This window comes from Thalia democratica, chromosome 4 (assembly GCF_965202585.1).
Source record: "Thalia democratica chromosome 4, ktThaDemo2.hap1.1, whole genome shotgun sequence".
NCBI lineage: Eukaryota > Metazoa > Chordata > Thaliacea > Salpida > Salpidae > Thalia > Thalia democratica.
This window is the reverse complement of record NC_139168.1, coordinates 62271342-62376021: the sequence shown is the minus strand read 5'-3', so window position 1 is coordinate 62376021 and position 104680 is coordinate 62271342. Positions and strand designations below refer to the sequence as shown.

At 26.2% G+C, this 104680-nt stretch overlaps 5 protein-coding genes across 5 annotated transcripts in view; 3 read left to right on the top strand and 2 right to left on the bottom strand.

Moving 5' to 3' along the window:
• Positions 1–5782: 5782 nt before the first annotated feature.
• Positions 5783–13415, top strand: LOC145833518 (uncharacterized). The gene is made up of 11 exons (XM_082940690.1): positions 5783–5798; positions 6030–6159; positions 6929–7091; positions 8023–8097; positions 8580–8667; positions 9898–9986; positions 10546–10690; positions 10899–10998; positions 11570–11696; positions 12854–12988; positions 13332–13415. The coding sequence occupies exons 1-11, from the start codon at positions 5783–5785 to the stop codon at positions 13413–13415; spliced, it is 1152 nt and encodes a 383-aa protein (XP_082796816.1).
• Positions 13416–25631: 12216 nt separating this feature from the next.
• On the top strand, positions 25632–36510 carry LOC145834527 (nose resistant to fluoxetine protein 6-like). Its single transcript, XM_082941973.1, has 13 exons — positions 25632–25921; positions 28052–28176; positions 28870–29039; positions 29264–29400; positions 29862–30026; positions 30415–30604; positions 30765–30939; positions 31740–31819; positions 32009–32122; positions 32567–32729; positions 33265–33454; positions 34976–35134; positions 35864–36510. The coding sequence occupies exons 1-13, from the start codon at positions 25648–25650 to the stop codon at positions 36031–36033; spliced, it is 2112 nt and encodes a 703-aa protein (XP_082798099.1). The 5' UTR covers positions 25632–25647; the 3' UTR covers positions 36034–36510.
• Positions 36511–45848: 9338 nt separating this feature from the next.
• On the top strand, positions 45849–53481 carry LOC145833517 (lithostathine-2-like). Its single transcript, XM_082940689.1, has 4 exons — positions 45849–46276; positions 49834–50005; positions 52982–53112; positions 53409–53481. The coding sequence occupies exons 1-4, from the start codon at positions 45849–45851 to the stop codon at positions 53479–53481; spliced, it is 804 nt and encodes a 267-aa protein (XP_082796815.1).
• Positions 53482–59081: 5600 nt separating this feature from the next.
• On the bottom strand, positions 59082–77762 carry LOC145834380 (neutral alpha-glucosidase AB-like). The gene is made up of 21 exons (XM_082941797.1): positions 77666–77762; positions 73630–73866; positions 72569–72754; positions 71584–71650; positions 71076–71220; positions 69399–69597; positions 68273–68405; positions 66827–66975; positions 66437–66547; positions 65993–66124; positions 65499–65609; positions 64925–65108; positions 64090–64186; positions 63700–63801; positions 62407–62602; positions 61276–61454; positions 61022–61104; positions 60804–60917; positions 60396–60505; positions 60054–60148; positions 59082–59775 (listed from the first exon to the last, which is right to left on the bottom strand). The coding sequence occupies exons 1-21, from the start codon at positions 77758–77760 to the stop codon at positions 59666–59668; spliced, it is 2835 nt and encodes a 944-aa protein (XP_082797923.1). The 5' UTR covers positions 77761–77762; the 3' UTR covers positions 59082–59665.
• Positions 77763–102808: 25046 nt separating this feature from the next.
• Positions 102809–104680, bottom strand: part of LOC145834256 (semaphorin-6D-like) — a 12214-nt gene continuing 10342 nt past the window's right edge. The window contains exons 16-18 of the mRNA XM_082941636.1: positions 104206–104662; positions 103645–103997; positions 102809–103324 (exon numbers count right to left, since the gene is read on the bottom strand). Of these exons, the coding sequence (XP_082797762.1) occupies positions 103190–103324; positions 103645–103997; positions 104206–104662 (945 nt within the window). The 3' untranslated portion in view covers positions 102809–103189. The remainder of the gene's footprint in view (positions 103325–103644; positions 103998–104205; positions 104663–104680) is intronic.

Sequence of the window (104680 nt, the reverse complement as noted above, 5' to 3'; positions counted from 1 at the left end):
ACATTTGCTAGTAGGCCATTAACAGCATTGTTGAAAATACTTAAATTACTTCTTACTGTTTTCTGCGAAAAAAAAGTAAACGAAACTTTTTGAACGTTCAATTGAGGCCTTTACAATTTTTTTATATAAAGCTTGTTTTTCTAACAACTTCTTTTTGCCTGTTAGATACCTTGAAATCATTTAAAATATCTTTGGTATATGTTGGTTTATTCTCTTTTTTAATTTTTAGATTGTTGACGACTACAACGACATATGTTTGCTTAAAAAACATATAAACTTACGGATTACAAACAAGATCCAGGTTTTAGTAGTTATCATTTGGATTTTAAAAACGTTCGGTTTATCTGTCATTACCATATACAAAGTCCAGTTGTCTAAAATAGTTTGAAGAAGTTGACAGAGAGTCGTTATTGACCTGTTAAACTAATAATAGTATATAAAATTAATGAATTGTTCCAAATTCATATTAAAGTTAAACTTTCAATTATGAAAACCGACAATGCAATCTATAAGTCTATATGATTCTGTTAGCAATCACACGTGGTTCAAACCAGCAACAATTTAATAAACAGAATTGTACAAATTGATAAATGGTTTTAAATGTTTTGTAAAATATAATTTGGATAAGTTATAAGAAATATCAAGATCGCTTAATTGTTTTCAGCTAAAAACTCACTAGTGCAATTCAAACTCTAAACCTAAAACTAGAAATGTGCAAATATAATAGATTTTTTTCTTTTCGACCATATATTGTTAACTTCTTTGAACTTAAACTGATTATATTTATGACTTTTTTTTAGTTATTTGGTATAGTAGTGTCACATTTGTATGTCACTGATTAAAGGTTTGCTTTATTTGGCTAATTATTTTAGTTTGTTACAATTTGTTAATGTAAAAAGACTCAAATTCACAGTTATTACCACTTAATGTAATTACAGCAATTTTAACTACTAATTTCATTCTTATATAAGTACAGGAACCTCTCGCATCTTTACGCACTCATGACGTTACGCACTCTCGTTTAGTTACGCATTTTGAAATTCAAAAAAATTCAAAAACTAAATATTCAATTTTTTTAAAATTTTCCTCAAATTAGGTTTATTATGTATAGCTTAGGTGTCTTAACACCCCTCCTTTTATACCTTTAAAAAATAAAAAATTTTCACTTCCTCAAATTCTTATGGCATGAAATTTCATTCCTATTCAAAAAATCAATAATTTATCTTTAATACAATGCAAGACAAGTTTATCCTTATGTGGGCAAAGGTCAAATTAAAAAAATTTGTAGTAACGTAAACAGTTTTTAATAAACATTTTTCTTATATTTTTGTTCAAAAGAAGAAATCCATAATAGCACCAAATGCATATTTTTGTAGAAGGCTATAGAAATAAATGTTTATATAGATACTAAAACATTTCTTAATTCTAAACAAATGGTTAATTATAAATTTAATTTGCTAAGTAGAATAGAATATAACTGTTGAGTATCAAAAAAGACATATATAAATTAAGATAAAGATAAAATCTACTTATTATTAAAATTAGTAAAATTTTTCTAGTAGTATTAAAAATTTATATAAATTTAATTACTTTTTTTTTAATATATGTATAGTTTTTTCTTTTTTTTTCATAAACAAAGTAAACAAATTGATAAAAGTGAGAAAGTCCCCAGTCTGCTTTTAACTAGAAGCAATATAGTAAGCCATTATAGTAAGTATATTTGGTACCTCTCGTATCTTTACGATATCTCGTATCTTTACGCATTTTTTCTGTGGATACAATGTGCGTAAATAAGCGAGAGGTTACTGTAGTCAAAAGTACCTTTATTAAATTTTTTATGTCGAAAAAGATAAAAAAAAACTTTTTTATAAAAATTGAAAAATTTTAACTATCAATTATATAAGTAAACTTTAAGAATACTTTTTTGATAATTAAACTTACACAAAACTTTTTTAAAGCTAACATTAGCGTGTGAGTAACTCAATTTGTAAACTAAAGCTTCGCTTAATATTTGCTCTGAAAGTAATACGTCAAATTTACAAACTCAAATCGACTTTTAAGACTTAGAATTTTGTACTACTTTTTTAACATTTCTTTAATTTATATTTTTTTTTATATCGTCATTCTTTACTAAATCCTATCTAGCTTCCATATATGTATATATGTTTATTTGATTATATAATAAATAACAGATTATACGACCGTTTAGACTTTAACATATGAGATATATTTTTCCATATACTCATCAGCATTTTAATTATTCCTACAATTAGTTACTAATAAACATTATTAAAAAAATCATAACTATTTAAATAACTTTAAATAAATGACAAAAAACTACTACTTTAAGGTAAATAGTTAAGCTCAAATACTAACGGTGACTTTTTAAATTTTGCCGGAAAAATTTCAAAACTTTAAAGTACCAACTATTGAATGATTCTGATTTATGTAAATTTTGTAAAAAAAAGTTAAGTAGAAGAAAATAAATCAATTTTATAAAATCAAGTATAAATCGATTAATCTTTTTACACTAATTTAACTTTTACTTTTTGAAATTTGTTTTACGTCTTACTTAAGATATACAGTATTGTTTATGTGAACAAAAAATTATTAAACATACACTTTTTGAAAAACAACATTTAAACGGAAATTTAAGTTTTGTAGCCATAGTTTTGGTTATCAACTAGGTTTGTTACTGAAAACTATTATCCATCAAAAACAAAATACATCTTAAATACATTCTATTTAACAATGATATAGCGCGGTTATTGTTTAAACGTTTATACTTTATAATAAATAATTTTTTAATTTATTTATTTACAAGGCAACAATGTTTCTCCCCTAAGGGATCTTCAGGCCTGTAAAATAAGATAAACATAAAACGATGGACAACTTAAGAAAATACAATAATGCAAAAAATTATAATTGAATTCAAATTAAAATTAAAATTAAAAATGTATAGCGCTATTACTAGATAATTAGTTAACAAAATTAAAAGTTTTATAACAATGAAAAAGACTTTTTTTAAAATTTTAAATATGATTTATACTTACAATAGATGATTTGTTCTATATAGATTTGGATTTAGCTTATAACAAAACAAAACAAAATGGCGCTTAACAAATGAGGGTACGAGTAATAACAAAAACAGAACTAAGTGATAAAAAAATTAATACGCTAAGTTTTAAAATAAAATTTCCTAAAGTGCGGGCAGGTGTAGAAGAGCTCTTGTCTTTTGTTTAAAATTCGTTTCTTATTAGCAAGTGCTATTTCTATCTTTTCCAAATTGCAAGTCTTACAGATTTTACCTATATTCTTCATTTCCCTGATCTTGTGCATTATGCTCCATCTTAAATCGTAGCTGGTGTTATTGTTTTTTAGCCTCCAAATGTACTTGGAAAGCTCTGTTCCCTTGTTATTTTCATTCTTAATGTCACTAATGTGCGCATACCATCTCTTTTTGAACTGGCTTCCTGTGGATCCTATGTATTCTTTTGTTTCGTTCTGACTGGTAATCGTCGCCTTATAAACAACATTACCCTGCAAACATTTGCCACTTAAGGGGCAGGAGTCTTTGTCGCGGCAGTTGCACGTTTTTTCCTCTTGGTTGTTTTTATGATTCAGTTTATTTAATATCTTCTTATTGTGGCTACTTATTAGTGATTTGACATTATCCATACAACAGTATGATATTTTGCAATTACTTCTGTTGAAGATCTTTTTCATGCTCTCTGTTTTGAAATGTTTGTCAATTAGGTCTAAGAATTTCCCCCCAATGTTGGTTTTTACTGACTGGCAGTATGGGGGATTAAAATACATAATTCTTCTTGTTCGTTTACGTTTCTTCTTGTCAACAGGGTTGGCTTTGTTTTCATATTCAAGCTTGTGTTTGATCTTTATAATAAATAAAAAGATTATTTTATATTAAAAAATTCAATATTACGAACAAAATGTATGCAGCCAAAAAAAACAAATAAAAAGGAATAAGTAAAACGAAATAAACAAAAAAGGCATAGAAGTAAGGAAAGTAACAGTGTAGGTGCTATACTATAAATTTAAATATCATGTTCTGTTTTTTTTATTATTAATTTTATAGTCAACTGATATGAAATGTATCTCAAAATCTATAACAAGAGAGCTATAACGAAATAAAAACTTAAAGTTATATAGAAATTTACATAAAAACGACTTAAAAAATCTATGGTTATAATAAAAAACTAGATACTTTTTATAAGCACTGAAATGTAATTGAATAAAATAGTTCAGCTAAAACAACTTTTTAATTAATAGATTTTGTTTGATCGAAAAAAATATTTGTTTGAAACTTGGTTTGAAATAATAATAAAGATGAAATTATGAGTAAATTCAAAAATAACTTTAAAAGTCGAGCATACATTTATCATTTTTTAGTTTTTCCTACTTTAAATAATTAATTTCGAAATCACATTTCAAAAATATTTCTCTTTTTTTTTTAAATTTAGCACCTTTTCTAGTTTATATGAATATAAAATTTTCGATCTTTTAAAGCAGTTTAAAGTTTCTTTTTAGTAAAAACTGAAATATTTAATTTAAATTTTAGGTATACAAACTTATAACTTCATTAAAATTAATCTTGTATATAAAACTTTTACATAATAGTCTTTATAAATTTTAGTTAAACAGTAGTTTTTCCTTTTTTGCTAAATTTCAAATATTTTCGAGATATTTAAAACTACTATACTAAAAACTTATTTTAGCAATATATCAACTTTTATTTTTTTGCAAAAAAAAATTGCTTTAGATATCATAATAAGACCTACAAACGTTTTTTTTTTTCAAATGTGCATTACTTTTAGAGTTGTGGCCCATAGAATATTTCTTTTAAGAATTTAAACTGTCGGAATTTAAATAATCGTTCACCCGTTATCGAGTGACCAAACATTTAAAATATCCCAAGAATTTAAATGGAAGCACTGTAAATTTCACACTGTGAATAATTGAAATAAAAAAGGTTTTCTTAACCAAAACATCTTCATAGTTTTAGTACTCTCTTTAAGCTTGAATATTATAGGCAAGTTGATATTTGTATCTTAGCTAAAGCAGTTTAAGTTCTTTGTTTATACAAATGTCTACCATCAGTTTTTTGTCAGTACATATATACTTGACAGAGATACTTTAAATAAATATAACTCAAACTTAAAACAGCTTTATAGTTTAGTTTGAGAATGGTAGAAATGTAAGAAATCAGAATACAGAAATATTCTATATTTTGTTTCAATGATATTTTCTATACAATCAGTTCATAGAAACTCACACTGAGAGTAGTTTCTTGACTTTCATAGCTCCGTTGCAGTGTGTTAACCCGTTAACACACAGAAACATGTTTTAGTGCAATAAAGAAAGAATATTGTTTAACTTGTTATTATTACATCTTCCAATAAACTTGTTTCGCTCGGAACTTTGTAAACAAACGCTTAAATTTATATTTTAAATAGTTATTTAGTTAAATGTTTTTTTACAGAAAACAAATTAAAACAAAAACGTTCTTTTATGACTTTTTATTTTCACTTTAAAATTTTTATTATGTTTATAAGATTTAATTTGGAATTAGTTTAAACAACTTAATATGTATATTTAAAATTTTGAAAACTCAAATATCACTGTCAAATGTGATTAGTCAATGACAATTTAATAATTACTTCTTTAGTAGAGGTTCGAGTATAGATTAACTTGTAAAATCGCCTGAATAAGAAATGCACTCGAAGTGCTTAAAACTTTGATACAAAACGTTTTCAACTAGCACATGCCGGAAACAGCTTGTGAGAATAAACCTAAATTTTCATTGTTTGTCTAGTGATCGTTTCAGAAAAAAAAAATTCAGAAAGCTGTTGTGACTAAGACTTAAATAGTGTTAGTGTAATTAAACTCAGTTTAAAAACATCTTTTGCGGTTTCTAAACACCATCGCAAACGTCCTTAAAAGGCTTAAACTTGCACACAAAAAGAACAAGAGAGCAAAAAACAAAGTAACAAAGTAAAAAATCCACTCAGCGTTCAGCTTTAAATCTTCAGAAAAAAATGGCCACTTGAGGGCTCATGTCCTCCCCTTTCCTGTTGGGCGGCGCCCTTTAAAGTGCTTGTTGCCATCAAAGGCGGTCGGGATAATGGCCGATTTGAAAGTGTTTGTCGGGTGCTCGAGCCTTGCAAATGCTAATTGAAGTGCCGCTCTCAATGCGCTGTAGCTTTTTAAATGAAAGAAGACGCTTTCTAATTGCAGTTGTGACAGTTTAGGCCATTGGCAGTTAGTTTATAAGATATATGTTTGAATGTTAGTAAGGTTTAGCGTTATCAAGCTGTAAAACTCAGTAAAAAAGTATTTAGTTACCAAAAGAAGTATTTAAATAAAGTTAAGTTGTTTGATTGTTTACTGGACAAAACACTTAACGCATAGATTTAGATTAAAAATTTAGGTGGTTTGCGATATAATTAATCATAAAACAAATAGACGAGTTATTTTTTTAGCTTAAGTTTCAAATGTTTAAAATTTATAGGTAACTCATTTCAATAAAGAGCACAAACAAAGAAAAAGCTTATAGAAAATACTTATTTACTTGTTTGTTAGAAAAATTCTTGCAAAACCTTACCAGTTGAGCCTTTAAATATTTATCAAAGTAGCTTTGATATTTTATAAAAGAGTTGTAAGTTTTTTCAAAACTAGTTAGGACTTTTTTAAACACTTCAAAGTGGAAATCTTAAAAACTTACTTTATTAAAAGTTCTACATATTAAAAAACTATGAACAAAATGTAGTCAACAATATTTTCTTATTCAAATAACATTTTTACAATTAAATCCTCATTATCTAAACTTTGAATTTTGTTTTATTTCAATATGAGACAAACAAAAAGCTAGCTTTGAAAATCTTACAAAATAACACAAAAAACTTTTAAGGGGAAGCGAGTCGAATACAAATATTTTCAGTTGCAAAGAACAATGGGCGAACATCAAAGCCCGAAACGCCGACAACACGCGAAAGCAAATCTGTAGGTGGGCGGGCCAAAGCGGCGGCGACTTCAAAGGTTCGCGCGTGACGTCACCGACCGACCATTGTGACGTTTAAGTGCGACAATGGACGGGACTGCGGTCACGCGCCTTTGAAGATTTGCGAGGGGGGCGGGCCAAAGAGGGGGCAGGTAGAGAAGGGGCGGCGGTTGATTTCGATTATTTGATCGCCGCGATATCTCCCGAGGGCAGAGGGGTTATGGATTGTGACGTCATAATGCAGAATTCGATTTGTCGTCGTTTTGTTTAATGGTGCCGCGCGCGTCTATCAGATGAAAGCTTTTTGTCAAAACGACTCTCGCCTTTTTTTTTTGTTTAATCGATTTCAAATTAGTTTGAAAATTAGTTTTTTCGTATATTTCTAACCATTTGAAGTAGACTTGAATAAGTCTTATTTTCTGTTTTAGTTTTTATTTCAGAAATAATGCTAAGCTATAACTAAATGCTTTTATAATATCTTAGCTTAAATTTTGCACACGTAAACTTTCTCAATTTCTTGCAAAAGTTGAACTTTTTAGTAAGTAGTTTATGTTGTAAGCGAAAAATGAACAAAAAAGTTCAATTTAAAGGAAGTGATTTGGTAAATAGAACTGCAGCTAAGTTGCATATCATAACTTTATTTTATAGTGTAAAAAGTTAAAGTTGGTAAAAGTTTATACTACGGAAAAAGGAAAACGATTTTGTCTAAAAGCATTGAGTTTAGTAATATTTACCTACTAAAGAAAACTAAAAAAATGTAAATACCTAATGACTAGTTAAAAAGTACTTCTTTTAACAGTTTTGATATAAGTATCTAAACTAAATTAAGTAAACTAGTATAAGTTTAATGAATCATATAAGAAAACTTTCAAATAAAATAAACAATAGTTAATTGTATAATGAACCTACTAAAAACTACCTTTATTGTAGTACTAGTTATTAAATAAATATATAAAGAAACTCAAATTTAAACTTTTAGCTTATATATTTTTTTAATTTTACAGATTCTAATTTTGTTTAAAATGTTCAATTCGTTGCCATCAAGTAGATTAGTTGACAGCATCTTTATTTACAATCAAGTTAGTTTTAAAACTTATTTGTTGAGCTATAATTCAATAAGACACTATATAATAACAATACTTTTATACACTACTCGTAATATATAATCAATTTATACAAAAAAAAAAGCTGTAAAACCAAACTAGTACTATGTTTTTACTATTTTAAATTAGACTGTTTAAAACTTGTTTTTATTTTTTTAAATTGTTAGTAAAGTAATTTAGTTAATTTGTTTACATTATTATATAAACAGTTTTATAGAACTATGTTAATAATGATTAGAATACCATTGTTTAGTTTAAGCAGAATCGACAAAAATCTTTATACAAAAATAAAACTAAAAAACACTAGAAAAGTAACTTTTTAAAAAGTCTGATAACTCAAAAGAAACACTTTTTAACTATCAAATTTTGTAAAACTAAGTTGCACCACAACCAGCCATTTTAGATACTGTGATGCCGTTTACTTCAGCAAATAATCAGCTAACATAACTTTTTATCAGCTCCATGCACTGCCTTATGGACCACTTTACAACTCTTCATTCGGAACAACGCTGAATACGCACCTGTTAAGCCCCGACCCACGCTTGTGTTAGTTGTACGAAATTTTGACGTTAATCAATTAGTATGTACCTTCAATAAGACGAACATAATTTTATTCTAAATATTAGTTTATAAAGGTAAAACGAGATTGCGGTTTGTATGCATGCAGCCTAAGTAAATAGTATGATTTATTACTTTTTAACAAATTTAAGGTTGATTAAGATGTGAAAATTGCTAACTTTCATGCAAAGTTTTGGTATACTATAAACTCTTTATTTAGATTTTTATTTTTATCTAGTTTAATACATAAAGAACAAAAATTTAAAGGAAGTCCAATACATTATTACACTTTCTTATTTTATGAATTTACAATATTTATCATAAAAACTAGTTTATATATTTTATATTTTTTATTCAAGATTAGTAACTATTTTTACCTTTTATGTTTAATTTTATACCTGTTTTTAATATTGAATTTTTGAGTCAAAAGTTTTTAGATAAATATGTAGTTCTTTAGTATTTACAACAAGTTTTTAAACAAAATAGCTCAATAGAATAAATAAATATATGTTTTTGTTTACACATATTTTTCTGTTTAAAACTAAGACACTTTTGACTACTTTTACTTTTCGTTTCATTCAAAATACTCGAGGTCTTTAGCAGCAATATCAATATAAAAACTATAACTTTCATTACACTAGAATGAAATAAGCTGCTATCACAAATTTACAATGTAATTTTAACAAGAATTAACATAGGCATACTGCATATCTAATCATATTAAGGTTAAAATATATTTCTCGAATTTCGTAGCAAAAATTTTTTTGAAATAATTTAAATATATACAAAATAACTTGACTCACTTAGTAGTAAGCAGTTACAAATATCTAATTTAAAAAAAAATTAAATAAACATTTATAATTAAACGAAAATACAACTCAGTAAAAGTAGCTATTTTATTAAACCTAAAATTCTTAAAATTCAATAAAGTACACATGTATAAAAGTATCAAACTTTTATTTTTAAACCTTATTTACAAAATTTATCATTTATTTGTGAGATTCTTTAATAAAAAGATGTTTAGTTTTCTTAAATTACTTTAGCAGGCAAAAAAGAACAACGTGTTAGTTATCAAAACTCTTTATTTTAAATTTATAATTTTTTTAATGTTAGATAACTCGGTGTTTTTTTTTTTGTAATTTATCTTCTTAGGCAAAAGTTTAAAGTTTTAATTGATGTATATTATTGACTGTTTCATGCATATAGTATGTATTTCAGATTATCCGAAGCCATTTCTGCCACCTCCGTACATTATTCCCGCAACAATGCCACCTAGCGGACTAACCACCCACGCAATAAACCCTTTCGTAAGTAAAATTAATAATCTTTTTTGTTACTTAGTTGTAGTCAAGACTAATCAATAAAAACAATACTTGTAATCATTAAGTACTTTATAATACAGTTGTTATAATAAACACTTTGCAGACAATATTTACTGCTTTTATTTCCGAAAATTCAACTTTAAAGTTCAAAAAATACTTAATAAAGATACTTGTATTTGATATGAATATTCCACAGCATAAAAGTTATTAATAATGAGACAGTTTAGTTACCTTTGTATACTATTTGTTTTCTATGGACAAAAAATGTACCTCAGTAAAAAGGTACGTGAAGGTAGTAAAAAATGAGCTTGTTAATGTTGTATTTTTTTCTTGAAGTATGTTTTTAACTTAGTCATTGCTTTTAGATTAATGTTTTATTAAAAACGTAAACCTAAACTATTCTACAACTTTTATTGTTCCGTTTGCCAATTTAAATTTTTAAATCACTCTTCTCATACTTTATACTACTTAGCATACACAAAACAAAACTCAAATAGAACTTTAAATCATACTGGATAGTTTAAAAGCATAACATACTTTTCAGACAAATCAAATTCCAAAGCACCCAAGTCTCCCACCACTCAGCATGAGTTACCCCTCGTGCGCCATTCCTCCATCTTACCCTTCAGTCAACCCAAACGCCTGCAACCACGTACCAAGCAAAACGTGCCGCTTCGAACAACAACTCGGTAAGCGCTTTTGTTGAAATTAATTACAGTTATATTATATTAGTCTATAGGGCATGACTTTAACTGTTCTGGTGTATGACTCGATGAACGAAAAGTTTTATGTACACCAGGTCCTCAGACCAAACCTTTTGAGCGTATTTATTTTGTCGTTTAATAAACGATAGTTAATTATGATTAAAATATCATAATTCATTTTATATTTTAACAGGCAAGAAGCCAGTCGAATGCGAAGCAGTTTTTAGCAAATCGTGCAATACATTTGAAAGCAAAGCTGAACAGCAAAACCAGTCCAAAAAATTGAGTCAAAAGTAAGAAACTTGTATTATAGATTAGCAATTGGCAACACTTTTAGTCGGCCAGGTTTACTAGTGAAAACTTTTCACGGGCCGCGGAACATTCGAAAAATTTGCTGTAAAAAATAAAAAATACCCTCCAAAATAATGAACGTAAAGAACTAATAATTTGATTAACCCTACTGAGAACTAGAAACAAATAAAATCCCATTTATAAAAAATCTTGATTTATATGTTTTGCGAAAGTTGTTAACAAGCTATAAATACTTCGATAATCAGTTAGTTCTGCTTGGTTGGTAGAGAAAACTAAGTTTTCTCGCTATTTAACAAAAAAATTGAAATTCTTTAACTTAAAAAATATTATGAAATAAAGCCTGTCAAATATTTATCAGTTTTAATTTACTTATTAAGTTCAGTTTATAAAGAGCAAGAAAAAAACATAATGATTTGTAATGTATATTTCAAATGTATTTATCATTAAATAGTTTTTGGAACTTTTAAAACTTTTTTTTAATTAAACTAAAAAATTTACAATTTTTTCGTCCCGACTTAGTTAAAACCAGTAATTTTAGTAATAATTTTGTAGAAACTTGAATAAGTGTCAGTGTCCGAACTGTCTAAGTGTAAACTTGACATCTGCCAACGGGAAAAAAATGCACGTCTGCGCGTTTCCAGGCTGCGGTAAAAAATACGGGAAAACATCGCATCTAAAGGTTGGTGTTTTAGCATAAATATATTTAACTAGCCTAACTTGACAAAAATCATTAACATAAATATTTACTGGACTCATTGTAAAAAGTATAACGTTTAATAACAAGTAAAAAGCTTATAAACATTTTAAAAAACAAACTTTTTTTTTGAGAAAATAAATATTTATATGTTATGTGAAAAATACAGAACTCTTTCCCTTGATATTACCATATACATTTATCTTTAAATGTATATCTTTTAGTTATATAAATATAATAATCAAATTATAATATAATTGTATATCTAAAAACAAAGTTATTTTTTTAAATTGACTAGTTTAGCTAATAAGATAAAGCCAAACTGTAAAAAAACAATCATCTTTTTATTCTACAAAAGAACTTAATGTAAATAAAATAGAAGCATAAAGAAATACGAAAATAGTTAAAAACTTTGTAAAATTAATAAAACTTTTATAGATAAATATCTAACAAAATAATTAATGTCAACCATCAAATTAAACACCAATACTTAAAAACTTTGCATTGCATAAAAAGTTATTTTATTTATTTACAACTAACCTATTTAAAATTTTGTGTTCTTTTCTTTTTAACATAAATACTTATAAATTCAAAAAAAGTATTTTTTACTTTTATACCATTTTCAAACCATGTAAAATGTGTGTTAAAATATTTTTTGTTTAAAAAAATCATAGACTTACTTATAAACAACTTATTTTAAAACTTTTGAGTTTTCTCCAAAATTTACTGCTAAAATTATTCAAGCTAAACTCAACTGTTCGTTTGATTTTCACCGTAAAGTAGCTTTTGAGACCCCCATTTTTCACCAACAAACAGTGAAACGATACCGACTTGAAGTTAAAATTCACCATTCGCTTAACTAGTCACATTTGAGACCCCCATTTTTCACCAACAAACAGTGAAACGATACCGACTTGAAGTTAAAATTCACCATTCGCTTAACTAGTCACATTTGAGACCCTCATTTTTTCACCAACAAACAGTGAAACAATACCAACTTTAAGTTAAAATTCACCATTCGCTTAACTAGTCACATTTGAGACCCTCATTTTTTCACCAACAAACAGTGAAACAATACCGACTTGAAGTTAAAATTCACCATTCGCTTAACTAGTCACATTTGAGACCCTCATTTTTCACAGGCGCACCTGAGGTGGCACTTCGGAATTCGGCCGTTCGTGTGCGAGTGGCCATTTTGCGGGAAGAGCTTCACGAGGAGCGACGAGCTGCAGCGCCACTTCAGAACTCACACGGGCGAGAAGCGCTTCAAATGCCCGGTATTGATTTGTTACTCGACATTTTGAATGTTTAATTTTTCTAATGAGAGCTTAACGTGCCCCATGAAGGGTTAACTTTGATGTAGTAGGAACAGTCAGACGAATTGATTTGTTCGTTTTTACTAAATTGGTAATGAATTAAGAAAAGTATGAAAGCAATATAAATAGTTGTAAACGTCTGTGTATAGTTTTGTTTTAAAGAAATTAAAAAGAAAAACTTTTATTTTGTAATTAGTATATTTTCAACTGTAATTTATATAAAAAGTATTATTTTTAAAAACAGCGACTTGATTATTCTACTGTATTAAAAAGAAATTATTTAGTAATTAACTTACCTTTGTAGGTTTGCGACAAACGCTTTATGAGGTCCGATCATCTTGCAAAACACAAGAAGACTCATGAAAAAAAATTAAAAGTAGTTAAGTAAATGTAGTTTTATTTTTTCAATTTTTAAAAAGATACTTGATATTGCAATTATTGATAAAAAGGTACTTACGACCTATAACTTTTTTGATTAAAACAAGTATGAGTTTTTTTATTGAAACTAAGTTTTATTAATGGTATCCTAAGGCAAAATTTGTTATGACAAAATTTATATAACTAACTTTTTTCACTTACTGCTATTATTCTTATTTAACTATCTAAGTTTACGTTTTAAAGCAAACTTTCTTAACAAACAAAACTATTTGATATTTAAATTTTCGTACTATGTCTTTCTATAAATCATACGTTTTTTTTTTTTTGGTCAAAAGCCTAAGTGGAAGTATATCTTTATCGTTGTGCTTAATAAACGTAAATAATGTAGCGAAGTTAGAATTTTTAAACCAAAACAAAAATATTGTAAATGTACATAAGGTAAAAATTTTGTAACGATTTATACTGAAATATTTTTAAACGTTTTTTTTTATTGTACGATAAACTAGCAGTGAATAAAACTTTTAGTGATTCCATAAATTTGGAAATTTTAATTTGTTAAACAAAAGGTATACTATCAATTCCCAACCACATCACTTACCACTAATATCTAGAACTTCTTTAGTCGTACTTAAGATTAATAAAAAAACTGAGTAGTTTTACTTTTAATATAAGATAAACTAACGCATTTATTTTTGTTTAATAAATATTAAGTTGATGTCTGGTTCTAGTCAAAAATTGTTTAAAGTATTGTTTACAATTAGATATTAAAGCTTAAATTTAAAGTAATTTCAAAAATATATTCTAAATAAAATACAAAGTATAAAATTTATAAAATTTAAGTTATTAAACTCGCCAAAACAAAACCATCAAACAAGTTTGCTAACTTTTAGTAAATTCTATCTAAAACGATAGACTAAATCAAAAAAATTACCATATAAAAAAGAAATCATTATTAAAAATGGATTATAGCAATAAGAATTAGCTTAGTTTTACTTTAGCAATATAGTAAATCTATTTGATAAAAGACATATTCTTAACATCTTATGAACTACTAGTATTTTACAGTTTGTTTTAGCCCATAGACAACTAGAGCATTGTAGTATATCAAAAATCTGTTTTTTTTTATTTATACTATGTAAACGAGTACAGTTTTTTAAGGCCACCGTGTTTAGACAGAACAAGCTCTATATTTTTCTTTATTGCAATATACTTTGGTTTATTTAAGCATCCATCTATTTTATTTTTAATCTTAATATCAGCATCATATGTCACCAAATATCAGCAAAATATCTTTCAAGCCTTTTTTTTTAATATTTATACCCTTATCCCTAACTCACCTTACCCAAAAAAAAAAATAAATCCCATTTTAAAATTTTGTTATTAAAACTTTAAAAAAAAAATGCTGACTCTGCAATGTTGCAAATGATTTGCATATTTGATGAATCAGCAAAATACTTTTAAAGCTTTTTTTTTTATAATTATGATTTTTAAGCTACTCGTAAAAAGTAGTGGAAATCTGAAGCTACCCATTTATTTCAATTGTAGTTGAACATTTATGTATGCATACTTTTTATTTTTTAATTTATTCAGGGGTTATTTATTTCCGAATGCCCCGGAAACATCAACTCTGCCTTCGCACATGGAATTTTATTCGAAAATCGCACAAACCGCTTGGCTTTTTCCTCGCTTCCTTGCAGTCTTTTGTGTCAAGCATCGCAAAAGTGCTGAGTGCCGGTTTATGGAAAGTTTCTCCACAAACACGTGGATTTTGTTCATTTAAAAGGCAAAGACGCAAAAGTGATTGCGATGTTTTAAGTAAGCTACGTTTTTTCAAGAGTTTCTTGTGACCGCTATCTTTAATTCGAGTTTACGTCCATGCTGGGAAAATTCAAAAGCTTCGCCTTTTGCATGAATAGCACAAGTGAATTATTTCACATGTTTTGAGTAAAAATATAGCTGACTAGTAGCTGAACATTTATACACTTTTGTTGTGCAAAACTGGAATTTTTAGCAAAGTCATAACACTCTTTTCAGTTAAGTTTATTAATACAACTAAATAGTTACATTTGGAAATGATAATTTAGTTTAGAGTAAATTAATAAAGGTAAAAATAGAAAACACAAATAATTTACGTCTCAAATTTATTGAAAAAACTAGAAATCTACAAGTACCTGAAGCACATCGGTACTGGACAGAAAACGACAAATACATTATGTTGTCGTCTACATTTGATAGCTTTCCTCACATTATTCAGTCCTTTGGCAAGACTCGAAGCTAGCCTCTTAGCCTTTGACTTAGTTTTAACTTCTGGTTCAAATTGGTTGGGAGAAACTCTATTTGATCTAAACCATCGGAACTTTTTAGATTTTGATTTATTCTTTTGTTCATTGCTTACTACCAAAGTCTTCGATCTATTGCTATTCGTTATTTTTACTGAGCTGCAGCTTTCAATGTCTGGTTGAAAGTAGCTTTTAACATCAGGGCTTTTGGTCAGGAAAAACTCACTATCATCAGACAAGCTTTCGTAATCTGGCGTCAGTTCTCTTTCGAGTGAGCTGAAACTAAACACTTCTTTAATACTTTTCTGTTTTCCAAATAATTCATCAGTAGTTAATATCCTTTTTAATTCATTTTCGCCCATAACAGAAAATAGTGCATCATTATCTCCCTTGTCAAAGTTTGTTTTCTTTTCCAGCCCAGTAGAGAGCTCAATGCTTGATTCAGACTTAATACGCGTTACGTCTTTGGATGCATCAAAAGAAACAATGTCTTTAGCTTTATTGTGTTCTTTTTCAGGATTATCCACTTCATAGTTTTTGCTGGAGTCAAACACCGCATTAAAACAATCATAGTTATCTTTAACTTCATAATAGCTATCTGTTATAAGGCTGCCTTTCCTTACGTTTTGTTCCATTAAGGGAACATCAAAGAACTCATTTTTCAAACCAGACTCAGTTTTGTTCACACTGTGAAACTCAGAAATTTGACTTGGTAGTTCATCGTTAGATAAAACAGTCTCATTTTTGATACTAACTTGACTTAAACTTGCATTGGATGTACCAAATTTGCATGAGTCAATGCTGTTAACTGTCTTAACAGTTATGAATTCACACTCCTTTTTGTTGCTTTTGTTTTCATCGACATTAAGCTTGGTTTCAGAGTTTTCGCACTCATTGGGGCTCCTTCTATCGACTCTATTAAAAATTAAAGCCTCGTTCTGAAGATCCGACAAGTTTTTTGAGGTAAAGCTTTCCTTGGCTCCGTTTGACAATTTGACGTTTGACGCTGTTGGAGTGACATCCAAGCATCTAGTTTGCTTTCCAGCGTCAGGTTCACTTACATTGCAAATGCAAGAGGGTGAAATTAACTCTTTATTTGAAATCACTAAATAATTATTTTTATTTTCCAAACTAATTTGAACTTGCTTACAGCTGTCATCACCACACAGTTCACTTTTTTCAATCTCGCTGAGCATTTCAGCCATAACCTCATTTACAATAAACGAGTTGTCCATGTTTTATTGCTTCAAACGTGGCGTTTGATAAATTAATATTTTAAAATATAAAAAAAAGTAATATTTATCTTCGGGCTGACGTAATAATATATGTTCCATTTTCATTGAAAAATCTTGCACATTTCTATTTGATTTATTTACCTGGTTTCTGAATAAAACAAGGGTCGGCAGCCACTGGCTAATTTTCAGAAAAAAATTACTGCGGGCCGCAGTTATCTTAAATTAATTGTAGTAAACTATAAAACAGTACTATTTTAGACCAAACGTGAACAATAAAGCAATAATAGAGACTAGAAACGCGTAAATAACTACTAAATTTTCAATACAAATTTTTATTAAAAAAAATTTTAGTTACTGTTTTCAAAAAGTTAGTTTTTATCTAAATAGTACCTCTCGAGCCACATGTTTTTGCTTTGCGAGCCAAAATTTTTCGACTCTGTAAAATTCATTAGTTTAAAATTAAATTAGCGAAAATAACGTGAGTTTAATTTTCGCTAAAAATTGTTACATGTTTTCACTTAATCATAATAAAGTTTTACTTGTTTTTGTTCAAATAAAAAACATTTTTGTTTTGGGACTAAATCAACTTTTTCTCAGCTCATATTTTCAAATTATTTAAAATGTTAGTTTGTTTAAAGTAAAATAAAATATACCTCAGTTTCATGTATAAATTAAAATATTTTACACTGTAAGATATTATTAAATACTCAAAAAACAAATATAAGCAGCAATTTAATGAACTAGAATCAACAAAGTAAAAATGGTTTTCTGCATATTAAAATAAAAAGTAGACTATACACAGTTTTCGTTACAAAACTTATAAAAAACATTTAAATTTGTTTTTTTTTTAATTACCTCTAAAAGTATATAACATGAAACTTTTTTAGGTCAAGAAAAGTAAACTTTGTCCGTTAAAAATTTTTTTATTTATTGTATAAAATTCTTCTTATTCAAAAAAATAAATTTAATGAAGTAATCTGAGTTATAAAAGTAGTAGTTTTTAAGACGAACTATATATTACCTAAATATAGTTTCGAAAACTTTGATAATGCCAGAGATTTTTTAGTTTAGACTTATTTTGTTGATAAAAGTGAAGCAGATGTACGCACATAACACAACTCTTGTACAAGTTTTTCAAAAGCTAAAAAAAAATTAAACGAACTTATTGTTGACAAGCACAGTAAAATTCTATCTGACTAATACTGGTGATAGAAAATGTCATTAATCTTTTACGGACTCCGTAGAGCTGTTCATATTTTAGGAGCAGTGAAACGCCGTAAGTCAATAAATTATTGGCGTACAAAAACAATTGTTTCATTTTCCAATGAGCCCTGCTTGTTTGGATCTTTCGATGTTAATGCCTTATTACTTTATACCTTATAAGCTTTAGATTAGAACAAAATTCTAGTCTGAAACAAAAATTAAGTTGTAAAAGCTTTTTTTACAAGTTTAAGAGTTTTGCTGTTCTTTTACGTAAAAATTTTAATACACCTGCATAAATTAAATCAAGTTTGACATCGGCTATTGTTGAGTAGATAGTTTAGCAGTTTGTTAGAGAATAAAATACTTCTTAGATAGTAAACTAAACAGAAAAACTTTAATTTTATTAAAAATAGTATACTTACTTTTAAATTAATTACTTAGTCTGATTTATCTCAGATCTTAGATACTAAACTAAACAAAAAGCTTTAACTTCAATTTAAAAAGTGTGTTTACTTCTAAATTATTTATTTAGTATGATTTTTAAGATAACTTCTTTTTAAGATAATTATTTTTACTTTATCTCGCAGCATACCGAAATTAATTTGTAAAACTATAATCTTTTTCTTGCGTTTATTAGTTGCTTTTATTTGGTCTATTGTAACTAAATAAGTTGTAATATTTTAAAATGGTATATTAAAAAATTATTTTACTCGTAAATTAAAGATATACTTTTTGGGTGTAATAATGTTCTTTAAAATGATAGATATTATGTAGCAGAATATAATTAAAAACTTTGTTTTGGTATGAGTTTTGATAAAAAATTACTTGAACAAATATCAGTAATTGTTTTTATACAGAAAATTTATAGAGATTAAGATATTTTTTTTGGGTTTTTTTGCAGTTGAAAATTTCTAAACGCTAAACTAAATTAAAATAAAAAAAAACTTTCATGAAGAAAGTCTGTAAGGGCTGTGCTTTTTTGGGAAGAAGTGTTAAATCTATTAAATTTAATTCAAGTTCTTAAACTTATTTTTAATTTAATTCTTTCCTTAGTATGCGTTTTTGTTTAAATAAAAGTCGAACTTTATTACATTGAAGTTTAAAACTGAGTTCAATTTATAAAAACAGTTATACTTTTTTAATATGACGATAAAATTTGTAATTAAACTAAACAGGAAGAAAAGTACACTACAAAAGTACATGACAACATCAAACTGTATTATTTATACAGCTTTTAGCTATAGACATGACGATGTTTACAGTTTTCCCATTTTTGAATTGTATAAACTGTGCGGAAAAAAAAAGTGGTAGCACAATTAAAACGAACCACAAGTAAAAAAACCCACTGTTTAGCTCTAGAATAACTAAAAACTAAAACTTGCAAGCTTTATATTTAAACCTGATACAGTGTAAATTTCTGAATCAAATAATATAAATAATATTCAGCTATATTAATTAAATATATTTTATTCTCACACTGTTACCTACTTAATTATTTTTTAAGCGTCTTATCTCTGAGTACCTGCAATACAAAAGTATAATGCTTACTTTCTAAACATTTAGAAGTTTTATAAGATATATATTTAAACTTTTCAATTTTAATGTATAGCTAAAGGTAATAACAGACAATTCAGTACTAATTACTATGTTCTAAAATGAAAATTATAATAACTGTTCATAAAAATATTACAAGTAAACTATTCAGAAATAAAATTTTTATCATTATCACGTTAAGTTATTAAGTAAGTTTAATGTTTAGAGATGCAATAATTTTTTTAAAAGCTTTTATCTAACGGTATTTGAAATTATCTTTTCAAATTAGTGTTTTTAATCGCTATCTCGTTAAATGTATATAAAAGTTGGGCAAATAGTTAAACAATTTATTTCAAAAGTTATATTGCATGCACATCAAACGTTGTTTGCATTTTATAAATTAGATAGATCTTTAGTATTTACTCGTAGAAATCATTATCGCCTAAAGCCTTTCGCTCTACTTATAAACAACCTTACAGAATGGTGCTAACAACGTATCGCACGAAATTTAGTAGCAACATGAACTATTCGAATAAATGCAGCTTAGTGTAATTGAAGATAAGTTTAATTAGATTATTTAAAAGTTCAGTTAGAAAATTTACTTTTGAACTTAAACATGACAAATCTATTTAACTAAAATGTACTTTTTTATTAACCTAGTTTTTTAGTTAAAAAATGATTAAATGTATGAAAGAGCATTTTTCGTTTATACTCTATGCGTTCGCATGCATATCTTCATCTTATGCAAACAGTAAGTTTGAATTGTTAGAAATTTTTAGATGTAATATTTTTCTATTTGTAGACTTTATCAAAAACTTAAACTCAATTTTTAACTTTAGCTCTGTAGTTAAAAACTAAAGATGTTTAGACAAAATAAAACTTTGTTTGTTTTAGTTTTAAAATACTAAAAAAATAGTTTATTTAATATTGAAACAAAGTTGTTAAATGTTTAATACTTGATTTATCACTATTACGTCTAACCAGTGTTTATCTAAAACGTTTAGCTTATTAATTTGCACACAGCTCTTAGAACATCAGAAGTTAGTATATTGAACAACTCAGAAAACTTGTGCAACTCATACGGTCAGAAAGTAGAAGCTATTAAAAACAAGGCAGTTACAATAAAGAAAAAGTTTACTTTAGGCTCATCTAACCATGATATCAACTGGTTCAGAGAGGTAGGCTTTAACTTTTGTTTTAACTTTATAAACAAAGCTTAAAGAGTAATTTTGTTAGGATTAATAATATACTTGAATATTTTAAAATCAATACTTTTATACACTTATTTTGAACTAAGTATTTAAGTAGTAAATGTACATAGTTCTTTATTGTAGTTTATTTTCCTCAAAGAGTAGAGATCTTTGTATATTGTTTTCAATAAATCAAAACATTAAATAAGTGTCAGTTCTATGCTAAATAATTTCTTTTGTAATATTTTGTTATCACGTTTTGTATAAAATACTGTTATAACAAGTTGTATATCTTAAATATATCTTCTTACGTAAACTTCACAAGTAAAATAGGATAAACTATTTCACATTTTTAGAATAAATTAGTTGCAAAGCTATATTTATCTTTTTGTAATTAATGCTGAATATGATAATAACTCTGTTTTTTCTTTTAATTTACGACTTTGTTTGTTGAAACGTTGTTTACATAATTAGTTTTAGTTCATCTTGTTTTTTTTTACGTGTCTGATAAAACATGTTAATCCTCTTTTAGGTATACAAAGTTATAATAGAATGTTTAGTATAATGTTAATTTCTAAAAGTTTAAAATTTTAATGGATAAGTTTTGTTTTTTAATTGTCAATAGATTTTTTTTTATAAGTTTTTTTTTTAATTACTTTTTTAATGAATAAATTGTCTAACAAAATCAGTTATCTTTAGAATCATATCAATCGTTTAACTTTATGTACTTATTATTTTAACAAGTCATTTAAACTTATACAAAATAACAACTTTTTTGAAAATGTAATATCTACACTACACTTTAATAGACAGATAATTACGTCAATGAAATTTGTTTTTACTCTGAAGAAGAAAAATGGTTGCACTATTTGGATAAATCTGAACATTTATTTGTGTGCAATTTGTTAGTTTGATATGCATTAGAAGCTTATTTAAGTAAACTTTTTAAAAAAGTTAGTTGGTATTAATTTTTTAAACTTCATTTTTTCACAGCGAAAGAGTGATTGATGAAAAAACCAAGAGCGAAGAGCTAATAGCAACTCTCCAAATAAAGTTTGAATTTTTTTATTATGGTTTTGGCTGTATACTTTTTTTTTTCGAGCAAATTAACATTAATTAAAAATTAAATGAATCTGTGTAGCGTGAAAAATTTATTAGATAATTTTATTACTATGTACAATAAAGTTTTTATTTTAAAAGGTAATGCTCTGTTTCGTAGTTTATTACGTTTATTATTTTTAATTTTAACTAGTTTTCACAGACTAATAACTCATAAATACACTATACTTAAATATTAATTTTAGTACTGAGGTTTATCTTTTTAAAAAATATACTATATTTTAAATGGTCAAGATTTTATTTTATTTAAGGATATTTTTAAAGTATATTTAAAACTAGTATAGTTACTTACAGTTATTAATAATCTAAAGAAATGTAAGTGAAGAACTTTATGGAAACTATTCAGTTCAAGTCTCACTAATAGACGATGATAATGTAGGGCGAGTTAGTTGTTACGTCACAGTTGTACCAAAAATACCGTTTAAAACCTCAATTTCAGCATTTTGGGGTCTTCTTGCACTTCCAGTACTTATACTTATTTATTGTGTTATCTTTTTTTATTTGGAAAATCAAAGTAAATAATTATAAAACTATTTTTGACTTGTTAATAAAGTTATTTACTAGTTAACTTTAGAATATATGAAAATTATAACAAGGTTTTTTTTTTCAAAACAAACTTTTTTTAGATTGATTGTTTATATGGGTGAAATGCTTTTGTTAATTAATAAGATGAAAAGTTCAAATATGACTATAGTTCAAATTAATTAAAAGAAAGTTGGTTTAGTATTATTTAAGTTTGTTAGTATTCTTAAAATTTCTCGTATCTTTTTTGTAATGAAGTATGTAAAACTAAGTTTTAAAAGACCAACTGATGTATATCTAAACCAATTTTGTTTAACTATATTTAGCCATATACAATTTTTTTTTCAATTAAAATTTGAACTAATTAACATTCCAACTGTATTGTTTTTAGAAATTTTGTAAAATTAAAGAAGCTTCTTGTACGACTTACATTTTTTGTTAAAATTTATTAAATAAACGTAATGATTTCAATTTCCTTCATTTATAACAGTTATTACTTTGTTTTAATAAAGTTAGTTATAAAAAACTTAATTAAATTATATAGTTTAAACTATTTAGCAATCTTTAACGTATAAGTTTTATTGCTTACACCTAAATAGTTTTAGTAAATTTGCCATTTGTAAATTAAATGAAAGTTTTTTCATTGTTAGTGTGTTTTCAATGCAATTAAGGTTCAAAAGCATTTATTATGTTACCGATTAGTTTTGTACAAATTTGTTACATTTTATTGAATAAACAAGAAAAATTTCACAGTAAATTTCTGTCTTAATTTAAATATAAATCCAGTACTTAAATTACATAAGAGAACTTAAACAAACTATGCTAAGTAAGTGTTTTAGGTTTTTGGTAATATAAAACTTATATAAACAAACTTGTGGAGCGAATAGAATATTAAAAGATTAGACGCAAATTTATTACAAATTATCAATGTTAATATCTATTTTATTATTATTTCGAGCTTTTTTCGGTGTTATCTTTTATTTATAGTTTGAACTCTAGATTTCGTTGACTAATTAAATAAAATTAGAGTAAAAAACAATTAAAAGCGAAAATAATTTTGCATTAACTATTGACTTTTATATTCAAAAGTAAAAAAAAAAAGACTTTTTTTGTAATAAATTAGACATTAGATAACTAGTTTTTTTAGCCAAACATAACAAAAAGTGAACACTTAGTTTTTGTTTTAGTTCTATACTTTTAGAATCTTTGTTTTGTAAACAGTATGTATACGTTTTAATTGTAAATATATACACATATATAAGTTTTGTATAATACATGGTTAAAAACTTTGTAGACAAAATTTAATAAGCTTTGATAATAGTTTTATAAGTACTTAAACGAACCTCACCAATAAGTTTTAAAATAAACAACTCTCTTAACTATAATAAATAACAAATTAAAAAAAAAAATATTTATCTAAGGTTGCAAGATTCAAATTATTACATTAGTTGGCTTCATTTTTCTCCTGAGGTTTCTACCTTCAAATTAGTTTTTAATTTACTTTTCAGAGAAAATAAGAGTTTTTGAAACTGGTGATTATAAGTTTAAAGAGATTATATATTTTAAAATTGTATTTAAATTTTAAGAGTCGATATTATTTTCAAGTTTTTCAAAAAAATATATGATAGATATTAATTTAAAAACCGAAGCAAATTAACTTCTAAATAAAACAGTCTTTTAAAATGTTAATTAATAGCTGTTTTCTTCTTTTTAAAACTTAAATTTTTGTATAACAACATGGTTTTAGTTTTATGATAATAAAAGGTCGATAGACTTTATTTATTTTTTGTTTATAAAGTTTAAGTTATTAAAACGTAAAAATATTTTAACTATAACATATGATATAGCTGAAAAACAAAAAGGTATAAGTTGCATACATTCTTACTTATAATATCTTAAAAAGTTTAAATTGTAAAAAAAAACAAAAAAAAAAACTAAATTATATTTCTGGTGGAATTTGTAAACATGTCAAATATATTTTAATCAGTATTCCTAGATAAACACAAAAAACACATACATTAATATTAGTTGCTTTACAATGTTACAACTATTTTGTAGCAATTTTCTTCTGATTTCTTACTCAGCAAATATTAGGGGATACACTTTAACGTTCAATCAGGCCCGTTTAACTTGCTTGTAAACTGTTTTCAAATATATTGTCTTAAAAAAAAAACTTAAAGAAAGTTCAACGAGGTAAAATTTAAGTTACAAAAAAGTTTAAATACTTAAAACTTAAAATATTTTTAAAACTATAGCTATTTACTAATCTTAGACACATAGTTTTATTTTTAAGAGTTCTAAATGTTTTAGAAGCTGTATAATACGAACTTTCATGTCAAGGCAAAATTACGTTAAACTTGTATCAAAACAATTAAATAATCTTTCAGAAATTAATTTTAAAATACAGGCCTGATCATAGCACAGTAATTAGACTTTACTGCAAAATTAAAAAAACAGCCTCTTTAAAATAAGTAAAATAGTTTATTTAATAAAATTAAAGGTAAAGTTTCAGTTTAAGTAACTTAATTTTGATTACTCTAGGTAATAATGTTCAATTAATCTATTTTGTATTATTTTGTCATTATAATTTTATCTATATTTGTTTATTTAAACATCAATTTTGTTTTTTAAATTTTCATTCTCAGCTCTTTATATCATAAAGTGGCTAGCACTAGACGCTAGAAATTAAATCGTTACTAGATTAGAGAAGCAAAATTGAATTATGCTGAACAAAATAAAATTATAAACTAAAAAAAATTTAGTTTGTTTTTTAACAGTACTTCTTTCGTCATTATATAAAAATTATAAGTATTGATTAGTAACATTTTAGTATATTTTCATACAATTACTAAGATAAGACGTAAGAATCAAAAAATTATCACCTCATACGAAACATTTTGTCAAAATAAAATACTCATAGTATAATTGAACTTATGATAAATTTGATCATTAGAAAAGAAAAAAACAGTTGTTTGTAAACTACTTTTACGTCAATAGAAGTTCTTAACATGCTACGTAAAATTTTAGTTAATCGAATTTTGAATACACCTGAAGATTGTTTTTATAGTTTTTCTGGGACTGACCCTAAGCTAAAACATACGCCTGTTAAAAACAAATAGTTGAAATATATCACAGATAAGTTTATATGCCTTATTTAAAAAATGATAAGATTATTTATTGTATTATTCTTTGCCTTGAAAGTTTGTGTTTCTCAGAAGTACAATGCTATTAGTCCCTTAACATGTTCAAATCCTACTACTATAATTAAAAGAAATTTTAATCTACATAACTCTAAAATTTTATTTCAAAACAGTACAGTCAGTATTCTCTTTGATGAAATTCACAGTTTATCTAGTTTGAATAGTTCAATATGTGCTGAAAAAATAATAAGTTTTGTGGAAAATATTAAAAAACTATCTGAACATGATTTACAAGGTTGGTTTTGTTTTATTTTATTTTTACTAAAAGTTTGTAACATGTTTTATCATTTTGATCTAAACAGTTTAATCCAAAAAATTAAACAAAAAGTTTTAGTTAAAATAAAGATAGTATGTTTTTTTTTGAATAGTTTTTATTATTATAAATTTTATCATATAATAGGCTAAAAGTTTATTAAGGGCATAGGGGTAAAAATACTTAGTTTTTACAAAACTTAGCATTAGACCTTATATAAAAGCCATAATTATATACTATAAAATACTTGTCACAGAATAAAAACATGTTTACTAAGTTTTGAGATATCCTCAGTTTTGTAATAATATTTCTAATACATATCTAAGGAAAAACATTTTTATATTGCTGATATTCTTGGAATTTTGAAAAATTCACTTTTAAAGATATGTTCCTTGCATTAACAGAAAAAGTTATATTGTTAGAATTATATTAAAAAAAAGTTTAATAATTTTATGACTAAACAAAATGAACAATTTTTTTAGTAAAATATATGATTTTACTTAAAATAAAAGCAGTTCCTACAATAGAAATGTTTTTTTTAATTAAAGTTAAACTAAGAAAGTTTCAGAAAGATTACTTAAAAACTGTAGGAGTAGATATGTACTAATAAAATAGTCTTTTTACTTTGGTCCTTACATAAGGAACATATTGAGCTTTTAGACTTTGTACCCTCATATCTCAAAAACTTATTTTAATTATACAAAATGGTAAAAAAGCAACTTCTAGCTGAGTTAAAGATCTTTAAAGTTAGATCAACATGTAAAAAAGTGTTTACCCCTCATGCCCTTAATTTTAGTCATTCACATAATTTATCTTTACTTCCTAAAGGATTGTTGATTTACACTAACAAATTTAAAATATGATACTGGTTTCAAAAAGTTTTAATTCTATAACTTTAGTTATAAGTTAATTAGTGAACAGCTAAATTCATCAGAGTACGAAAAAATATAACAGGCTTTGGTAGTTGTGATAACTTTTATCCTTGGAGCTTCTGCTTAATTATTTATGAATATAAACAAAATTTATAAATAATTATAATTGTAACACATTAAACAGTATTTTTTCTTTATTACTTTAACACACAGAAACAAATTATAGTAGCTTTACAGTTTCTTATCAATGTTGTTATACTGGGAACGGGACAAAATTGCATAAAAAAAAAATTGCACAAAGATACTTTTGCATGAAGACAAATTTACACAAGGGGACAAAATTGCACAAGTTACAATTTTGCACAAGAGTAAAAAAAATAAAAAGATAAATGTATATATAAAAAAAAACAGGAAAAAAACTAAAAGATAATATTTAAAAAAAGTTACTGACCAAAGGAAAGGGTTAGGGGTAACAGTGATATTAAAAAAAACTAAATTAAATTTAAACTATTAAATAAACATTAAAAAAAAATCAACCTAAGCTAAAATGTCTCAATGCAAATTGTCTGCTTGTACAAAAGTTTCTTTGTGCAATTTTGTGCTCTTGTGTAATTTTGTCCCCTTGTGCAATTTTGTACGCTTGTGCAAATTTGACAGCTACCCTGTTATACTATTTAAACAGTTTTATACGTTAAACTTAATTTTATACCAAAAACAGACCCAAAAGTTTGTACTTTTAAAACCTGGAAGAATCTTCTCAAAATCCTTTGGCAACCGTGTTTGTATAGTGATAAGTATATATGTAATAAAATGGGGATCTATTTAAAAAAAATATGTTTACTGGTAAAGGAAGGGGCTTTACAACTAAGTACATTACTTTAAAATAATTTTTCAAACTAACCATGTTTAATATTTGCACTTTTTTGGAAAAATTAAAGAACAATTGATAATGTATTTATAGTTAATGTATACTGTTTTTTATGTAGTTATTTAATCAAAAGTTTGTAAAATTAAGACATTTGGTTATACAAAATACTTAGTTTAAATACAGTTACATTTCAAATATTAAAAAAATAGTAATGAACAGTAATTTGTTTTGACCAAAAAAATGTTAAAAATACTTGCCACCAAAATAAGTCTGAATTCTTATGAAAGAAATTAATCAAAAATCTTAATTCCCAATGTAAATCAAAAAATTTTGATAATAATTTTTTCTTAAAACTTATTAAAATTTGAACAGTTCTTGATTCTTGGGCAAAGTTAGAAAGTGGAGTGTATCAGGGCAACCTGAAGTTTTTGGGAAGATACAAAGAATGCTTAGCAACAGAAAATCAGTATTGCCTGTCTTACATTGGATCACTAAAGGTCTGTTGTTTAAAATTTTTACTTAATAATGTACTGTACAGTGCATCTTGTTGCCCTAAAAAATTAAAGGTTTTCAGTGGATAGGAGTAAAAAAATTTCAGCGTGGCAAATTATATATAAAACAACCCCAAAAAATTGGCTTCCTAGCTGTTACTAAGTTTGAGCTAATGGCAATTGAAAAGTTTTTAACAATATTTTTAAAAGGTAGATGGGGGGAGGACAACATCTTATTTTTTAGTTTTTTCGCTTTGTTTTCAAGTTAACACAATCTAAAATTTATTCATGTTAAATACTTATGCATTAAAACACAAATCAGTTTTGTTTTTACAATAAATTTTAGAACTTGTTCGTACTTTTCTACAAAAATGTTTTACATCTTTAAATAAAAATGAATTTACCACAAGTATTAGTTGGTATTTAGTTTAAAAAAAAATTAAAACAAGTTAGTTAAATCTTTATCACACTAATTTGCTTCTAAAATTTTGCTTTGACAAAGTTTAGTACTCTCTCCTATCTTTCATGATAATTTGTAGATTTTCTTAAAACACATCTTTATTTTTTGAAGAAGTTAAAAAATTGCTTCACAGTTTAATATACTTTTTTTTCTAGCTTTACATCCTTTATTGAGTATTATATGTTTCTGCTTTATAGACTGTAACAATAAATACTGGTTAAACATTTTTCAAATTGAAGGACACTCAGCACCCTTTTCTTCAAATTGGTACTTGTGTGCCCCAAGAATGCTCTGCTGATGACATGAACTCATTGTTTGACAAGTTTTTGTTTCCACGCGGGTTGTTTGCTTGGTTTCAATGCAATATAATATATTTTGAAGAATGGAACTCATTGTACACACTTTCCCTGTGAGTTTTTGCTTTAATTTTTTTTTATTAATATACAACTACTCATATTTTATTGATATTGTGCTGACTTAAAGTTTTATTAATATGTTTTTTAACAAATCATATAAATTTCTAAGAAATAAAGAAGTCTTGAACTTCAATATAGTATATACTCACCAGTTCAGTTATCAAATATTCACAATAAAAGCAACTACAAGTAAATTATATTAATTAAACATTTTCAGATGTCTAATATTACTCATAAGCATGGTTATAATAGTCTCAACTACATTTGACTTCGTTATTAAAAATAAAACAAGTGTTGCTTATGTAAATTTAAATGAAAGTACGAACGAAGCGTTTATGGAGAATCCTAATTTGAGTATGTATTTTTTTTGTATTATGTTTTATAAGTATGTACTTTTAATAAATTTGGTGTTGTGTTAATTTTAGAATACCTCATTAAAACACTTTTTATTTCTAAAACTTTTTAATTACTCTTTAAAAAACATAACTTTTTTAACTTTATATCTATACAGTATATTTTAATTACAAAGGTTTTATATCCAATAAATAAAAACAAAGCAAAAAATTTTTAAGCAAATTGCACCTTATAATACAAATAAAACCTTAAAACTTTAACGAAGTTTAAAATTGTAAAAAGAACCTAGAGTTTGTAATTATTTCTAGATAGTTTGTAGTTTGTAGTTTTTTCTTAGATATAATGGGTATATTTAGGACAAAAACTTTTATTTTCAAAAACAGTCCTAGTCAATTTCACAAAGTTAGAATGTTTTATTATAAAAATATCATATTCTAAAACAAAGTTGAATTTTTTTATAGAAAGAACAAAGATTCTAACATCTTTTTCACTGATTAAAAATAGTAAAAAGTTGTTTATGATTGATAATAAATCAGAACAACTCCATTGCCTGCATGGTATGAGGTTCTTAAGTATGTGTTGGGTTATGATAGGTCACGTTGTTCTGTTCCTCATTGGTTATATTGGTTAGTTTCGTTTGTAGTTGCTTTCAATTGATTGTTATTTAGTTTGTTAAATTTATTTTTTAATGTTAGTTGTATTAGTGAGTTGTCTGTAGCATATTTTCAGGAAAAAATTTTTTAACATTGAATTTAACATATATTATTCATCTTTCAGTATGTATAAAAATATATAAGTAAAGCTTAAAAATTTCTGTAAACTATTGAAATATTGTTGTTTATATTCTAAGTTAATGATTTTCTATCTTTAGTTTAAACAAGCCATAAATTGTATACACAATATAAGTTCACCGTGTATAATAAAAAAACACACACTTTTTTTACCAGTATTTTTTTTTTAATTTTTAATTAAGATTACTTATTCAAATATAAGTTTATGAATTTATCAAAATAGATAATCCATTATTCATACGCGATTTCTCGATCGACCATGTCTTAGTACAACTTCTTGTGAATGCAACATTTTCTGTCGACACATTTTTTTTCATGTCCGGTCTTCTTGTGGCTTATATACTCCTCAATAGAACTCAACGTAGTGGTGGGAAAATAAATCCATTTAAGATTATCATCCTCCGTTATTTAAGGTTATTCAAATATAATGTATTTGAAATTTAGTATTTTTAAAGATCTACCTCTAGATACAATTTGAGAAAAATTTTTAGGTTGTTATTCATATAATTTTTTACTGTCTAATTTAAATAACAAATTTTATTTTTAATTTTTCTAATTTATTTAATTTTCCAGACTAACTCCGTTGTATGGATTTTGTTTACTCATGAGCAACACCTTATGGACGAAACTAGGAGAAGGACCAATGTTCTACCAAACGTTTGATTATTTTAAAAAGTCTTGTAGCAAGTACTGGTGGACAAACTTGCTATACATCAACAACCTTTATCCTAGCATACTAGCTGAAGAGGTTTGATTTTAAATGTGTTTTAACTTTAATACTCAGGGTTTTTTATATTTTACTACAAACTTTGCGAAAGTTTGATGATATTATTGTAATTTTCTTAAAATTTTAACATATTTATAGACAACAGTAATTATAAGTTTAAACAATTTTACACTTTGTAAGTTGTTTAAAACTTAAGAAGTATATTTTACTAAATATATTTTTTACTAAGCATAGCTTTTTTTTGTTACATTAAGATAATTTGAAAAACTAGTAACAAAGATGTGTAATTAATATTTCAAGTTTAAAGCTTTAAATTTATTCTAGTTTTTTGATTTGTTTTTTAATATCATCTTATTTTAACACTTTTTTTGTTACTACTTTGTGTATGAACTATTTTAATAAACAAACGTTTTTATATAGTGTTTGATTTTAGATTTTTAGTTTAAGCTATATAAAAGTTAACTTAAATACCACCTTTTCAATTAATATTTTTTATACTAGTTGTATTTTTACCGAATAATAATTATAAGTTTTATAGGATTCTTCTTCCTGTGTGTTAACCATTAAATGTCTTAATTTTTTTTTACATTAATTATGCTTTGGGTTGTAGACTCCGTGAAACTCTTTATATTTTATGGGCAGCAAAACTATTAGTCGAATAAAGTCTGCAATACTTATTTCAATTTCAACCTTTTTGTATTTAATAAATAGTTGTGTTATGAATTGATTTAGGTACTACGTTTTACAGCACCTTTATTTCCGGTAATTTAAAATACAATATATGTTATGTATTAACTTTTTATACAAGCAATTACAAACAGTGTTTTGCATGGTCATGGTATCTAGCGAATGATATGCAGTTCTTTATATTGACACCGCTGCTTGTCTATATCTTACATAAGTTTGTTTTTATTTAGTTTTTTTTTTTTCTGTTTATAAGTTTTAATTTTTTATAAATTTGATTATTTGATATTAGAAATACTCAATTAAATTTTTGATCTGTTTAACATTAACAACAATTAGTTTAAAAAATTTTTTTTATAGTTACAGTGAGTTTTACAAAACGTTAAACTTATTCTTTTTTTTTCAGAAACAAGAAAGCAGGATTGTGCGTAATATTTGCAATAATATGTTCAAGTGTCATATTAACTGGTGTCATGTCAACTATAACGCAACAGCAACCTCAAGTAATACAAATTGATACGTAAGTTAGAAATATTTTTAACGTTTATATTAATTGAATTTTTTTTTTAATTTATTTATTTGAGTTATGATATTTTCTTAGTTTGGATTAGCAAATTTGAAAGACTTTTTGCTTTGTATTTATTAACTTTTTTGTTTAAATTGATGTAAACTGCATAACACGTTTGTCTTAAAATTATGTTTTTTTATTAAAAAACTTTTGAATATTCTTTATTTATATTTTGTTGTAGTCAAATTATACTGCAGGTTTAGTTTTTACATAAGTTGTTTTATTTTGAGTACATTGTAAAAATCTTATTACTGGTTGAAAACTTGCTTCTTCACAGAATTAAAAAAAAATAGAGCTTTTAATTATAACAAACGATTTTCTTATATATTTTTTGAACTAAACCACTAATTAAAATAAAATTGCTACTAACAAACAAGTAAAATTTGTTTTTTTTAGACAAATAAACCCAAATGTAAGCAAAGCACAGAACACACAATACAGTCCTTATATGTACGATTTGTACAGTAAGCCGTACTATCGAATTAGTGTTTATTTAATTGGATTTCTGACTGGTTATTTCTTGAATGAAACTCGAAAAAGTAAAGTTGAAATCAGCAAGGTTTTTCATTTTGTTATTTCTAAATGAATAACTAGTTTTAGATTTTGAATCAACTATTAAAACAAAAAAATATAAATAACACATAGCTTTAATGTGCAAGGATTAATAAATAAATGCAAAATAAATATAAAAAAAAAGTTTTTGAAATTAAATATTAAGTTTAGTATGATTGTTGCTTAGTTTTTGTATATGCGAATTTAAATATTTTAAATTCAATAAAATTTAGTACAGTTTATAATGATAAGGTTTTAAGTTCTGTTTATAGTATTTTAAAGTTAGACTATTCTTACTTTTAACTAATGTAAAATCCAAAGGTTCGATTAGAGTTGTTAAATTAATAACAAAAGCATAAGTTAAACCGTAGTAATAATAATAGACCACATATAACAACGCTTCTTACAATTACATAAAATATGTTTAAAAAAAAAAAGCTAAGTATACTTACTGTTGATTCCAAGATACTTAGTTCGTAACTTTTAACAAGTTAAAAAAAAAATAAAGCACATTAATACGATAACAATACAAAATTAAACAGATCACAAAGATAGTATGCTGGTCATGTAGCACAACAGTGAGTTTGCTGGTTATATTCGGATTGTACGGTTACTACAAAACCGGTGAACTACTCGATAATAATTTGTCTGCGTTGTACAGTTGCACTTCGAGGAGCTTGTTTGCTCTTTCTTTATCCTGGATCACCATTGCTTGTGTTAATGGACACGCAGGTAAATATCAAAACACTCACGGGGTTGCCAAAAAACCTGGAATCCTGGAAAAACTTGGAATTTGACAGTTTAGGCAAAAAAAACTAAAAAAACTTGAAGTTTAAGAAATTTTGTAAAACCTGTAATTTCGAACAAAAATCACTAAAATCATTTTAAAAAAACTTGATTTTTAAACTATTTTTAGATGTTAAGTAACCAAATTTCGTTTAGATACGAACCATTTATCAAGAAGAAATTTATGTATCATTAAAAAAAGATATTAAAAAACACAGTAAAAATACTTTTACAGTATCTTTCGTTGTTATTATAATATTTAAGACATTTTTTTTTTACTCAGTTTGATTTTATACTATAAATGGAATTAAAAAATTCTTTTTATAAAAAGCTGGAAGAAATTCAGAAAATCTAAATCGATTTAAAAAAAACCCACGGAAACCCTGTATAAGTAGAAGATACAAAGTGGTTGCATACTAAAAAGTATTACATTTGAATCCATATTATGTAATATTTTAAAACTTCTAAAGCTTTTTTTTCTAAATTTTAATTAAAAATCGTAGTAAACTAGGCTATAACTTTATTTTATTGATAAACGTTAATATTACTAAAATATGGGCTATGCTGTATCATAAGTTAACTATCTTTTTGTTTTATTAAACGTATAGGGTACATTTCAAACTTTCTTTAGGATAAAGGTTTAGAGGTTTTTTTCTATAAAAAGGATCAGATGTTTAAGTTTTTGTTTATTAGTGATATAACCTAAGCTGTTTTTTTTTTTAATTTAATGTAAGTAGATTTATAAAGTTTTAATAATTATAAATTTTATATTAATTTTTTAGTAACTATTATTTTATTTAATCTACGCGTCAGGTTAAAACAGTTTTTTTTAAAGAAATATTGGAAAATGTCAGTTTTTGTCTGTTACTTTTTTTTCACATATTTTGGGTTTAAAAATTTTTGATATAAGTTTTATATTTTAAGTGGGTTATCTAATTGTGAATCTCTTTCTAAATAAACATTTGTTTTTGTAGCCTTAATTTTACAGTAATTGTCAGAATTTATAAGTACAAAATCTATTAGTTAGTTTAGTTTTAAGACTAGTTTAAGAATTGTAATTTTTAAGTAGGTTATTTAATTTTAAACTTATGTTTAAATACTAGTGTCGTGTGTTAGTGTTGCTAGTTTAACTTAGCCATAGTTACTTAAAATAATTGTTGTTAATTCGCATTTTTCTTTTTAGAAGGACTCTTTTTTTATTCCTGTTTTTTTTTAATTAAAATGATCATCTATAATTCGATATCTTTAGGTCGTTTTATTCTCGCTAAAATTTTTAGTTGTTTAATGATTTTTAGATCTTTTTTCATATAATTAATACAGTAGTCTGTCACTTAAAGTAAGTTTGCCAATGATTTTTAAAGCCTTATTTTGGTGCACATTGATATTTACAACCATAGTTTCTAAAACCTTAATACAATATATCTTGAACACTCAAGTCTAGTTAAAATATTTTCAATTCTGTAACAGAACCCATCAACAAAATACTGAGCGCAGGTGTGTTTCAAGTGCTGAGCAGACTGACGTACGCTGCATACTTGATACACCCGCTCGTGTATTACCTCGTTATCACCTCCAACGAAACCACCATGCACATTACAATACTGCTGAAAGTTGTCCTGTATCTCGGTATGGTCGTTGAAGCTGTATACTTTTTGATTGTTTTACTAATGTCTATGTATTAGTAAAATTTCTTACATTGTTAATTTTTTAGACTATATGGTTTCTATTGTTAGCTGAAAAATAGTTTTACCAGTTTTGAAACTAAGACAATTTAAATTGATATTACATGTTTTGATTTATCGAAAACAAATTAAAAGATCTCAACTTCTAGAGGAGAAATAATATATTAATTTCATATTTTTAAGACTTTTTAATGCAAACTCAGTTTCGGTCAAAGACCTCGTCAGTGCTTTTATAAAAATTCTTATTCAAATAGAATATACATTGTTCTATTTGAAAAAAATGTTTTATATAAGCACTGACAAAGTCTTTGACCGAAACTGAGTTTAAATTAATGAGTCTTGAAAAAATTAAATAAATATTCAAATTAAATTAAAGTAAACAATATATAACTTGTTGAAAATTTAGTTTTTAAATAGTAAATATATTTAGTATTATGAAAAATACTTAAAAATACAAAATCAAAAATCTTTAAATATAATTCTATTGTTTATAAAAAAACTATATGATTAGAAAATTATTAGCAAATCAATTTAGTTACAATTTATTGCATATACAATGAAAAAACCATAAAATTTTGAAAATTAAATCAAGCTTTAATAGAAATAGTGAAATATATTTACTTACAAAATCTACTGCAAAATTAAAACAACATTTCATAAGCACAACTTTCAGGACTGACTACTTTGACCTACTTCATCGCGTTGTTGCTGCACCTCTTCATTGAACTTCCAGTTTCGAATCTCATCAAGCTGATGACAAGTAACACTACGGCTATGACGTCACAAAGAAGTGATGACGAGTCTGAAGCATTCAAAGAGGAAAACCAATCGGATGATCCTTGAACTGCCCGAAGTTTTCTGTAAATTTTATTATTTTTATTCAAACGCCTTAGTTACTTTATGTTAAATTAAAATTAAAATTAAAGTAATCAAGTATAACTGATATATTTTTGCACCGTTTTCTGTTCTAAAAGTCTGTTTCAGTGCCTGAAAATATTTGTTATGCAGTTTATTTGCACTGTTTATTTCTTTTCTTTTGCTCGCCAAAGCAGTAGTTTGAAATTTTATCATACGTTAAGTAGAACTGTGGATAACTATTATATATAGTTGTGTAGTAGTTTTCTATGCTTTCATTAAAAATCAAGTGTGTTTGTTGTTTTAGTTGTATAAAGTGAGTGTACTGAAGTTACTATATTAAGAACTTGTCTTGTTTACATCAAGTTACTTAATTCTTGCATTTTAGATGTTGTAAACCATGTTGTTTTTAATAATATTTTAGAACGTTATAGAATATTTTTACAAATATATTTATTAATTAGATAATCATTAAACATATACTTTTTTCTCAAACATAAATACAACAATAAGTGTTTTTTTAATATTTTTATTTTTTTGGTTAGTAAAGGATAACTATGTTCTAGTCACATGTATTTATTTTTACCGCCAAATTTATTTTTATCTAAAATGCCTCAAAGTAAAACACATTCCTGTTTAACTTTGTTTTGTTGCGTAAAAGTTCTGTTTAACTTTACTTGTGTTTAATAGTAAAACTGATTTAAACATGCATAAAAAAAGTTAACTAGTTTATATAATTTAACTATCTTAGAATTAGTTCTTGAAGGATTTTCAGATTTATCATAAATATTTACTTGATGAATACATTTTTTATGATTCTATTCCACTAAATTAACTAATTTTTGCACTATTTTTTAAGCCAAGATAGTTTGAGTTTTAGTTTGGAAACGTTAATTCTAAAAATAAAGATTAATTTTAAAAAACAGTTAAAACAATAACTAAAGTATTAATATTGTTTAATAAAGCTGATTAAGCTGTAATTAATTTTATTTTTGAACAGATACAAAATATTCTTAATAAACTGTAAAATTTGAATAAATTAGAAAGGTTAAAAACAGAAAAATTGTCATTTAATATTTTCTGTGATAATAAATAAAAAAAGAACATCAGAAAGATACTAAATTCTAAACCTTTAATTTAGTTTGTATCAAAGAAAACAAACTTTTTAAGATTATACTACTAAGTAAGTAAGTAGTCTAAAAAATTTATTTAGTTTGTATTTTTAAATATTTAGAACTATACTTTAAATAAAACTACTGAAGATTTTTGAACAGTTCATTAAGTTTAAAATAGATTATTAGGTTTTATTTTTTGTCTTGCTTATAAAACAGCTTGAGTAATCACACGCATAAGTAGAGTTAAAATAACAATTAAGTTTATTGATTAAATTAAAGCAAGTTATTTGAGATCCTTAAATTCTATTTATTCATACTCAACTACGTAGCTGTTGTATTTTTAATGTATGTAAAGTTTTTAGATGAGCTTTGGCAATAACACTTTGATTTAATAAACGAATATTTAATACTTTTGAAAAGCTGTAATTGTTATATAAAGCATAGACTTTTTTAATATATTTAAGTTACGCTTGTTCTATTCAGTTACTTGTTATAACTTTAAAATTGCTTATTAAGCAAATACACTTTGTTAGCCTTAATAAAGTTTCCTTATTTTTGACTACACAGTTGCAAGTTTTAATTGCAACAATTAAAACTAACAAATATCATTAATTAACAAATAATACATTGTGAGGTTTGTTTTAAAATAGCTAATTAAAAGGTAAAGTTTATCTAGATTCTAGAGCAAGGTTTCCCAAAGTGGGCGATATAGCCCCCCTGGGGGCGATTTTAGTAAGTCGGGGGGGCGATAATTAGTAAGGGGGCGAAAGGGTGGGCGATAACTAGTAAGGGGGCGAAAACGGGGCGATTTTAAAATTTTTGGCTGTCATAAAATATTTACATTTTATCTTGCTATTTTACTAATTTTAGCTAGCTTTTAAATATTTGACCCCGAGGTAAAACTTAAACAAAAAAGTTTATTTGGTTTATGCAAAATATAGGGAAAAACAATCAAGTGCTTATGACTCCTACTTTCAAGTAAAATACATATTTTCATTCACATATTTTTTTATCTAACAATTACATAGATCATAAACGATCGGAGTCCCTCTCACCATTTTATAACCTTACATAAATGTTATTTGGGAACATAAATGGTTTGTAAAAATCTATGTTATCTATTATTAATTATCACCTCATGGTGATAGTTAATAATAGATAAAATAGATTTAGGCAGAAAAAAACCTATAAAAATCTGGAACTTTTAACAATTTTAGCATATTAAGTAGTAAAATTTTGATTTGATACGTAAAAGCTATCATATAGATAAAAGTATATTCGAGGCAGATTTTTTTAAACTAACCAACTTAGAGGAAACTTTCTCAGACTTACAAACTGACCTTGAACTTGAAGTAAATTTTTCCAGAGAAAGATATGAAAGCTTTTTGACTCAACAAAAACTAAGACAAAAGTGTCCAATCATTTGAGAGGAATTTAGATTGTTGTTTACAGTTTTTTTTTCAAGCTATGTTGTTGAGAAAGCTTTCAGTTCAATTATCAATACCTTGAGCAAAAGATCTAATCTAGATATTTGTAAAGGGGGTAAATTAAGGCTTTATTTTACTAATTAATAATCAGATTAGAAAACCTTGCAAGCAGTCATGAACCTCATCCTTCACATTATATTAGACATTAATTTATGAAAGTTTGTTTTTTTATTTGATCTTTTAAAATACTTGGTATTAAACTGGTTTTTATTGTAATTAAGTAGTCTTTTTATAATAACAATTTTATTAAGTTATTTATACTACAACAGACTTGCATACTGCCTAATAAATATTTATTACTGTAGACTTCCTCTTGAGTTTGCACTTTTTACCCAAAAAGAAGTGCAAATTTATATTTTCTTAAATTTACCTTAAACAAAGTCTATTAATAACTAAGTATCAATAAAATAAAAAATATTTAATAGCTTATATAGATCTTTTTTTAATAAATGTTTGTTTTATATTTTAGTGGATTTCATGTTTAATCATAACATTATTGCATATAACATATTTAAATTTGTCATTTTGTAAAAAAAATGGTAATAACCTTTTGAGTTTGAACTTTTTGATTTTATTCAAAGTACGAACTCAAGCGGAAGTCTACTGCATTTATTACACGGTTTATGTATTAATATTAGTAATAGTTTTATATTGACCTAGTTAATTATGTAGTTTATATTTGTCTTTTTACATTACACTAAATGTTTTTATAGCATATTTGTTAAAATATTTGTTTGAAAGACATTTATTTGACATATTTTTTTTATTACTCGCTTAATATGTATAAATAAAAAAATCTTGATAACCCTTAAATTTTTATTTCCAAAAAGTTTTTTTTTTGGTTTTAAAAGAGTTTAGTTTTGAAATGTCTTTAAATTTTTCATTTAAAAGATTCTTAAACTCAATTTTTTTTTAACTTGATTTACTATTGTTAAAAATCTGTACATTAAGGAATTTTAAACTATTAATACAACTGTTTTTTGTTTAAACTTAGTTCAAAATTTATTAGCAATTAGAATGTGTTGTTTATTTTAATAGTTTAACACTAGCTTTTAGTTTTTCACTATTTTCTTCTGGTAAATTATTGTAGGCTAACAACTAGAGAAAAATAAATTTAAACAGTATTAAATAAGCCATCAAAAAGACTGCTACAGCTACAAAACAAAATTTTAACCTAGATAAAAGTTTTTTTTTAATTGATTATTTTCTGTTCACAGAACTACCTTTAACACATTTGATTTGATTTTGAACTTAAATTAAGAAAAGAAGATTGTTAGTATTAAGGTTTAGTTTCCTAAAGGTTATTCCAAGTCAAGTACTATTTCATGGTATTCTACTACGAAACATATAGTTTAAAAAGTTTAAAATTAAATTTTTTAACTTTACAACTAACTTGCTTATAATATATCTTAGCATTAAATAATAATTTTACTGCATTAACTGAAGCTGTTGATGAAACCACTATTCATGTGAGATAATCAACAAGTCGGTCAAACTTTCTCAAACTAGATCAGAAATTATGTTTTAATATTTATATTTTTATGTGTAAAATAAACTGTTCATTCTTTTATAGTTTTTTATTCTCTGGTATAGTAGTTTTATAATATGCCTATTTATAAATTAATTGAAGTAGTTTGTGCGGCTTAAATAAGTTACTTAGTATTACCTTCTAAATGTCCGAAATTCGTTATATGAGAGATTATTATAATGTCAGGTTTCAGTTAAGATTTCAAATGGGCAACGTACGGTCCAGATCCACTCAAATTTTGCCCCGCTTAGTAACTTGAAATCTACTTGTGCAAAATAAATAAAATTTAGATTTTTAATAATTAATATTTAAAATATGCTTTTAACTTAGTTTTCATTTCGAAATTGTATTCCCTAGATTACAATAATACTAAATCATTTTATTACAATTTTGCTCGAGTTTTTAAATTTTCTTAAATGTTCTTTTTTCAAATTATGCAGCCCGCAATTACATTTTTTAACGAGTTGAAACTAGAAAATATATTTTAGTAAATACGAATTGCTGATTAAAGTTGTCCACCACTGACCTAAAAGTTTCATTAGTTTGAAAACAATTCATACTTGAACAGAACTGATTACAGAATACATAAGACTTTTTAATAATTAAGTATTTTAATACACTTTACTGGGCTTATCTGAAAATAACTGTAAATTATTTTCTCAAGCCCTGTGAACTACTTTGAACACAGCCCAAAAGTGCTTGCATAAAAAGTACCATAATTAATTACATTTCGAACACAACTTTTCTGGCTCAAAAGTTTGTACTCAAGAGAAAAAATACTTTGTTAAAGTCGTAGGGGGCGATTTTTTTTCAAATTTCTGAAAAGGGGGCGATTTAGTAAATGAGTTTGGGAAACCCTGTTCTAGAGGTAGTGTAGTCGTACATAACGAACAAACGGATTATGTCAAATTGTGATCATTTTACACTAAACCTGTTCGCACTTGGAAGACAGACCAATTCGGCAATTTTTCGCTCTTAAACACAATATACCAGAATTATCCATAATCTGTTATATTTTTTTTGTGCGTAATTTTTTGTTTAAATTTATTAAAGCTCATATTTTATTTCCATTAATTTAGAAATTATTGCTTGCATTTCAACTTTCAGGATATAAACAAGTTCTACATCTCATAAATAATTTTATTTCTTTCTTTAAGTTTTAAATCCTACTTATTTCAAGTCTGGTGTGAGATGTACTAGAATCCCTAATCTAATAATTCTTTTGTTACCGTGTTAATAATACTTTCATTCTTCAGGTATGGTGCAATTTTATTTTTAACTGCCCTAGTATAGATGCACGACTTAATCAACAAAATAAACAAATGCTTATACTAACTCTTTAACTCACTTGGTATTTGACGAAACTTTCTCTTGTAAAGTATGATCAAACACAATCTTTTTTTTTCAACTTTTTATCATTGCACACAATGGTTACTAAAGTATTGTCATGTTAGCCGTATGTTCAAAATTTAACGTATGCTTTTGAGCAAAGCCTTTATTTTCTTTGCAGATGGTCAATCACTACTCACAAAAGTTATTATTCTGATCCTTTTATTTGCATTATGATTGCACGCAAAGAAAAGAAAAAAACAAAAATAAAGTCGTTTACTCTCATGACAAATCATTTTAACAAACTCTATAAGGCATTTTATCACAAAACTTCCATTAGTGTTGAGCTTGTTGTTTAGTAAAACTAGTTTTGCTAATTAACTTAGTTGTTTTATTTTTCGTTTCGGATTTATAATTGAATTATAAGTCTAACTAAATTTAAAAGAACTTTATCTAAGCAATTTATAACTTCGTACTTCTGTTTTTTTTAAATAAACTTGTAGTGACATGACCACCTAGTACTTTTTATTTGTCGCATTTAGTACTGGCATTTACTTTCAAAACTGTTAAATTTAAAATTTTTTTTTTGCAGTAGTATAAAATTAAGCTATATTATTTTGTTGAGTGATTGTTTTGTTTAGAATTGTATATATCGTTTGATGTATAGTAGAGCTATTTAGTATATTTTACATTGTTAAAAGAAAGTTACGACTAGTAGTAATACAACAGGCTTGTTCTATAATATTGTTAACAAATTCCATTTTAGATCAATTTTGTTTATCAATACATACCTGATTATCTGCTTCAAGTAGTAAAATTTAGTCGTATGCGCTGAAAAAATTTAACTGAAGACCAATGTTGGTATTACACCAGGTAGTTAGACCAAATTTTTGAGCGCTTTTTTATCGTTCAATAAACAATATTACTTCTCGCAACTTTTTGTTTAAGCACATCAAATACTGTCCTTTTATAAACTCAGTCTGAGTAATTTATATACTACATTGAATATAAACTTTATGCTATATTATCATGTTTAAAAACTGTTATTTTTATTAGAAAGCACGGTTTTTACTCTAGTATTTTTTGTGAAAGGGGGCTTAGTTGTTTTTTTATACATTAATATATTTCTAATTCTGCAAGTACCATTACTAAAAACTTTGATTTAAAACAAAAAAACATAAAAAGTATTCAAATGTTACAAAAACATAACCTAAATGTTTTACTCTCTTATTGGCCATACATCGCTGTTAATTTAGGACGAAATAAAACATACCAACATCAGAAAGAATATAGTCTGATTTACAACAACAAAAAGCACTTAAAATAATTGCTGAAAATAAAAGATCGCAAATTAATAAACTTATAACTCAACAGTTACATTCAAAGTATTTACAACTAGATTTAAACCGCAAAAAATGCTAAATAGCTTAAAGTATAAAATCAGTACTGCTTACAGAATTTGTGCTATATTCGTCGTTTCTAATACTAATATGCAACAAAGTAGAAATTTTAGATGTTTAGTGTTAGGTAAAATTATATTAAGAAAATGAAGTTTAAGCTTTACTTTTAAAATTTAGATATATTTTTAACTTTGTCAAACTAATTGTTAATATTTTTCTATTTCACTTTGTTTATGTAATTCGGTTCGCTGATTAAAAGCTTCTTAGGTATAAAATAAAATTAATAGAAGAATAAGTGGCGTCTGTTCTACATTCGTCTCTGTCCAAAACAACTATGTACATATATTGTTTATTGAACGATAAAATAAAAGCATTCAATAAAATAAGGACATTTCGCTAATCGAGTCGTACACTACATACTTTTAAAATCTATTAGGTAATAGATTTCTATTAGGTAAATAATAATAACTTAATTTTAAAATTTAAAGTTTAAAAGTAAACCTCAACAAATAAAAAAAAACGATTAAAGAAAAGAAATAAAATTCTAACGAAATTAACTAAGCAATATTTTTACTTAGAGTGTTTTATTTAAAATGTAAACAAAAACTTTTTTAAAAACATACAAATGAAAGTAAAGTCTGAACCTAAAACTTTAAAAAACTAAAGTATTTTTGTAGAAAACACTTTTAGACATATAGAAAATAATTTTAAATAATTTACAAAACGAAATAGACAATCCTAGTAGCAAAATTAAAATACTTGGAAGATTGGTTTCAACTTCTTTAAAGAAGGTAAAACTAAAATAAACTTGAACAATTTTCAGTTAAAATTTATCAGTATCTAATGCTAACAGTTTAACTATTAATTCTTTTTTAATAGTCTGATTGAGAAAGTTAATGAACAAAAAAAAAAAAACTTTTCAATAATCTAAATTTAAAATATATTTAGTTTCACATTTAAAACAAGTAAGTCTAATGAATTTTAAAACGTAAAAAGTGCAAGTATTATAACAAAGTTAATGTATGATAAAACAAATTCTCAAAAAAATCACACAATTCTAAAACAAAACTTAAAAAATCTAACATTTAAACAATTATTCTAATATAACATCTAAAAGGGAATCAAGTATGTCATACGGATTACTGCATAATGAACTATTATTCATCTGAAATTTTGTAGCTTGTTTGTTTAGATACATTTAGATAAAAATTTTTTTTATAATCAACTAATTTTTTAAAGTCTATGTACCAAATTAATGAGTTTTATCTATAAAAGTCTGGGTAGGGTTTATGAAAATTAAGGAAAAGCTTAGTTTTGAAGCTATCTATAATTTTATGTTGAATTATGCTTAAAATAGACAAAAGTATAAGATGTTTGAATAAGTACCGTTTTTTGAAAAACATTTTGAACGTTTAGCTCTAATCTATTTTATTTTCATAAGTAAAAGCTAAATATTATCTGGTCGTTGTTTAATTTTTTTTACTTATAAAGATTTTCTAATTTTTAGACTTGAAAATTGTTAAACTTTAATTTTGTTTTATTTTACTAAACCAAATCAAATAGTTGGAAACATGCTTGAAAATACTTCTAGTTTTAATTTTTAAGATTTTTCAAAACAAAAACTCTTCGAAACTTTTAATAAAATTAAATTGTAGCATTATTTTGAGTAATCAAGCTATGATTAGGATTGTAAAATCAATTTGTTTTTAGGTTATATTTTCTTACTGTATTAGTTGTGTTGAATTATATATTTTTTTTATTATATCTTTAAACAAATAAATCAAACTATCTTAACTTTTAAACTTACATAATGTAAACAATCATATAAAACAATTTTTGTTAGGTATGATAACTTTAAACAATAAAAAAAGAAGTTTTTTAAACTAAAAACAACTTATAAATCTGATCGTTTTTTCAAGTCTAAAACTAGTTTTTCATAATTTTTACGTTGGCGGCAAGGAAAAACAACACTTGGTCACTTCTATTCGAATTTCATTCATTTTAATTACACAAACAAACGCAATATTGCAATTGTGGCGGTCAGCAGCTTCTATTTATTATTTATGAGCTCGCAATGTTTCACTGCAGTATTTCTTTTGTTCCGTTCTGTTCACACGCACTGTATATGGAACACCGGAAACTGCAAAGTGAAAGTTTCAAAACATCCTTTTTACCCCGCTAATCCTCTACGTTCCGCGCTAAAAGTGATGAAGCGTTTTGTAACGTCATAAAGCCGTTTTAAATTGAAATGGTATCCCTTTCTGGACAAAACTGCACCTGGTATTGAAAACTACAAATAAAGTTGCTTTAGTTTTAGTGTTAAACAGTCTCTAACTTAGCGACGTTATTAAGGTAACAAAATAATTAAAAAATATATAAAATCAAGTGTATCGCTTTTCTTGTAATCTAAGTTAATCATTAATCGGCAAAACAGAAACAAATTTATATGTTTATGTTCAAAATACACGAGCTAATTTGTTGCAGTTTTGAATCAATAATTTCGTTTCATGTTCAATCAAAGTCTGCGTCGTGAAAAGAAGTTAATCGAAAAACTTTCGATTTTTCAAGCTTCAAAACGTTCAATATAATTAAAGTCTTACCCTCGTTTTAAACAATAAAATTAATCAAATTAAAGTTTAATTTAACTCAATTTTGCAGAAAACAACTTAACACGCGGGTAATTCCAGGTTTTAAAATATTAAAATCCGAAGTTTTTCTACTCTAGAAAACCTTGTAAAACGAGGTTAAACCTTTAATTATTTTAAAAACATTATAAATCGCAAAGAATTACACATCACTGCGAAAAAAAATCCTCGAAAAGTAACTCATCTCAAATTCAAAGAGTTGTGAGAGAAGAGAGAAAAAACAAGCTCGTTTTGGAAGAAGCCGTTTGTTTTAAAAGCTAAACTTTTATTTCCATTTGCGTTCTCAACATCTAAGCACAATGTCTTTCAACTCTAAATACAAAAGCACAGGCGAGCAAGACCAGTACATGGACTCGCTGGTCGTCAAAAACCAAAACAGTGAGAAAAACCCCCGGCAACAAGAGTCTTTGAGGCGCCAACAAAGTTCCCGACCGAAAAAAGACAGCAGCGTGTCGTGGGGAATACCCTTGATAGCTGTGTTGATTTCGGGAATTTCCCTAAGCGGGTGCGTGTTTCTCTACTTCAACGCGAGGGCCCTTCAAACGGAAGTGAACCAGCTGAAGGCCGTTCTGGTGGGAAGGAGCGCTCAGGCGGTCCGGGACTCGAACCAGACCGGACTGTTGAGCAGGTTCGACCGGGCCACGGCCAGGATCGACCAGCAGATGGCGGAGTTGAGCAAGTGGGCGAACTTTTCAGGTTGCGTGCCCGGTAGCGACTTTGTGACAGGGTGAGCTTGATTTTTTTATTGCATTATGAGTATTCTGTGTTAAAAATAAAATTAATATAGTAATAAAAATATTAAAATATAAATTAAAATCATTAAAAATAATAATGTTAAAAATTTTAGTTTAAGTAGTTGGTCGACCGGTTCTTTTTTTTAATTGTTTTCATCTTTGAGTTTAGATTTGTTTTAAATGATGATCAAAAGAAATATCACAAACAGTGTAAAATTCTAATATTAGTTTTTTTATAGACTAAATATCTGTAATGATTGTAAGTTTATTTGCAGTTTAATTTGTTTTAGAAAACAAATATATGTTATAAAACAATGTAATTTCATAGACAATACTACAAAGAATGCTGCGATTAAAGTTTTTCAGTAAACAAAACTGCTATATGCTTATAATATAAAGATTTAAAATAGAATCAGCTGTAAGAAAATTATTTATATGTTTTTGCATACGCTATAAAATTCAATTAAAACCAAAAGAAGTTGGTTAAATGATTTATTCTAATTATAGGTGTTTTTTTTTTGTTTTTTTTTAACTAAAATAAAACTATAGGCGGTTTATATATTTGTATATTTTTACGTTTTGTTTATTAAACGATTTTAAACAGACTAAATGTTTTATCAAAACTTTATGTTCGAAAATTGTATTAATTCTCGTTTATGTTTTATTGGAAATAGTTTTTAGGCTAAAAGTTTTGTTTGAAGTCATAGCATTATAAGTGGTTGTCTTTCTAGACCTTACATTTTGTTTTGTTTTTGATGATTTTTTATGTAGTTTTAAAAATCCCGAGAAAATAACAAGCATTTGTGGTGTGATTAAAGAGTATTAAAATTGATTTCTCATTTACATAATTTAACAGAAAGATGTCCTTTTTATTATATTTAATTAGATTTAACGGTATAAATGTTCGCTAAAAGATTTAAAATTACCCATTGGTTTGGTAATAACAGTTTAATTGGTATTTTATGAGTGCTCGTAGAAAATTTTGTTGATTAGAAAACAAGAAAGCAGCACAACATAGATGGACAGAAAAGCTTGAAATCAATTTGTTATGTAAAAACAGTTTCTGTTGTAAAAAGTTTTCTTTTGCTTTTAATGAATTTTGTTAATTTAGAATTTACATTCAGTAGAGTTTTTAACATGTTACAAGCCAAGTCTGTTTTAAAGTTTAATCATAATGAAGCTTTTTGAAAATCAAGTGTGGTCAAACTTAAAATTAAACTTATTAAAAATTTTGAGAAAACGTTTTACAAAGTTATTTTAAATGTGTGAGTTCCTTTTAATCATTACTAGTAACTTTACTATATTGTATAAAGCAAAAGAAAAATATTTTACATATGTTTTAGATTTAATTCTTTATATAAATAACTTGTATAAAAATAAGTAATAAATCAAAACATTAACACAAGAGAACAAATAAAAATAGACTTTTCTAATTGGTAAATAAACATAGATTATTTAAATTATATTCGTGAGTAAAAAGATTATATAACTAAAACAAAACTGATTGCTTTTGATACAGTTCGTTATAAAACATTGAAATCAGCATATTTTGTCTAAATCAATGTTTTACAACCTAAATTTAAATTCAATTTTTAAAAATTTATCCAAGTTTTCATGTAAAAAAGTTATTAAAAATTTAAGTATTTTCATTAAACACTAGTTTCGTAAACATTTATTCAAGCTAAATTTTTTCAAGTCTGCTTAGAAAACTTCACTCCTTTTAAATATTAATGAAGGTAGTTAAACTAAAAACAAAGTGATTGAAAAAAGTATTTACGAAAACTAAAAATAGGTGATGTTTATATGCTAGCCGTAAAATAACCTTTGAATTTGTTTGTTTTCACTTTGTCCTGAACTAAATATTAAATTTAAACATCAGGGATGAAATTATTTTTCAGCAATATGCTTGTTCAATTTTTTTTTTGTGTTTTTAGTCGTTTTAATAGTCACATGAAATTGGCATTACGAATAATCATTGATGAAACTTTAAACAATTAAAGAAAGGCTTAAAGAAAGCATAAATTATGTATAGAAGTACGAAAACGTATTTTATTAATTTTTAACTAGTATTATTTAAACGAGCATTGTAGGCTTTTTGTGTTTTTGTGATTGAAAAAATGCAATGAAAAAGATAAAGCAACATGTGTGTAAAATTAATGAAGCTAATTTATGTATCGTAAATGAAATTTTCATTTAAGAACTTCTAACTGTTTGCCCCCATAGTTTATTTGTTTTACAACAGATGACTTTTTTTATGTAATCTAAGATTTGTTTTAATAATAATTTATCTTAAATAAAAGTTATTACTTTTATCCTTTTAGAAAGTTGATACGTTAAACTTAAGCTATGCTATAAATTATTCTTACAATTAGTTTAAAAAAAAGGAATAGTTATATTCTATAAGTTTTGAACATATTTAAATTTAGTCCCATACTATAGCTTCTAAAAACTTTTTAACAAACTTAATACTACCAAAGAAATTTATGGTTTTTCAAGTGTATGTTTTTTTTCTTAGTTTTTGTTATTTGCAAATATGCTATAAGACACTTTATTGCTGAACTGACAAGGTTTTATTAAATCTCTAAATGAAAAACAGTACAGATTTCTTTGCCTTGATTTTTTTTAAATATTTGAACTAGTTTTTAATTTTTTAAACGTTTATTAAAAAAAAAATTTCGGCAAATAAACTATTTATTTGTTTACAACTTCACAATTGTTACGACTTAATTTCTTTTTACTTTAAATGGAATCCAAAAATTTTACACATGAACAATAACTTTCAAAATGTTTTTTTTTCCACTTTTAATGTCTTTTACGCAGACATACAAATCAAATTATGAACGAAAAATCGGAAAACTCTGTTAAAATCGATGTAGTAAACTGTGAATTATTTCTTAAACAGGCAGCAAATTAACAGCTACAAAAAAGGTGGAAAAATACTTAACTTTATTAGAAGTGATCCTATTAAAAACTTTTTTGTAGAGTTTTGCATGCTTAATTATTAACGAACAAAAACAAGGTGATGTTTTAAAGGCTTACAGCTTCAAAAAACAAATGCTTTTTGTATTGCCCATAAAGAGTAAAAACTTTCAAACCATTTTTTCCTGTTTAAACTTTTCACTCAAAGTGGTGATTTATCATTGTAAAGTATTAATATTTAAAGCAAAGCTCACTCTATTTAAAAAATAACAACTTTTCGGTATAAAGTTAAAAAGCAATACATTTTATATATTTATAGAAGTGTTAGTTTTTTTTTCTTAATTTGTTTTTTTTTGTCAGTTTGTTAAAAAGTTTAGATAAGTACTATTTTCCAAACAGAAAACAAAAATTCAAAAAAAAGTTCTAAACTAACCTAACTTATAAGCTAGAAAATGATAATGCTTATTCATAGTTACTAAAAAATAAAACCTAAAGAGTTTATGAACATGATATCTTTTAGAAGCTTTAGTGTAATATAATAATCAATTAAGTTATGGTATCTACATTACTTTTTTATAGCTTTTAAAAAATCTTTTATTGGGTCTTATTTCAAAGCATTTTTTGAAAATAGGTCATCATGCTATCGCTTTGTGCCAAGAAAATTAGAATTTTGGGTAGCTGATGAGTTTTGTGTTGCTCGCGGAGGTCATCTAGCGGACATTTCAGATGAAAATGTTTGGAACTCAACTATAAAATTATTGTACATCAGGGGCGTTCAGTTGTTGTGGACCGGGATGTACAAGGTTGGTGAAATAAGGACAAAAATTTTTAAGCATGTATTGAAATTTCTAAACTTATTTATACAATCTGTAATGTTTTGTTAGGCTGAGCAAGTAAAGACATACTAAAAGTATTTGACTAAGATTTGTATGCAAAAACCTTGAAAACACCAACTTAACATTTTATTAAAAGGTATCTTTTTTACCTGACATGTAGTAAAACTGCACCTAGTCTACTTATTGTTTTTTTTTTTTTGAAAAATTATGACTAGCTTAATATCAAAAATAAGCTAAAACTTCACAAACTTCTAAGTTGTTTTTTTTTGAAAATACTTTTAAAGCTACAATATGGTTGAAGTTAACTAGATATTAAAAATTCTTTCAAGTTATCATCTTTACTTCCTAGACTTAGTTTCAATTTCAGTATTGTTAAACTAACTCTATATATACAAACACAGCTAGCAGTATCTTAATTTAGATGATAGTCTTATACGGGTTTTAAATAGTTAAAGTTTTTTTTTTTAAATATTTTTTTTAACATGAAATGAAAGAGTTTAGATACATCTATAAGTAGTACAGTAACTTGCCGCGTAGCTTTATCTGCCATATAATTTCACTTTATACAAAAGTTGCTTGGGTTCAACATTTAAAACTTTATTTACTTTTAGGTAGATTAAACTTAAGTAATACTACCTAAAACACGTTTTTAGGACAAAAAAAGTTTACATTCTCTTTTAACATTTTACGTTTTTCTATGGTTCGTTTAATAAAATGCTTTTTGAAGAGTGTGTATTTATTAACTACCACTTAATCTTATAACCAAAAATGTAAAACAAATAAAAAAAAATATAAAACTTTACTTTTAAACTTCGTGACTATATGAAAAATTACATATGCAAAAGTCTATAAAATTGCTTCAGTCAGTCTACTTAATTCTTAAATATAACTTTTTCAAACTTATAAATAACTTTAGCTACTCTTAAAAATTAAAACTACATCAGGAATATCTTAACTGTAAGTTTTCATTAAAAACATTATTTAACTTTAAAGTTTTTGTAATTAATTCAAATTATTGTAATAAAGTTTTGAAATTACAACTACTTACACAGATTAAAAATATTAAAATACATATGTATGTTTACTGTAAGCAAAAAAAGATGGTAATCTATAATTAATTTATCAACAGCATTAGATATATCATCAGTTTGTATAATGTTTTCATTGGTGTCTTTTTCTGAACCAATAGTATTTACTCTTTTAACTCTGTTTGTTGGACAAAAGCTTTCTTTTTCCAACTCTCCAAGATGTTCACCGTGGTAGTACAAAAAACTTTTATCACTTTTCAAACAAGAACTGCATTTTGTTTCGGATTTGCAAGACACCTTGCTTCCCAGCCCGAACCAACCGTGGTTAGTAGATTCACTTTTTACGCATTCACAAGAAACTCCCATCGTGTTTTGGTTGTCGATTCTGGCCGTTGTGTTCAAAAAAGTAAGTATCTCAACCCAATTACGAAGTGGGACTTTTCTCAAGTCAAAAAACTGTAGACTTTTTATTGCGTCAAAAACCTTTGTTGGTATAAATGATACTTCGTTGTTGGCCAAATTCAACATTTGTAGCTTTGGGAGTGATAGTATGTGTTTTATCGATTTCATGGTGTTGTTGTTTAAATAAAGCTTTTCAAGTTTGGGAAGTTCAAACGAACTTTCATCAATTTGTGATATTAAGTTGTTTTTAATAGACAGCACTGTTAGTTCAGGAAATTCACTGCTTGAAAACGTGCCTTTCATTATGTTTTCAATTTTATTGTTGTCTAACAGCAGACTTTTTATTTTTGGAAGGTTAGGAAAGCTATTACTATCAAGATGTGGTCCTATTAAGTTTTCGTTTAGACTCAAAAACTCTAAATTGTTCCACAGATTTTTATTTGAGTCCTCATAAGTTATTTCTGTCAAGCTGCATTTTTGAATTCTGATGAACTGTAAAGATGGAAAAATTTTGAAGTATTCAATATTAAGAGCTTGTGGAGTATATACAATATCTTCGTACAAAGCAGTTGTGGATTGAAAAGCAGTAATGTCGTCAAATTTTTCAGTTATTTCAGAGAAGATACTTTCTTTCAACGGGCAATCTACTGTAGTTTCAGCTGGGCAATAACAGCTTGTCGGTAGTCTATCACAGAAACTTGAAACCAAGTGAAAGAACCGGCATAGATACACTAAAATAATATATGCTTCTTTGCTTCGAAGCATTTTAAAAGAAAAGTTATTATTTTGTACACTGAAAATCAACAATCTAGGTGCTAGATTGTATTTATTCAAGCAAATTTTATAAAAAATGTTTTTACGAACAGCGTTTAACTATTGTTACGTAACTATTAAACATTTTTCGAATAAATTATAATCAAAATTATACACTACTCCAGAGGTTAGCAAACTGTTTGCCACTGGCTTCATTCAAATTTTATTTTAATTAATTTATTACAATTATCTTTAAAAAGTTAATTTTTTAGGATAATCGTTTTGAAACAATCTTTGAAACAAATTTTTTTATACAAAATATCCACTCAAAAAAATGTTTTCAGCAAATTTGGATCTTTATTTTTGGATTCTGCCGACCTTTGTGCTACACTACGACAATGTTAATAAATACAAATATTAATTCCTTAAGATTAGTTTCACATGCACAAATAGGAACTATTTCATATTGAAGTAACTTAAAGTTCGGCAGAATCCAAAAATAAAGTAGTAAATAAAACTAATCATTACAGTTTTACTTTTCAAAACTTTTTAATTTTCATAGTATACTATTTCCAAAATTACACGGTCTCCGAAATACTTTTTCTGGTAACTCTAGCCCACCGACTGAAAAAGTTGAACATTTTTGTTATGAATTATAACCATATAAAAACGTTATGACTGTTGTAGACTATATAAATAACTAGTATATATATTTACTGGTAAAGTATGGTGATTTTAAGTGCAACTGTTTAACTTTTAGGAAAAGTCAATAAAAAAGTGGCGCTACACAGACGGCAGCCCTGTGACTTTTACAAAATGGGACGAGTCGAACTTGTTTGATGACGGAGACAACTGTGCTTTCATTCGCTCTAATGAACCCTTCGATACGAAGTAACCTTTTATTGATTAGAATACTTCATCAGTCTTTTTCAATTGATCTTATTTTTTTGTAACTATAGTGCATTTGTTACTATAGTTATACAATCAACAAAAAACATCGGCGAAATTCAGCAGAGCAGAAGCCTGGACTTTCGTTTGCCGTGAGACAAGCTCAAGTTTAACAAAAGGCGTGATCAACCCTTTTGTTATAATTATACAATTGTTCTTTCCAAATCTTTAGTTTTACTTAATGAACTTTAAGCTTCTAATGCAAAATATAATTAAATCTAAAAAAAAACATTTAAAAGGTACAGAATGTACGACGGACGATGCTGGAAGCAATCCATGAACTTCATGTGCAAGTTCGTTATTCAGAACTAGAACAAAAAGAGTTTTGCTCTTCAGAAAAGAAACGGTTTTGAGTTGCGGATAGAACTTACCATATTGGATGTGACTAACGAATTTGGAATAGGTGTTGTTGTAACTTGTTTTTGCATAGGACAAACTAAACTTTATGAATGAGGCTGACACAACACGCGTTTTTGGATCTGTTTTGTTCTAGAAAATATAAAAATTATAAGAGTATCAACTGTTCCTGTTTGTGGTAACAGTATAAAAAAAACTTACTGGTAAAATGTTTCGTTTAAAGTTTTATTTTACCCAGGTATAATAGTGTTCAAACTGAAATGTAATCAGAATGAACTTGAATGAATTACTTTAAAACAGAAAAAATACGTGCACTGAAGCTTTTTCTTACACTAAATGTCTATGAAAATAAATGATTGCTACCTACAAACCTTGTTGTAAAATATAAATATATTTTAAAAATGAAGTGAAAATACGATGCATTATTTGAAAAAAAATTGTAGCAACTTTTTTCTATTTACATTTGCTAAACAAAACCTGACTTGAAACTTTTCATTTTATTCTTAGAGCAATTAGGAATTTAAATTAGATGCTTTGCTATCGAAGATAGTTTTATACCAATTTTAATTACTGTATTTACTTTAGATAAATAAAAACAAAACTTTAATATATTAATGTAGCAAATTTAAAAATTTTTTGACCATAGTACAGTGCTTCTGAAATGGGGTTCCGCGGAACCCTAGGGTTCCGCGACGCCTCTCAGGGGCTCCGTGAAGCCTTTTAAAATTAAAAAAAGACATTTGAAAGAAAAAAAAACATAAGTCATAAAACTTCAAAAAAAAATGGAACACTTAAAATGGAAAACATATATAATTATATCATTCATTGATCTGCTTAGTGTGTATCTAGCGGTAGGACTTTTAATGGTTATTTTAATGGGATAAAGCAGTTGAAGCTAAATGGATACATTGTTTTTACAAAGAGAAAATTTGGCAACAAAACATGTTCCTTCTTGTTTACAAGAAGTTCTCTTAGCGTCGATTAAAACTGTTAATTTTATAAAGAAAAGTGACACAAAGGCAAGATGTTTTAAAGACCTATGTGAAAGTTTAGATGCTGACTATCTGCGACTTCTTTATCACCATGAAGTTCGCTGGCTGTCGAAGAGACGGACACTGGTTCGTCTCGTTGAATTAAAGAAGCAGGTGTTCACCTTTCTTAAAGATGAAGGCTCAGAATTAGTAAAGTTCTTTGAAGATGATGTTTTTTCAGCCAGGCTAGATTATCTCACCAATATTTTTGAAAAATTGAACGCTTTGAACTTAAGCATGCAAGGGAAGCAAAATTCCACTTTTGTCATAACAGACAAAATTGAGGCGTTTAAAATTAGAATTAACTTTTGGAAGAAAAAGGTTAGCAATAGTAATTTTGCGATGTTTCACCGGTTTGATGAGGCCCATGAAAAATGCATAGAATTCAACGTCTCTGACGAAGTATACTGCCACCTTGATCTTTTGTCTATAAAGTTTCAACATTATTTTCCTGAAGATGTTCGCATCGGAAACTTATGGATTTTGAATCCTTTTATGTGTGATATTGCTTCAGAAGAAGTAAATCTTCTTACAGATACAGAAAAGAAATTGCTGCAACTATCTGAATATAGCAATTTAAAATTGAGTTTCAAAGGGAAGGAGCTTTTAGATTTTTTGATATGTGCAATTTCAGAGTGCCCCGTCTTAGCAAAGCGTCCAGTAAAATTTCATTTACCATTCACCACCACTTATCTTTGCGAGTCCGGCTTTTCGCATGTAACAAACATTGAAACGAAGCAAAGGAACTGTATGCTGACTCCAACCTTATCTGCCTGTCTCCGTCTCAGTCTATCCAAAATCCAGCCGCACATTGACATGCTTGTTGCTAAGAGACAAGTTCAAGTTTCGCACTAAATGTTTTTTATTTTTTTTTTGTTAGGCATCTTACCCGTTTTTTAAAGTAATCTGTGAATTCGATTAGATTCATGTTCATTTCGTTATTGTTTGTTGCTCTCATTTTGTTTTTATTATGCAAGGAAAGATTTTTATGACGTTGCAATTAATCATGTTTGTTTTCATTTATTTATTCTAGATTCGTAATGTTTTGTTGCCAAATTTTCTCTTTGTAAAAACAATGTATCCATTTAGCTTCAACTGCTTTATCCCATTAAAAGTCCTACCGCTAGATACACACTAAGCAGATCAATGAATGATATAATTATATATGTTTTCCATTTTAAGTGTTCCATTTTTTTTTGAAGTTTTATGACTTATGTTTTTTTTTTCTTTCAAATGTCTTTTTTTAATTTTAAAAGGCTTCACGGAGTCCCTGAGAGGCGTCGCGGAACCCTAGGGTTCCGCGGAACCCCATTTCAGAAGCACTGATCTATTGCCTCTGGCGCATTTCGAATTTGACTCGACTTAATATTATTACAATTGGTATGATTTCTAACAACGATATAGTTTTGCTAAAAAATTCGTTTTTTACTGAAATTCTTTTGTTTTTTGCAGCAAATATTACATTAAACATTTTATGTAAAATTAAATTAGTGGTTCCGCGGAAAAGTTAAACTTTGGAAAGGGGTTCCGCCACTAGAAAAAGGTTCAGAAGCACTGCCATAGTATATGTTCAAACAAACTGCTTGTTAAATTTCATAGTTCTTGAATTCTGTTGAATTTTAAAAGTTTTATTTAATAGTTTCTTAGACAAACAGATTAATTGTTAGATTTATTTAAAATAATTGTTTTAATTTGTCATATTAAACTGTAAATATTTTTGTATTTATAATTTGATATTAAAACAAAAACATACTTAAAAAGTGTAAAGACTAACATTTAAAATATGTACAATCAATAAAATATAATCTAACCAGGAGTAAATTTACCCCTGAGGGTAATTTTCCTTGTTTAAGGGGGTAAATTTTCTTTATTATAAGTTATGTAAACTAATTTTTATCGATTTTTTTTAATAAGTTGTATATAACTGATTTTTTACGTTAAACAAAATACTTAAATTTTATTATTTTTTGTATTTAATAAGCTTAAAGTTCAAAAAATCTAGTATTTTCCTCAAAATTTGAAACTATCTTGTATATTGGAGGTTAATTTGCTACTTACGTTCCATAAAGAGGTAAGTTTTAGAGTAAGCTTACAAAATGGGGCAAAAAACAAAGCTTAAAAACCGCTGATCTAGATCAAGACAAAAGTACTTTAACTAAGTAATAAATCGTATAATCAAACTCTCTCTTTGTTACACAGTTTGAGTTTTTTTTTACTTGGTTTGAGTTTAATTAATAAAAAATTTTCAAAAATTTCCTTGAAAACTAAAAAAAATATTACTTATCCGTACAATAATTATTGTTAATTAAATGCTCTGCTGCCAAGCACTGATCCATAGCATTTATACTTGCTGTATTCAGTTTATTATGTCTAACACCAATTTACGGTTCAATGTACTAAGGCTTAGCCATACATTTGTTTTTTTATTATTATTTTTTATACCTGGAAGCTTACCCAACGTAGGTTCTCTAATAGTAGCATTTATGTTTGTAAATAACAAAGCTCTTATCTTGTAACATCATCATATTTTACACTAGGTTTAGGATTAGTTTATGTGTAAACATTGTTTATTTCCAGCAAAATATTTTTTTTGTGATTCCTTTACAGTATAAATAACTCGTGTACTTTAAGTTAAGTAATAATCAGTGTTATTTATTCTGTATCAAAGTTATTGACTTTATTTGGTTAATTAGGTCAAATTTTATTATTTTATTTACTAATATTTATGGACACACATGTGTTATTATTTATAAATAAAAAAAAAACTTTTGAGCAAAACTTATTAGCTCTGTGAGTCTTCAATTCAAAAAACCAAAACTTTCTTTTTTAATTTGAAGGGTTTTATCTTAAAAAAAATATTTACCAGAAGGATTTATTTATAAAGATTAAGAAAGTAAAAATATGTTTATAAAAGGAGAGAATTCTTAGTTGTCAAAGTTCTTCAGTTTTTATTAAGTAAAATAAACTATTTTAGCCGTATTTCAAATAACATTTTGAAGCTGATAGATAAAAAATGTATTAAAATTTCTAACTAATAAAGATTGTGACTGAGAGAGAACAATAAAATATAATTTAAAAAGTTATTCACAATAACTCAGAGTTTGAATTGTCGTGCACCCTATAGAAAGAATAGTATAAAAGAGTTTAAGGTTTAGTACTTTAAAGTCTACACTTTTTAACCATAAAAAATTATTATGCTTAAGGTAAGACAAATGTAAAAATCACCTGTAAATTGTTTGTTTGGTGTCAAATATGCGCAAAGGGACATTTTTGCGGGTAGAAACTTTAGCGCGGCGTCACTTTTGCACGAGGGGTCAGTTTTGCACGGAAAGTCAAGTTAAAAATTGAAATGTTTTTATCTTTACTATCACTGTTACCCCTAACCCTTGGTTGGTAACTTTTTTAAATTAGTTTATTTTTCTCATAATTTATATTTTACAATCACTGTTACCCCTTACCCTCGGTAGTTGTTTTTAATTAATTTTATTTACTTTTTTTTCTCTCGTGCAAAAGTGACCTTTCGTGCATGTTTGACAATGTTCCCTTCAATTGTTAGCTATTAAGTTTAATGGTTTTCGTCAGATTTAAAACATTTTAAGTTATAAAAAAATCACGAATTTAAAGTATAATTTCTAACTTTTTAAGAATTAACAACTTCAGTAATAAACAGAATTTAATTGGTTGTATTTTAAAATCAAACAAAAATAAGTGTTTTTATTAACTCAAGTTGTTAGATTTAACAACTGAAAATTTTTCTGCATGTTTTAGAGTAAATTTTTAGGTGAGCTCAGTAAAGTAAATTATTTTCAAATAGTTTATTAAAAAAATAAGAAAGTTTACCCGTAATACTTGTTTCTTGTATACAAACGAAAGAAAAATGAATTACTTTGATTTGTTTAATTGTAAAGCACTTGAGTCTCACTTTAAAAAGTTTTAAATTAAATTGGAACAGATTGTTTAACATTTTTATAACTTAGTTAAATAAAAATACAACTAAGAAAAAATTAAACGCTTTTTATATAAAAGTCTAATTAAGTTCTTGAACGTTCGGTTATCAATGCTTAAATGTTAGGATGTTATAAAAAATAACGTTAGGATTATTTTAAACATTTACCTCAACTACCTAGAATAAAACCATATACCTGATTTGAAAGTTTCGATAAGTTAACTACAAAGCTTTTATTTATATTTTTTTCAAGTACAGTATTACTCAAATTTAAACTTGAAACGAAAATTAAGCTTATTATGAATTGTATAGGTGTAAACGTTTTATTATTTCTTTTTGTTAAAATATATCGTTTTTATTTTATTTTTAAAAACATGATTATTCTGAAAGAAAAACAAATGATTTTCAGGTTTACAAGTTACAGACTTAAACTCCCTGTGAAAGTTATTATTTAAACCTAACATAATTATTTACAATTCATAATTACTGATTTAAAAGCCTAAAAATCAAATAAATTCTTTATATAACATTTATTTACACAATTGAACAACAAACTAAATTGTATAAAAAACGTTGTATATACAAAATACCCTAAAGAAAACTAATTTAAATAATTCAAAAGTTTAATTAAGTGTTAGAAGCTCTTATTTTTTATAGCAAAAGATATAATAGTTAAATTTCAGTTACATAAAAGTACTAAAAACAATTTTGATAACAAAACAACGAAGTATTTATAAAAGTAGCCAAAAGTGCGATACTTGAAAGATATATTAAAAACAAAAAGGTGAAATTTTCGGCTCATTTGAACTCAAAAACTTATTGTACAATGAATCGGGCCAAAAACAAAAAGACAGGTTTATAAATAAAATTGGACTAAAAGTTAAAATTACGAAAATGGAACGTGAACGATAAAATGTTTTATTCGGATAGAAAAGGACTGATAAAAATATTCTACTGCACCTTAGATAAATCCAGTTACAAACCTAAGTAAAATAGTTGTAGCTAATTTTAATCATTACAATGTTTAACCACAGACAGAATGTTTTAGGTGGCAAAAATAATCAAGAAGTGTTTACTATTAAAATTGAAGTGATTCTAAAAAAATTAATAAAAATAAAAATTAATAATAATGTTTCAAAACTAATACGAAATAATAGATAAATTAACTAAATTGAATTTGCCAGTTAGTGTTAATGTTGACAGCTGGTTTTCTGATTGTCAGTACTTTCTTTGCATCATCGTATTCAGATCCAAGCGAATATTTATTTCCATCTTTATTATTAGTTTATACTAATTAATTACACATTTATAATTTTTATTTTACCTTTTGTAGCTTGACTATGAATATCGAAAAAAAAGTCTGAGTTTTCATGTTTACTAACGTTTTAAACACTTAATTTTTCATTTATAATTAAAGGGAATTTGAAAACTTTCATTCATGGGGTAGAGAAGAATTTTAATCAAATAAGTAATCAAAGCATTTTTATGGGTATAAAGCTATTTTTTAAATTCATATTCAACTAAAAAACGTTCATAAATTTATATCGAACCTTCTTCGACGAGTGTGACCGTGTTTGGTTTCCTCACTCCCATGACAACCACTCTTTCCAGCCAAGATTTCGTTTCATATCCGGAACTCTCAACTCTGTTGCAAGTTTTTATCTATTAAGCTTGAATATAAAATATTCATACACCAAGTAAAAAACTTTTTTGAATCAAAGAGAAGTAAAAACAGACATTTATTTTGCTGAAAATCAACTTAGAAATTTTAGTTTAAAAAATCTGTTAATTGCAAGTTTTTATTTAAACGCAGTAGAAAACTTGCATACTAATCTATGCATACAACTAAATTGTTTCCAAACAAACAGAAGCGAAATAAATTGAAAACCAACTTGGAAGTGAGAGTGGTTCCGCTGAAGTTGTACTTGATCAAATCGAATTTGCCGCTCTGGTAGTTGTAAGAATGACCGTCGTCCAAGTACAGCTCACCCTCGGATTTTCCCTGATTAATTATTTGTTGTTGTATTTGTTAACGATAGAAAACAATAAATTCAAGTAGTTTTCAAAACACTTTGAAGAAGACTCTAGGAATTTCAAAAATCAAAAATTATTTGACTTTAATATTCGACCAAATTTTCAAGAACTGTTCAGATCAACTGTTTTTCTATCTGCTTCAGAGCAGCGTTTATCCCGTTATTTAGACAGTATAGTTAATTAAAAATACAAACACAAAACTTGACTGTGAGTAGAAAACAATCCAGTTACTTTAGATATTCTAACAGAATACATTTACGACAAACTTGTGGGTTGACAGCTACAAACAGAGTGTACGGATCGTTGACCATCAAATTGGAAGCTCTCCTCATCCTCATCTTGCGAGGAATGATTGATCCGGCTTGCTGCAACACTGCTATCTGGTGGTGAAAAAATGTTTAACTTTTTTGTTATAACTCTTCATGCTTTGTATAAAAGCTTATGATTAAGTCAAGAAAACAGATAGTAACTATCATTTTTTTACCTTCTCAAGAGGAGTGTCCATAGTGATAGTGGCAGGGCTCGAGTGATACTGATGAGTGTACACATCATACCATCCATTGGCACCTGGATGAAACAAAATTTTGTAATTTTTTTTATTTAAGCAAATTTTAAGTTGAAACTAAAGTATATAACTATTAATGGCAAAACAAATTAGTAAAAAAAGTATTTTTTAAAAGAAATACCCATGTAACTATTTGCAAAAAAATTAAACCTATAAACTAATTAGTTACCAACCTGGGAGGTAGACTTGGAGGTTTGTGGCGCCCGGTTGCGAAACTGGTTTCACGAGAAGGGATTTCCCTAACATGTAACTGTCGTCGGCGGCAAACACGGACTGATCGCGGGGAAATTCGTACCACAATGGCCTCATTGGTGGTTCGCCGGTGGTGTGAGCCCGATAGAATAACGTGTACCTGTAATTTGAAAACATTTGTTTATTAATATTAATTGAGTATCAAAACTAAATATTACAACTGTATATTCAATACTTCATTACTTCAGTAATTGATGTTCGTTCAGATTTAAATAAAAAAGTATATTAATTTTTTTTATTTAGTTTTATAAAACTAGTATAAATAAATAAATAATTTATCAATATTTATGTTTTATTATAGTTTTAGTTTTCATTTCTTAAGGAAAGAAATATAAATAAGGCAGACATTTATTTCAAAAACTTAAAAATATAAAAACAACCATCATGGTTTTTTTTTCAAGGATGTTTACTTAATAAATCTAAAATGCTTATAGAATTTCTAATCAAGCGTTCAACTGGAAAGTATTGGTAAAACTATTTAGTTTTGCTTATGCAAAATCTCCTATAAGTTAAATAAGGATAAATTATAAGTTTGAATTGTGCTTCATACACCATAACTTTTGAACACGTGTTTTAAAAACTAATCAAGTTTAAACTTCACAGTTTTAAATAAATATTGGTAAAGAAGTATTCATTAGTTTTGTAAAAGGTCCGAATTACTTATTTTACCACATTTTTCACCATTTTGTAAAAAATTGACTTTGTTATTGCAAAACAAAATTTAACTGAAAATATAAAAACAATAAATAAAAAAACTTTAACTTAAATAACCATCTAAATTTGAAAAATATAAATAATTTAGTAAAACTTTTTATAATTTTATCTTCGTCTTTTATTATATACACAGAAATACTTATTAACTCCTGAACAGCTATTCTGCTTTAATTTTTCACAAACATTACTTGTTTTTACAAACTTAATTTGTTTTGTGCATGAGATCTTTTTACCATCTTAAAACAACAACTTTTAAGAAACTTGACTTTAAACTAACTCCTCAGTACAAATCTTCGGTAAAAACAAACTCGAAAACATAACAATTTCTAAAAACTTACCAGAAGGGCAGCAGCTGGTACCTCTGCTGGATCGAGCTCCTGATCACCCCGGTGTACTTCTCGCCGAACAGCCACGGCTCCCTCCTGGTGGTGTCTATGTGCGCGTGCGCCCTGAAGAACGGCTGGTACGCGCCCAGCTGGTACCACCTGGCGAGCAGCTCCGCGTCCGGGTTGCCGAAGAAGCCGCCGACGTCGGCTGTTAATCGTTGTTTTGTTTATATTTAGTTATTATGTTGTACTGTTATTTGCAGGGTTGCCACTCTTTGAGTCAAAAATATTCCCTGAGTGACCAGAAACTTCCCTGAGTAACCATAAACTTCCCTCAGTTTTTTCAAATCCTTAAAAGTTTTATTATTTATTAAAAAATTACAATGTTGACTCTAAGAATATTGAATAACTAGCCGCAAGGCTTAAAAAATTTCAAATGAGCACTTAAAAATAATCAAAAACTAACTGTTTTGAAAAAAATTTTGAAACTGGATTAGCTAAATCTCATTCTAGAACTAGAAAAAATTTTCCCTGAGATTTTTAAAATATCTTAAAATTTCCCTGAAACTTTTAGAAAAAATCAAAACTGCCCTGAGTTTCCCTGAATTTAAAAAAAAGAATCAAAATTCCCTGAGTTTCCCTGAGATTTTCTATAACTTGAAAATTCCCTAAGTTTCCCTGAATTCCCTGAGTGTAAAGCAACCCTGTGTTTGTTACTAAAATGTTGCAATGGTCTTTTACTGTTATTATTTATGTTTTTTAATTGAAAAACTTGTATTCGTTGTTTTGAATAAATATGCATTTTGTTCTGTTAACAAGATTTTGTAGTCAGCTGAATATTTTGAAAAAAAAACACTGTATTACATTAATTTTTCTAAACTTAATTGTAATTTAAATATAAATCTTAGAAAATTGAATTACATAATTTCTAAACAAATTGCAGTTTAATTTACAGTCCAGTGCTAACTGTTAAATTTGTATGATTGTATTTATTAACTATTGTCAGAATAACTATAATATACTAAAACACAGCTCTTAAAAAAAACTAACTGAAATATTTACAATTTTAGTTCATAATTTAATGAAACAAAGCAAAATTAACTATTTCCTTTAGTACTATTATTTTTTACTTTTATCCAATACGAACATAAATTAACTTTTAATTCCATGTCTAAATATTAAAACTATAGCATTAAAGGTTATTTTGCTACGACGAGACTTCACCCATATTTCATGTATTATGTTTTAATTCAAAATTTTATTAATATTAATTTATAATTTTAATATAAAATTAATTTCAAAAACCTCCGGCATGAGCGATTCCAGACAAGCTGATGGAAAGAAGCATTGGATTACTGGCCGCTAGATGGCTCCATTCCGCTTTGTTATCTCCAGTCCAAATTGCTCCTATAAACATTACGCATATATTATACTATTGTCAGCTTTATTTGGATTGGTTCAATTTTACAAAATAGTATTTGCACACTTAGCTACACAGGTATACTTGTTATTTGTTAATCAAAACAACAAAAACAAAACATTTAATACAGTTTTTGAAAATTCAATAGCTACTTATCTAGTTCAGTGAAAAAACATTATTAGTGAAATTACAATACTTTTGAAAAATAGTCATTTTTAATAACATTTATACACAACAAATCACAGTGTAACAAGACATTTTGAAATTTAACCCACCGTATTTTTGAGTTCCGGCAAAAAATGCCCTGGAAAGCACAAACGGTCTTTCAGTTCCTTCTGACCTTTTCTGAAGTCCTCTGAATGTTGACATGTGCTGTTGAAATTATTTTAAAATTGTTAAAATTATTGTAAAAAAAAATAAAAAACAGACTTGAATCAACTAATAAGCGCACAAGGTTAAAAACTAATTCATCACTGTTAACTTTTTTCAAATTTCATACACAAAAATGTATACACACATATATAAATAAAAACAAATTATACAGTAATCTTCCTTTATTCTACCAACATATGTTTCTGTGTGTCAACGAATCAACACATTTTCAACTGGGTTGTTAATGGGAAAGATAAATGATTTTTGTTAGCAAACAACTAAACCTATATTTTGAACAGTTACACACATATATATACATATCAGAACTACGTTTAATAAAATTAGTAAACAGACTCTTTATACAATACAGCAACGCAATGCTTTCCTCTAATAAATCATTAATTATGAATGTAGTTGATTAAAAAATATTTTTGAATTTCATTATTTAAAATTGAGACTCTTTCAAAAAAATTAACATAGATATTTTTAATTCTTAATGCATATAAAAAGTTTTACTCTAAAATTTGACATTTCATTTCGCAAAAAAATATACTTAGTTTTGGTTGGGTGTTAACAAAATTTTACGGTATTTCTTATTAAAATTATTTAAGTGGTAAAAATAAAAAAAAACACAAAAATAATAAATGTAAATAATTAATTAAAAAACATGTTGATTCTCCGACTAAAGTGATAATAGTTTTTGCGAATCATTAAAGCAAACAAACACTGAACACCCACCTGCAACTGCCCGTACATGTTGTGCACGTGCCTGTGTTCCCACCCGCCTGAATGCTTGGCGTCCTTGTGCATGGTTATCTCAGGTCCGTTGAACACAGAGGGCTCGTTCATGTCGTTCCACGTGTACAGGTTCTTCGTGCTTCCCTTGTATATGGCCGTGCTGAACTGGTCGGCCCACCACTCCCTGACAAGGTTGAGAGGAATTAAATTCATGTTACAACAATTACATGAAAATCAATTTTTTTGCTGCTGGTATGACGTTTAAAAAGCCAATGAAACCAGTTGTAAAAACAATAGCCATGAACAAAGGCCTCTCTAAATCTTGCAATTCTAGTTGTCCGATTCTTAAATTTACATGGAAAAAATGTATCGATTCGTTAAAACAATATAATAATAGTTGTTAAAAAACACCAATGATAAAAAAATATATAAAAATGTTTTAACTTAGGCAGCTGTATTTCAGAGCGTTCAAAACAATTTTTCAGTGAAAAAGGCAACTGAGCCGCAAAGTCAGAAATACATACCAACTTTTGAAAAATTAAAACACGAACAAATACAAGCAAAGCACACTCACCTGACTTGCGGGAGGGTGAAATCGAGGTATGCGGAGTCGCCGGGCCAGCACCAGCCTCTGAACTCGCTCCCGTGTTTGTCTTGCGTGAAGTATCCCTTTGACTTCGCCTCACTGTAGTTTGTTGTAATTACTTTTGATTAAAACTTGCTTTAAAATCAGTATAAACTAAATTATGACGTGCTCTTATTGTTTTAAAAATATATATAAGACCAAGAAAGTATTTTTGTATTATATGTTGCAGAACTAATTAAAAGCAAAATATTTTTAAAATTTGCAGCAAAACTTTAGTTTAAACTTTAATATCTAATTGAAATTTAAAATAAAAGTTTAGTAATACAGAGAAAAGCATTTGAAACATTTTAAATTTTTAAATTTTTTTAAGTTGAATTTAAACAAAAAATAGTAACGAACGTTAAAAATACTAAGTTTTTTTTTTATTTACGCATGTTATCGTTCTGTTAAAATAAACCCTAAAACACGAATTCCATTAAAACCTGTAAATATGGTAGTTATTGTCAACTTTTATGTGAGGATCGATAATGGTGACCATCTTGCGACCTTTCGCAGCCAAACTGTCCTGCATGGCGACCGGGTTTGGGAACTTGGAAGAGTCCCATGTGAAGTACCTGATTTATTTGCATATATGAACAAACAGCTTTTTAACAAAATATAAAAACAAACATAAATAGCTGAAATTGAAAAAACACATTTTTTGGAGAGCTTAATATGAAAACAAACGTAGAACAGCTCATACCAGATATATAATCAGATTCATTGGGTTTACAAACATACTACTAAGTAAAACTCATTAATTGAAACAAATGAGAATTATTTACAAACTTCCAAAGGTTCCGTTTAAGTTTACCTTAATAATTATGAAAATCATAGTTTACACATGTAATACAAACAAACAACCAATTAAAACAAACAAGAATCACCTCTTTCCGTCGGTGTGCTCGATGTCGAGCCACAAAACGTCGTAGGGAATGTCGTGCTCCTCGAAACCCTGGTCCACCTGCGCCACGTCTCTCTCGTCCTTGTAGTTCCACCTGCAACGCGTACTTTGTAAAAATAAAAAAGGGTTTGTTTACGTCGACTTGTACTTGTCATGTAGATCAGGACGAGTTAGATGTCGCCTTGTGTGAGCGATTTTTGTTATAGTATGAAAAAAAACTAGTAAAGGGGAAACTATAAACGAATGTTTAACCAGTAACGGGGCGATGTCTTATAAGGGGGGAGTTAGTTTTTTAATTTCTGCAAAGGGAGCGATTGTGAAAGTTATGAAATTTGGTTTTGAAGCCTTTTTCTGTAAAACAACAAACTCCCACCTGCACTGATGGTAGGCGATGGACCACATGGGCGGCATGTAGCTCGTCCCGGTAACTTTGGTGTACTGCCTCATAACATCCGCCGGGGACGGACCGGTCATGATGTAGACGTCCACGACCCCGCTCTCAGACATCCAGTGTACGTCGACCTGTGAAGCGGAAAACTGTTTGAAAATTTTGTAACAGCTTGACATGAGTCGCATGCAGGATGTCATTTGTTTAATCTAAAAGCTCAATGCGTCGAAACCCAACCCAAGTCGCTAAAAACTGGTCTGAGTCAGTTTATAGGTTAAAAAAAAGATAACCAGTTAAACAGTTTTAATAGTAAACGAATTGAAAACTTGATTAAGAACTGAGCTTTATACTTTTAAATGCAGTAAAATAAACTGTTTGGAGTAACTATTGTTAAGGGCATGGGGGAGGGGGGTAAACACCTTTTTTTGGTTTTTGATCTTATTTTATATAGTTTTTACTAAGCTACAAAATGCATTTTACAGATTTGAAAATTCAAAATATTTTTTTAGATATAGCCGGTCAAAGTCGAAGGCAACAATAGGTTCCTCATGGGAGGCGCAAACTAAAACGGCAAAAATAGACTTTTTCACTAAAATCTACCATCTCCTACGTTTTTTAAGATAACTACCTCAAATTTTCAGGACATGTTCCTTGATATATTTAGAAAATTCTGTCGGAAGGTATTTTAAAAAATTAAAAAATAAAAATTTTATATAAAAAATAAACAAAAAAAAACAGTTTTTTTTTTGTTTTTTTGTTATAAAATTTTTATTTTTTAATTTTTTTTAAATACCTTCCGACAGAATTTTTTAAATATTGCAAGAAACATTTCCTGAAAATTTGAAGTAGTTATCTCAAAAAACGTAGGAAGAGATAGATTTTTAGTGATTTCTAGTTATTTGCCGTTTTAGTTTGCGTCTACTATAAGGAACCTATTGTTGCCTCTGACTTTGACCGGCTATATCTCAAAAATTATTTTGAAATTTCAAGTCTGTAAAAAGCATCTTGTAGCTTAGTAAAAACTATATAAAACAAGATCAAAAACCAAAAAGGGTGTTTACCCCCCCCCCCCCCCCCCCTATGCCCTTAATTTAACTCGATTATTTTTGGGACAACAAAACTTTTGGTATATATAACAAAACAGAATATTAAAATATTCAAAACATATGTTATAATTTAAGTCATGTTATCAATATTGAACTTTGCAAATAACTCAGCCTGGAGTTTTATAAGAATAAAACACACTTTTTTCACTTGGAAAACAAAGAAAAAAGTATTTTTGAGAATATAATAATATACTTTTTAGTTTTAAAACAACATTTGTATGCTACTGTAAAAGTTACCGCTTTAAATTCATCCTAAAAATTTAAATTAATTTTTTCTACTACCATAGTAGGGCAAAGTTTCAAAACGGTACAAAAACTCAAATACCTCGGGAACTTTCTCATCGGAGTTGAAGTAGTTGAACAACGTGGCAAGGACTCCCTTGTTGTCTTCTGACTTGTCCACGTCAACCCAAGTCTCAGCTGAGTTCAGCCACAACAAGCCCACCGTTCTCTCCGCACTGACGGTTTGAAACAATTTAATTATTTCATAATTATAAGCTTTTCTTATATGCTTTATGTACGCTTTTTACAATTGATAAGTTGATAATAGTTTTACGCAAGTTTTCTCATGGTTATATTACAAAGTGTGAATCAATTTCTAAATTACAAACGAAAAGTATTGAACTTATTATTTTTTTATAAGTAAGACTATTAAATTTGTAAACTATTTTGAGATAATATCTGTTTTAATATATTTCAGTAAATAATTTTAAAATCTTACTTCATAACAATAAAATGAAAAATTGGTGGATAAATGCATTTTATATTCTGAGTGCGCAATAAACAAAAAATTAGTTTACTCTAAATCTGTTTAAACATATCAAAAAGCAAACAAAATTACGTTTAACATTTCAACACAAAATACCAAAATTAGCTATCGATTAAATCAATATTTTTAAGTAAATATATGTTGCATGTTAACAAATTTAGTTACATGTTTTACAACAAACTAAAATATATTAACAAGACGTTTATTTAAGCTAAAATGTTTAAGTTTACTTTATTTATAGCAAAACAAAAAAGAAAAACAACTACTTAAAAAAGTGAAACTTATAATCAAGACATTTATTTTAGCTAAAATTTAAAAATATAATTAATTTGACCAAAACAAAAAGAAGTACATTTATTTCTTTAAAAGTTTAAAAAATTGTTAGCACTAAATAGAAAAAAATTTTCTAAGAACTTACTAGTTTATACAAACATAATTAATTGATAGTTAGTCGGTTTTAGTGCTAAATTAAAAATACAAAACCTATATTTCAACTAATTAAGCGAAATTATAAAATATACACAATTTTTATTTCACTTAGTAAAATAAAGATAACTTTAAAATAAAAAAATACAACATAAAAAACTCCTGACTGAGTTTACAGCACACACTCAAACAAAACATACTTAAAAACAAAATAATCTTAACAAAATCTCCAACTTAATTTTCAAACAAAACATACTTGTGGGCAACCACGAACGGGATGGATCCGTACAAAGCGGCCCTCATGTCCAGGTCGTATTCGAAAACGTCCAAATTGTACAGCCTGTACGGTTCACTGCCCGCGGTGCTCTTCAGCGCCAGAGAGTCGGCGTGCTCCGGTATCCCGTACACGTGGCTGAAGTTTATGAAGGAAGTGTCCAGTCCTATCGACTCCGGACCTGGTAACAACGTGTTTAAGTTGCTTTGGGTAAACTTTTGTTCGTTGTAACTTTGAAGATAACGTTTAGAATTAATGTTCACTGAGTATTTATTGTGAGTGGAAATTTTTATTTAATAGAGTACTTGATGTAGATTCTACTCAGTGCGTTTTTTCTTTTTAAAGAGAATGGAACACTACGTATTTTAAATTACTTACAAAAAAATGTTTTGTAGAAAGTATTTTATACAGTATTTAATAAACCTTTTAGAAATAGATATTTAAATATCTAAAAAAAAATAAAATTTGCTTAAAATAAATCAAACTTTATAAGTTGTTTAGTTTAGAAACATTAAAATTTTAATCACAATGAACCACTATTCATAATTTTAAACGGTGCCACTTATTTTTTGCTTGCAAGTTTACATAGAACAAAGGTTCGTGAGCAATAGCACAAAATACGGAAAATACTCCTTAATACAAGTTGAAATTGTAGAATGTTGAAAATTCAAAAAAATATAATCATAACTTTACTTGATCAAGTCGATTATGGAGTCAAATATTATTTATAACTAACGTTTATTAAAACTTAAAATCGACTAAATTGTGATTCTATGCACCTATCCATGTGTAAAAACCTGCTATAAAAACGCAAATGATAGTGATTTGCATATAGTGAAATCAAACAAAATAAGGTAACATAAATTTACAAAGTTTATAAAAAAATGTCGTAATAAGTATAGTATTGTGTCTTAAACTGGGATAAAATAAACATGTTGTACATTTTTTAATAAAGTTTTACAATTATATAACAATTTTTTCTTTTATTTTGATTCAAAAAAAAATATTTTACAAAAATTGCCAAAGTTGATAAAATAACACACTATACTATTAATAACAAAAAATAAATATACTGGTTTTATATGGATTACTATTGTCATTAGTGTATTAATTGCAGCTTTTTACACATGATTAGGTGCATAGTACCAAAACTTGGCCATTTTTATGGTTAGATTATAATTTATCTTCCAGGCCGGGAATTGCTTCTTCTTTCAACAACAAATTTGTTTCTAACAGAGAAAATTACACCGTACACTCTCAAAATTTAATATTAAAATATATATCCTTTATATATACTACTAAAATTGTCATTTGTGGTTTTATTGCAGCCTTTAACACATTCGCAAACAAAACGTTGACTGGCTACTTTAACTAAGTCTATCTTTATTAACATTATGATTAAAAAAGAGTTCAAAATTAGTAAATGTACATATAAATATATTCTAACAACTCTCATACTTAAAGTAATTTAAGATAAGTAGTTTATTACAAAAGAATGACTGAAAAATTGTTGAGTTTAGTTTAATAAAACTTAATTATAAATTCATCTTTCCAGCTGGGAATCGATTATTTTTTGAAGATCAATTTTTTTTTAAGTTTTATCATTTAATATCACTTTTTTGTTAAAAGTATGATGTTGTTGGAAGTAAGATAATCAACCTCTTGGTTTTGAGTCGCGGTGGCTCTTGAAACTTTCCTCCCACATTCCCTCATCTTCCTCGCTTTTCTCCTCTTCCGCTTCTTTCTCCTCCTTCTCGACTTCTTCCTCCGCTTCAGCAGCCTCCTCGTCCACCGTTTCCTCCGTCTGTGACGTCACAATAAGTTATTTGAGACGTAATAATTATAATGTTATTAACGATGCGAAAACATTGCATATAGGAAAAAAATGTTTAGAGTTGACTTTTGGTTTGTTACTTGCTTATAAGTTATCCAAATTAACAATCAATTTTGTGCTCATTGTTATCTTTTAAGAAATATTTTTTTTAAACATCATTTTAAACTATAAAAAACAAACCGTTCACATGAAAGCTTAAGTTATTTAATTTTGATAAGTACTTTTAAAAAAGTATTGAATTTCATTTTATAATATGTTTAGCCAAACTAATACTCAAATAACGATTTAAAAGTTATAAATAAACCAATAAAATAAAGCAAAAAAAAAAAAAACTTCTTCATTTTCTTCTTCATTTTGTTCTTCCTTTTCTTCCGGCTTTTCAGCAACTTCTTCCGCTTTACTGTTTAGATAGTACTTTGATAAAAACAGACTGATAAAAATTTAGAGAAAAAAATCTACTTGTTTTATAATATCAAGTTTCAATTTAATGCACAAATGGTAGACAAAAAATATTATATATAAACTTATTTTTCGTCTGGAATAGATTGCACTCTAACAGAATAAAAATTATGCTATTAGAGTGAAAACAAAAGTTAACTTGATCAGCATTAATTTCTTCTAAAATACAAATAAGTACTAATTCACTTTCTTTTAAATAAATTCTTATTAAAACTCATTAGATATTAACTATATAAGGGTTGCTACTGGATTTCGAAAAATTTCTTCCAGGTTTTCTGAACTTCTTTAAGTGTTTGAAAATGTTTTTGGGTCTATATTTAGTTTAAAGTTAAGTTTAAGGTTAAAAACTGTGTTAAGTAGTATAACAACATTATGAGATATTGTAAAGCTATTTTAAATGTATTATTTGTAAAAAAAAAATTTGATGATGACAAAAAATTTTATTTATATAATAGATGTTTCGTGTCAAATCAAAATTTACTACCTAACATGTGAAAAATGTTTGAAATTTCAGGTTTTTCCAGGTTTTTTATTTATTTCTTAATTTCAGGTTTTTAGCCTAAATTGTCAAACTCCAGGTTTTTCCAGAATTCCAGGTTTTGTGGCAATCCCGTTTTATTATAAAAAAAACACTAAAGTAACTTTTTAAAAACTGTTTAAATTTCAGTAATTCCAGTGACTTTTAAAATGGTTATTTTTTAACTATATTACTTTAAATTTTAGAGTCTAAAAGGTTTAGAGTTATAAATATTGCAATCAACAAAAAACTTGTTAAATTAAATTTGAAAGTTATTGTACTTTATATAAACTTAATGTAGCTGTAACTCCCACAATTGATTAATTAGAAAATTAAACTTACGGTTGTGGTTTGGTTCTCAAGTGTTCGATATTGAGTAAACTTTTAGAATTAAGGCTGATTACTGGCTCATTGCTGTCAAACACATCAATTCTTAGTGGCTGGCAAGTCACTTTCACCTTAGTATTTGGTGCATCTTCAAGTGACAACGTTATTATACCAGTTTTGGTGTCTACCTCCGTGTTAAACCTGTTTATACATAGGAATTTACAAATTAAGGCCACAGGGGGTAACCAATGTTTTTACAAGTTGATCTGATTTTATAGAGTTTTTTCTAAGCTTCAAGATGCTTTTTATCGTTTTAAAATATTCGAATTATTTTTTGAGATATGATCAGTCAAAGTCGGGCCGCATAATAGGTTCCCTATGGGAAGGGAAAACTAAAACAGCGAAAAAAGACTATTTCATTTAAATATATATCCTACAACATTTTTCTTTTCAAGCAATCTTCTTCAAACTTTCACAGTCTAATCTTTATAAAATAACAAAAAAATGTTACTTTGGACTTTAAAAAAAATTTTGTAAACCTTTATATTTTTTTTAAAGACTATTTTTTTAAAGTTTTGTGATAAAATTTTTACTTTTCAAAATTATCAAAATTCACAAGTGACGTTTTTTTTTTTCTTTTATTATAAGGAACATTTCCTGAAGATTTGAAAAAGATTGCTTGAAAAATGAAGGATATTTTTTAGTGATTTTAAAAATTTCCGAGAAAATTGACCTCAAAAATTTTTCGGTCCATACAGTTGTATCCGAAACTTTTTACAAAAAATAAAATATTTCTAAAGTTAAATAATATTTTTGAATTCTATAAAAACTGGCTTGTAGTTTGTACTTAAAGCTTTCAAATAAAAGCCAAAATTAATTTTTGTAAAAAAAAGTGTGTTACAAAATAAAATATTAAAGTTCGGGATTTATTGAAATTCTTATTTATTTAGGTAATTAAACATTAAAAACAACTTTATCTTTCTAGAGAAACATTTAAAACATTTGTTTTTTTCAAAAACTTAAGTCACGTAGGTTTGTTGTATGAAATAAAAAATAAAGATATCAAATCAATTAACTTTTGGGTTAGCAGCTCCTGCACTGTACCAGGAACTTCATATCTTGGCAAAATAGGAGATGTTTCATCGATTTTAATTCTGACCATGCCATCTTTCAATGCAAATATGAAAAGATTGAAGGGATGCCCATTGTCCAAGTTGGTTAGTTCCAGCGAAACTTTACCACTATCGTCTTGAGTCAGTGATTCTATGTCTGCCGCGTAAGGGGATTTTTCTGGTTTAAAAGACCTTTGCCTCCTGCATAAAAAATAGTTTGTTAAAAATTTTACAGCTTCATCTTCACTGTATATAACTTTTAAACTTTTAAGTATTGCAAAAAAAAAACTCTTAAATTATCTATGAAATTCTGTTTTATTAGCAACTTCTTTTTAAATAAACAAAAAATATTTAATCATTGAAAATCTTTATCAAGTAATATATCAATAAAAAAAGCTTAGATGTATTTTACTATGAATTGTTTAAAATATGTTTAAAGTATGAAATATTATTTATAAGTATTTTGTTTTATTACTATTCTGTAGACTTGTTTTCACAACTTTTGCTTTAAACCATTTTTGAGAAAACCAGATTTATTCAAATAATTTTAGTTTACTATATCAAAAACTTTGAAGTTAAATGTTAATGCAAATATTATAGGACTGTATTTCACATAATTAATTATAGCTACCGATAAGATATCTAAAAAACACTAAACTTTGTATTTATGTATCCAAATACAATGAGTTTTTAGTTGGTAAAAGATTAAGACAAAAACAAATCAACAAAACTGTGTTTTCAAATTTATACAACGTGCATATGTCAATGTGAGCATACAATGTTCCCACTTAAGTTTTTAAACAAAATTCTAAGAATAAAAAACAAAAATTCAGGGTAAACTTTATCAACAAGAAAGCTCAAATTTTTAGAACACAAATTTTTATAATACTATTTAATTGCTTTTCTTTATAAATAAAGTCTTATTTAATTAAATAAACTTATCATTACAACCGATGTTTAAATTAGAAAATTATTTACTTAACATTTAACGGACACATAACTTTTACTTTACTTAATTAGTAAATAAAAAATATAAATATTCTAAATCACTACTTTTAAAGAAAATACGAATTAATAAAATAAACTTTTCTTACACATAATTTTAACTCCAAAACTGTAATCGTAAATAATTGTCTTAAACAAAAAACTAAACTTAAAACAAACACTTTTGGATAAAGATAGGCTCATTTAATAAAAAAAATCAAAAATGTTTTGATTATTTAGACACTTTTTTCATTTTTGTGAGCAACACAATCTCTTTATCTAAACTTGCTAATTGACACTCTTGGTATTTTTACGCTTATTTTGCAAGTCCTGCAGTTCTCTTTTCTTTCCAAAAAAAATGACATCTCTTTTTTTTAACCAAGCACGATAGTGCTTTTTGTGCAAACAAAACTGTGTTCTTTAAACCTTTTGTGATTTTTACTTCATAAGGCTAACGTTTTCGATTTTAATTATGCCTATGTAATCTACTCAAAACAAAATAATAAATTTTTTTTAAATTCTTTTAGGGGTTTAACAAAAGGTTTTAAGCATTTTATTTTACAAATACTGACTGATTTTGTCTTAAATAAAAAAATTTATATTTAGATTTAAATTCACACCTTGCCAAGAAAAATAAAAATTATACTCAATTCTTTCTTAATTCAGAAGTTTTCAAGCATTTGAAATTGACATAAACTGAAATTCTAAAATTTTTAATTAAAAACACTCAAAAACACTTACATTTTGCAATTATTTTCAAAAACTGATTTAGCCTGATCTAAAAAGACGAACGCTGACTAAGCTTTAAAAGTAAATCTCAGAAAAATCTATTGTTTTTTTTATGTTTTCGATTTCATCCAGAGAACTCCAGGGTGAGTGGAAAACATGTGCACATAAGTATAACAGGGTTGCCACTCTTTGAGCCAAAAAATCTTCCCTGAGTGACCAAAAATTTCCCTGAGTAACCTTAAATTTCCCTGAGTTTCCCTGAGTATTTTTCAAATCTTAAAAAAAAATTCTAACACAAATTATTAATACCTCATTCTCATTTTTCTTCTTTAATAATAAAAGGAAGGTTGTATGTGTATGCTTCTGCATTAAATTTATGAAAAAAACTGTTTTCAAAAACTCAATCTTAAAAGGTTTAAACCAATTAAAAATTAAAAACTAAATTTTTGCACAACTTTGTGTAAACTTGTTAGTTAACTTTCTACATAAAAGAATAAAGTTTAATTTGTTTGACATTTTAATTGACAAAATTTAATTATACTATAATAATAATTTCACATGAAGAACTCACTTAAATGCATACATAATAACTTCATTATGACTTGTATGTCTTTCCTAGCAACTGTTCTGAATGCAGTAAACAAAACTTAAAAGCTTAACATTATTGTAAAAAAACCTGCAAAAAGAAAGTTTAAAGAAATAGCTAAAGAAATATCTCATATCGAAGTACAACTTAATACCTAACAACTGATTCAAAATAATCTAAAATTAAAAATTTTTTTATGTCTTTTAGATGTTTATACACAATCTATTTTAAATAACTGAAAACATAATTTTGATTTTAAAACAATTTCACATTACCTAATAAAAAATCTTAATACTGTTTTTTTAAGTATGCAATTTCTAAATCAATAGTTTTAATTTTATTTTCAAGTTTATTTGCGTTGTCCTTAGCAGCTATTCCTCTTGCTAATAATTCTTTCATTGCTTCTAAATCAGACTGTTTGTTGGCATCTGCAGTATATTTGTCATAGTCTTCATTCAAACATTTGAGTTGCTTTGTAAGTTTACTTTTTTGTTCTCCTAACTTGCTCAAAGCATCACCTTTATTTGGAACATTTTTAGCAAAGCGCTGTTGCTCAAGATATGCCAAATATTGGTTTACAAATTTTAACAATTCAGAACTTAGTTCAAGTGTGCTTGGTTCTAGACTGTTTGCATATAGATGATCTTTGATCATTCTTCGGGACCTTATTGTCATCTCTCTCATATTAGTTGATATTACTTCCTTATTTAAGCTAAAGCCCTGTTCAACACTTGCCTGGCCATTGTGAAGCACAAAAACAGCCTCAAGGACTCTTGTTAAATCTTTATACTTGCTTGGGATATCTAGTGTGTCAAAATAAAAGGTGTCTAAACAAGTAGTTGTAAACAAATAACAAATAACTTTATTATTTAAAAAATAAGAACTAATAGTACAACATAGTGTTTTTTAAACTACATAAGTAACTAAAAATAAAAAGTTTATTAGAAATTTTCAATGAATAGTTAACAACAACTTTCATTTCTCTAAACTGTTTGATTTTACTTAAGTAAATATAAATTTAAAACTTAAAAAAACTACAATGTTAATACTAAGAATATTGAAGAACTAGCCGCAAGGCTAAAAAAATTCTAAATAACCACTTAAATAATAAAAATTACTACTTTTGAACAAAATATTGAAACTGGATTAACTAAACCTCATTCTAGATCTAGAAAAAAATTTCCCTGAGATTTTCAAAAACTTCCCTGAAATTTAGAGAAAAATCAAAACTTCCCTGAGCATCCCTGAGTTAAAAGAAAAACGCCAAAATTCCCTGAGTTTCCCTGGGATTCCCTGAGATTTTCTACAGTTTGAAAATTCCCTGAGATTCCATGAGTTCCTGAGTGTGTGGCAACCCTGGTATAATGATACTGTATATAAAAACATTAAAAAAAAGTGAAAATTCAAAAAAAAAACACATTTTTTTAAACTGCATATACTGTAAAATGTTTTTTGAAGCTAAATTGAGTTTGCTTTTACAAAATTTATATTACTTATGTTAATACACGCAAACATATTTATAAAAAGTAAAGTTTTGGACAAATTAAACAACTATGGACATAATAAAATATTTTTTTAAACACATTCCACATTTCAAAAAACTATAAGTTTTTAATATTTAGTTCAATATACATGGTGAAATAGTTACAAGAAACAATTTACTTATTGAAATTCATAGATTAAAAATAAATAAGTCATAACCTGCAAAAGGAGCTTTGGTCACATTTTTTAAAGTCTTCTGGTTTGAAGGCATGGACTGCCAGCAGAAAACTTATTAACAGAATATATCTTATCATACCAGTCTGTAAGAAATTGTATATCTATATAATTTTTTTTAGTAATGTAAACAAGATACAAAACTAAAAGCTACTTTAAAAGCTGAACACTTGATAAATTAAAAACAATTAGTCAACTAATAAAGTAAATTTATTTGAAAACTTTATGTAAACTATTATGTATTAACTTAACCACTATTTCATACAAAAACAGCCAATAAGACTAAGTTTGTTTTGAAAACTAATCTAATAAAATTATATGAATAGTAGCTTAAAACTAAGTTTTTGAAATAGTACAAGGTGCCAAACTTTAAAGCAAAAAAGCTAACCTGAAAAACAAAAAAAAATATATACATTATAAAAAAACAAGCATTCTTTTTCCAACTATCACAACCACCAATTATCAAAAAGATTGTTTAGATTTATACCATAGGTGTAATTAAATCAAATTTTCAAGTTATTAATTGGTTTGTAATATATCAAACATTTTTTTTTCTAGTCATGAGGAATTTAATTATTTTGTAAACATAACTTTTATTTTATGAACTTTAATCTTTATAATCTAAAACAGTTCTGATTTAAGTTAGTAGTTTTAGTTTAAATGCAAATAGTACAAACAACAGGAAATATTATTCATCAATTTGCCCTATGTTGTAAAGCATTCAGATTTTTTACCCTAAAAACTATTTGACTAACACTTTCGAGGTTTTTACAAAGCTGTTAAATTAACATAATACTAAAAAAATACATTACTTATAAAAATACTTACTATGCTAAAAATTTGAAAGTATCTTTTGTACATAAAGTAGTATTTTAGAGGTAAATCATATAAAAGCTTGAGTAACAGATATTTAATTCAATATTAATTATAACTAGTCACTTCCTTTAATTTTTACAAAGTTAATAAGTTGTGTTTGCTACTTTGTTAAGTTTAAATATCCAAATTTGAGGATTTAAAACTTCAAAAAATATGCTAAGTTATGCAACATTGATACATCAGTATAAAAAGTATTTTTCTGAATTAATGTTTACAAATCAAATTAATATATTCACTTATTGCAAAAAAGATTAATTACTTTTACTAAAATGAATTACTAAAATAAATTTTCATATAAATACATTGTAAAAGTCTTAACTGGTCTATACTGACATTTTCCACCCGCAATCATTTCCCTCCCAATCAAATCCCACCCGCACACAATTCCAACTCAATTTTTTTTTTAATGTTTTTGTTGTTTTATTTAATACTTAAAAAAAAATATTTTACTTATTATCTATTCATAATTTACTATCACTGTTACCCCTAACCCTTACCCTTGGTTGGTAAGCAGTTCTCAGATTCTACCGGGTAGGAAATGAGCGGTTCCCATCTTAACTATCTGTTTAGCACCACTGCAAAACGACCCAAATTAATAAATTTGTAATCTTTAAAGTATAAAATGTGTTTGTTTTTGAGAAGAGTTTTGCATTTTATACCATACAACACACATAAGAAATTTAAGCATAATAAGTGTTTACTTTTTAAGTTATTAATAGCAAAGTAATACTGAGTTTAAAGTCTTACCTGTTCACAGTCAGTTTGTAACTAATTTACGTTTTAACAGGACTGTTACTCTTTGAGACCAAAAAACAGCCTGGGTAACTGTAAATTGACTTCAGTTTAATAATAACCTTGAAAAAACTAATTGTGTTTCCAGCTCAACAATATTTTAACCAGTGTACATATAAAATATTTTAGTGTGCACAGAAAAATGTTGGAACTAAAATAATATGTTCTTTTATATGCAAAAGAAATCTTATTATATTTTAAAACAATTTTTCATAGATAATTATGATCATTAATATGTAATGCAACTATAAAGACAACTAAACCTTACTAAAAACATTTAATAAAAGTTTAAATAAAACTATCCACATTGCACAAAAAAGTTGTCTTTGATTCACTGTTTACAATTTCATCTATGCTAAAAACTACTGCTTTTGGCTTATACATACTTGTACTTAAATTAAAATCACCCAGAAATATAAATATATGCTCGCAAACTTTTTATTTACAAAATACTTTTTATTTACAAAAAAAAAATTTGTTTTAACTAAGTAAGGAGCCTCTAGTCAAAATATTTCAACCTTTAATTTAACTCAAACTAACAAGGTTGCCAGAAACTCAGATAACTTTAGCAATTTTGAATTTAAAAAAAAATTCAGACTAACCCAAGCTAGTTAAACTTTTTTCAAAAACCACATGTTGACTTAGACTTGTCGGAGTTTTTTGTTGCAAAACTCAAACTAGTTTGGATACTTTTTATAAATTCAAGGCTAGTTTTATTTACTTAACTTTTTTTTTATGTGTTTTTTAAAGTCTTTTTGTTACAAATTTGGTATTTGTAGATATTTAAGCTTGATTACAGTATATGTTTTAGTTAATGGCTCAATTTTTTTTTTTTACTATAAACTCCGGTAAATTATAAATATATATGTTGACCTATATATGTTGTATATCATATATAATCAATTAATGTATGTTCATTATTTCAAATCCAAGGTTTTTCTATATTTTTTCCAAAGCTTCTTAAACTTCTGGTTTTTCCTTGCCTTATACCTCAAGTTTCAAGTTTTTCCAGAATTCCTTGTTTTTGGCAACCCTGTGTTTAACAACTATGGTTTTCATGGCTAATACTGACAGTAATCAATTTAAAAAATAGTGTGCACTATTTTTTTTTATTTTAGATTTTTGGAAAAATAGTACAACTAAGCTGGCTGTGAATCAGATTGTGGATGACTTGACTGAGGCTGGTGATAAAAAATTAGTTAACTGTTCTGTCTTTTTAGAATTAGCAAAAGCATTCAATACAGTCAATCATAAAATACTCATGTCAAAATTAAAAGGTTATAATGTTAAAGATTTATGTTAAATTTACTGCAAAGCTATTTAAATAATAGAAGCCAATCAATTGTTATAAATAATGCTATGTCTGAGCATGAAAATATGAATGTTGGAATACCGCAAGGTTCTTGTTTGGGTCCTTTTTTGTTCTTTGTGTATATAAATGATACTTTTTTTCTCCTGAGATTAATATGACATTGTTTGCTGATGATACCTGCTTAAGCTACCAATATAGTGATCCTGCTTAAGTGAACAATGTTATTTATGAAGAGCTTTATTAACATTTTAAAACTTGCTTTTAAACAACGCGTCTAAAAAATGTGATTTTAAAGTAAATATAAATGGATTTAATATTAAACAGAGTGAAAGTATAAAATATTTAGGTATGGTTTTGGATAAAAAACTGAATTGGAGGGCTCACTTAAGATTTCTCAATTCAATGTGTCTCAAAGTTGTTTTGTGTTGTCAAAATTGAGGTACTATTTGGATGTGAGTACACTTAAAATGGTGTTTGATATTTAAGAGCACTCCAGTTTTATCCACATATTCAATACTGTATATCTGCTTGGGTGGTGCTGCTGAATATTGTTTGAAACAAATTGTTAGTATGCAAAAAAGAATAATGATGTATGTTTGCAGTGTGCCTGCTTTGACCCCAACAAACCCACAGTTTGTGAAAACTGGTCGGCTGAAACTAAATAATGTGTTTAAATTGCAAGTGTGTAAATTATAATGCTGAAAGTATGACTAGATTTGATGATGAGCATAAAAGTTTTACTCTTGCTAGTTCTCTTCACTCACACAATACAAGGTTTTCCAAATAATTAAACTTCATAAATGAAAGACATAGAACAAGATTTGGCCTAAATTCCTTTAGGTATTTGGGTCTAAGGTTTTTGTCTAGACTCTAGAGTACCAGAAAATTTGAAAAACTAAAAAAAGATCAACTTAAATGCTTTTATAAAAAATTTTATTAACTTGCTACAAGAATTAAAACTGGAATGGAGTGTCTAATAATATGTCTGAGTATATAGTTTTATTGTCTTATACTTTTGTGCATGTGTGTATAAACCAGTTAATTGTAGTATATTTAGTTTTACTTTTGAATTTTGTATAAATCTAAGTTTTAATATTTTATGTTATTTATTTTGTTCATATTATATAGAGGCACAATTCTGTTGAAATGTTGTACTTTTGTTAATAAAACTTTATTATGAGAGTAATCATTTGTCAAGTTTTTAAATATAGATCAAGATTTGTGTTAACTTATTGCTAGCAATAAATTACATTAGTTTTTTTTTCTTTAGGAAGTTTGTTGTTTTGTAGTTGCTTGTTTTTTTAATTTATACTGCTTAATGGTATTTGCTACTTATATTTTTAACAGCTGTTTGTGGATTCACTTTGGTGACAGAGATATTATAATTGGATTGTTGCTTTGTTCAGAACGTCGTAGCATTTGATTGGGAATTTGAGCTTCAGAATTTTTCACACTATATGGTTTTTAATGTTGAGATTTTAACCTTGTGAGTGTTTGCCAAACAACATGTCACCAGAGGTTTTTTCAATAAAGGGTTAGGATTAGTTTTATTTTTGTTTGGTTAGTTAAAAATTAAAGTTCTGCTTTTTTTTTTATAAATAGATTTTTTTTAATTAAAAGGTCAATTTTTTCTTGATAAATTTAAAGATATGGTAGGTGGAATAACAAATGATGACCTTCAGAAAACATTTATTGTTAGAAAGGGGAGAGTGAGTTATGATAATTAAAAAAAAATTCATTTTTTTTATTTAGTTTAAGTAAAATTTAACTAAAATACACTTATATTGATATCAATGTTGAACTTCAATTTATGTTCTAATAGAAACTTACCAAAGATATTTACAAAATATATAATGTGAGGCTCCATGACCAAAAGGTCTTTCTCCACACCAATTAATTGACCATAGTTTTGAGAGTTCACATTATTCTTTCTTTTTTATATGTGGAAAGTTGAACATGATTTCAAAAAAATAACTTAAAATTGAAAAAGAATTAAAATGCTTTTATAAATCTTAGATAAAATTGAAAGAATAAATAAAGAAAGAAAAATGTAAATCCACACAACTAAGGTCCATGGATTGGTGTAGAGAAAGACCTTTTGGTTATTATTAGACTATCTATAAGACTGTTTATTTGGAAATACAAGAAATTTTGGAAATAACTTATGACAGGGGTAGGCAAACTGCAGCCCATGAGCCTCATTAATTTTTTTTATCAACTAGTTTAATGTATTAAATATCCTCAAAAAACAAAAGTTAAGTTTTAGTGTTATCTTTGAAGGATAATCTATACATTGACTTTTTTTTGTTTAAAATATTTTTCTTTAAACATGTTTTTCAAAGCACATAAAATAACAAATTTCCTTTTTTGACCTGCCGACCCTTGACCTTGGAAAATGTTGCACCAATATCAAACTGAAAACATACTATCTTTGATGTCTTTTTTAACCATATTTTGCAGCTAAAAATTTATATTTCTTTCAATTGCATAAATAAAATTAAACTTTATTTAATTTTTCATATATAAATTTAATTCTTACTATGTATTTATATAGCTCGCTTAAAAGAAAGTATCTATTTAGATTAAACATATTAGGATTAAAACATAATTTTTTACTTTTAGGCTTGAAACATTGATTTTTACTTTAGCCTATAATTATAGTTAAAAAAGACATCGATTTTAATACATTTTCAGTTTGATGCTGGTGCAACATCATCCTAGGTAATTAGCGAAATTTTTCAAAGTAATGCATATAACAAAGAAAACTCTACAAATTCTGTTTTAATAAGTTACAAATAACTATAAACTTTTATTCAAAATAATTTTGAAATATGGACAGAAGACAACTCAACACTAATTCTGAAATTCCCAAACAGGCAACTTTAAGTAAATGAGTCACTAACTACTTAAGCAAGTACTAAAATAGTTAACGTGAGTAGTCACCACTACATCTAAAAAAATTAAACGTTTAAAAGTAAGATATCGATAGGTATCTTTAGAGTCAAAAATCGTTACATTTATTATTTTTGAATGACTATTTACGGTATTCTAACAAAACTAAATTTTTTTTGAAGTCATTTACAAGTTTGTTTACAACAGCCTAAAACAAATAAAAGTCATAAATGCATGAGAGTCACTTTTGCACAGCATTACTCTTGCACAATTTTATTATTTTTTCTGTAATAACATTCAGTTTAAGTTTAATTTTTATATAATTTTATTTTTCATTAATTTTGTTTAAATCTGACTTAGCTAGAGCTGGACATTACGTAAAAAGGTATCCGTGGTGTGCTGCACGATAACCGAAAAGTTTTATCGTGCACCAGGTCCTTATACCACATATTTTGAGCGTCTTTTTTGTCGTTCATTAAACTATAACTATAAGCTATTTTTTTAATTCAGTTTTCTTTTTGTCTTTCCAAAACTGTTGTGCATTTTTAGACGGTTGTAATACCGTCAACTGTTATATTGATAAATAATTTAATTGGCTTAAATACTAATTTTTTGTTAAGCTATTTTAACTAAAGTAAGGTAAAGATTTTATATATTTATTTCAAAAGATAAGTGTTATACAAGTATATCTTCAAAATTGTACTTACTGTTTTTACCGAAGGTACGGTTTTCCGACAACAGATTTGATTTTTTTAAAGTAGAACACTGCCAAATGTTAATTGTCAAAAGACTATTACTTATTAAACAATCTAACTCAACAATACTAAAAATAATATTTCAAACTGATTTTAAATAGATACAAATTAAAAAAACAATTATTAATTTCATGACTAGTAGTTTTTTTTTTGTAATTATAAAACTAGCAAGCTTAAAAATTTAGAAAATAGAAAAGTATGAAAATAAATGTTGGTTTGCTTGTTATTAACTAACAATAAGTGGGACTTTAACAACTAATTAACAACTACTTACAAAAAACTTTTTTTTTGGTGTTAACTTTTTGATTTCACTGAAGTTGTTTGGGTGCACGACTATTCAAATTTGGACAATTCAAATTCTTAACAATTAATTGAAACGGCTTAAAATCAAAAAGTAATGTATATTTGTCTAAAATTAAAAAATGACTATATAAATCATATAATTACCTACAGACCATTTATTTATTTTGCAAAAAAATAAATATTTTTTGAGATATGGCTTTATTAAAGAAAAAAATTAGTTATTTTTAGTAATATTTAAAATAACTTGAAATATATTTTAGATTTTTATAAAAAGATAAAAGTGGCTTGTAGATATTAATAAGATCTACATAAGCATTTTTTTTTCAAATTTATACACTTTTTGAGAAGTGTTAAAAACATTCATAAGTCCTTTAAACATTTTTTTAAGAATTTGAATTGTCGGAATTTGAGTTGTCCGAATTTGAATTGTCATGTAACAAAGTTGTTTAAAGAAGATTTAAATTGACAACTGTATCCTGTAATTAATATAGGTTATGAAATATATTCAAAAAGTAAAAAAGTTATATTGTTGGGCTTACTATAAAGTGAACTTCACTGCACAAATTCAATTTTACAAACAAATAAACACTGGATTTTCCTAGTTCAAACTTAAAAAATAAAGAAGTTCTGAATTTTACTTTTATTTTTGTCCAGTCCATGACCAATTTTTAACCATTTATACAATTGTAAATGTCAAGTTTTATTATTTTATAACAAAGTATATTAATATTAAGATTTTTAGTTTATAAGCAAAATAGCTAAACTTCTAAATTTAAGTAGTTTTAAAATTCAATAATTAAAATTTGATTTTACATTTTAGTACAATTAGGAAATTTTATAAAATGGCTCATAAATTATATCAATTTAAGTTAGAATAGGATTTCAAATTGTAAACATAAACAAACAACATTTTTTTAGATTTTAGTCAATTTATTTTTATTAAGATCTTTCTATTTTGTTGTACTTTTCATGAGTTTTATTTAATTTAATGCCATTGAAATGATAATTAAAAAAAATTTTTAAATGTAAATTAAATAACTTATAATTTACTTTAGAAAAGGTTTATTAATTTAGAATAGTAAGTAAATATTTTTTTCGATTAGTGATAAAATCCTACTTAAAGTAAGTAATTTAAAAAAAAAACAAGTAAATTATAGTAACGGAATGGCATTTTTCATATGCAATTTATTTTTTTAATTCTTTAATTTTTTAATGTGAACAAGTTACGCAATAAAAGGCAGTTGAGAGAAAATTAAAAGTCTGATGTAACTTTTCAAAGGCTACGACAGCTACATGTACTGAATTATTATAGCAGTACGCATACAAGCTACCATCTTGCTGTTGCCAGTGCTAAACTGTTGTTTAAGAAGTAAAATATTGTATTGTTTCATTGTATATGTATATATAGTTTTTCTTTGACAATTTTTGTTTCTAGAATAAGTGATTTATTTCAAATAGTTAATTATCCATTTAACTTATTCATTCTTAAAGGATACATCTCTTAAATTAATTTATGCATAGAGGTTTATAGTACATTTTAAATAGACTCTAAATAAAGTTTTTTATATTATGCATAGTTCTCTATAAAGTTAGTGTATGTATTATTCCATGTTTTTAAATACTTACTAAATCACTCCTTTGTTGTGCCTAGTTTGTTAGAGTAGCATATAAAGTAGCTTTAGCTGTCATTTAGTAATTAGTTTAATTATGGTTTATAGCGTAAGTGTTAAACATACTGTATCCATACTAAGTTATTATTCAAGATACCCATAGGGTTATATTATATTTATTTATTTTTTAGGTTTTATTATTTTTGTTCAATAAATTTTATAAACGTTGAAAAAGTATTTTTTTTAATAAAAACTGTATTAGCTTTCAAATGGTTTTAACCCTATTAGTATCTACGTTTATTTGTGTTACATGGAAATTCTGAATACAACAATGTGAATTCTGAAAATACAAAATCTTATAAAAGTCTTCAAGGTACAATTTCTTGTACTGGATTATAGAAATAGTGGAAATTATTTGTTCAGTAAATAATAAAATGATTTGTATAAATTTTGGAATTAAGTATACCATTTTTTTGAAAATAATTTATAATACATTTCTGATCAAATAGCAATTACTAAGGTCATATTTGTCAAGAAAAAAAGTACAGAAGCTTTAAAACTTACTTTATGATTCCCTAGGTGATAAGAAATTTGTGCTATATCAAGTACTTCAAAAAACTTTATTCTTTATAAGTGAATACTGGTTGCAATAGAATAAAAATTTTAAAAATACAATATTTTCTGAACAGAGTTGCCATAATTCCATAAATTAAACGTTATTAACTTTAAATAAATATCAGTTATCATTTAAAGTGTAACTAATATTTTAGTAATCAATTTGCCAGTAGCCTAATAAAATATCCTACCCCCAGGTTTGCCAAAAAGCCTAGAATTTGATATATTAGCTAAAATCAGAGTTGCCACACACTAATGGTACTCACAGGGTTGCCTTTTACCTGGAAACCTGGAAAAACTTGGAATTTTGATTAAAAAAACCTGGAAAAACCTAGAATTTTTAATAGTTTTAGCATTTTCAGTAGTAAAATTTCGATTTGACACAAAAATCTATCATAATAGTAAGATAATTTTGTCATGACCAAAATATTTTTTTATTAAAAATCAGATTTAAAGTAACTTTACAGTATCTTTTCAATGTTTTTATACTATTTAACACAGTTTCCTATACAGATTTTAACTTAAAACTAAAAATAGACCCAAAAATGTGTAGTTTTAAAAACCTGGGAGAAATTTGGAAAATCTGGAATTTATAAAAAAACGAGTGGCAACCTTGTACTTAGAGAAACTCAACATGTTTTGATTTTATAAAAAACTCAGGATTTCTCAGGGCAGTTTTGATTTTAACAAAATTCTTAGGATAGTTTTAAACTATTTAAAAATCTCTGAGCAGATTTCTTTTTAGATATAGAATGAGATTAAGTTGATCCTATTTCAACATTTTGTTATTTTATACTACCAATTTTGTCCAAGAACACAATCTTTATTGATGTTGAAACAATTTTTGCATTGCTGCGAGTTCTTCACAATTCTATGAAATAACAATTTGGTTTTTAATTTAGATCTGGAGTTGATATTCCTCATGATTTTGGTTTATATTAAGCAAAAACAGTTTAGAAATATAAAAAAATAACTTTTTTATATAAGGTTTTTTTAGTTAGATTTATAGTTTAGTAAAATTATATTGTTTTATACGTCATTAATTATTAGACAAAGTTGTTTGTTATACCTTATATCTTGTGTTCAATATAAAAATTAAAAAGTTAGTATAGACTAGTATTGTATAATTTAAAAAAATAGTATTTCTCATAATTTTAAAGAACATCTAATGCAAGAGCATACACATACAACCTTCATTTTAATAATTAAAAGGAAAATTGAACTTAAGGTAAAAGTAGTTTGCGCCAGAGGCAAAAATTCAAAAAAAAAAAATGACTCAGGGCAGTTTAAGGTCACTCAGGGTATTTTTTGGTCATTCAGGACAGTTTTATTGACTCAAAGAATGGCAACCATGTAAAAAAGACCTGAAGTTTAAGAAATTTTGAAAAAATTACAGGCAAGACCTGGAATTTTAAACATTTATGCATTAGACTTGCAAAAATATAAGTATTTAAAAAATAAAATTAAAAAACCTTGAATAGCCTGGAATTCCGAACAAAAGAACTGAAAAACCTGCAATTTTAAACTATTTTCAATAAATACGAAAAAGTCATTATCAGATTATTTTTTTTATATCTATATTGTTTTTTAAACTTAATTAAAACAGTTTACAAGATCTTTAAATTGTTGTTACAATATGTTGTTATGTTGTGTGTGTTTTTTAATTCTGTTTTTTGACCTCAAATTTAGCTTTATGATAAAAATTGATCAAATACGTGCTCTTTAAAAACCTGGAAGTAATTCCGAAAATATGGAAAGCTTTTTCAAAAGACCTTTGGCAACCCTGTTAAATGTAAAATAATGAAATTTCGATTAGATACGAAAATCACTCATATAAATTTTTTGTATCATTTAGAACTTTATTTTTTTTGCATAACAAATTTAAGTAGCATTACAAAATCTTTTTATGTTTTATACTATTTAAGACAAGTTATTACTTAATTTAATAATGAAAATAGACTAAAAAGCTTGTACTTTCTCTAAACCTGGAAGAAATGTCGAAAACCTGAAAAAAAAAATTCAAAAAACCTTTGACAACCCTTTACTCCTTTAAACCCAAAGGTACTAGTTATACACCTTACATCCTAGGTAATTTTATAAGCTTTCTACAAAATTTTATAAAGTTATTTAAAAAGTAGTGAGTGTTATTATGATTATAATTTATATTTTCAGGAAAATTTAAGACATGGATGAAGAAAACACATACTTTACTGAACTACATACTGCAGGTAAACACAGTAAAATCGTGTTCGAGGGATACCCACTAACTTATGATAGGACTACCTCTGCTGGGAAGAAGTTTTATAGATGCACCAGTTTTTACTGCAAGGTAATTAATGTATACTTAATACGCGGTTTTAAGTAGAAAAATTAAGTCCTAGAAAAACTATTACTAGAAATGATTCATTATCAAGGCTGAAAAGATTATTATTTTATAATTTTGAATGTTTCAAGTTATTTGTGAAAACAGGGTTATATTCTTTTAGTAAGTACACTTTAATTTAATTACATTTATTTTTCGTAGTTTCGTGTGCATACAATTGGAAATCAAGTTGTTCACAAAGTGAATTTTCACAATCACTTACCGTGTCCTATAGCCAATATGAGAGACAAGATTATTGAGAACATAAGAACTACAGCATGTTAGTCTTTAGTAAAGTACTACTTAAACAATAATCTGTTTAAATAACTTTAATTACCCTCAAGTAGTATTTTTAACTAGACTTATTATGAAATCTTTTCCTCTTTTGCTTTATAATGCTTTAGATACATCAAGTAAATACTTGAATAAAATCTATAATACTTAATTTATTAAACAAGTTGTGAGATTCATGTGTAAGTATAAAACAATTTAAACTGCTTATAAAAATTTGGTTTCTAAGATTTTATGGCAGATGCGTACTATAAATAAATGATTTTTTATATAAAAAGTTGTTACTCAATTTAGCTTATTCCAACTGAACAGATTTTTACTGGGTGTTACTTATGTTTATAAGTCTAAATATAAGATCTAAAATTATTTAAAAAATTTTTGTTAAAATATATATTTATAATATTAAATTAAGTGTTGTGATTTTCATATAATTATGTAAAAGGGTTATTTATTATGTCGTTTTTTATATTAGTCTTTTACTTATGTTATAATAACTAGTTTTAAAAATAATTCGAGCGTTGAATTGGTTTTTTTTAGTAACACCTCTATCTTCTATTTATTATACAGTTTTCGGCTTTTGTTGCAGTACAATATTTTAAGCTAATTAAGTAAATAAATGTTTTTTAAGCAGCACTAATGCTGAGTGATAAACTATTTTTTAAATAGGTTGAGCTATTTTTTGTCTAGTCAGCTGAAAATTAAATTTTAAATGTATGAACTTTTTGTTGATTAATTAAATTGTTTAACTTCAAATACATCTATTTTCTATTTCACATCGTAAACTTATTAAAACTATAAATGTTAGTACAAAAACCAAGCTTAAGCCCAAAAGATATTGTGAGTTCAGTGACTAGCGAATTCCCACTAAGTGTTGGAGGCAATCTTCCTACAGAAAAGTCTTTGAAGCGAATTGTTATGTAAGTAAAGTATAAATTTATACCACCTTGCAGTTTAATGTAAAAGTTTTTTATTTTATTACATATTTTTTTGAATTTTAATTTTTCTGAACAATTATCTTCGATGTTATTTAACACTTGAAAAGATTTTAGTTAAATGTTATTTTTTTATATATTTCAGTCGAGTGAGAAAAGCAAATCGTTTATCGTCTTCAACTGCTGATTCAGTTCAAGATAGCATCACTCCAGAATCCATAGTACACGACAAAGAACAACTTTAAACAGTTCAAAACAGGGTTGTTGTCAATAAATACTGTTTTATGTACTAATGATAATAAAATATTTGTGTTAAAAGTATAGCATTTATTTTAGATTAAGTAGCTAGCGTAGTTATGGATTATAACAAAATTATACTTGAATATCTTTCTACCAATTTAACTTTCAAACAGTATTGGCAAAACTTTATATTGTTTATCGACTAAAGTCGGTAATATTAAAAAACAAATACACTAGTTTTTAATTGAACAATTACAGATAAATAAAAGTATGTTTTTTATTGGTTTAAATAAAAAAATATTATGCAGTTCTGAGGCTTTAGATATTTAAAAAGCTCTTTCCAAACTGTATTTAAAATAAATATTTGTTCGATTATATTGTTTGTATAGACATACAGGATTCCTACTTCCCTATAAATCCCTTTAAATTTGCATTATTCTGAAAAATCCATAGAAAAAATTAAAAAATATGTTATAACCCCTAAAAATCCCTAGAAACAGGGATGCCAAAAAACCTAGAATTTTAAAATTTAGGCTAAAAATCCTAGAAAAACCTGGAATTCTTAACAATTTTAACATTTTAAGTAGTAAAATTCGATTTGACACAATAATTCAATCCTATAAATATTTTTTTTACGCATTTGAAGTAGCTTTAGAGTATCTTTTCAATGTTTTATTACTATTTAACACATTTTTCTTACCTTAAACTTAACTTTAAATTAAAAGTAGACCCAAAAATGTGTACCTTTAAAAACCTGAAGGAAATTTTGAAAACCTTGAAAATTTGCAAAAAAGAATAAAAATTTCTGTGCAAATTACTTTTTTTTTTGCTTGGTGATTGAAATTTAAAAGCCAAAACAGCAACACTGCGTCGAGAAAACACGTGATTTCAATAATTTTTTATATCTAATTCTATGAAATCTCAGTACAAAACTATGACTCCATGGTGCCAGCTAGCGGGTAATAACCTTTTATATATTGAATACAACTTATCTAAAGTTTTCTTATTTAATCAAAATTAGAGCTCAAAAACCCTCGAACTTTTGTAAATTTATTATTAAGACTTTGCTTGTAAACGGTTAATGACATATTTTGCTTTATGTACCCTAAAAATGTATGTTCGTAACATTTGAAATTCGTAACTTTTTTTTGATAATTTCCTATTACATTTGCTATATTTTATGGATTTCCCAATAACTTTTCTTCGAAATTTTAGAGTGAACTCTGAATATACTATGACCTAACAGCTAATTTTGTTAGTAAACTGTTTTAATTTATTTATAATCTTTTCTACTTCTTTTCCTTGCTTAGATGGTTAAAACATTGTAAGTATTAGATTATTGTAGGCACGGTTTTTCAAAACTCATTTTCATAATCCACTTTGGCAGAAAATTGAAAAAATCGCCCCTTTAAATTCAAGTCCTTAGTTAAAGATGTATTTTTAGTTTAACTATTCATCACAAACTCCAGAATATCCTTCTGTGTAAGTAAGTTTTATTAGAAGTTTTATAATTGTTTAAAATTTAGAACTTTCCCTTCTTTCACCCCCTTACTAGTAAAAAACTTCCGAATTACTAAAATCACCTAAAAATAAGCGATATTGTCCCTTCCCTATGTAAAATATTGATTTAAGTTTAGATTATAGTTTTAATAATAAGATATTTTTTTAAACAAAATCTGTACGTCATAATAATTATATTTTAGCTATGTTTTATATAAGTATGCTATTGTAGATAGCTAAAGTAAAACAAGAGTAAGTTTTTTTATTTTCACATGAGCTATTATATTGTAGAGATTTTCATTTCAATAAAATTTTAATCTTTTCATCTTTGTCGTGCTTTTAAAAATGGTTTTAAATATGAAAGACTCTCATTAAAGTTTTTATGACATACTAATTACATAAAAACCGTTTTACTTTCTTACTTTCTTAAATATTAAACGGTTTACTTATGTAACAATCATTTTAATTGTAAACCTTTGAATAAAAATATTTTTTACATGTGGACATAGATAAAATAAAAATTAGATTTAATTATCAGATTTGGTTTTAATATTACTACTAATTAATGTGGAAGATAAAAAAAGTTTAATATATTAAAGGAGAATAAAGCAAGTTTTTTTTTAATTAATTTTTTAATTTATAACTGAAAATATAATTTTAATAAAAGATTAATTAAAGGAATTTACACTCTGGTTTAAAAACATTGTGATATCCTACAAATTTTGTTGATATGTGAATTAAAACTATACGTCATGAAAAGATAAAATTAATTATAGTATTTTCCTAATACATATGAAAATAGTATTCACATGCTACTTTTTTAAATTATGTATTTGATTGGTTTTTTAGTAAAAGTTCCTTAGCTCTACTTTATTCTTTTAAGTTATTAAGTATTGCAGTCCACAGCTTATAACGCTGTTAAGCTAAACAAATTTTCTTATACTTTTTATTTAATCTAAATAAGAAATAGTTTCTTTAAATACATTTTTGAAACAGCACTTAAATTTAATTTTATTTAAACATAAACACTCATCACATATTCAAGTAATTCTTCAACATTTAAATTCATGTTACTTTTAGCCTTCAAATTTTTGATAACATTTTTATAGTTTATACATCTAAATGCTTTACTAAGAATTACACTAACTATAATTATTTTAGTAATGTTTTACTGCAACAAAACAAACCGTACCTTATGTGATTTATGAAAAGTGAGCTAAATATAGAGGTTTATCGCTTGAAAGTACCTAAGTGTACATCGAACACCAACAACACTGAACATTTAAACTTTAACAGTTTATACTCGTTCTGATTAGCTAAGTTTGCTATTGTTTCTTACATCCAAATACTCAAAGCTACTTAAATTTTTCCATTGATTTATTAATCATTATATCTAAGTTTATGTTTTATCCAAAGATTTATTTTACTCGATAAAAGAGCATGTATCTATTTTTGTAAACATTTACTGAAATACTTTTGTTTTAAGCCAATTTGAAATTATTTTTAGCTCAGTTTTTAGGTTAGTATTGTAAAAATGTGTTTTTTAAGTTTTGTTCATAACAAAGTTCCATTTGCGAATTTAACAATTCTTAGATTATTATTGGTCTGCAGATCATCACTATGTATTAACAATAACAACGATAAAGTTTTAAGATCGAACTTTGTCGCACATCTTTATCAATGTTTCAACATTTTGAATCAAAACTTGCATCCCCAAAACTAAAGTTCGAAACTTTTTTTTTACTTAGATCTAGTAAGAACTACAATAAAAGTAGTGATTACCTCTATCAAATGTAGACAGAACTTCTTCAAAAAAAAAAAAACTAAATCAATCATTAAAATATTAACACGGTAACATAAGTTAATAGTACTGTTTATTTTACGACAAAATAAAGCGCTCAACATATTTGGTCCTAGGACGAAAGAACCTTTCGGTTATCGAGTAGTACACCACTTGGATACAGTTCAAGACACTTAAATCGTTGTAGGAAAATTTAATTCAGTTTTTTAGGATTTTTAAAGCTGTACTTTAAATGAACAACAAAATAAACTGCTAATTACTACTAAAGTTTCAGAAAAGTAGTTGTTAACCAAGTAACAAAACTTTGAAAAAGTATAATTAAAAACGTTAGTACGATTGTAATAAATCACTTTATATAAAACACCGGATATAGAGTGTTTGCAAACAGATTGCAAAAGTTTGACTGTAATTAACTTTTAACGATTAATCGCTTTTTATAAAACTGGCCTCAGAAAAAAAAAATCTATTAAGTACGTATATGTATATAAAACTATTAAACTTCGAAAGTAAGAAAAGTGTTTAATTGTTTTTTTTTTACTTGTCATCTTTAACTTTAAAACAAATAACTAGCCTACAGTATTTTTTTAATAAAACGTGATATAAAGTACACCGCACTATTTTGTAACTAACACGTGTGTACTAAATAAAATATTTTCAAACAAAAATTTATCAGTTTTGCGTTGTTCTTACTTGGTTTTTTTATCGGAAAAGCTATGTTTAGAACAAAGCACTTGGAATCAAATATCTATAAGGAATTAGAAAAAAAACAGCTTCTACATTTTAAAAACGTGTTTAAGTTTTATCAGTTTTTTTTTGCTTAGAAAGGTTACAAATAATGTTTGAAGTTTATATATAAGAAATTTGATAAAAAACCAAAAAAAGCGTTTTAGTAGAATTTAAAATTTTCAAAAATATTAAAATATTCTTTTTAGTATTTACTTGTTGTGTTACTATCGTTGAATGATTTTTTTTATAGTTATCAATTTTACTATATTAAGAATAAGATGCTTTTTTGAAGCTTTGAAATTTATAAAAAGTACAAAACCTACATAACTTATTTAAGAGTTTTTTAATAAAAATGTACTTTGGTTTATCTGTCTATAAAATAGTAATATACATTATGCAGTTAAAAGTATAAGAAATTAATAGATTAACTTTTATAGCCAGAGTGTTTATATCATTTCTATACAAATTTTATATGGATGTTTTTAAATTGCTTTATTTGACAAACTTTCGTTAGTAGTAAAAAAAAATAATCCCACAAAAGCTAATTAACAAAAGTAAACATATAATTTTCTAGTTATTTTAATATATTTCTATATTTTTCAAATAGAAAATTAAATTTTCAATTTAAGATATATTTTTTTACATTAAAAGATATTTTAAATTTTATACAAACATAAGCTAAACTTACATATTTTCGTAAAATACAAACTACTTATAGCATTTAAACTTTGTTTCCTAACCACGTTCTAAACTTTGAAAGAAACGTGAAAAAATTTAGAGCTCGAAAAGTCAATTAAGCTTAAGTTGTTTGATTAAATAAACAGTATTTAAAACATATTTAAACTATTTTATTATTTCAAACCATAATTTACAACAAATTGTATTTGCCTAAACTTTCTTTCTGCACAAGTCGATGATTTTTGATTTTTCAATATAACAAAACTTTGTTTTTATTGTAACAAATAAAACTGAAAACCGAAGATGAATAAAAAAATATTAAATAAAAAAAAACTAAAATACGTGAAGTTAACTACTTAAAAAACTACAAAACTTAGGGTCTGTTCAATTATTTCGATCTACTTTGAGGTCGAGTAATTAATCTCAATACAAACAGATTATTTTTCAAAACTTTTACAAGCCCTACTTAATAACCTAAAAACATTAAAACTACATAGGAATATAAGTTTTAACCAAGTAGATAAAAAACTAAAAAAAGAAGTCTGAATGTTTTTGTTATTCTAACTTTATCAAAAACTGATGTCAAGTAACATATGTGTTTTAATTTCAGGTTTTTTCAACAATTCCACGGTACGGGCGTTTGTATTTATCACACTTATTTAACGGTACGTTTTCAAAGTAAGGCAGATGTTTATGAAACGTTTTTAATAAAAGTATTTTGTTTTTATGCATTTACAAAAACACCTTAATAACAATCTTGCTTAAAAAAATTTACATTGACCTAAACAAATTTAATTTTAAACTTGTTACTGTAGTTTTTTTAATTGGTATCTTATTTGTTATTATAATTTAGCTTGAATTTTTAATAATGTATAAGTTATTGATTAAAAATTTTGCTTTAACCTGGTTTGTTTATCTCAAAATTTTTGATAAACACTTTTAAAATAACTACAAACAAAAGTTAAAAAATGAACTTTATTAAATTTCATAAGCGCTCTGTTTTATATAAAGGTTTAAAAATTTATTCATAAAACAAATATTTATAAGAGAAAGTAAAGGTAAAAAATCAAAACCCGTTGCAAGTTTTTATCCGTAAGATGAGTATCAAATTCGCACTACATGAAGATTTTTATACCGAAAGCTAACTTTTCCTGTTCTACTATCCATAAACTAAAACAAATTTTGATACAAAGTTACACTCAATTAGCTGCAATTGAATTGCAGACTGATTTTTGCAAGCTAGCTTCATTACGATTCTTCTTCGTAGATGATTGAGACTTGTTAATATGTTTATCTGGCACTCCTTTAAATGTTTGTATTAGTTCAGCATTTTTGACAGTGATAAACATTGTTTTAGTTATATTCGCAAATCAATAGTATTGGAGTATTAACACTTATCTAAAGCTGAATCACTTTTACATTACAATTCAACTTATTAAAATTAAAGCCGTTTAAAAACGACTTTAAGAAGTGATAAATCCAACATAAAGCATGTGGCTTTCATTAACAAAACTTACTTAAAATTTTAACATAATTAATCAAATAACCATATACAATTTTAAACTTTAAATTAAAAAATAAATATACAGTTAAATTACCAAAATTTGTAACATTTAAATAAATAAAGAAAAACATGTCTGTATTTCTATCATGACTAAATAACCACTACATTATGCAAAAATTGTTATACAAAAAACTATGATTAAACTGTAACTTTATCAACGTTTTCATTTTAAATGTAATTTATTACCAAATAATTCTAGCTGAAACCCAAATTGCATACAATTTTTATTTCCCTATGGTGCAAAATGTACATAATAGTTCATCAATTCTCACTTTAATGACTGGTCTTCTATCAGTAAATTTTAGCTTAAAGTAGTTCTAAACCACAAAGTAAAAACGATAAAAATAAAATAAGTAGCTTCAATGTTTAGTTAACTTATTAAGTTTAGACAAAAGTATGAAAAAAGAAGTCCGGTTTGTTAACAAATTTTTAGGTATTAGCTCTACCAGATATAAAAACTGATGAATTGAGTGTATAATAGGTTGACATGTATAAATGTCTACTAAAATTTACATTATAAGAAAAAGCTTCCATAAATACTTTATAAACATTAAATATAAAGTTATAAATCATAAGATGTACTTATTTAAGTTTATCATTACCGCTAAAACCGATTACTAGCTACTTATAACCTTTACTAGCTACTTACAACTTTACTTTAAAAATTTAAAATTATTTGTTTTAAACGGTAAATATGCTAGTGAAATAAAGCAATGAAAAAAATAATATTGTATTCATATAAAAACTTTACTTTATTGTATGATTTTTTTTTTGCAGATTTAACAAAGTTCTAGAGAACAAAATATACTTGAAAATATATTCTTTAATAAATACACCGAAAAATAATAAATCTAAGGAACAAAAAAAACTAAATACCTTAGTTAGATAATTAAAAACAGCCAGAGAGATAAAAGATGCTGGTTAATATATGCAGTTATTTTCAAATCTAGTTTTAATTTGTGAAACATATAATCATGAAATCAAACCCTAAATTTCTTCAAGTCTGACTGAACCTGTCTCAAGCATTTTATTAAGTTTACTCATTTAACAAGGTTGAATAAAAACTACGTAGACCTAAACTATTTTATAATTAATTTTTTTAAAACTATAGCTCTTACCTGCGACCAGAATTATATATAATATACAAGTATTTCATAAAAAACATGACTTATGAAACCACGCGTTTGGTTTGGTGCTACTACTCAAAAGATTAAAATGAAACTGAAGCTAATAAACATATACTACTTTTTGTTTTAGTTTATATTCCATTAATTTCTAAAAACAATTTTGAATTAATGTACATGATAAATAAACTAATGGTGTTAGATTTTAACTGTTTTCAAAACTTTAAACTATTTAAAATCATCGAAATAGAAAAAAAAAGTTATAAAGCTATCTTTTTAATGTTAATGATTCACTTTAGAATGTATTTGAAAATTTAAAGCACTTTTATAGAAACCTTACTTATTTTTTTATGGTTTAATATTTCGTGCGAAAAATTTCTATAAAACTAAAAAAAACCAACTCATTTAAATTAAGGTAAATTAGTGGTTATAAATACTTTAACAGATCTCAATGCATGTACAATTACTTATCATAATAACATTAGTGAACATTTTTTTTAACCAAACTTACATTGAACAACATTGAAATCATACTTTTTCTCACAAATTTAATAAAAACGGTTTGAAATATATTTTTTTAAATATGATAACTACTTTCCAATGATACAATGTTTATTACTTAAAAAAAAAATAGTAAAACGTTTATAATTTCAACTTTTATTTAAATGTATTACTGTGAAAGCTGTTACTAATTGCGTGTTTTTTTAACAACTTTGTACAATATTTACTTCAAAATTAAACAATATCAAAACATTCTATAAGTTAAGGTTTTAATTATTAAATAAAACTTTTTTTAAATAATTTAAATTGAATTAAATATGAAGCTAAACTGTAGAAATTAATCTAAGCATACTTAATTAGTTAGAATACTTCTAAACTTTATACTAATCAAAAGTAAAGAACAATTAAACTAATAAATTGCACACCCTGTTTAGTAAATTTACTTACTATAGGTAATACAATCTGTAACTACGTTTTTATCAACCCTTACTTTTATTACTTCATCTACATATAAATTATAATTTTATTTTGTCCAATTTTTTGTTAGTTTAGATAAGTATTAAAAATTAATTAAGTGTTATTTTTTTGTATATTCAGCTTCCAACTAACGTTGTAAAACGTAAAAAACACTTAAGATAAATATAAAGCTACAAAAGGAAAGCGTATTTTTACAAAGATATAATCTTTAAAACTTAAGAACATTTTAAAATTTCATTAAACTTCTAAAAATAAACTTCATGTGAGTATACAACTGTAAGTTTGTTTTCACAGTATCTCATTATCTATGTTTGTATTTTGTATTGTGCTTCATTAACGGTTAAATATCCAAGACAAACATATCAAATTTACTAACCGCAGTTTTTTTTTTCTGAGTTATTTATCGATTATGTAAGAATTAACGGTAACATAGTTTTAGACTTGTACTAATGATTCTTGAACTGTTTCTTCTATAAACCTCATAATAGTTATCAAATTCTAAAAAGTGTTAAGCTAGACTAAATTTAACTACCGAAGTAATTTCAATTAAATATCGTAAAGAAAATTCTATATGTAAAGTTTACTGTTTACTAAGTCTATGCAATACTAATAATTTTCAAATTTTGCTTTATTTTGATACAAATATTTATAAACTTACTTTGAAAAAGGTGAACTCAAGTTTAATCACACTTAAATGTTTTTAAGTAATATTCAAAATTGTTGTTAGAATTTTTTTTCAATTTGTATGCTATAACATATTATTATACTTTCGCTTACTAAAAAATTTAATATTTAAATATATCTATCTACATATTTTAATATATTACGGCTATTATAAGAAATTTGAAAAGCCAATTGCAAACAAAATTACTATATATTATTTCCAGTAGCTTAACTAAAGCGTTTAATTTTGTTTATTGATATAAAACAAATAAAAACATATAATCGACTGTGTATAATAAATGATAAAGTATAAATTAAATAATAACAATTTTTTTTTTAACTTTTAAAGTTAAAATTAAAATACAGCACAGAAATAACTATAAGTGATTTTTAAAAGTAAAAACAACTTAATTCGTAGTTTAAATTATAACCTTTTTATTACAACCTTATTTTTTGCATTTGAGTAGTAGTTATTTTAAACTAATTAAATGAGAATACACTTTGAATAGTAGAAAAATTGACTTACTTGTGTTTTTTGAGTACATACCAAACTTTTTTGAAGCTTAGTACACGTTAAATAGTAAATAGTATTCATATGGTTTTGAAGTTTTACTTTGAAAAGACATTTTTAAGTTATTTTTTTTGATGCTTCATAGCTTGTCTGTACTTCATTTATACTCAATATTTTAGATAACAAAGTTAAGTAATTTTCAATCTGAAAACGTTTGTGATAAGACAAAACTTTTGAAAATGTATATTAAAGTTTTTTCTTGCACGCGATTTTAAAGTCCGATTATCTGTAAATTAGGAAGATTTTCAACAGTTTTTTTTTATCTAATTTCGTTTCAGCGCAGTAAATTTTACAATGTTTTTTGGTAGCACGAATAAAAAGGCTTATCTAGGAATGCGATGCTGGATTTTTCTAAAATAACTACTAAGCACTAAATTACGGTTTGAATTATTCATTATACAATTAATTTGATGTTCAATGTCACGAAAACTTTTTTGAGAAACAGTTTTAACTTTTGGTAATGTTTTTATTTTTAAGTTTTGAGTATGTTTTTCTTTATAAACGTTTTTTTAAGTGTAATATGTTTTAAAATAAATTTCACAGTACAAAATCAAATTGTGTTTACTAAATGTAGTAAAAACATAATTTTAATTAAGTAAAATTTAAAAAGTGCTTAAGTAATATTTTTACTAATACTGTACCACACAATAAAAAATTCCACTGTAAGAATATACATTTTATTAACAAAAAACTAAGATAACTTAAAGTTAAAAATTATGTATTTTGAGTTGGTGATTTTTAATGTTTAATTTTTATTTTCCCAAGAGTAAGTTTTACAAGTTTAAATATACCAAGTAAAAGTAGTTTCTAACTTTGATTTGATACTCAATACATTGAATTATACTGGTACAACCTCTTTCAGTAGTAATAATTTAACAAGCTAGTAAAAAGTAATTTAAGTTAAAATCGTTCATGGAACAAAACTTCATTTAGAAATGAACTTAATTGTACTTGTTTTTGTTGATAACGAAGCATGTGTTGTTCAACCACTTTTTAATTTTAATATATTCAACCTGCTTTGTGCACGCTTCACCAGTTATTTTTTTATCAGCCATATCATGTTTAACGAGGTTAGTTTAAAAAAAAAAACTTCCACTTTGGTAACCATATCAGTTTCAGCGTTGTTTTTCTTACTTTTTGACTGAAATTTTTCAAAATTATTCTTTTTTAATTGTCGGAGCTCATATATAAATATCGTTTTAACAACATTTTTAAAGTCTAGTTAATAATGTTATATTATTTAACACACATTTCTCTTTGATTTGTTTTAAACAATCCCTAAATTAATTCTGTTTTTGTTTTTAAGTTAAGCCGAGAGCATGATTTAAGAATAACTAGTTTTTAAAAAGACTGAAATTTGCAATAAGATATCATCAAGGTGTTACATGTAAAATCGCGATAATGTAGCTAAAGGTTTAGCTTCAGGAAAATAAAGGTTTAACAAGAAGCTTTTGCTGCGTTCTTTTGATAAACAAACAACTTTTACAAGCCTCTATCTGATAAAATTATACATTTGAATGCAAACAACACATTTGCGGAAGATAACAGCATTTTACTTTACACAGTCAAATTTATGGTTTTTGCTTTTTTTTTGTTTCAAATGCGTTCATTAATGTTTAAAAACTAGTCTTAGTATTTTATGACTAAAAAAACAATTCAACTTAATTTATAAGTACCGAAGAAGTATACAATAATTATTTTTTTTTTTAAATTCTTTACTATATAAATATTCTTTACTATATATAAATATTTTACTTTATTCTTAAGATAACATCAAACTAAATACGCTATAATTATTTCCGTAGATTTATCTGTAAGTTTTTTTGTGTTATTTTACAAAAGTCACTATTTCTAAACATATTTATTATAATCTCATCTAAACTAATTTACATCATCAAGACTTAAATCAAAATAGAATATATTTAACTCTTTTTCTACTGGTAGACGATACAATAGTAGTTATAATTTTTATTCAACTGCATGAAATCGTAAAAAATATATAAACGACAAAAATATATACAATTTAACGCCGAAAAATAAAAAATCAATTTTTAAAACATCTTAATTTAATCAGATTTTAAGTAATTTCAACCAAACATTATGATTGTGATTAAACGATACATGTTTAAAAGAAAACTAAAAGGTCCTTGAAAAATTAAATTATAGTTAAAATTGAAAAAAATGCCTAAAACAACTGCATCCTTTTAAATAATTTTTTCATTAAAAAATTCAAAAACTCAAGTATTTATTTAAACTTAAAAGTAATTAAACTTTTCATAACTTTTAAATTAAAAAAAGTTTTGTACATTAAAAGTTTATGATACTTAAGCATGTTGCTTCTGCACCAAGTTTGTAAAAAAACAATAGAAACTATAAAAAACTGAATCTAAAAAATAATAACTAAAACATTTTTTTATTTAGCATCTAGTTTATAATTTAAATGTGTACTAAAATTTTTATTCACAGTTAAGTCAAGTAAAAAAAAGTTTATGATTTTTTATATAAAGAAATGAGCTACTAATGAAATTAGTATATAAGTGCTTTTACAGAAAGACTTTTTCTAAAAATCTGTAAAGTTTTAATGTGATCAAACAAAATGTACAAGTTTTTTTTCTGTGTAGTTTAAAACAGAAAACTGTTTTATCTATACAACTAAGTCGCAAAAAAATAAACATGATTTTTTTTAAAGAAAAAAGCTCAAGCTAGTTTAAATCAGTGCTTTTACAGAATAACTTTCTCTACAAATTTATTAAATTTTAAAGGGCTAAAAAATGTACAAGTATTCTTATTTATTTGTTAAAAAAAATTTTTGTTAGTTCAAATAATATAAGTATCTATACTCTACAATTTTATCAAACTTTTATCGTACATTATTTAGTATCTTATATGAACCAAAAAAGCTGGTTGTTTTCAAATGCTCATTGTTAAGCAACAGTTTCAATGTACTCTCCAGAAAATCTTGATTCCCCAACTGAGTTAAGGGTCTGTCTTTTGATACCTTTTTTGTCAGCTTGTGAGGAGACAGCTTTGATTTTCGGGGACATTTTTGGTTTTTGATCCTAAAAATAAAAGTTATTTTCATTTATGAAATAAAAGTTATAAGTATTATTAGCATCTAACTTAAAAGATCGTTCACAGTCAAAGATTTTAAGGTGTTTTTTTTCATTACTTATGAATAAATTATAAAGTAGTGTTACGTCAATTAATAATCGCATCGTTAAAAAAGTACTATCTAATACAGTATTTTAAATTTTTACGTCTTATCAAAAAATACCCAAAAGTAGCATATTTTCTTTTAGTTTTTAAAAGCATATTTAATAACTCAGTAGCTATCAAACTAAACGTTGTATCAGAATAAATATTTAACACTCCAACTTACTATTTCTGTAAACGCAGTCAGGTTTGAAATTTCACTTATCAGAGGTGATTCTTCGTCAAGAGAAGCAGAGTTTGAACTTTTTTGCGTTTGCAAAACAACACTCCTTCTGTCAACAGTACTTGAGACTGCAGCTGGGTTGTAATAGGGACTGTTCGCAACCATTTCGTAGTTAGGGTTCACCACCATATGGCGTCTGGGAGCACTTAAGTCAAGAGTCATTTTGTTCTTTAATGATCTGTTTCCAGTTGAATAAGGGCTTTCTACAATCGGTTGGTTTATAAGCGTGGATTTTGGCTGGTTGTCGTGTAGTGGCTTCATACTTTCACTATAAAATCTTTTCCGTTGATTTTGAACTGTAAAGTAGAATCAATCAAGTTGAGTCAAGGCTAACAGAGTTTGTCTTTTTTTAACAAACAAGAATATAACGTTTTTGATTTTGCCATTTAAAAAAATATATAATATGTTCATATGGTTTCCACTTATACTTATATAAATAAAAAAATTAGTGTATGTAAATCGTCGCTTTAAACTATGCCTAAAAAAAATATTAAAATAACTCACAGTTTAAATTCTGATAAAGTGCTGAATCTTTTTGAGATCTCGGATGCGGAACTTCTTGAGCTTGTCTCCTGTCCAAACTGTAAGTCATCCCTTTCAAAGAAGGTGCCATTGAAAGAGAGGGCGGGGCCATGGGAGTCATCGACCCTCTCATACTCGCGTTTACGGCTATCGGGGTCGCAGGACTGAACTGCACAACTTTGCCGGTACCTGGTCTGTTCGGCACTTGGAACGAGTACTGACGCCCGACCTGCTGATAAGCCTTGTTGGGTTTCGTAGGGCCGAAGCTCGCCGCCCGATGAACGATTCGAGCGCCTCTCTGCTCGCTGTTGTAACGGCCGGGGTGCTTCACTGGAGTGGATTTAGGATGGGGCAGGGTGGTTTGTTGCGGCGGCGGCATGTTTAACTTGTCGCTCTCGTCTGATATTTGCCTCAAGTAAGCTTCGTTTGTTAGGAAATTCTGTTTAAAAAACTAGTA

Coding starts and splice junctions, on each gene's coding strand:
- LOC145833518 (XM_082940690.1), top strand. Junction 6,160..6,928: donor ATAATGGCCGATTTGAAAGT/GTTTGTCGGGTG, acceptor AAAACTTTTAAG/GGGAAGCGAGTCGAATACAA. Junction 10,691..10,898: donor CCGCTTCGAACAACAACTCG/GTAAGCGCTTTT, acceptor ATATTTTAACAG/GCAAGAAGCCAGTCGAATGC.
- LOC145834527 (XM_082941973.1), top strand. CDS start 25,648: ATGATAAGATTATTTATTGTATTATTCTTTGCCTTGAAAGTTTGTGTT. Junction 28,177..28,869: donor CTTACATTGGATCACTAAAG/GTCTGTTGTTTA, acceptor TTCAAATTGAAG/GACACTCAGCACCCTTTTCT. Junction 33,455..34,975: donor TTGTGTTAATGGACACGCAG/GTAAATATCAAA, acceptor ATTCTGTAACAG/AACCCATCAACAAAATACTG.
- LOC145833517 (XM_082940689.1), top strand. CDS start 45,849: ATGTCTTTCAACTCTAAATACAAAAGCACAGGCGAGCAAGACCAGTAC. Junction 50,006..52,981: donor TGTGGACCGGGATGTACAAG/GTTGGTGAAATA, acceptor TTTAACTTTTAG/GAAAAGTCAATAAAAAAGTG. Junction 53,113..53,408: donor AATGAACCCTTCGATACGAA/GTAACCTTTTAT, acceptor AACATTTAAAAG/GTACAGAATGTACGACGGAC.
- LOC145834380 (XM_082941797.1), bottom strand. CDS start 77,760: ATGATAAGATATATTCTGTTAATAAGTTTTCTGCTGGCAGTCCATGCC. Junction 73,867..77,665: donor GACCAAAGCTCCTTTTGCAG/GTTATGACTTAT, acceptor TTTTTTATGCAG/GAGGCAAAGGTCTTTTAAAC. Junction 65,610..65,992: donor AATAACTACCATATTTACAG/GTTTTAATGGAA, acceptor AACAAACTACAG/TGAGGCGAAGTCAAAGGGAT.